Source organism: Talpa occidentalis, unplaced genomic scaffold (assembly GCF_014898055.3).
Source record: "Talpa occidentalis isolate TD23 unplaced genomic scaffold, MPIMG_talOcc4v2.1 talOcc4.8, whole genome shotgun sequence".
Taxonomy (NCBI): domain Eukaryota; kingdom Metazoa; phylum Chordata; class Mammalia; order Eulipotyphla; family Talpidae; genus Talpa; species Talpa occidentalis.
In genome coordinates, this window is record NW_023605194.1 from 62,479,543 (window position 1) to 62,601,438 (window position 121,896).

Here is a 121,896-nt window from a genome sequence, read left to right on the forward strand (position 1 = left end):
CTCCATTTTCTAGGGAAAATCCTTGCTTGCTCCCTCTCTGCAGAAAATAGCACAATGGGGCCTCCACGGTGGTGCAGCAGTTGAGCCCTAGGCTGCGAAGCTGTCTGCAGCCTCTGCAGTACCAGTTCCATCCCGGCTGGCAAGGGTCCCACATGGCGAGCAGACCTCTCCTGTCTTACCCGCTGCTCCCCTCAGCAGTGTACCTCAGTCCTTCTGCCTGTTCTGCTCCCTGCTCTGGCTCTGGTGAATTCTCTCACCCTCCCGCGCTTCTGACTGTACCCAGTGCTTGCATAAATAAATAAATAAATAAATAAACAAACAAACAAACAAATAAATCAGAAAGAAAGAAAGAAAGAAAGAGAGAGAGAGAGAGAGAGAAAGAAAGAGAAGAGAAAGAGAGAAAGAAAAGAAAGAAAAGAAAGAGAGAGAGAGAGAAAGAGGAAGGAAGGAAGGAAGGAAGGAAGGAAGGAAGGAAGGAAGGAAGGAAGGAAGGAAGGAAGGAAGGAAGGAGGGAAGGAGGGAGGGAGGGAGGGAGGGAGGGAGGGAGAGGGAGGAGGGAGGAGGAAGGAGGAAGGAAGGAAGGAAGGAAGGGAGGGAGGGAGGGAGGGAGGGAGGGAGGGAGGGAGGGAGGGAGGGAGGAAGGAAGGAAGAAGCAATTGGCCAAAGCACAGAGCCTGGAGGGGGAGTCTTCAAAGCAGAGCTGAGCCCAGTTATTGTGAGAAGATGAAAGCAGGTGAGACTAAATGGCTTTGGGAATCCACCCTGATGACTGTGAGCACCCAGGGCTAGTGTTTTAAAATCCCTCTCTCCCTTTCCATTCTTTTTGAGGTTTTGAAAAAGAATCCCTGATGAAGGGCTGCTGGGGGGGTGTCCTAAGGAGACTGATTTTTAAAGTCCTAGGGCTCATAAACATATCGAGAGTTGGCTAGTTCTCTGTGAAAGCCAGTCCTGTGTTTTGCAGGGTGTTTAGCAGCATAACTGGCTTAGATGTCAGTACTTCCTCCCAGTGATGACAATCAAAACATGTTCCAGACATGCCCAAGTGTTCCGCTGGGTCTAAAACCGGCCCTTCCCCTTTGAGAGTTACCTGAGTAGCCAACTTGAATTCACAGGCAAGAGAGACACCTGAGCAGGATGAGTACCTCAACAGGAAAACAACAAACTGGACAACATAGATTATTGTGAAAACAAAAGTATTATTAGAACTGGGGAGTGTGGGGGAGGGAAGGAACGAGTAATTAAAAATGAGAATGAGAAATATGGGAAGGAGAAAGGAGAAGATTTGATCAGTTTTGCCTGTTGTTTTTTTTTTGCAATTTATATAAATTAGATGTTTTTTATTCTTTTGCTCAACATTGTAAGGGTCATGTAGTTATCACACATAGCTGTTTGTTTGTAGAGCTGTACAATAATGCTTGCGTGACCATACCACAATGCATTTTATTGTTGATGGACATTTGGGTCATATCCATCTTAAGGCTATAATGAAAAATGCTGCTATAAACAATCTTGTATATTTTCCTTACATGCACATGTGTAAATTTTTTTTCTTTTTTTTTTAAACTTTGTTTTTTTTATAGAGGCATGTTTATTTATTTATTTATTTGTTTGTTTGTTTGTTTTGTTCATACATGCACTGGGTACAGTCAGAAGCGCAGGAGGGTGAGAGAATTCACCCGAGCCAGAGCGGGGAGCAGAGCAGGCAGAAGGACCGAAGTACACTGCTGAGGGGAGCAAAGTACACTGCTGAGGGGAGCAGCGGGCAGCAGGAGAGGTCTGCGCACCATGTGGGACCCGCCTCCGGTGGCCGGGGAGCAGCCGGGGATCGAACCGGCGTCGCAGAGGCTGCGGGCAGCTTCGCAACCCAGCGCTCAACCGCTGCGCCACCGGGGAGGCCCAGTAATTTTTTTTTTCTAAGGCATCTATTGCTGCATCAAAAGTTCAACTTTAAAAACTGTTCAACTTTACTAAATAATCCAAACAATTGTTCCAAGTTGTTTTTGCTAGTATAGAATCTTAGAAACAGTGAAGGAGTCTTATCCTTGCTCAATATCCCCCTCATATTTGGTTTGTCAGAGCTATTTCTTTTTTCAATTTTTGCTAATCTAATGCATATGTAGTGGTGTCTCATTCTTCTTCAGAGGTATATTTCTATGACTACTAATTAGGCTGAACACTTCATATGTTTATAGGCCATTTGGATACTCTCATCAGTCATGTTGGATTATCTATTTATTTTGGGTCACATATTTACCAGTTTCTTTTTCTTCCTTTCTTGCATATCAAATATTCTAATATAAATTACCTTTTGCATGAATTACATGATTTTTAAGTATGTCCTGGAAATTTCTTTAGCTAGGATCTGCTGGTTACTAAATTTCTTACATTGAATTTTTCTGAATAGCCTTTCATTCTGCTTTCATTCTTAAAAGATACTTAACTAAGCTATAATTTTAATAAGTTCTTTATTATTAATAAATTCTCAATTGGTAGTTGTATATTCATCACAGTATTAAAGATAGTATCCTACTGGTTTCTGCCTTTCTCTGTTGTTTTTATTATGTCAACAAGCATTCCAATTATCATGCCTTTGAAGGCATGATATCTTTTCTCTCCATGAAAAAATGCAAAAATAAAAATCTCCTAAGATGCTTCTCCTTGCTTTTGAATTTCCATGTATCATTATGATATCAAAGTGTAGGATTTTCAAAATATGTTTATCTTGATAGCATAGGCCTTTGTATCTATGAATAGCTCTGAATCATCAGCAATGGAAAATTCTAAGCCATAATCTTAAAAATTTACCTTTGTCCTATTTTCTCTCTAATCAGTATATTAGCCCTTCTCAAAATAGTCTCCATATCTCTTTCCTCTTTCTTATATTTTCAACATTTTGTCTCTGTGCCATATTTCATATAATTTCTACTTTTCTATCTTCTTATTTGTGCCAGGCCTAAAATTTAATTTCAGTAATTTTTTTTTTAACCATAACCATGAGTTGTAATTTTTTTTTCTAAATTTGTTCTACAGTTGCAGATATATTCGGTCTCAATGAATTATTTAAACCAAATAAACATAGTTGTTGCTTAATCTGTCTGTCTCTGGCCAAATAATTCTAGTGTCTGAAATCAATGAGTCCTCTTCTGCTGTCTATTGTTTGCTTGTTAGCCATGAAGCCTTGTTTCTTTGTATACATGCTAAATTTATCTGCATGTTAATCTTTGCTCTTTAAAAGATCTTCATTAGTAGAGAGTTTCCTGAGGCCCAACAGTGAGTATAACATCCTTCAGGAAGTCTTCAAATATTCCTCGGGTGCTATTCCTTTGATTTGAGCTGATGACAAGCTCAAATCAAGACAATCACTCAAGGTCCCCTGGCACATGCAAGTTACATCATCCCCAAGATACAAATCCAAATAAGATCCATTCTGCAACCAGAGATTCTCAGGAATTTCTTTGTTCTTTTTCTGCTAATTTTCTGCCCTTCCCACAACAGCCTTTAAAAAGTCTCCTGGAATTGAGGAAGTGAGAGGAGAGTTTGGTTCTGATTCTCCTTTATGCCAAAGGTCATGTCCTTTGAGGATTCGGTTAAATTCACAGAAGTTGTGAGTTACAAACTACGCCAAAACTTAGGAGCTCAAGTCAACAAATTCTGCTGTGCACACTAGTCTGCAGGCAATCTGTAAGTGGGTATTGAGGTGGCTATGGCTGGGCAGCTCTGCCTCAGGCCATGCTTCCTCTGGTAAGCTTTGCTGCAGGCTGAGTTTTTCAGGTTCCTACCACCAATGTTTACCTTATAACACACACAAAGGGACAGCAGTGACTCTGTGCATGCTCTTTTCAGGAGAATCACTGGGGCACAAGAGCTATACCTCAATTTTTAAAAAAATAACTTTGCCTGGTTTAAATTCATGATAAGCTGATCAAAAAGATAAACAAGTTGAGGAAACTCTTAAATATTCATGACAAATTGCTTCTAATATCACTGTCATATGTATTATGTATAAAATATATAGTTTTGGGCCTCCCTGGTGGCGCAGCGGTTGAGCGCTGGGTTGCGAAGCTGCCCGCAGTCTCTGCAGCACCGGTTCGATCCCTAGCCACTGGGCGAGGGTCCCACATGGCGTGCAGACCTCTCCTGCCGCCCGCTGCTCCCCTCAGCAGTGTACTTTGTCACTCTGCCTGTTCTACTCTCCGCTCTGGCTCTGGTGAATTCGCTCACTCTCCTGTGCCTCTGACTGTACCCAGTGCTTATATAAATAAATAAATAAATATTTAATAAATAAATAAATAAATAAAATATATAGTTTTTATAATCTGTAAGATATCTAAAAATTTGCAAAATTATTAAGAAATAGGACAACACAACAGAAAAAATTATCATATGGAAAAAGAAATACAAGTGAATAACAAAGAATGTATAGCATTACGCCTATGAAAGCATATACAACCTTTATAATAATGAAAGGGTGCATTAAAATTACATTGAAATACATGTTGTTTTACCAATCGTACTAGAAAAATATAATTGGTTTATAAAAGCAATGGGAAAAATAAGTATTTCTATCTATTGCTTATGTAAGTGGATCACGACCATCCAGAAAAAATTTGGCATGATTTATAAAATTACAACCACAGAAATATACACTTAGCCTTGGGCAGACTGTAAGCCTTGATTTTTTTTTTTTAAACAGACATGAACAAGCTAATTCTATTTATTTTACTGGGATAATATTGGCATATGTGATTCAGAAGTATCAGATCACCCACTTCAGATGTACATTACCACACCACACCCACAACCAAAACACCCATAGTTCTCCACCATAATCCATTGGGCCACCCTCCCCACTTTGTTCTTCACCCTCACCTTCCCTATCTGGTAGCCTCAATTTTATGCCATACTTTAGCATTCATTTTTGTTTGGTTTTGTCTGTGTTTTTGCTGTTTCTCTATTTTCAACCTATGATTGAAATCATGTGGTATTTGTCTTTCTCCTTATCAATTATTTTCCTTGGCATAATTCCCTCTAGTTTCAACCATGTTGTTGTAATAGTAAATCTTTTTTATATATCTGAATAATATCCCATTTTGCATAATTACCACATATTTCTGGAAGGCAAATATGCTCGCCACTATGCCCCCAATGTTAACCATTTCTTCTGAAGCCATTCATCTGTCTTTGAGCACATCAGTTGTTTCTATAACTTAGCCATTGTAAACAGGGTTGCAATGTGCATAGGGGTGCATATATCCTTCCAGTTAGTGTTTTGCATTCTTTAGGTAGATATCTAGGAGTGCAATTGCTGGATCATGTGGTAGATCTACGTTAATATTTTGAGAAACCTCCATACTGTTTTCCATAGGGGTTGGACCCTATCTACATTCCCACCAACAGTGCACAAGGGTTACATTTTCTCCATAAACTTGTTGTTTCTGGTCTTTGATATAGATCATTCTTACAGGTGATGGTATTTCATTGTGGTTTTGGCTTGTATTTCCCTAATGAGAAGTGAAGGTGAGCATTTTTTTCATTTGCCTAATGGCCATCTGTGTGTCTTCTTTGGAGAATTATCTATTTAGCTCATTGCCCACTTTTTGACTTTTTGTTTTTACTTTCATTGTTGTTGAGTTGTAGAGTACTTTGTAGATCTTGGATATTATCTCCTTGTCAGACATAAGATGTGCAAATATTTTCACCCATTCAGTAGGGTGTCTTTGTTTTTGCTGATAGTTTCTTTCAACATGCAGAAGATTTTGAGTTTGGTGTAGTCCTATTTAATTTTGTTTTTGTTTCCCTTGTCATTGTATTCAGTAGTTGAATACCTAAAGCCACTATCTGGAATATTTTGCCTATGTTTTCGTCTATGTATTTTATGGTTTAAGTTCTTTTCCAAGTCTTTAATCCATTTTGAGTTAATTTTTTGTATGGTAAGAAATAGCGTTCTAGTTTCATTCTTTTGCATGTAGCAGTCCATTTTCCTAATGCCATTGGTTAAAGATTTCTTTTCTACAATGTATATTCTTGGCACTTTTGTCATAAATTAACTTTATGTGTTTATTTCTGGATTCTCAACTCTATTCCATTGGTCTGTGTATCTATTTTTATTCTAACACCATAATGTTTTGATTACTATAGCTTTGTAACGTAGCTTAAAGACTGTGAAAGTGACATCTTTGTTCTTCCCTTTTGCATCAATATTTCTTTGGCTCTTCAGTAATATTTCCTGCCCATTTTTAATGTTCTTTGTCTTGAACTCTTGATAATTCCATAACTAAGTGGCTTAATGTAGGTTTCATTACATTTAGATAGTCATATATTCTTTTAGTTTCACAGACTTGTATGTTTAGATCTTCCCCAGATTTGGGACGTTGTCTTCTATTATTTATTTGAATGAGTTCTCTGTTCCCTTCTCTCTCTCCTTCTGGAATCTCCACTATCCTTTGGTTGCCTTTCTTAATGGAATCAGAGAGTTATCAAAGTGTTTCTTTGTTTTTTTCTTCATATTTCTCTTTCTTCTTTCCCCTGGGCTCTCAATGTATCTTTGAGATCACAAATTCAATTTTCTATTTGATCTATTCTGCTTCCATAACTTTCTTCAGAATTTCTTATCTCCTCTATTGCTCTTTTTACATCCTGAAGCTCTGTTATTCTCTTATTTAAAGCTTCAATTTTCTGTCCATTAATTTTATTATGACATTTTTCCTGAATTTTATTATAATTCTTTGATTAGTTTTTCACTTATCCGATATCACTTTGACTTATTTTCCTGCATTTTCTTCCACTTCTTTGAATTTCTTTATAGCTACCATTTTGAATTCTATATCTGATAATAAGAAAAAATTTTCCATGTCTTTGTGATTATTTTCTGGAGAATTGTTCCTTTTTTGTGATGACATATTCCCTTGAGGTTTCAAGTCCATGTGTTGAATTTTTTGTCTTCTTATATCATTGCCTTAATTTTCTCTATTTTTAAAAAGTATCCATACCAGTCACTTAGAGATTTATACTACTTCTACTTTTCCAACATGTGATGCTATGGATTTATTTAATTTTAGGGATTCTATTTTGTCCTTTCTCAGCTTTCATAGGTCAGAAGACCTAATCTTACAGTGGCTGAGTTGGAGTGATGGGGATGAGCCTAGAGGGGTACAGTCACTGATGGGAATGTGCTGGGGGAGGAAAGCAGGATCATCTTTGTTGTGCCACCAGTATTCCTCTTTGCTAGGATTCTAGACTTGAGCCTCTGCAATCTGTACCCTGTCAGAGTATTTCACAAGGTCAGTACTAGGCTTAATGGTTGGATGAGGAGATGCATCCCAGCACACTGTCCTTGTTCTTTTCACTGCGGAACTAGCCCACTGGGAGTACCCCAGCTCCTCTGTATGTTTCCCCTCAGTCAAGAGTATATGCCTCCACATACCCTCCCCATGTCTGCCAGCCAGTTGCAGTTTATGTGACAGCCTCCCTGACCCAGACCTCAGCCTCCAGGCATCTCTCTCCACCCACTTCTAGTTTAATGAAGCATGAATCTTTTCTTTGTCCCTTCTGGTGCAATCTGTGCTGATCTTTGATGTCCAAGAGGGGCTCTAGTTTTGCTCCAAGGCACAGGACCTTCTGGATACAGTGCCAGTCTGGTTAAATTTCAGATTATTCTCCCATTAGTGAAACAAGTACACTTCTTTGGTGTCATCTTAACCTGATCTCCTGAACCTTGACTTTTGATTAAAATCAGTAGAAGAAACACTCTGTCCTAACACCAAGAAAATGGCTGTTTCTGTTTGAATTAAAAGGCTACATGTAATTAAGTGGAATATGCTGAATCTTTCAAACAATTGTAATGAAAAATGGAGTAGGATTATGAGTACTTAGGTGGTGAACATGCTATGGTAGCACATATCTGAAGAGGTGTGAAATTACAACTTAAAATTATATGCAGTGTCATAAACCAATATTACCTCAAATAAAAAGTGGAACAATTTTTACAAAATGAAAATAGTACAGAAACTGGGTGGCATGGCCCAATCCTAATCTCCTTGACAAACAAAAACAGTGATAGCTTCAAATGTTGATATAAAAAAAAATCTCTGGCTTATCTACTACCCTCTATTCATAGCTTTTTTTTTTTTTAATTCCATTTCTAATGAGATAGAGAAACATTATACTGAAGAGTTCAGGAAATAATTTTACATCCTAATTTAACTTTAATGTGTTTATATTAATTTTTGTTTTCTAATTTAATTTTATAAATGTCATTTGTATGATTCACAAATATTTAATAATGAATACAATAAAATCTCCTACCCACTCTTGCCCTCATCCAAACATTTCTTAGCAAGTGCCATTCCACTACAGAAAGCTACCATAATACTTCTCTTATAAATCTTTAGTCTCTTTATAAGCAAATATTATATTATATACATTATACATAGTATATATAATACTAGTATATAGTATATACTATATTAATATAATATATAATATATAGCCAATATATAATATATATATATATCCATTGTCCACCTGCTGGGTTACACAGCAAAGAACAGCAAATCTGAAAGACTCAGAAGCTAGAACTGAAGTTAAGCCTCAGTGAGGCTTAGTCACATGTTTCCTTAAATTCTTTTGTGATGATCATTTCCTCAAAGATCTTTCCTGTTTTCTCTGTTACTGAGGACAATTTAATGTAAAACTAATGTGAATGTTAAGAAAAAAATGAAGTCCAAGATCATTCTGTGGGTTCATTTCTCTCTGCCACCATCACGTTCCAAGGTGCACAAATTCACAAGTGTGCTTACATGTCCGAGAACACACTTACAAATACACATTGCATACAAAGGCACAACACACTACATATAGTCTTAAAACATGTACACAGAGGAACACACTCATGAACAATACACACACACCATTACACCACTCAAACAAAACATACACATGCATACAAATAAGCACAGCACACACAAATCACTCCAATGCACATGGATACACAAGTATGCAGCATAACCTCCCACACAACCACACAACCCCACGACATAACATCACATGCAAACCCCACACCACAAACATTACTCTCTTGGTCTGTCTCTGTTTCTCTTTTATGCATGCACACACACACAAACACACATATACACTACAAATGCATTTCAATAGGCACACATTCCACATCTAACACTAACACAAGAATTACCTTTTATAGTTTATATATCTTTGTCTCACACATGATTATAAACACAAAGAAGACAAGCACTCTGTCTCATTCATCTTTCATCTTTGTGATCCAATTATGGCACCAATTATATGTGACTGACTGGAACAGAGTTATTCCTCAGAAAAATTGAAATGAAACAGTTGCCACTTTGAAACTTACAGATAAAATTTCCTTTTTCAATGCAATATCTAATAATATTTTCTCCAGCTTATAACTTTTTTGCCTCCCAGTACATTCATCTCAAACTAACTATGATAAAGGTAACCTAAGACATAAAAAGATACAAAAGCGGTCTAGAATATAGGCAAGGGGGCCTCCCTGGTGGCGCAAGGGGTTAAGTCTCAACACTATTAAGCTATCCCCAGGCACTGCAGCATGAGTGCTATCCGTGGCTGGTCAGGGAGCTACCCACATGGCGCAGCAGACCTCTCCTGTCTCTCCTGCTGCTCCCCTCAGCAGTGTATTTCAGTCAGTACGCCTCTTCTACTGCCCTCTCTGTCTCTGGTGAATCCTCTCAACCCCCACATCTCTGGCCTGCACCCCAGCTTTTGTATGCATAAATAAATTAATTTAAAAAAATAGAATATAGGTAAGGGGGCTGGAATGGAGCATATTGGCTTTGAATTGCAATTCTGTCTCCTTGTTAACCACATGGCCTGTAGTGAGATCAATTATATTCCCAGCTTCATTTTTCTTTATTATAAAAACAAGGATGATATTAACAGTAACTTCCCCATAGAGTAGCTGTCAAGATTAAATACCATAATGTGCTGTGTTTGAGTGCTTGGCACATTCCTGGTGTATCATGATCACTTAATAAATATTAGTTACTTTTATTAGTTCTCAAAAGAAGTCAGGAACTTTAGAAGCCAGGCAATACAACCCCTGAGTTTCATGTGGAAACCAGCTGGAATAATTTCTAGAAGAAGTCACAGTAACTTCAACAAGTAATGAAAAGTTTGCAGAATTTGATGAAGGCCAAGTGGGATGGAATCATGTCTTTGTACTTTGTGCCTTATTTGTCTTAAGTAATACAAGGCTGTACACTGCAGAGCAGAAATACAACCCAGAAAAATAAATTAACAAAAGAGACACAGTAATGAAAACCTCCTGGGAAATCCATGAGTAATATGTTTTCAACAATATTCAGAGAAAATCTTGAGGTAGAAATTCTTTCATATTTCTATATATTTAGAACTATTTCCTGTACATGTCTTTCCTTTAAAATGGTGCTAAAATAGGAGCCTCCCTGGTGGTGCAGGGGGTTAAGCTCAGCATTATGAAGCTATCAGCAGCCATTGCAGTATGAGTTCAATCCCCACCCAGGGAGATACCCACATGGCACAGCAGACCTCTCCTGTCTTGCCCACTGCTCCTGTCAGCAGTGTATTTCAATAGATCTGCCTGTTCTGCATCCCACATTGTGGTGAATCCTGTCACCCCCTGCACCTCTGGCCTACACCCCAATTCTTGTATGTATAAATCAATAAAATAAATAAAAATAAAATGGGACTTAAAAAAAGCAAAGTCAATGTTTTGAATGCTCTAAATTCATTCTAAACCCTCATATGTAGTAAAAGAACTATGGCTTATGAATTTATTCATTGAGAAGTAATGGGATGAAAAGAATCCTGTTATCCAACTCAGGAAATTCTATCTTTAGTAAACCTCATTATGGTCTTCACTATTTCTTCCAGCTGGAATTGCCAAGATAAATTCCCTGCCTTGAAGAGTAGTCACTTCCAAGAATCCTCACAATATGGGTGAATTACCATCACCATCGTGACACTCCAAATTCATTTTTTTCATACCCTTATAGAAAGCTTGATCCTTTGGGGTGAAGAAGACTAGTCCCCAGCCACCTTAGATCCACTCCAAAGACACACAGACTGTCCTTCCAGGAAAGCTATCTGCCATTGCTATCTGCCAAAGCTATCTGCCATTGCTTGGAAGTTTGCATCCTCCCCTCCTCAAACCCCTCCCCCAGGTGATGCAAGTAGGACGTGGGGTCTTTGAGAGGTTCTTGAGTCATGAGGATAGAGCCTTTGAATGGGATCAGGGGCCTCATAAAAGAGATCCCACAAAGATCCCTAACCTCTTCCAATATGTGAGAACACAGTGAGGAGACACAATCTATGAACCAGGAAGAGGGCTCTCACCGGACCTTGCTGGAGCTTTGATCTTACTTGACTTTCCAGATTCCAGAACTGTGAAAGATAAATTTCTGTTGTTTATAAGCCACTCAGTGTGTGGTATTTAGTAACAGCAACTTAAATAAGGACTAAGATTCATTGCAAGGAAGGTGGCATATGTCCAAGGAAATAAGGTAGTCACTCCAAAGAAAGAGTCTGGAGAGATGACCTCAAATTTCATTCAGGTAACCTTAGATCAGAGCACAGAAAAGTTTGATGAGGCCAGACCATGGAGCTGAGACACACAGCAGGGGCAGGAAGGGGAAGAGAAGGAGAGCAGCATGGAGAGTGGTGGACCACTGTGGGCACTTTGGTGGTGGGAAAACTGTGGCAACTGTAGCTGAGGGGAGAAATCCTTATTGTGAAAAATAAACAAGGATGTTTAAAGACAAAAAATTTAAAGGGCCTCTGAGATGGCACAGGGGTTAAAGACAGTGCTATCAAACTAGCACCAGCCACTGCAGCACGAGTTCGATCCCTAGTCCGCCAGGGAGCTACCCAAATGGCACAGCAGACCTCTCCTGATTCGTCTGCTGCTCCCCTCAGCAATGTCTTCCAGTAGATCCACCTGCTCTGCTCCCCACTCTCTGGTGAATCCACTCATCCCCCCCACCTCTGGCTTATACCCCAGTTCTTGTATGCATAAACAAATCTTTTTTAAAAAGGACAAAAATTTAAAAAAGAGACTCACCTGCTGCTCCCCTCAGCAGTGTCTTTCAGTAGATCCACTTGTTCTGCTCCCCACTCTCTCTGGTGAAGCCTTTCACCGCACCCCACCTCTGGCTTACAGCCAAGTTCTTGTATGCATAAATAAATAAATCTTTTTAAAAAAGACAAAATTTTAAAAAAGAGAGAATTATGATCCCATGCAAGACTTGTCGATGCCTTCCGAGACTTGCTTCTGCAGAAGACTTATCTAAATTCCTCAGTGGAGAATGCTATTGATGGGATACAGAACCTAGTTCAAGTAACCTAAGTTCCAAGTTGTTCTGGGAGCCAAGGCATACAGCAGGGGCCTAGGAAAACAACCAGGCACTGAGACTGTATGGGGGGTGACGGACAGGAAGATGGGGAGACCCAAACACTAACAATGTGGGCTCCAGGGGGATTAACCACACAGGGAGAAAGTAGGGAGACAGTGCAAAAAAGACCACTGGAAACACTGGTTTAATTACTTCAGATTGTGCTATTCATCAGTCCTTAAGAACTACAGTGTATTCTCACACTCTAGAATATGTTCTAAGGAAAATATTTTAGAAGTGTTTGTCAGATTTCATGACAAATAGCACAAAGTTTGGAAGCAAGTCAAACATATCTGGCATTTTTCTAACTCTGACACAAGTTTGTCAGAAATCCATATTTCTTCAGTTTGCTTTGCAATTTATTATTCATTTGGAGAGGTAACATTTTCCAAAAATTTCAATGCCTTGTCTTTACTTTGTCCTTATTTTTTACCAAGAAAATTGTGTAGATGAAATTTGCAGTAGGCAAACTATTTATGGTAGATACCATGGATCTCAAATCCTGTTGTTTCTGAGGGCAAATTTATTGATATTGTAGACTGAGGTTCTGCATAGGAAGCAGGAAACTGAACAAAATAGGACCAAATGGTTTGTGGAGGAGGGGGGATTTTAAAGAAAAATCAAAGGCAAGATACTCATGTCTTCCATTTGCTGCTCTCTCATCCTCACCATTCCTCTCACCCCATCTCCTCCAACGGTCTCCTGTTAACCAAAATGAAAACCAGTTCTTGGTCTCATTTTCCACCATTGACAAAATCTCCTTTATCCACAGTCTTTTTGTGAGGATTCCATTCAACTCTTTGTCTTTGCTGAAACCTGGCTCTCTCCTGAGAATTCGCTCCCCTTGTTGCCCTCTTTGTTTATAACACTGAACAGATTTTGGTGTACCTTTTCTCACCTCAGAAACTCTATACATGTACACAATGGAATACTATTCAGCAATCAAAAAGATAAACTAATGCCATTCGCTGCAACATGGATGGAGCTAGAAGGAATTATGATCAATGAAATAAGTCAGAAGAAAAAAAGAAAAATATTGGATGGTTTCACTTATAGGAGGGGTAGAGGGAAACCAAATAAGACATCAGGGGAAAAAAATAATAACATACAAAACACAATACAAGAAACAAAAACAGACAATTATAAACCACAGACATCCTGCAGGGGAGGAGGAGGGAGAGGGATCAGAGGGAGGGAGAGAGGGAGGAGCACAGGGGACTGAGGCGATGGTGCACAGGTGCACTGGGGAAGGAAATCCCATGGGGACTACACCTGAGGGGATGGGAGAAGCAAATATTGTTTAAAAATGAACAATGATATAAATATATGTACATTTGAAAAAAGAAAAGAAAAGAAAAGAATTAAACACCATGCTTACCATGAAATGTCTGGTCACCATCATCACCAACCATTTGCCTCCTCCATCTAACCCCTCTCCCCTGCTACCCCCTCCACTTCTGTCCTGGCAACCATTCTGCTATCAAAGTTTAAACGTTTTTGTTTCGGGCCTCCCATGGTGGCACAGCGGTTGAGTGCTGGGCTGCAAAGATGCCTGCAGCCTCTGCAGCGCTGGGTCCATCCTCAGCCGTCGGTGAGGGTCCCACATGGTGCGACAGGCCTCTCCTGCCACGCCCGCTGCTCCCCTCAGCAGTGTACTTCGGCAGTCTGCCTGTTCTGCTCCCTGCTCTGACTCTGGTGAATTCTCTCACCTCCTGCACTTCTGACTGTTTCCAGTGCTTGTATAAATAAATAAATCTTTAAAAAAAAAATAAAAATAAACGTTTTTGTTTCTGTTTTATTTTTCTTTCTCCTTTTTTCCTTTATATTCCACAAATGAGTGAAATGATATGATGTTGGTCTTCTTCCTTATTTTGCATATCATAATCTCCTCATGTTTCATCCATGTTGTCAAAAAATGGCAAGATTTCATCATTTTTATCACTGACTAGTATTCTAATATGTACATATACCACATATTCTTTATCCATTCATCTGTCATTGGGCACTTGGGCTATTTCCATATCTTACCTACTGTGAATTGTGTTGCAATAAACATAGGGATGCATCTATCTTTTCAAATTAGTGTTTCTTTGATTGAATACACAGAAGTAAAATTGCTAGATCACATGTTGTTCTATGTTTAATATTTTGAAAACCCTCCATACTGTTTTCCATGGTAGCTGCACCAATTTACATTCTCACCAACAGTACTTGAAGTTTCCTATTCTTCTACATCCTCACCAAGACAGTTTTTTCTTAATTTTTTGATAATAACCATTCTAACCATTTTGAAGTGAATTTCATTGTAGCTTTGATTTGTATTTCCCTGATGATATGATATGATAGATAGATAGATAGATAGATAGATAGATAGATAGATAGATAGATAGATAGATAAATTTTGTCAATCTGGTCTGATGTACCATTTAACATTAATGTTTTCTTATTGATTTTCTGTTTGGAGGATATATCCCCTAATGTAAGTGAGATGTTAAAGTCCCCTATTATTGTTGTATTACTGGCAAATTCTCCTCTTCGATCTCTTAATATTTCTTTTATATATTTTGGTGCTCCTATATTGGGTGCATATATATTCATAACTGTTATATCTTCCTGATGTATTGACCCTTTTATCATTATTTAATGTCCATCTTTGTTTTTTTTATTTCTGTCTGTTGAAGAGTGTATTTTCTCTGATATTAGTATACCATCTTTTTTTTCAGCTTCTTTTTCCATAATTTATTCTTTTTCCCATCCCTTCATTTTCAGTTTGTATCTCTGGAAGTGAGTCTCTCATAGTCAGCATGTCCTTGGGTCTTGTTATTGTTGTTGTTTAACCCAATCAGTCATTCTTTGATTTTTGATTGGAGGATTTAGACAGTTTACATTTGAAGTGTTATTTGATATGTATGTGTCTATTTGCCGTTTTATTCTTTGATTTCTGACTGTATTCATAGATCTCATCTGTTCCTATCCACTTTTTCTCTCTTCACTTAAGATTTGATATATATATATATCTATATATTCCTTTAGATGTGTTTTTCTTCTTCCTTTGCGTTTTTACTATAGATGTTGGCTTTGTGCTTACCTTGTATCAGGTATAAGATCTTATATATATGCTGAACTGTACTGAGTTGATGAACTCATTCCAAAACTGCAGTTTTACTCCCCCATGCCTTATTTTTGATGTCTCCTTTTGCATCTTTGTTATGAAATTCTCTTGACTAATTGTTGTAACTTTAGTTAATTTTTATTACTCTCATATTTTTGTCCTTCCTCTGCTTTATATGTATTCTGTCCATCACTTTTACTATGAGTGCTGTGGTTTTTTTTTTTTTTTTCTTCTCTGATATGGAGTCTTGCTTTTAGTCAGTGTGTTTTCTTTTTAGTTTAGATTGGACCCTTTCGCATTTCTTGCATTGCCAGTTCTGTGGTGGTAAACTGCTTTAGCTTTTGTTTGTCTAAAAAGCTCTCAATTGCTCCTTCAAATATGAATGGCAATATTACCAGTGTAAAATTCTCACTTTTTTTTTCCTTTCAGCACTTTGAGTTTGTCATGCTGCTCTCTTCTGACCTGAAAGATTTCTGTTGCAATGTTTGCTAATAGACTTAGAGGGTTTTCCTTGTGTGTGACATGATACTTTTTTTTTAAAGATTTATTTATTTTTATACAAGAGCTGGGGTACAGACCAGAGGCACGGGAGGGTGAGAGGATTCACCAGAGGCAGAGCAGGGAGCAGAACAGGCAGACAACAGAAATACACTGCTGAGGGGAGCAGCCGGCCCGACAGGAGAGGTCTGCTGAGCCATGTGGGACCCTCGCCTGCCAGCCGGGATCAAACCCGCACTGCAGAAGTTGCAGACAGCCTCACAGCGCGGCGCTCAACCTGCTGCACCACCGGTGAAGCCCATGTGTGACACTATACTTTATCCTTGTTGTTTTTAATATCCTCTCTTTAACTTTATCTTTTGCTATTTTAATCATATCTTGGTGTGGGTTTTTTGGATATCTCTTATTGAGAATATTTCTGTGCTTCTTGTTTCTGGATATTTGCTTCCTTCCCCCAATTAGGGATGTTTCAGTGATTATTTTATCAAATATTTTTCTAGACCTTTCTCTTCTTCTTCCAGGACCCCTATGATGTGAATATCATTCCTCTTGATGTTGCCCCAGGGGTCTCTTAGGGTATCTTCATTCTTCAAAATTATTTTTCCATTTTGTTGCTCGGTCTAGGTGAATTCTATTGCTTTGTCTTCCAATTCACTTGTTTGCTCCTCATTTTACCCAGGTTACTGTTGAACACCCTTTTTTATTTTTTCAGTTCTATTATTGTATTCATCTCTATGACTTCTGCTACTTTAATTTTTTACTTCATCAATCTCCTCCAGAAATTGATAAGCATCTTTATAACCATTACTTAGAATTTTCTCTCAGGTGGTTTGCTTATTTTCATTTCATTAGGATTTTTTACTGGGATTTTGCTGTGCTCTTTCATTTGGGGCATGTTCTTCAGCTTCCCCATTTTGCCATATTGTCTGTGTTTTAGGCATCATTATACTTATTCTAGTACTGAGACTTTGGCCTCATGCAGGTGAGGTTACATGGTGCCCTGGAGTACTATCTCCTTCACTTCAGGATGTGTCCCTTTCTGGGTTGCATGCATCTGCCTGCTATGTTGGGATAGTACTGTGGGTAGGGCTGTGTAAACCTGCCAGGAAGTAGAGCTTTAGTTGGGTTTGGCCTAGGTCCTGGATTAAAGTGTGCTAGTGGTTGGGGCTGTAGACCAGGTTTGGTGTGTGGTTGCTTGGAGCTATAATGGGATGTATGCCAGTGTGCCTAGGCTGTCTGCCACATTAGTACTTACTGGACTAGTAGTAATGTGCAATACCAGTAGCATTCCATGGTGTGATAAGAAGGCTAGCTACTCTTGGTTTGTCCCTCAGCCGGAGAGCTTGACTACAGGTATCCTGGGGTAACTGAGCTACTGAAGGTAGTAGCTGCAGTGTAAGCCCATGGATCCCAGTGGCAGTTCACAATGCTACACAAGACTATAGGTGGTATAGCTTGAAGGCCCAGCACATTGTAAGGCTTCCTCATAGCCCCCTTAAATGCCACCCTCCCAACCCTGTGTACTAGATCTGAAGGTGGGTAGTAGGTACCTTGCTATTTCTACTGCTATCAACTATTTTCCTTCCTTCTTCCCCCTAAAATCACTTACTTTGATTATCATATCATTAGTTTATACCATCCTCTACCCAACCTTGTTATAATCATCTAAAGATTCCTGAGACATTCCTTCTCATTCCTTAAAGATTTTAGCTTCTGTGTTACTGTCATTCTCTGCAAATCTCTAAAAAAATTTATCTTTCCAATTCCCTGATCTCTGAATTTTATGACCTCCTATCTCACAATAACTTTGTCCACCACACCACCTTAGTCACTCACTTCCAGTCATAACCTAGACATTGTCATTATCAATAACTTCAACCATCCCATTTTTTTAACCACCTCACCACCTATCTTTGCAGTTCACCCCCCTTAAAAGCCCAGCTCCATCAGCCTTTTGACCCCACCAAGAGCTGTAAACTATAGGTTCTTACTTTTCAGTGACCTCATCCAATTGTATTCATTTTCCTCCTTCCCCAGTCTAAATATCATGGTTAATTATAATCATTACTTTTCTTTCTCCATTTCTTTTTTTACCATCTACTGTTTGAGATGGTTGCTTGCCAAAATGTCAAGCTGTGTTTGATATGATTCTCCACCTACTTTTACACCTATTCCCATACAACTACTTGGACTGGAGAAAAACACAGAATCATGTGGACTAGCCATGGCTTAAATTCATGACCACTAATGCTAAAAAGATCCTCATGTTGTTTGTCAATCACATTATTTCCCACTAGTCCTTTTACCCTCCTACATAATTATTTTGTTTCCTCTTTCCTCAAATTTTTAGTCCTTTTTCTCTCAGCTGCTGATTTTGATTTTTCCTTCGAGAGAACAGCAAAAATTGGTGCTTAACAACATAAACTTTTTTCCTACCAGCTAAGCTTTAATAGAGGTACTTTCCTCAGAGGAAACTTAGAAATACTAACTTTCAGTGAACTACTACCTGAGTATTTCACTTAAAATGTGTTTTTGAAACCATACAATGAAATTTGATCAACAAAACTTAACTCTCCGATTTTCTACACTCTCCTTCTCATTCCAACCTTCTCCAATCTTGGTCTAAGTTGAGTTCTTTGTTATGCTCCCATTGAGCTATGGATTAACTCAACATTTTCTAAAATGATAGTTTTCTTTCATATCAAAAGCCTACCTTCTAGTTTGTTCAATATTTCACAAGAATCTTGAGGCTAAAAGAGAATAAGGGGTTCTTTATTTTGTCATCAATTAATGATGTACCTTAATAAATATGCTTCTCTTGGAAGACCACATTTTAAGACAGAAGAATTGACAGGACTACTTGGGGAGATGTAAGCTCAGATCTCTGAGAGGATAAAGCTTTTTCCAAGACTGTGAGAATGAACGTACCATCACTATCTGACTGATTGACAATGAAGAGGTTGGGCTGTTTTCTCTCCACATCCTTATCCCTCTCTAGAAGCAACATGTTTTTTGGTTAAGGAAAAAGAGTTAAATCAAGCTTTTTTTTCACCTTCCAAACAATAGACAGCCCTTAACCCTAAAATGTATCAGTCATGTTATGCACCTTTCAGACATCCAGCAAACAAAAGATGGACAACAATATGTCAGTTGTGTGGCTATGGGTACTTAACAGGGTAAAAAGTGTTAGAAGGTTCAGTTGCTATTTTCTGTTTCTTTGTCTCTCTGCATTCCTGCCTGGCTGCATATGTATTCCATTCCCCCTTCAGTATTAAAAGCATGACAGATATACATAAGTCTCCAAGATTCTTTTCCCATTTGCCTGAATCAACAATGACCTGCCCAGCCTGGGATGGTTGCACAACACTTGGGGTATGAGTACCTGCTTGGTGTGGTATTCTCATTGAAGCAATTCTTAATAGACAGCCATTAGAATTCCACGCCTTACTGTTTATGTTGGCACTTGCTGCTGAGACACAGCATTATCAAAAGGGCTGTTTCTAAATGAGAGAGCTTACAAAGACATGGATTTATTTTACTGGAAAACTCACTCAACTCTACTTTCAGTGAACCTATGGGTTTAGGACTTGAGAGAAACAAAGGATATTAGTCTTCATGGTCTCTAAAAGGATATAGTTATTGCATGGGCATCCAGGAAGGAAAGCTCAAACAGGGTTCAGACCCTTATTAGCTATGTGAACTTGAATATCTTGTTTCATATCTCTAAACTGATTTTCCAAATTCTCTTTTATAAAACATAAAATTAGCCACCCAACCTTGCAAGGTTTTAATGTAGGTCAAAGTTACTGACTAGAAGCAGTCTATAAAACCTTATATAAATGTAAGGGAAGTATTGTGATATTCTATAACTATTATTATGAGATAATTAACATGGCCCAGCCCAGACCATGAGCCCTTGTCAGTTGCACTAAAAATTAGTGTTTCTGTACATGACATACATCTCAGTAACATCTTTAAAGACACATCACCCAAAGCAAAGATAGTGAAGGAAAGGATAAATAGCTGGGATTACATCAAATTAAAAAGCTTCTACACAGCAAAAGAGACATTAACCAAAACAAAGAGACACCCCACTGATTGGGAGAAATTTTTGCACACAATACTAATGATAAGGGAGGAACTAATCACAAAAATCTGCAGAGCTGACTAGACTCAACAAAAATAAATAACCCAGTCAAAAAATGGGCAGAAAAGTTAAAAAGAAACTTCTCCAAAGAGGAAATACAAATGGCCAATAGGCATATGAAAAGGTCTTCAGCATCATTTATAATCAGGGAAATGCAAATCAAAACTATAATGAGATACCATCTTACACCAGTGAGAATGGCACATATTAAAAAAACCAGCAACAACAAATGTTGGTGAGGATGCGGAGAAAAAGTAACTCTGCTACACTGATAGTGGGAATGTAAACTGATCCAACCACTATGGAAAGCTGTGTGGATATTCTTCAATCTGCTAAAAATGGAGCTTCCATATGATCCAGCAATTCCACTCCTGGGTATCTACCAAAGGACACAAAAACATTAATCCAAAAGAACACCTGCACCCCTATGTTTTTCGCAGCACTATTTACACTAGGTAAGCTATAGGAAAAAACCCAAATGCTCAAAAATAGATGACTGGATTAAGAAGATGTGGTACATATACACAATGGAATATTACTTAGCAATCAAAAAAGATAAACTCGCGTGTCATTTGCAGCAACATGGATGGAGATGGAAGGGACCATGCTCAGTGAAAGCCAGAAAGAAAAAGGAAAATATTGGATGGCTTCACTTATAGGAGGAATGTAGAGGATTCAAATAAGGGATCAGGAAAAAAAAGTAATTATAATAAACTAAAAATCAAAATCAACAGGCAACTATAAACCAGAGATATTCTGCGGGGGGAGGGGGGAGAAGGGAGTAGGGGCTAAACAAGGATGGGAAGAGCACAAGGGACCTTGGTGATAGTTCATGGGTGAATGGGTGATGGGAATTTCACGGGGATTATAACCGAGATGAAAATGCATACATTGTACAAAAATGAAAAATGATGTAAAAATATATAAAATAAAATAATAATAAAAATAATAGAAACAAACAGAAACAAACAAACAAATAAATAAAAATTAGTGTTTCTATCAGTTCCTGCTCCCTTGAGTGCAAACATTATTATAAGACGAGATCTGGCACGTTCAAGGTAGTCTAGCCCTAGACTTCAAAAATCATTATCAAAGCTCAGCTGGTGGGGAAAGACCTCTATGGACTATAATGTTTAGAAAACTGGTCTAGCCAGGAAAAAAACAAGCCCCAATGAAAATTATTCATGTCTTTTAATATACCCATAAAGCCCTCTTACCTCTCATGTATGGATAAAGGTGTATTTCATATACAAAGGCATAGAACAACGCTAAGCTGCATTTGCTAGAAAATGATATGTGCAATGAAGGAGTTTATGTGTGGAAGGCAAGTAGAAAAGAATGCTTATCGCAAAGTGGGTGCTCAATAAATTAGGAGTTCACCTTAATCCTAAATGACAGGGTTCAAAACACACAAAGCAAAAATGGATAGAACTGAAAGGGAAAAAATGGCTAGAACTGAAAGGGCTATTTCATGAAAGACTGCCACTAAGGCTTTCAGCGGCATTAGCATATACTAGTATATACAAACAATCTTCCAAGATGAACCCAAAGACAATAAACTCACTTTTGCATCATACTGCCAAATCCAGCTAGCAATTTCTTTCAAAGCAATGTTTTCAGAAGGAGGCATGCATGTAGGAACATGCAGACAGTAAATACCCAAAGAACAGCACAAATTCGGGCATAGCCATCTCTACCATGCTGGAAATGTTGAGCCACATAATGAGAAGGGGTGTGGTGGGATTCCTTCGGGTCATTTGCTCAGAATTATAAAAGCATGGAAAGCACTTCCAAGAATGATTAAAAGGAGGAACATAGCGGTTGAGGATGTGGTTGTCAGCAAAATCTCCTCTCCTCTCCTCTGTGAGAACTTCTCCTGAGCCTTCTCACCTATGTCTACAAGTTGTGCATCACATAGCACGTAGCTGGGGGGAACTGGGAGTGGGAGGGAAAGATGGGGAGGTGTGGGGTGTGGAGCGGGAAGGTACTCACACAGATACAGGTGAAAATCACACCTGCATGGCTGCATGTGACAGACCTAAGAAAATCCATCATTTGAGGGAGGAAATAAAGGGGAAGTATGTGAAATAAAGAGGCTTTACTTGTAAGAAAATCCAATCTGGAGATGAATATTATATCCTGGTTTCCATCTACACTCCAGATATGAACATAGACAAGTCATGTAACCTCTCCAAGTTTAGATTTTCTCCTCTATAAAGAAGGTGAAAAAGAAAAATATCCCCGCCCCCCAAGGTTGCTATGTGCAACAAGGGTGAGATGAAATCATGTAGATGAAAATCTCTGATACATCACTTACAGTCAGTCAAGCAGATGCTGAAAGAAGTGAACTTCCTTTATTTGTAAAGATAATAATTATAATAATATCCTATGTTTAAGGAGTGTTTTATGCATTACTATTAAAATAAACTTTTGTAGTTACTATTAGTAGATTTATTTTACAGAAAAGTCACTTTCCCAAAGTTACAAAGTTAGCGAGTGGGAAAGATATAATACAAGACACTTCTTTTGATTAAGGGCCCAATGCCCATCTCTGACTGACTGAGCAAGAAACAAAGAGGATTGAGGGAGGTGCTAAAATAGATCTCCATTGGCAAATTGAGGTTGGCTGCTGAACTTCTTTAGCAATGGATTTCACGGGCTCGCCCACTAAGGTCTATTTTAGATAACTTTTTTTTTTCCAGCAGCAGTCACCTTGGGACTGCTTTTGTTCAGGAACGAGAAAAGAGAGATCAACTCTTAGGCCACAGAGAGGCAACGAGAAAGTAACAGGAGCAAATGAATTCAAATTCAAATTTGGCTCCAACTTAAATTACTTCTACATGCAAGGAATCATCTGATAATGGGTGTGAGCTTTAGGATAAAATTTATATGCTTGTAGTTCACATTACAAGACAAAATTTTCAAGGGAACTTACCATCTAACTGCATTTCTTACATTAAACTTGCCCAACATTCAAATACCTACCACTCATCTAAAATACTACACTAGTCAAAACACAGGACAGAAAGGGGTAAAAAGCTAGGAGTCTAGAATCTAACCATGTGGAGTTTCATCCAGCTAGGTAAAACTTAGTGAAGCTTCTTCATCTGTTTTTTTTCTCTCTAAAACTGAGATAAGATTTACTGAATAGGGCCTCCCCTGGTGACGCAGCGGTTGAGCGCTGGGCTGCAAAGCTGCCCACAGCCTCTGCAGCACCGGTTCAATTCCCGGCCGCCCGTGAGGGTCCCACATGGCGCTACAGACCTCTCCTGCCACACCCGCTGCTCCCCTCAGCAGTGTATTTCACCAGTCTGTTCTGTTCTGTTCCCCGCTCTGGCTCTGGTAAATTCTCTCACCCTCTGGCGATTCTGATTGTACCCAGTGCTTGTATAAATAAATAAATAAATAAAAAATCTTAAAAAAAAAAGATTTACTGAATAAGCTTTTGGCAATGAAGGAGTTCATGTGTGGAAAGCAGGTAAAAAAAGAACGCTTATCATAGAGTGGATGTTCAATAAATTAAGAGTTCACATTAAGCCTAAATGACAGAGTTCAAAACACACAAAGCAAAAATGGATAGAACTGAAAGGAAAATAGACACAGCCACAATTATAGTCAGATATTTCAAAAACCCACTTTCAATAGACAAAACAAGTAGAAAGAAAATATACTGGAGACTTGAATAACACTTTAATCGACTTGATATAATTGGCCATGACAGAACACTCCACCAAACAAAATACATATTTTTAAAATATTATTATATACTGAATTTTTGTGTGTTTAAATTTTGTATGTTGAAGCACTCTTTCCCAAGATGCTGGTACTGGGAGGTTGAGGTCTTTGGGAGGTAAGTGGGTTTAGATAAGATTGGGCGGGTAGGACTTCCAAGAGGAGATTAGTGCCTTTATAATCAGAGAAGAGAGAGCAGAGTTTGTGCTCTTCCTCACAGCAGACCTAAGAAGGTGACCCTCAGCAGGTCAGGAACAGAACCCCTACGAGCAGGTAAATCTGACAGCTCCTTGATTTTGGGCTTCTCAGCCTCTAGAACTTGAGAACTACATGTAGTTTATTCACCCAATCTAGTGTATTTTGCTATCTCAGCTCAAGTGACGGGTACAAGTATACCTGATACATTTGCCAAGGTAACCCACACTCTGGACCACAAAACAAATCTCCATGATTTAAAATAAAAGAGGGGAGCAAGGAACTCCAAAACCCATCCCTTTTCAAATGCATTGAGGAAACCACCGTCAGAAACAATTGTTTTGACTCTGACCTTTAAGAAAGACTTGAAATCTAACCCAAAGTTTATAGGAAGCAGACAAATGCTTGAGAGGAATTGGCTGAATCACAGTAACAACAGAGTTTATGGCATTATAACTTGCTCCTGCTTCCCATTCCCTGGCTTAGCAGTGCCCTTAACAAAACAGCCCACATTCCCAGGATGGGTAATGATATTGGCAAGAGCAGAATGAACTTCATTCACAAAGAACTGTGGTGGTTTCTTTTGACCAGTGTCATGTCTTCCTGGAGGACAGGCCCAAAATATTTGCCTTTTATCTACCCTAACGTGGAAGTCACCCAGTGCTGAACCCACCACTTGTGGTGGCTGACATTTGTCAAAAAGATTTCCCAGGTAAATGCATAGGTCTCTGCTACTTGGGGTGATGGATAAGATTTGGCAAATAATCAACTAACCAAAAGAATGGAGGAAAGACTTAGGAGGGAAAGCTTAGAAGGGAAGGAGATACATTGGGAGAAATAAAAGCTTTGAAAACTCCGAAGATATTCCTGGAAATCTAAAGGCCAGGTGTCGACTCAGTGCTATGTCTGGAAAGACCTGAAAAGCACCTAAGCTTTCAACTCTGACCAATCTTCACGCTGTATGCAGCAGGAAGTGAAGATTAGGCAGAGAGGCCTTCCTGGTGGCCTACGGGTTAAATCTCACTGCTATCACCACTACAGCCTAAATTCAATCCCTGGCCAGGGAGCTAACCCATATATGGCACAGCAGACCTCTCCTGTCTCCTCAGCAAATCCGCCTCTTCTGCTCCCCACTCTGTTTCTGGTGAATCTCCTCACTCCACCCCACTTCTGGCCTACATCCCAGTTCTTCTATGCAAAAAAATTAAATAAATAACTAAAAGAAGATTAGGCAGAGTTGTAAGCTGCCAGGTTGAATGAGGAAGTGTGCATAAACACACGTACAGAGTTCTCAGTCAAGACTGGCTCCAGGCACTTCAGGGTTTAGAGAAGTCACTAAAGAAAAATTCAAATACCTCAACAAGCAGAAAAACTCACAACTACAACAAGCAAGAGCAACTAAACTGGGGAGAAACAAGAATTTCATTTATAGAGGTGTCACATCTCTTATTCAAAATGCTTGGTTTTCAACAAAAAAATTACAAGGTATGCAAAGAAACAAGAAAGAACAGCCATTCCGCAGGAGAGGAAAACCTTTTATTTTTTTTTTCCCAAGAAATTATCCTGAAGACGCATACCCAAAGACTGTAGACAAAGACTTTAATTCGATTGTCTTAATATGCTCAAGAGGCTACCTTGGGGGCCTCCCTGGTGGCTCAGGGGTTAAAGTATCAGTGCTATCAAGCTACCTCCAGCACAGGGTGCAGCAGGCCTCTCTTGTCTAGCCTGCTGCTCCCCTCAGCGGCATATTTCAGTGTCTCTGCCTGTTCTGCTCCCCACTCTGTCTCTGGTAAATCCTTTCACCCCATGCACCTCTGGTCTACATTTCAGCTCTTATATGCATATATAAATAAAATAAATCTTTAAAAAAAAAAGCTACCTTGGAAGTTATGCAGTGACTAAGGGAAATCATGAACAAAAAAACTAAAGAATACCTCAGAAGACTATCTCACCAAATAGATGTCAATGAAGAGATATAAATAAAAAGGAAAACAAATAGAAATTATGGGGTCAATGAGTATAAAAACAAAGATAAAATAATTCACTAGAGACCCAACAGATTTGAGGAAGAAGAAAGATTGCATGGAATGCAAAATATGTGCATAGCATACATCTAACAAGGTGTGGAATCTAGAGTAAATGAAGAACTCTTACAACTCAGTAACAAAAACACCAAAAGCAAATTTTTTCAAAGGCAAAGGTCATCAATCGACATTTTATGAAATAAGAAATACAAAACATCAGCATACAGGAGAGCAGATGCTTAACATTTGTCATGCGTGAACTGCAAGGAAAACCACATGAGATACCACTATACTCACACCAAAAATGGCTATATATATATATATATATATATATATACACACATATATAAAAACATGCTTTGCAACATTGTGTTTTGTTTTTTTGTTTGTTTTTTTAAAGATTTATTTATTTATTTATACAAGCACTGGGCACAGTCAGAAGCGTGGGAGGGTGAGAGAATTCACCAGAGCCAGAGCGGGGAGCAGAGCAGGCAGAAGGACCGAAGTACACTGCTGAGGGGAGCAGCGGGCAGCAGGAGAGGTCTGTGCGCCATGTGGGACCCTCCTTTGGTGGCCGGGGAGCAGCGGGGATCGAACCGGCGCTGCAGAAGCTGCGGGCAGCTTCGCAAACCAGCGCTCAACCGCTGAGCCACTGGGGAGGCCCTGCAACACTGTGTTTGATTGAGAAGTACAGGATCACACCTCTTCAGATGTATGTTACCAAACCCACCACCAAGGCACCCGTCATCCTTCATCACATTCCACTGGGCTCCACCACCGTGTTCCCCACCCACCCTCTCCCAAACCCTGCCCCACCCCAGCCTCAATAGATCCCTAGGGTTTGGTTTTGGTTTGGTTTTGTCTGCCACTTTGGTTTGTCTATATGCCACATGAGTGAAACCATTTGTTATTTGTCTTTCTCCTTCTGCATTATTTCACTTACCATAATCCCCTCCAATTCCATTCATGCTGTCACAAACGACAACAGCAGATCTGTCTGTTTTATTGCTGCATAGTGTCCATTGTGTGTATGTATCATGTCTTCTTAATCCACTCATCTGTTTTTGGACACTTATGCTATTCTTTAACTTGACTATTGTAAATAGTGCTGTGATGTACACAGGGGTTCATATATCCCTGATGAGAGCTTTGGCATTCTTCAGATAGATACCTAGGAGTGGAATTGCTGGAACATATGATAGCTCTGTTTTTCGTTATTTTGAGAAATATCCATTATGTTTTCTGTAGCAGTTGGACAAGTCTCATTCCCAACAATAGTGTACAAGAGTTCCTTTTCCTCTACATCCTTGCCAACACATGTTGTTTCTGGCTGCTTTGATATGGGTCATTCACACAGGTGTAAGGTGTTATCTCACTGTGGTTTTGATTTGCATTTCCCTGATAAGTGATGAAGAGCAATTTTTCAGATGTCTGTTGGCCCTTTCTGTGTATTCTCTGGAGAAGTCTATTAAGCTCTTCTGACCATTTTTTATTTGATTTTTTGGTTTTATTTTTACTGTTGTTGAGTTGTGTGAATTCTTTGTAAATCTTGGATATTAGTCCCTTGTCAGACATATGATGTGCAAATATTTTCTCCTATTTGGTAGGATGCCATTTTGTTTTAATGACGATTTCTTTAACGTAAAGAAGTTTTTAGTTCCATGTAGTTCTATTTGTTTTTTTGTTTGTTTGTTTTTGCCTCCCTTGGCATTACATTTAAGGCCACAAAGAAGCCATTGCTGTGTAATAATTTTTCAATGCTTTCTTCTATGTATTTTATGGTTTCAGGTATTATATCCAAGACTTTCATCCATTTTGAGTTAATTTTTGTGTATGATGTGAGATAGTGATTTGTTTCATTCTTTTGCCTGTGGCTGTCTAATTTCCCCAGCACCATTTCTTGAGGAGATTCTCCCTTCTCCAATGTGTACCCTTGGCACCTTTGTCCTAGATTAACTGTCCATATAGGTGTGTGTTTATTCCTGGGCTTTCTATTGTATTCCATTTGTCTGTGTATTTTTATTCCAATACCACACAGTCGTTGGGTTATTTTAAGCATTTTTTTCTCACATCATTGTTAAATTTTGGACAGTATTTGATTTCTCCCCAGGTGTAGTCCTCATAGGTTTCACACCACCATAGCCTCCATGATCCATCACCACAATATCTTGTGTTCTCCCTCCCATTTTGACCTTTCCTCCTCCCTCTCCCCTTCAGTGTGCCACAGATCTATGGTCATCTTGCAAGTTTTGTCTTTTTCTGACCCTTTGTTTACTTTCTCTATATTCTGCATATGAGTGAAACCATCTATTGTTTACCTTTTTCCTTCTGACTTATGTCACTCAGCATAATCCCTTTCGGCTCCATCCTTGTTGCTGCAAATAGCATGACTTTATCCTTTTTGATTGTTGATTAGTATTCCAAAATATGTTTATAGCCACAGCTTTTTGATGCATTCATCTGTTTTAGAGCATTTAGGTTGTTTCCATATCTTGGCTATTGTAAAAAGTGCTGCAATAAACATAGGGGTGCAGGTGTCCTTTTGAATTAGTGTTTTTGTGACCTTTGGGTAGATTCCTAGGAGTGGAATTCCTGGGTTATATGGTAGATTCATTTTTTTGTGTTCTGAGGAAACTCCACATAACTTTCCACAGTGGCTGGTCAAGTCTACATTCCTACCAGCAGTGTAAGAGGGCTCCTTTTTCACCACATCCTAGCCAGCACTTGGTGTTTCAGTTTTTGTTTTTTTAATATGGGCCATTCTCACAGTTGTGAGGTGTCATCTCATTGTGGTTTTCATTTGCATTTGCCTGATAAGTGATGCTAAGCAATTTTTCATATGTCTGTTGGCTATTTATATGTTTTCTTAGGAGATGTGTCTATTTAGTTCTGTCCATTTATTCATTTGGTTGTTTGTTTTGTTTTTGTTGAGTTGTGTGAGCTCTTTCTAGATCTTCGATAACAGTCCCTATCAGGTGTATGGCATGCAAATATCTCCCATTTAGTCAGGTATCTCATCTTTGGTTGCTGACTCTTGCTGTACAGAAGTTCTTTGATTTGAAGTAGTCCCAGTTGTTTATATTCTTCTTTGTTTTCCTTTTTTCTGGAGATGAGTCCTCAAAGACGTTTCTGAAATTTGTAAAGTGCTTTGCCTATGTTTTATTCCATTTTATGGTTTTTGGTTTCAGGCCTTTCAACCAAGTCTTTTATCCATTTTGAGTTGACTTTTGTATATGGTGTGAGATAGTCTAATTTCATTCTTTCACATGTGGCAGTACAGTTTTCCCAGCACCATTTATTAAAGAGTCTTTTCTTCTTTTAGTGTATATTCTTTGCTCCTTTGGCATAGAGTATTTGATCATATATATGCGATTTTATTTCTGAGCTTTCAATTCAGTTCCCATTGGTCCATGTGTCTGATTTAGTTCTAATACCATGCTGTTTTTATTATTATGGCTTTGTAGCTTAGTTCAAAGTCTGGAAGTGAAATACCCCCATTCTTCTCCTTTTTATTCAGGAAAACTTATGCTGTTTGAGTTTTTTATGATTCCATATGAATTTCAGCAATATTTTTGTCATTTCTTTGAAGAATGCAATAAGCCATTTTATTGGAATTGCACTGAATCTATATATTGCTTTAGATTTTGATAATGTTGATTCTTCCAATTCATGAATGAATTCTTCCAATTCGTTCATTCCAATTCCAAAGAGAATGTCTTTCCATTTCTTTGTATCTTTCTCTATTTTCTTGAAAAATGTTTTATAATTTTTCTTATATAGATCTTTCACCTCCTTTGTTATGTTTATTTCAAGTTATTTAAATTTTTTTGGTACAATTAAATTTCTTCCTCTTCAGACTGATTGTTTGCATATAGGGAGGCTACTGATTTTTGTGTATTGATTTTGTAACCTGCTACCTTACTGAACTATTTTTTTACTGTTTTTTTTTTTTAAGATTTATTTATTTATTTATACAAGCACTTGGTACAGTCAGAAGCGCAAGAGGGTGAGAGAATTCACCAGAGCCAGAGCAGGGAATAGAACCGGCAGACTGATGAAGTACACTGCTGAGGGGGGCAGCAGGCAACAGGAGAGGTCTGCGTGCTGTGTGGGACCCTCACTAGGTGGCCAGGGATCGAACCAGCACTGCAGAGGCTGCAGACAACTTCACAACCCAGCCCTCAACCGCTGCGCCACCGGAGAGGCCCACTATTTTATTGTTTTAATTAGGTTTTTTGGTGGATTTTTTAGGTTTCTCTTATATCATCTGTAAATAAAGATAGTTTTACTTCTTCTTTCCCAATTTGGGTTCCTTTTATGTCTTTTTCTTACATAATTGCTCTAGCTAGGATTTCCAGTATTATATTTTTTAAAAAAAGTGGTAAGAGTAGACATCCTTGTCTTGTTCAAGATCTTAGTGGAAAGGCTTTCAGTTTTTCAGGTACAAGCTGTGGGTTTGTCATAGATGTCCTTTATTATGTTGAAATGTTCCTTTTATTCCAAGTTTTTCAAGGGCTGTCATCATAAATTAATGTTAAACTTTATCAAAAGTTTTCTTGGCATCTGATATGATTATATGTTTTTTATGTTTCTTTTTGTTGATGTGATGTATTACATTAATTGGTTTTCTGCTGTTGGACCATCCTTGTTTCCCTGGGATTAATCGCAATTGATAATTTTGTATAATCATTTTGGTGCATTTTTGCATGCTGTTTGCTAAAATTTTATTGAAGATTTTAGCATCCATGTTTTTTTCATTAGGGAACTCAGTCTCTAGTTTTCTTTTTGGGGGTTGTCTTTGTTTAATTTTGATATTAGTGTGATGTTGGCCTCATAAAATGTATTTGGTGGGATTCCTTGTCTCTCAATTTTTTGAAAGAATTTTAGGATGGTGGGTATTTGTAGAGGCAGGACAAGGCACAGAGCAGGTTTTCTGATCCCATGCAGACCAGGTAAAGGAGGAGTCAGAGTCCTCAGTGGTTTTGCAGGTTTTTATCGGGGTTCAGTGGGTACGTGGCAGGCAGGGGTGCTGGGGGGCTGGGAGACTGGCAGTCCTCCCAGCCCCCAGCAAATCTTCACTCTATCTGGGCTCTCTGGCATTCTCTGCTTCTGCTTCGGGCTTCTTCTCTTTCGGCTTCAACTGGCGTCCCCATGACACCGCCCTTAAAAGCACAGTCTTAGCACAGGTATACCCACTTCAGGTACCCGCCATCAGGCATGCATTCAGGATCACAGGGTTCCCTCATCTATCCTGATGGTGGGAGGGCAGAAAAGCCTGATTTTTTACCTTACCCTACAGTATTATTTCATCTTTGAATGCTTGGTAGAAATGTCTTGTGAAACTATCTGGTCTTAGGGTTTTATTTTTTGGAAGAGTTTTGATTATCATTTCCATTTCCTTGCTTATAATTGTTTTGTTCAAGTTATCTATTTTTCTTTATCCATCCTTTGGTGACAGTATAATTCTAAGATTTGTCCATCTCATCTAGGTTGTTGAACTTGTTTGCATATAAATGTTCCTAGTAATGAGTGGACACATTGATAGGGACATGAGCAAGGGATAAGACCAGCCTCGGTCTTAGCTCTGTCTCTCACTATAAGGTTATTAATCTTGGGCTATTTACTTAACCCTTTTTCTTGTCTATGAAATAGGCATAGGCACACAATGCACTTCACCTGACTGGCTCTCTCTTGTCATTCATGTCTCCTTTCAAATACCACTTCCTTAAGGAAACCACCCTTACCCTCTACTATAGGAGCCCTTCCCCCACTTCCCAGCTCCTCTCTATCAAAGCAATCTGGTTCATCTTCCAAACATCAACATAATCTGAAATTAATTTGTTCACTAATTTGTTCTGAAATTAATTAGTTTACTTGTTTGTTATCTAGGCTGGATCTTTGAAATCAGTTTATTAAGTCATTATTTTAGCAAGCAGATTGTTAGTTCTGACCAAAAAAAAACTTGTTTCAGGGGTGAAAAGGAATCAGATGTGCAAAATGCCTGAGTAAACTATTATTAGGTGAGAGTTGTTATTGTTATCATGATTATTTACCATTGCACTGTAAGTGCTTATTAAGTACCTGGGGTAGGCCAGAAGGAGGCACTGATTGGCCCAACATGCTGGACTGTGCTCTGGTTACTTGGTCAGAGAGACACTCTTGACTGAAGCAGGACACTGGAGAGCGTCAAACCAGAGAAAGAATCAGACCATGGCTCCTGGCCATCTGCAGAGCTGACTGACACTCCTCCAACAGGGTAACTCATGGGACCAACTCTTACAATTTTCTTTTCAATGCCTTTCAGGAAGGGCTACCCAACCCCCACCTCACCAGGATAATGTGATTCATACCTGAGCTGTATACAGGACTTCTCTTTGCAAAACTCTTTCATTTTTAATTCCATTCTCCCTGTCATCAATCAACACTGATGATTGGCATCAAGTGTTAAACACACCACAGAACAAGCCCAGTAAAAGGTCATAAAGGAGAGAGATGCCTGTGGAAATATCCCCTTGAATGAGTTCACAGTCTAGTTTCCCTTGATGGAAAACTATAACCCCTACTTTTAGGACTTTACCTTTTCCTTGCAGGGAGAGGAACTAGGGCTACGGAGAAGAGCCATTAAATACAAATTCTTCTAAGCAACTGTAGGGTAAATAATTGTCAGGCTTTTCTGCCCTCCCGCCATTAGGATTGATGATGGATCCCTATAGTCCTGAATGCATGCCTGATGGTGGGTACCTGGAGTGGGGTGTGGGTATATGTATGTGGGTGCACCTGGGCTAAGACTGAACTTATAAGGGTGGTGTCATGGGGACGCCAGCTGAGTGAAACAGTACCAGTAGGAGAGAGAAGGAGAACCAGCAGAGAAGCAGAGGCCATGAGAAAATGTCAGAGAGCCCAGAAAGAGTGAGGACTTGCTGGGGGCTGGGAGACCTGCCAGCTCCCCACCCCCCCATACCCCTGCCTGCCATGTACCTGGTAAACTCAATAAAAGCCTGAAAAAGCCACCAAGGGCTCCAGGACTCCTCTTTCACCCATCTGCTCCAGTCATAGAAACCTGCTCTGTACCCATCCTTCTGTATGGCAACCTTTGACTCATTTTTCTGTGAGAACTTATTATGATGTGACAAAGAGCTACTGAGGGTCACCAGAGCATTGTGATGACAGGAGTGGGTGAATCTGCCACATACCAGCTGAGTGATGTGGGGCAAGCAGCTTAACTGCTCTTGCCCATTCATGAAGTTGCTGTGAGGAATTAAATGAGCTACTAAATGTGAAATGAATCAAATAGAGTTTAGAACATAAGCATTTGATAAATACCACTCAGAGAAGCAAATAAAAGAAAAAGACAGCAAGTGAAATGCAGCAGGAGACAGAGACAAGGAAAATACCAAGGTAAATCGAGAGGGAAATTAACCCAGCAGAGAAAGTCAGGTTATGTGGCAGAAGCTGCTAACATCATCTGGGACTGCAAACCTTTGTAGAACCCAGCATGCCACTGTTGCACTCTACCTGTAAGAAATCTGTTATGAAATGGCAATATGGTCTCTAAAGGAACAATGGGGTTTGAGTATTGTTTGCACTTCCAAGTAGACTTTTATTCAGTCTCTTTGATGAGACCTGGGGTATCTTTTCAAAAGACTGAAATAACTGTCCTCAAGTTGCTGTAAAATAGCAGCACTTGTCTATGCTGAGGAACAGAAGGAAGGTCAAGGTGGGGTTTATTGCCACTGTATAATGTCAGAGCAGTCACTTTATGCTTCACAATGCTCCTGGCAACCCCACAGTTTTCCCACCTCGCCTGTGGAGCACCACAGCCTCTGGCCATTAACTAGGACATGCCTATTTGTTTCATTTGTCAAGCAACCATAATTCCTAGATTGGTTTGTACCAAAGGGATTGCCACCTTCAATTGAAAGAAGAATGCCACAGAATCCTCACATTTTAACCAATGTTCTCTTTGAGTATAAGAACCAGAAAGGCATTTAAACAACCAAGAGGAGAAATTTATTAGAAAATCATAGTCTCCAAAGTCAAGAAGAATGGCAGCCTTAATGCCTAGAAACTGGACCAGGAAAACCTCCAGAAACAAAAGTAGGTGACTGCTCTCAACTGATTACTCAACTTTCCCACACTCTCTTCCCAGAGATGTGTGCCTCTCATCTCCCTGGAAATCTGCTCATCACCTTTGCACTGGCGATGAACTTTTTCCATATCTTCATTTTCATGACACAAGATGGTAGCTCCCTGTAGCGGCAGGAAGGGCACGGAGCAAGATCTCTATGGACTGGGGCAGATAGGTGAAGAAGGAGTCCTGGAGCCCTCGGTGGCTTTTGCAGATTTTTATTGGGATTTCCCAGGCACATGGCAGGCAGGGGGGCCAGGGGACAGGAGGCTGGCAGCCCTCCCAGGCCCCAGCAAATCTTCGCTCTTTCTGGGCTCTCCGTGGTCTCTGCTTCTCTTTCGCTCCCCTCTTCCTTTTTCCTCTGTTCCGTTTGCTCTCCTGGCGCCCCTGTGATGCCATCCTTCAAAGCCCCGCCTTAGCCCAGGTGAATCCCATCTACCTCTGCCCACACCCTACTCCAGGTGCCCGCCATCAGGCATGCATTCAGGACCGCAGGAGGCGGCGGGGCAGAAAAGCCTGATACTTTTTTACCTTACCTTACTTTCCCAAATGGTGGTCTTGACCCCTTGTGTGCATACCCTAAATTCCTAGGAGATAATCTCTCAATCCCTGTGTGGGTGTGTAGGGTAAAGAAAATGTCAGGCTTTTCTGCCCTTCCGCCATCAGGATAGATGATGGATCCTTGTCCTGAATGCATGCCTGATGGCGGGCACCTGGAATAGGGTGTGGGCATAGGTAGATGGGATTCAGCTGAGCTAAGACTGTGCTTTTAAGGGCGGCGTCATGGGGTGATGCCAGCAGCCCCAGCCAGCAGCAGCAGAACCGAAAGAGAAGCCGAGAAGCAGCAGAACGAACGCTAGAGAGCCCAGATAGAGTGAAGACTTGCTGGGGGCTGGGAGGCCTGCCAGCCTCCCAGCCCCCCAGCCAGCACCCCTGCCTGCCATATGCCTGGTGAACCCCAAATAAAAAACCTGCAAAACTACTGAGGACTCTGACTCCTCCTTTACCCGATCTGCATGGGATCAGAAAACCTGCACCTGTGCCCAGTCCTGCCTCTACAATTGGCGTAAGTCGACAGGATCCATGTAGACGGGTATTGGAGCCCTCCGAAGACCTGGAGGGACTAAGGAGAACAGACTGTTTGCCTGTGATGACGCTGGAGTTGCCATGGCGGCACAGAAGGTGGTCAACGTCCACGAGCTACAGGACGAGACCTGGCGTGAAGGAGACGCCCGAGAGAACCAGCCAACGACACCGGAAAGGACCAGCCAACGACACCGGAAAGGACCAGCCAACAACACCGGAAAGGACTAGCCAATGACCCCTGAGGCAGCAGGCTGTTGCTGTTGCTGATGCAAGGAGAGGCCAATGGACTTCAACTGATGGACATGGACTGATAAACTTGGACTGACAATCCCGCCAGAAGGCGGAGGACCTTGGCAGGTTATGTTTTTTTATGGGAATCTAGGGGTGGCCAGTGGGCCTAGATGGCCAAAAGCAGCCTGTTTATGCCCAGCAGCCAGGTGGAGGAGAAAAGCCAACTAAGAAAGCAAAAGTTGGTACTGATGATAAGTTGAGAAGCCCTGAGCGGCTGTTAAGCAGCCTGGGTATGCTGAAGCCCTGTGAGTCTCGTAAAATCACCTGTGGGTGATGCCCTGCTCATTCTTGAGTGAGGGTGAGGAGCTGAGGAACCTGTCCTTGGGGGACGGGTGGGGAATGTGGCTTGGGGTGGAGCCCAAGCCAAATGCAGAGTTTGGATCCCCGACCCATGTGCTTGTGCAGTGGGTTGGCTTGAGTGCAGGGGTCTGTGAGTCGCATGGGTGGCCGTGAAGGCCGAGTGTTGGAGCGACTGCAGACAGAAACCCTGAGGGTTGGCGATTACCCCCAACAGAATAAAATTGCCAACCCCAGAGCTAGTGCATCCTGGGGGTGGATGCTGTGTGTGCGCCTTGTAGACTAGACTACAGCCAGAGAAGGCCAGGAAGCCTGACGGCTCCTGGTATGTTATAGTAGATGCTGTGAGTGATTCCCCTCCCTCGTATGAGCAGTGCCTTCGGCAGCAGATTTGGTGGCTCATCTGCTGGTACCAATAATTGTCTTTTGCTCTTGGTTGGTGCCCTGCCTGGACTTATTTGTGTTCTGTTGTATTTTGTTATATTGTATTTTGTTATATTTGATGTATTTGCTTTTGTGGGCCATGGCTGCATTGTTTGTTTGCTTAGAAAATTGTATATATATGTATAGACTGTATGGCAGAAAACCCTGAGGGGGTGGACTGTAGGGTAAAGAAAATGTCAGGCTTTTCTGCCCTTCCGCCATCAGGATAGATGATGGATCCTTGTCCTGAATGCATGCCTGATGGCGGGCACCTGGAATAGGGTGTGGGCATAGGTAGATGGGATTCAGCTGAGCTAAGACTGTGCTTTTAAGGGCGGCGTCACGGGGTGATGCCAGCAGCCCCAGCCAGCAGCAGCAGAACCGAAAGAGAAGCCGAGAAGCAGCAGAACGAACGCTAGAGAGCCCAGATAGAGTGAAGACTTGCTGGGGGCTGGGAGGCCTGCCAGCCTCCCAGCCCCCCAGCCAGCACCCCTGCCTGCCATATGCCTGGTGAACCCCAAATAAAAAACCTGCAAAACTACTGAGGACTCTGACTCCTCCTTTACCCGATCTGCATGGGATCAGAAAACCTGCACCTGTGCCCAGTCCTGACTTTACAGGGTGAGATTCCCAACCATGGTCCAGAAAGCTGTGGCCACAGTAGAATGATCATACAGTTTAACAAGGCAGCAGGGGCCCAAACTGTGCAGCAGGGGAAAGGGAGGTATTCAGAGCAAGGGTCTGAAATTTTGCAGGTTCAAACAGACCTTCATCCTCCTAAGGATGTTTCTGATAGGTCAGGGTGCGTGGATGAACAAAGGATGGTGTTAGACTGCATGTGCGGGTGTGTGCCCTGAGTCCCCTAATGTTAAGACTGCTACCATATTTCCTTACTAAGTTGGCTTTAGATTACAATTCAGATCATGAGTGTAGGGTAAGGAAAAAGTGTCAGGCTTTTCTGCCCTCACGCCATTAGGATAAATGAGGAAACCCTGTGGTCCTGAATGCATGCCTGATGGCGGGCACCTGAAGTGGGTACACCTGGGCTGAGAGACTGAGTTTATAAGAGTGGCGTCATGGGGACGCCAGCAGAAGCCAAGAACGAACAGAAGCAGGAGAGCAGAGAACACGAGAGAAGGCCAGTGAGCCCAGATAGAGTGAAGACTTGCTGGGGGCCCAGGAGACCTGCCAGCCTCCTGGCCCCCCAGCACCCCTGCCTGCCATGTGCCTGGTAAATCTAAATAAAAGACCTGCAAAAGCCACTGAGGACTCTGACTCCTCCTTTACCCAGTCTACTGGATCAGAAAACCTACTCTGTGTTCTTCCTGCCCCTACAATGAGGTAATATATTAACTTGACATCATTGTAGTGTTTAGCATAACTGACAGAAAAACTACACATTGAAAGTGTACAGTTCAATAAATTTTGACATATGTATACACCTAGGAAACCAGCACTATAGTCAAGATAGTGAACATACCTGCCAACCCTAAAAGATTTCTCGTGGGCCTTGATGATTCGTCCTTGCTGCCTCTCTCCCTCTCCTCAACAACTATCATCTACTGTCGGTCACAATGGAGTCATTTGCATTTTCTGGAATTTTGTATTAATCATAAACAACAAATCATTTTTTAAAGTTTTATTGAAGTAACATTGGATTATAATATATAGGTTGAAGGTTACTATAATTCAGCGTCTGTATTTACTACATTGCACTCAACACTAAAAATACAATTCCACCTTTCACCATACAGTTGACCACTTTAATCCAATTTGCCACCCTCTTTCCCCTTCCTTCTGGTGACCCTGATTTTGGTCTTACAGTCAAAGTTTATTTTGCTTTGTTTAGTACATTCATTTCTTGTGGTTTCCTTTTGTGTCACATATGAATGAAATAATACAGTGTTTGTCTTTTTTGGTCCAACTTATTTCACTAAGCACGCTACCCCCTAGGTCCATTGATGTTGCAAGTCACAGATTTTATCCTTTTTTTTTAATTTTATTTTTATATTCCCCATACAATTGCAACCCCCTTATTTTGACCCCAATCCCATAGCTAAGTAGTATTCCAATGAGTACACACTTTATATAGGAACCATTTTTAATTTTTTTAAACAGAACTCTTTTTTTTTTAAAGATTTATTTATTTTTATACAAGAACCGGGGTACAGGCTAGCTGTGCGGGAGGGTGAGAGGACTCACCAGAGACAGAGCAGGGAACAGAACAGGCAGACTGATGAAATACACTGCTGAGGGGAGCAGCAGGCGAGACAGGAGCAGTCTGCCGCGCCATGTGGGACCCTCGCCAGCCGGCCGGGATCGAACTGGTGCTGCGAAGGCTGCGGACTGTCGAAGACCAGCTTAAGGCAAAATGTTGGGTCAGGTGTCCCTGAAAGGATGAGACAGCCTAGGAGAAACTTAAGGGCTGAAGGGAAGGGGAAAGGGGAAGGTGAGGCAGATACAATACACTCTTACATTGGTGCAAGCATCTCCTGCTGAGGGTCTCAGCGGGACTTTATTTATACGTTTAAGGCAAACGATGGGATTACATCATCGTAAGCATAGAAGCAAAATAAAACAATCAGCACATTCCTTTCCCACAGACATTTTGTCGCCTACATGTTTTTAAGAACAGAAACGACCTTAAAAGTTAATAGATAATTAAAACTTAGACACATTATTTCAGCCAAAACAACTACCTAGGTCAGCTAAGAGTCCTTGGTACCGCCCTGTCACCAAGGCTACAATATCAGGAGACTCTTCTATCTATATAACTTACAGCTAGAGACCAGTTGCTTCCTGGTAATCAGTTATTAGAACTTTTTTTCTATTACTCAGAAACTACTAGCGTAATCAACTTCGTTACGAGACTTCTCTATGGAACTTCCATATGAGGAATAATATTATGACCAGCTCTGGATTGCTTATCAGACATGCCCTTGCACAATAATTATTTCCCACTGTCAAGTAGGCCAAATTCAGTGTTTAACTTTTTTCAGTGTTTAACTTTTAAGCAAGTAATTTTCCATGCCATGCATTTACAATATTCTCATAATTATTCTTATATATATTGTATAAACATGTTCTTATAATTATTTGCCCAATGTATATTCTGAAAAATTATTTCTATTATGACCAAGAACAAAAAACAAAGGGATGTTTAATCTTCAGCCCCATGGTGTGAGGCACAAGAAATCTTCAGCCCCACAGTGTGAGGCTCTTTAAACTTTGGCCCCACGGGGTGAGGCCCTTTTCTTAGCTGCTTGCCAGTGTCTTACCTGTCTGGGGCAGCTAGGCCCCCTGCAGCAGCGGACATCTTCACAGCCCAGCGCTCAACAGCCTGTGCCACCAGGGGAGGCCGGGAACCATATAGGACACACATTTTGCAAGTTTCCTTTACCCAGCACAATTGTTTCGAAACAGGAGTAGCTCATTCCTGTTTTTTGCTGAGTCATATTCCACTGTGTGTGTGCTTTCTCTTAAATATTCAGAGTTCACAGAGATAGAATAAACTTTCACATCTATCACCCCCAAAGGCATATGGCAGGATAGGTAGCAGCCAATTTGATATAAAACACTTGTCTCAAGTTATTACAAACCAACAGAAGCCTGAGTGTTGTATTTATGCAAATGATTGACAAAGAATATGAATTGCAACAATTTCAAAGCACAGTGTCCCATAACCACAATCCTATACTCAGCAGGAGAGCCAGAGGTGACTCTGAGGTGGGAGGAAAGCAGCCAGGAGAAGCAAGAAGAGCACAGATCTCTGAGCTCTGGCTTGGCTGTGTGACTCGGAGAAAGCCACTTCCCCTCTGCAAGCCTGTTTCCTTCTTCATAAAGCAGGGAAACTGAACAGTGGTGTCTCAGTATTCATACTATTCTTAGAATGTCTGAGCAGACAGTGCCAGCATGAGAGCTATCTTCCCTCACTGAATCACACAGGTTAAACCCACTGCCAAAGATGGTCAGCTCTTCCTTTTCTCCACTTAATAGGGAACTCAAACTGCCTAGTTTGAGGGAGCTTTTCCCCAGTTAGTGTCCAATTCCAAGAGATTTGGTTTTTGGTGTTTGTTTTGTTTTGGTTTGGTTTTTTTCAAAAGCCATGGTTGCCAAATTCTGCTTGTCTAGCTGTTGACTTGAAGCTGGTCCTTGGCCAGAGAAGAAGAGGCCTTCCCGGCTGCTTCAGACTGACACTGCTAACTGCGGCTGACCGCTGCTGACCGCTGCTAACTGCTGCTGGCCACTGCCTACTACCGCTCTGGCTCCTGCTGACCCCTGTGCTGCCTGGGACAAGTTCCTTCTAACTCTGGCCCTTCTGAGGCACCCTCTCCTCCTATATTCTCCTGAGATTCAACAGGGAAGTAAGAACCAGGGAGTTCAGGGGACAGAAATGCAAGGAAGGGAAGCTGGTAGGAAGCTCTGTGGACAGCATCTGTGATGAGGAAGTTAGGAGATGGGTACAGGTAGTTAGCTGGGAACTGGATGCCCCAAGCCCCCAGCCCAGCTGTCCCAAGATCATTTATCTGCCTGAATAAGGAATAATCAGTTGGAACCAGGCAGGCACTCCCCACAGAGGCTCAGGTGCCCTAAGTTCATTTATCAGTCTTATTGAAAAAACAGGAGGGTGCCCCAACCCAATTAAAAATGGAATGTTCAGAACACCAACACAGTAACACAAATCTAAAACAACAGACCCACAGCTGGTTCTAGTAGCACACCAGGTAGTATGGGACAACTCACTGGGGCCTTGGTAGCCTAGGAGACCCCAAGGGCCCCAGCCAATCAGCAAGAAAGACAAGGGGAGGGACCCAAAAGCCAAACACCCGTTCCTTGCCCACTACACCCATATAAGCTCCTACTTCTTGCCTTCTCAGTGGCTATGCAGTTGGGACCCTTCTCTGTTCAAAGAACTTTCCTGTCCTTATCTATCAATATATCTCTTGCTTTTCTGTAACACTGGTCTCAAGGTTGAATTCTTTTCTCACCAAAGATAAGAACCACAACAGAGTAGCCCCCCAGAGGTCCTTGACCCTCGAGATCGGATTCCTCTCGATGGAGGAAGCCATGAGGGTGTATCATCGTGGCAAACATGCAAGGAGACTGGAGCCTTTGGGGTCTCCTGTGCGCCCCAGTCCACATGGCCACACTCAGCATAATGCCCTTTCACTCACCCACTCAGCACCCTAATGCTCTACCTACCTCACTGGATCCTCATGGCTGAGGAAGTAGGCAAGGCCAGTTATTAGTGGCTCAAGCCCCACTGTTTCTTGGGAAACTGACCTTCAGTAGCATCAGCCTTGCCTTCAGGCCACAGTCTTGTGGCTTTTGTGGTACCTCCTATCTACTCTGTAAATTTGTCCTCAGCTTTCCTGGTTTGGTAGTCACTGCCTGAGAGGAGGGTATGAGGGCTGGTCTCCAGGTGACCCTGAAATGCCCTAACTGAAGGAGGACGCCGGACTGGTGGGAGCCAAGGGCCTGTTTGGATGTTATTAGTGCTCTTACGATGGATAATCTTGTTCCCTGCTTCTTGGCTTTACTTCCCCCACTTAACCTGATTTCATTTTAATTGAAAGGCATCAACCCATCAGCCACTTAAGGTTTCCTCTACATGACAAAGAAAGACTTGAAAAATCATTAAAGAATATGAAAGAAAATTCCTAGATTCCCAGTCAATACTAGTTTTCTTATGCAGTGACCATTTCTCCTAACACTTAACAGCCCATATGGTGTTGGATATTTATACAAACTGCAACTCTGACAATATTTTCTTTGCCTGGAGATTAAAAAAAAAAAGGAAAGAAAAAAACAAATTTTCAACAAGAATCTCTAGGAAAAAATTAAAAACAAGTGTACCTAAAAGCCAAGACAGAAGAACATTTACATCAAAGGAGACAAAGAAATACACAGTTAACACAGATGTACTCCCAGACCATGCAGAATTATTTGATTGTCTTCCTTGGTGAAGCCACTGGCTCCAAAGCCAGGAAGGAGACAAAACAACATATTAACCCAATGTAGTTAAACAAGATTCAGAAAACCAGAATCTTCCCTAGAATCACCAGGGTTTTTCACATATCTCAAGAATCTGAAGCCCACAAGTATTACTTGGAAAACTTCAAATTCAGAAGATATTTGACAGTCTTTGGAAACCCAAAAAGTGCTTATAATAACTGCCAATCATCTTGCAAATCCAAGCTTTGCAAATAATTCCATGGAAATTAAGTCAACCCAGGAAAATCCATTCTGATTCAACATAATTTTGAAAGCTGAATTAATTAAGAATGAAGAATTAAACACAAATAATCTTATTGCCTATTTTCCAAACCTAAATTAATACTCTTATACCTGCTCAAAAATTAAGTGTAGAAATAAAAGACACTGACCATGAAGATTTCTTATATGAATGAGACATAGGGCAAGTTAGGGTAATTAGGCAGTTTTAGGGACACTGCAGGAGGGGACCTTGGAGAAATGAGGAAGGCTTCAGAGATAAGGGCAGCAAGAGGAATGTAACTAATTCCACCTGGAAAAACAAACATCCCAGAACCAAGGACTACATTGTTAACGCTGGCCTTGGTTTCCTTCAGGTGGTAAAGGGAGGCGGAGATTGGAGAAATAGAGAATGGTTTAATTTATGGACAACTTAAAAGGGCAGCTGTTTAGCTTTAATGCAGAGATGCTCATCCAGGACTGGGCCATAAAGATAAAGAAGTAACAAATGGGGAAAGAGAAAGCTGTTAGATAAGGAATGTGATGATCCCCTGCTCAGTAGCAAATTAAGTGAGACAGCCGAGAACTAACCAATCACAGAGAGACTGGTGGAGCTTTAGGATAATTAGGGAAAGAAGGTCTATATTCCCTGGGACAAGACTCCGCTTTGGCTTCCTTGCCCCTCCCAGGCCTGGTTTCATGGCCTGGGAGTCCCACTTTATTTCTGTTCCTAGGCCTGACAATTCCGGTATCATGAGGATTACACTATGAGACAGAAGTTAAACGAGTTGAGCTTTCTGACTACAGAGGGGACAAAAATAAGGACAATCGACCACAGACCTAAGGAGTGGGGGAGGGGTGTCCAGGGAGAGGGATGAGGGGGACAGACAGGGACCAAAACAAGGAGGGAAGAGCACAAGAGACTTTGGTGCTGGATCACAGGGGCGATGGTTGTGGGAGAACTACAGGGACTACACCTGAGGGGAGAAATCAAATACTGTCCAAAAATTAATAACCATGTAAGAAAATAAATTAATTAAAAAAAGAAAAACAACAAAAAAAGCACCATCACTGGCAGACTATCTCTAAATGGTAATTTCTTGAGCTACAAGAGCACAAACTCTAGAAAGATTGACGTCTACAGAGGCAGCCGCTAGAGCAAAACTGGCTGGCTGAAGAAAATATCAAGATTATCGCAAACCATCTCACACCATAGAAAGTCACTATGAGATAAAGTACTTTTAAAGCTATGACCTTTATGTAAACTTTTTGCAGCAAAAACAAATTTTATGTAAAGTGAAATTTTTTCTTGTTCCTGTTCACGCATCCTTTCTTATATTTATTTTTCAAAAAAAACAGTTACTGAGCTATAGAGAAAAATGCCATTACTTGACAGTTTTCCAAATACAAGTTAAAACATAATGAATGGGTAATATGATTAAGTCGTAAAATTAAAGAACACGGATAAAAAACAGCCCAGAATAGAAGCTGGGCTCAGGAACCAGCCGAGGTCCTCCCACAGGCATATGAAGTTACTTATCAAGATCAAACTTCAGGCTTTACTCTGTAAATAAGGGCACAATGGTAATGCTTCTTTGCAGTTCCTTCCCTTTCCAGGGAGATACCTTTTTTTTTAATTTTTATATCATTTATTTATATATATTTTACATCATTGTTCTTTTTTTTTAACATTTATTTATTTATTTATACAAGCACTGGGTACAGTCAGAAGCGCGGGAGGGTGAGAGAATTCACCAGAGCCAGAGCGGGGAGCAGAGCAGGCAGAAGGACCGAAGTACACTGCTGAGGGGAGCAGCGGGTGGCAGGAGAGGTCTGCGCGCCATGTGGGACCCTCCTCCGGGGCCGGGGAGCAGCTAGGGATGGAACTGGTGCTGCAGAGGCTGCGGGCAGCTTCGCAACCCAGCGCTCAACCGCTGCACCACCGGGGAGGCCCTCCTTGCTCATTTTTGTACAAGGTTTGCTTTCTGCTCTCAGGTATAGTCCCCATAGAATTCCACCACCCATTCACCCATGCTCCAACACCACAGTCCCCCGGGCTCTTCCCTCCCGTTTTAATCCCTCTCCCTCCTCCTCCCCTACAGATTGTCTCTGATTTATAGTTGCCTGTTAATTTTGGAGGTTTTTTTATTCTTATTATTTTTTTCCCAGATCCTTTATTTGGATCTAGGAATATATCTTTAATAGAACACTTTTCTGTAGGGCAATCTAAAGTATGGCTAGAATTTGATACTATGAACTGTTAGATTGTCCTCAATTGTATTGAATTTTTTGTCATTTGATTTCTGACTAGAGCTATCTGTAAAATAAAGGAAATTACTGCTTTCATAATTTTATGTCAATTGAAATAAAACAAGGAACACCCCAAAGCCCAGTACTTGAGAGGTACTTTAAACCTGAAAGAATATGTATTTCAATACCTTGTATCGTGGCTGGCCAACATAACATGTTATCATTTAAGCTTTTTAACATCCTATTTTTAAGGTTGTCTTTATAAACCAAAAGTTTTAATGAAGTTAATTTTTTAAAATACATAATTATATGTTAGAAATCATTTCTATCAATTTTCTAAATGGAACTTTTTTAAAGATTTATTTATTTATGCATACAAGAACTGGGGTGCAAGCCAGAGATGCGGGGGGTGAGAGGATTCACCAGAGACAGAGTGGAGAACAGAACAGGTGGAATGGGTTAAATACACTGCTCAGGGAAGCAGCGGGCTAGTGAGGAGAGGTCTGCTGTGCCATGTGGGTAGCTCCCTGGCCGGGGATCGAACTTGTACTGCTGTGGCTGTGGTTAGCTTCATAGGCTGCGTCTTAATCCCTTGCGCCAGCAGGGAGGTCCTAAGTGGGACTTTTTAAAATGTATGCTTGAGTCACTTCAATTCCAGAATGATAGAATAATACTTAATATTCTATACTCCCACTTACATATTTTTATTAAAATTTGTAAGCAGGAAACTACACATATGTGGTAATGACCTTAGAGAGACAATAGGGAGGCAAACTGAAAGTGATAAAAATAAAAGTACTGTGGGCCTATCTGGTGGTGCAAGGGATTAAGACACATCCTATGATGCGATCGGCAGCCACTGCAGCATGAGTTCAATCCCTGGCCAGAGAGCTACCCACATGGCACAGCAGACCTTTCCTGACTCACCTGCTGCTCCCCCAGCAGTGTATTTCAGTCTTCCTGTTCTGTTCCCCACTCTGTCTTTGGTGAATCCTCTCAACCCCCCCACTTCTGGACTACACCCCATTTCCTGTATGTATCAGTAAATAAATCTTTAAAAAAATAAAAATCAAAAATAAAAGTATTGCTCATACTCATACAAATTTAAGAAAAAGCATGTGAAAGCAAAAACTTAGAAGTAACAAAAGAAATGTACAAAAATAGCTGATCCCTTAAATAGGCAATCCATGTAATTAATTATATTACTATTTATGGTGTTGAGCAAGGCCCTATCAATCTAATTTCTATTTTTCTCACAAGTTATATAAAACAATACTATTATCTATCTTAAAGGAAAATAATATCTGATTGCATTGCATGCCCTTGCTCCTTTTTCTAAAGAATTTCTATTCCACTAACTTGTTTCTTTTTTTAATTTTTAAAAACCGTTTAATGCATTTCTGCTAAAAAGGAGGAAAAAGAGAAACACTGTATGACTGACTTTCTGGTTTGGTACCCATAAAAGGTTAGCTTTGATGATACCTGCAGTGGGAACAAGTTTCTCTAATGAAGATGGAAGTTACTTTTTATTTACATTGTTCTCTAGTATTTGAAATTTTTCTGTGAACATGTGTTGTTTTTATGACAAAAGAGAAATCCATTGCTTCCTCTCCACCTCATTTGCATGAATTTAGGAATTTATTGACTCTCCTGTAATCCTGAGGATTTTGTAATAACTTGCAACAAAAGAGCTACTATTTACTAAGTGTTTGCTTTATGTGAGTCAGAGTACTAAACTCCTTAAATTCCTCCATATTTCTTAACAGGGTTCTAAAGTTGGGAACTACCACCTTCTTTTTACAGATAAGGAAATTGATCAATGACTTGTTCAAGTCAGAGCTTATAAGCAGTAGAACCAGGATTGAAATCCAGGCAGAACTTGCAATGGGCTCCTAACTGGGGTCTCTACCACCATTCTCTGCTGCCAGTTATTTTCTTAGACTACATCTAATCACATCGCTCTTACTTAAAATCTGGGAAACCCCCACCTACTCCTTCCATTACCCAAAGAATACAGCCTAACTGTCTTAACTTGTCATCTCCAGTCCAGTTTCAATGAACTCGAGCATGCACTCATAATACATTAACAAATAATTACAAGTCGTAACAGTTGCTTCAAAACAATTTTCCATATACTCTCCCAAAACCTTGTGACACGAGCCGGTTAGCCAACAGTTCTGGTAGTTTCAATAGCTAGTCCAGTGCCAAGATGATATGCCCTGACTTTGCTGGCTTGTTCACTCAGTGCTCTTAGCTTCTTACCATTTTTCAGCCTATCAGAATGTTTCATCCCTGTTTTGCATACATCAATCTTTCTTTTGCCTGCATGCCCTTCACCCTGCCTGGTAAATGCATATAAATCCTGCATGATTTCTATGGTTCATGTGACCCATCATCCTAGCTCTGACTCTATTAGGTAAAATACATTCTTCCCCAGACTAACTTTCCCACTAAAACAAGAAAGAGCCATATTCTAAGAAAATGAGACTGGTTAGCAAAAATGAATAGCATGGGGGAGGGGGGTGTTTAGAGAGAGAAAAACAGCGGGAAGCTGGATATCAATGGATTTTCTAATTAAGAAGAAAGCCATAAAGGAGTGAAAGTTTCCAGAAAAGGTGGGGATGGGATTACTCAGCGGAAATAAAATCAGACAAACTTCTGTCTCTTTCCAAATCTTTGGCCTTGAGAGGCTCACAAAGAGAGAAGTAGCTTTGGTGATGCAAGAACCCAAAATCTACTTGATTTGTTTCTCTTTAAGACAGGGGAGCTCAAACATGTTTGCCAACGAAAGGTTACTTCTGAAATGTAGTCCTGTTGCCCGGCTGTAAAGCATCTATCACAGCAAAAACAACACAGCCTAGACCTGCAACCCAGTGCTTCAAGTACCGTAGCTCTGAACCTCTCACTACAACCGGCTTAGGTAAGTTCTGTGATAACCTATATTTTATAGGAATGAGGAAGCCAACGCAGAGAGAGGTTAATAAACTTGTCCAGAGTCACTCAGCTCATAAGTCCCAAAGTCAATATTGCCCACCCCACTCCCTCCACCACCACTAATAATCTGGCTGCAGTGTGAGTGCTCGTAGCCAACATGTAATAAGGGTACAGAAAACAGAGCCCTTGACCTGCCCCAGACTTTCCCAGGTCCTGCATTCACTGGCTTAGATCGTCTTTCCCAGGCAGAGTTAAAATCTAGAGATATTCAGGTCAAAGCAGTGGGCAAATGGATACTGTGTCTGAGGAACAGTGGCTGAAGAGGAGCAGTAGGGAGAGCATTTGTGATGTTGCAAGGTTTGCATCTCTCTGGCAGTTATAAAAATTATCATAAGCATCATCGGAGGAGGGGTACAGTGTGCATAAGACCTGGCTCCAACTTCCAGTATTTTGTATTCGGGAGCAAGTCACTTAACATGTGCAAGTATACCAGTTCTCCATTATAATACAGTCTGATGATGGTAACAAACAAACATTTAAAATAATAACAATGATGAGAATTATCCTGCAGCCCTTGGTGGTGTTGTAAGGAGCCAGTGAAATAATGTGTGTGCACAGGCAAATGTCAGCTATTTTATGACAATTGTGGTCACTAGTCTCTCAGACTGTCTGAAAAACTTTCCATCCTCTCCACTCTCCCACGTACACCTCTCAAGCAAAACACTGATTCTGAGAAGAAATGCAAATGGCCAACAGGTATATGAAAAAATGTTCAACATCATTTATAATCAGGGAAATGCAAATCATAACCACAATGAGATACCACCTTACACCATTGAGAATGGCACACATTGTAGCACTATTCACAACAGGTAAGCTATGGAAACAACCCAAATGCCCAAAAAACAGATGACTGGATCAAGAAGATGTGGTACATATACACAATGGAATACTATCCTGCAATCAAAAAAGATAAACTCATGCCATTTGCAGCAACATGGATGGAGCTAGAAGGGATCATGCTCAGTGAAATAAGCCAGAAGGAAAAGGAAAAATATCGTATGATTTCACTTATAGGAGGAATATAAGGGAACCAAGTAAGGGATCAGGGAAAAAAATTAACAATAATAATAATAATAATAATAATAATAATAATAATCAACTAGCAGACAACCATAAATAAGAGACATTTCTGCAAGAGAGAGGGAGGAAAAGGGATTAAAACGGGAGAGACGAGCACAAGGGACTATGGTGATGGTTCATGGGTGAACTGGTGGTGGGAATTTTACAGGGGATACACAATGACATAAAAGACATTAATAAATTATAAAAAAGTAAAAAATAAAAAATAAAGAATGGAAACTATTCTCAGAAAAAAATATAAAGCACTGATTCTGACAGTGTTTCTAGACCCAAATAACTTTCCAATGTATAATTCACCCCTTAAGCAAAATTGCCTTTTACAGTGAGGCAACTTGACACTCTAAAAATTAAGTGAGATGACCTGTGACAAGTTGTCATTCTCCAAGATTTACAGGGCAGCTTTGGGGTGCATGGAGTTTCTTCAAAGAAAAGTCATAATTGCACCAAATATTCCACAGCTGCCTGCTCATCCTTCACTTCTTTTCCCACACAGCATGTGGTTACACTGCTGATATACTACCTCCAATGCAGCGTCTGTCCCATTCATCTCACTACCTGTTTAGGTGGATTTATACATCAAAGTAATATTTAAGGGGCCTCCCTGGATTAAGAGCAACCTATGAAGCTATCTGCAGCCACTGCAGCACGAGTTCGATCCCCAGCCAGGGAGATACCCACATGGTGCAGCAGACCTCTCCTGTCTCACCCGCTGCTACTCTCAAAAGTGTATTTCAGTAGATCCACCTGTTCTGCTCCCCACTCTGTCTCTGGTGAATCCTCTCACCGCCCCCCCCCGTGCCTCTGGCTTGTGCCCCAGTTCTTGTATGCATACATAGATAAATCTTTAAAAAAAAAAAAGTAATATTTAAGTCCTAACATGACAGACAGCGGGCGGTTTTAGTGCAGACACCAGGAGCGTACACACATGGGGATGGAGCATGAGAAAATCACCCCAGCAGCCAGGCATTTCAACTGCATTTTGCCAAGTAATTAGAGGGTCTGAACAAATTTCTCAGGAACCTCTTTGGTAGTCTGTGGAGCTTGGTCTTTAAATGGATTTTCACCTTTAAACAAGACAGTAGCTAGAATGACATGAAAATTACCATTCCTTCTATTTTTGTGTTCAAATTGTCTTGATTTTTTAGCTTTACCCAAGCTATCTATGTTCCAGAGACAAAATTAAAACAATCTACCAGCAGTTACATAGGGTGATGATGGATAGCAGGTATGTGGTCAGTAATAGGGACATTTACTATTAAAGTAATTTGTAGGATATCTGGGACACAATCTCCTTTTCCAGATGAAGACCATGAAGTTCTCTAGGGTTAATATTCCCTTTTTCTTTCTTTGAGAAAGGGATATGCATTTTGCATGTATGATTAAGAAAAGTGAATATACAAAAATCTACAGTTGCAGAGGCAATATGGATGGTATTCACATTAGGTGCTTCATGAAAAGGGGCTTTATTCAGAATTCATTTCTGTATCTATCAGCTCCTCTGATGCACACATATAACTGACCAGTTTTGCAGAGCATCCCCAAAACCACCATCCTCCCAACCCCAAATAATCACATGGTTGCCCGAATGACACTGCTCTCTCAGTTGCTATTAATGCAGAAATCAGCTAAAAGGCATTCAGAATTACAGAGTTTTTCCTCTCTGACCTCTCTGGACCAAAACCAACAGAACCCTGCCACCACCCCCCACACCTGTATTCACAAGCACAGAGAACTAGTTTCCTCTCTTTCCTCTTTTCAAAACAGGGTCAATGGAGATGAAGAACTCCCTCTATCTCTCCCTCCCTCTTCCCACTTTTACTTTAATCAATCAAAATGCCAATGAAACAGGAGGCAGTACTTGTTTTGTGCCCTGGTTTTATTTTTCTTTTTTTAAGCACAAGTATCATTTCCTTCAATACAAATGTATAGTGCCTAGAAAAAAATACAATAATCTTGGTTACTGTCCAGCAGGATCATGTTCCATTGCCTATAGATCAGTTTCTCCATAAAAATACATTCTTTATTTCTAGGACACTTTTAAACATCAGGAATTCCTTGTTTTACAAGGACCTCTGTAAAGATAATTTAAATATGCCAGTGATGAATGTCTAACATATCTAAGAATCAAAGTGATTGAAGTGAGCTAGAATTCAACACCAAGGATACAATAGTTGATACACAAATATATAAATTATCAAATTGCAAAAATACATCATATTTTGTATATACATTTATATCAAGTAATAAGTTACTTACAAAAACAAAAATAAAAGCTCAGGTGTGCTTCTCCTGATTCAAGGGTGAAATGCACAGCATTCCCGGCACTTAGGGCCCCACAGCAGTCACACCCCCACGTGCAAGGGGCGCCTGTCACTTGGCTTGAGCAGATTGCAGAGTTCCCAGTATTTTGTCCCAGTGTGTGAAGTAAGGAGCGAAGTTGCAGTTAAACCGAGAATGATGCAGGTCGTGGTGTGCCACGCCCCCGTACCACCCAAAAGGAAGCAGCCTGTGCGTGGACCAGGGGAAATCGTAGCCCGAGTGGTCCTCCACCGACAGCCAGATGTTGACCACGTGGAAGATGAGGACAGTGAGCGGGTGGCACTCCAACAGAGTCACATTCACCATGTCAAAGAAGCCCAAGGAAAACAGCTCCCAGAGGCTCACATACTGGGTGGCCAGGGCGAAAGAGGACGTGTTCTGGTGGTGCATCTTGTGGAAGGTGCGATACAGCCAGGGGACCTTGTGGTGCAGCACGTGCCACACGAAGAACTCGGCGTCGAAGAGCAGCAAGCAGAACACGACATCGCGCACCAGCTGGAGCAGCTCGGGGGCTTGGGTGGGCAGGAGAGATGGGCGGCAGGCCCAGTGCAGCATGGTCCAGGGGAACACGAACACCACGTGCTGGTAGAGCGTCTGCCTCAGGCAGAGCAACAGCTGCCGCGGCGTTGGCGAGAAGTCAGGGTGGATCTTGTAGCGTCGAAGTGTGGGCACCCAGGGGCACAGGGCGTCCAGCACCACAAAGGGCAGGCAGAAGCCCACGTAGGTGGTGAAGGCGAAGATGATCGGGAAGAAGGGAGACTGGGTGAGAGCATCCGGGGCTCTCAGACGGTCCCAGAGGGGCTGCAGGAACAGCTGCCCGGAGCTGCAGACGACCTGGAGTTCAGTGCGGTTTTGGCCGCTCATGGTGAGACAGTGCCTGCAGCTGCGGCCGCTGGAGCAGCGCTGGCTTTTCTTTGGCGTTGCGGCCCCGCCCCGTGATGTCAGCGCCTCTCCGCCGCTCACTCTGGCTGCACAAGGTTGCCTGAATAAATAAACCCACAAAGTTGCGCTTAGCTGCTATAAATACACCTATACAACAGCATTTAATCGTCTTTATGCATGCAATATGCAACGACACTTAGCAACTTGTCTATGCCTATAGAAAGATCATGTTCTGATTTTTTTTCATTTTTTTATTTTACATATTTTTACATCATTTTTCATTTTTGCACAATGTATGCATTTTCGCCTTGGTTATAGTCCCCGTACAATTCCCAACCCCCTTGTTTGATCCTACTCCCTCCTCCCCCTCCACCCCGTGTGTCTCTGGTTTATCGTTACTTGTTGATTTTGAGTTTTACTTTATTATAATTAGTATTTTTCCTGGTCCCTTACTTAGGTTTTCTAAATTCCTGCTATGTTCTGATTTTTAATTGACATGCAACTTACACACGATACAATGAACAAATCTTCAGTGTGGTTTCTGAATTTTGACAGCTCGGTTCCCCGGGGTCATCATCACCCCCAAAACAAGAGAATATTTCCATCACTATCAGAAAGAGCTCTTTTGTAATCAGTGCAGAATTACCTGTATTTAAATGCTTACATAGAGTTGTGTTTCTGTTTTCCTGAGGACACAGCTTAACCGCCTTTTTAAAAAACTTCTTAGCGCAAGAACTTTTAAAAAAAATTCTGTATTTCGCATCTTTTCTGTCTGCGCACGCTTGTATCAATGTAACCAACAACGAGTTGCAAACTCACCTTTAGCGGAGCGAACCGACAATCACTCGCCCCGCGCGGCAGCAATCAGCGGAGAAAGTCAGACGCGACCGGAGACGGGCCGGGACCGAGCCAGGTCAGCGTCTCGGAGGGGAGCTGTCCCCGCTGGCCACAAGCTCCAGGGCGCACCGCACGCACACTTGAGCGGAGGAGCCCGCAAGCCCAGGCGGGGAGCCCTGGCCACCCGGAAAGAGAGGGCATGAACATAGGAGGGCGCGATTGTTAGGCTTCGCATTGCACAAAAAAAAAAAAAAAAAAAAAGGTTTCTGAATGCTGGTTTAACATCCAGTGCCTGCCCAGATCTCCATTTGGTGTGGACGCAATGAAATCAGTAATCCACCCACTTTGTTTCTCAAGGGAATCTGTGCGTCCCGAGGCCTCGCTGGAGGATGGTGATCCCAGCAGATGCACTCCCCTGGCCGGCTTCGCGGCGCCGGCTTGCCCCTCACCCATCTCGATCCTGCCCCAGTAACACCTCACTAGCCCAGAGCATCCATTGCGCCGCCGCGGGCCCCCTCTCGGCATTTCTCGCCGCCTTCAGACTGGGGTTTCTGGCTGGGGACTGAGCCCTGGTGTGTAGGGCGGCAGCTCTGGAGAGAAGCCATGACGAGGATGAAAACCAACTGGCTCGTTTGAAGCGCGCGCCTCTAGGGATGCCTGATGGATACAAGTTTTGGACAAAAACTTGGAAGCCAGGGACCACTCCCTTGGTCTGTGAGTTTGGGGTCAGCGCTTCGCTCCTCTAAGTTTTGTTGTTGTGGGTTTTGTTTTTTTTTTTTGTGGGACCCACGCCAGTGGCCGGGGATCGAACCGGCGCTACAGAGGCTGTGGGCAGCCTCGCAACCCAGCGCTCAACCGCTGCGCCACCAGGGGAAGCCCTAAGTTTTGTATTTCCTTATCCCTCCCAAAGGGAAATAATAATCGTGGTCATCTCATAATAACAAAACAACAATAATGATAATACCACCTGACCTCTATCTCACTGAGGTGCCAGCCATTACTGAGTGTTTTACTTAAAACGCTTTTATTCAATCCTTAGAAATCCTGGGTTCCCCAAGCTGCCAAGAAGTAGGCATTATTATTGTTGTTGTTGTGATTTATAGAAGTACAAAGTTTCTGACACACAGAAAATAGACAAAACATTATTTTAAGCGTGCAATCCACCTTCTACCAAAAGAATAATGGAAGAAGTTTATGATGTAAATCAAATCAAATTATGTAAAGAGAAAAAATATAAGCTATATATTCTGAGGGAAAAATGAATGCACCAAAATGATAGACCAACATGTAGATCTAGAAATACAATAATACATATGCCTCTTATACCATCCTACACTAGTCTATATATAGATCCTAAATAATGTAGCTGTAATATATAAGCCAATTCATAACTTATAATAATGATATGATAATATAGAATATAGAGGACATGTATGAGATATATAGTATGTCTCTCTCACACACACATCCATAGTGGGCCAATTTATTATTCAGAACCTCCCAATTATACATCTGAACTGCCACTAATGGAATATTCTTAGATGCCTGTTCTTTGGAGCCCTCAGGTCCTACCAAGGTTTATTTTTCCAAAGTTCACTGTGGAACTAATATTATGATATTCTGCTTGTATCTTGATATTCTGCTTGTATCTTGATAAGATAAAGGTTCAGAAGCACCTCTGAGCTTCTGGATGACCAATGCAAAAAGGGAAAGAGGGTGGGGTTTTCCAGTGTTGCATGGATATCTCTATGATATCGTAGAAAGGTACAATGCAGCCTCTTGACCTCTCTGCTGGTTTCTTCTACTTAGACAATCTGTTCTTTCCAGGCTCTTCTTCAATCGTCCCCTTCCGGCTGTGCACTTTAAAGGAAGCCCAGGAACTTTCTTCTTTCCCAGCCCTTTCCTATTTCCTGTTCCATGGCCCTGCTCAAGGAGCTTCTCAGAGAGAAGAGAAAGGGCTTTCTCTCCTTCATTCTGGACACACCTGTGCTCTAAAGGGACCATCAAAGCTCAATTTCTCAGAGTCTTCTCAGAGGTAAATATCAATCATATTTTTCCCTCAACAGAATTAAGGAAATCAACCTTTGGATTTTCTTCTAGAACATGCTGTCCTGTTCTTAGCATTTCATCATGCTTGGATGACCTGGATGATCTCAAAGTGTTTTCAGTGGGTGGCACTGGCAGATTTGCTTGATTTATACTTAGCTATTAGATTTTCTGTCAAGACTTTGAGTCTATCAGGACTTTTGAGTCCCCAGTCCTCCAACCAACCTATTCTTTTCTTTCCTTGGTTCTACCAACTATCACTAAGTCTGTTAGAACAGTCTCTGTGGAACAAAGACGTTGCAGCCAGCGCTGGAAGTCACAGCTTTGTTCAGACTTTCCCCATTGCTCTCAGCACTATAAAGAACAGCCACCACTTTCCTTCTCACCAGTCCATGTCACCACCCATATAGAAATTTCTACAAATGCAACAATCACAGGAAAGTGGTCAGTTAAAATCTCACAGTTGCCCACTCTGACATGGGGGATGCTGGAAAAAAAGACCCAATATGTTGTGTGAGCCAAAACAGCATCACTCAGTAAATCAGAATAAAGTGGAACCCTGTTTAGTCTTGACTAAAGAGGTGTCATTTCTTGAACTGGCAAACATGCACCTTTAAACATTTTTCATTCCACTAAACTTATTTAGTGGCTTGCTAAGGGAATAGAGTATTTTTATATATTTTCATATCCACAGAGTCAAGCATTATACTTTGTACATAATGAGACTTCAAAAGGTATTTGTAACTCAATTCTCATTTTAAAAGATACTAGCTCTAAACCAAAGCTAAAATGTAGAATCATGATTTGTTTGGTTGTTTTCTAGAGCTCTAGTTGATGAACTTTAAGTCTATTTACCTCCTCGAATGATTTTCCACAGAAGGGGGTATTTACTGATTTGGCCAAGCTATTTCTTGTGCTTCTCCACTTGATCAAGACTTTCTATGTATGGTTTTTATCTTGGTATGATCTTTGGAAGACAGAAATTGTTCTTCTGTAGAGATCACATGGATCAATTCACTTATCTGAAGGTAGAGCAATCACATTTGTACATTTTTAACACAATCTCAAAGTTATTTGGTAGCAATTTACCAAAAGACTTTATATATTGCTTCCTCCCTATTCTACATATAGAACATGTCATTGGCAAATCCATTACCAATGACATAATCTCTTGTTTCTGTGAAATTTAAGATTGCTTCTTCCTTTCCAGAAATAAATGACTGTCTTGGCATGTAACTGAAATGATTATTCCTGGATCTCAGAAATGAGAAGTGTTGTAACATCTTAAAGCTATAACTTATAAGACTCATAGAGGGTAGAGTAGATCAAATTGAATCCTTCATTAGAAAGATGAAGACTCAGTGTCTCAGTACCAGAAAAATCCAGACAGCTAGCTGGGTTAAATAGCAAGATACAGCCACATGGACAGCTGAGTGGGTCAGCATCAATTTCTAGGTAGGTACCTCTGCTCTGCAGGAAAGTTTTGTGTTGAAATAGGCCCTCAGAATTGCATTTATAGGGCAGTTTACAAAAGACCCAGAAAACATTATCCATTCCAAAAACAATGGGGATGCTGATAATGAATTAGCATGTTTGTTCCCCACAAGAGACATCTGATACCCTTATTTGACACAGACACTGAGGTGTATTTGGTTTTAAATACACTCTTTATATTTCTTATCCACATGGACTTTCTGTTTAGCCAGAAATGGTGGGTGTTTCAACTACTATTGTTGGAATGCTTATCAACCTCTTAAAATATTTAAAGCATATAAAATTGTCCTTATTAAAAGGCATATCATTGCCTGGAGAGCAGAGAAAGTGCTGGTGAAAGAGTTGTTGAAAAGAGCAAAGCCTTTTGAGAAGGCACAATGTTAAATGGAAAGTATTCTTAAAACAAGTTGGTAGAGAAAGTGTATTTAGTTTGGAATTGAATTTGAACTCTGCACCCAGCACAGTAAGTTAAATTTTCTTTTTTTTTTTTTTAAACTTTTTTTTTATAGAGGCATGTTTTATTTATTTATTTATTTGTTTGTTTGTTTATTTGTTTGTTTGTTTTGTTTATACATGCACTGGGTACAGTCAGAAGCACGGGAGGGTGAGAGAATTCACCAGAGCCAGAGCGGGGAGCAGAGCAGGCAGAAGGACCGAAGGACACTGCTGAGGGGAGCAGCGGGCGGCAGGAGAGGTCTGCGCGCCATGTGGGACCCTCCTCCGGTGGCCGGGGAGCAGCCGGGGATGGAACCGGCGCCGCAGAGGCCGCGGGCAGCTTCGCAACCCAGCGCTCAACTGCTGTGCCACCGGGGAGGCCCTAAATTTTCAATAAATATTTCTGAAAGAATTATTGACAAACTTCTTAAAATCAGAATTATTACAACCTGATACTGTCTTTCAGGGATCACATTTTGAAAATCTCTCCATATTACACATTTAACAAATTAATACCGTTGAAACTCATAAATAAAAATAATCCTCATTATTTGGGAGATAATATCAGTAAATATCTATAAATCTAAATTTTGGTCCTAATAAGTGTGTGAGCTAGATTAAAGCCTTCTCCACTCCCTCCCCCAGGTCCAAGGCTCAGACAACTCTTTTACCTATTGGGCACCTATTTTTATTTTCATGTCACATTTAGGGCACAGCTATTCTTTGAGAACATTTTTTTTTTATATGATTCTTTAGGCAAGAATTAGTCATAATCTTGTATAGCAGTGACCATAGACATGGTTGGTCTTACCAGTCCTGAATTTGCCAACTGGCTCATAAAGCAACCAAATTCTCTGCCTTTCTCAGAGGAATGAAGTAGTGAATAAAAGAGAAAGCCAAAAGCTCTGAGTTTAAGCAGCAAAGAATGCCCCCTTGTGGTGAAGGAGAGAATGTCTTCATTCTGAATTGTTACTTCATCCTGGTGGCTTCCCAATTTAAGTGCAAACCTCTCTAGAGTTCCAAGTTGGCAGAATATTTGTCAAGTCTTCTTTTTGCCTTAGAGGTCTGTGGAGATCTTTGTGTTCTGAGAGAGAGAGATCGAGATGTATCTCTATAGATATCTAGGTATCTCTCTATAGATACAGGTAAATAAATACCATAAACATATATATAGATGTTCTGTTCTTTTCAATGGAGTTATATATTACATTGTATATATTTGTATGTATGTAAGCTTATTCTATATTTATATACAATTTATTAGTTTATTATATATACATATATGATTTATTACACGACATAAATATAAAACTCCATTGAATATATACGTAACTCCATTGAATATAAATATAAAAACTCCATTGAAAAGAATAGAACAGCTGTGTGTGTGTACATATATGTTTATGGTTTTATATAAACCATAAAATAACAGAGTTAGACACCTACCAACTTGTTACAGGGTTTCTTAAAGCACAGGCTCCAACCTTGCTCTGTACTCTCAATGAAGAAGCAAAGCTATGTGAGTGTAGCCGGTATTGCAAGGATACAGAGTGACTCCCAACTACATGAGGACCAAGAGCTCACCACAAAGGTAGACATGAGAGGTGACCAGACTGCAGCAAGGTCTGTAATTCAACGACTCCACATCGAGTTTGACCCACATACTACAGAAAAATCCCCAGAGAAATGTTGTGAAGGGGACAATTAGAAAACATGACAAGAAAAAGTGGATTCTATGGAAGGCAGCCCCTGCTCATTCTTATGCCTGACGTTGGGGAGATTTACTGACCACCGGTACTCAAGAGCATCTACCAGAGCTCCTGAGGCAGCAAGCAAAGCCACAGACCCAAGTCCTCCAGGCACCGAAGCCATCCTCTGGCGAGCTCTCTCCCACCACTGAGGGAAAACAACAAATACATCCACACACTGTTTCTTTCTGGTCCTGCCCAAGAATCTTCCCTGATTGGCCAAACAGGTTTGCCCTGGTGGAAGGAGAAAGATCTTTGGGGGATCAGAGACCAGTGAGGAAGGCAGAAGCCCTCAAGGAATAGCACAATTTTATCTTTTTGATGGGTGCGTGAAAAGTTTCCATGTCAGCCCTTAGCCCCTCTCAGATGTTATTGTGCAGTTAATTTCATTTAGGTAAATGGTGATGTTCATCATTTGTCACATGTCAGTTCTCACATATTTACTGACTCACTGTATTCCAGCCTTTGTGATGGATTCTGGGTATACAGAGATGAGTAATATATAATGTCTACCCTCCAGCTCAGAGTAGTGGGAGAGGTTGCACTGGACCCCAAATCTATGTTTGGGAGGTTATTATGGAATGACTTTTCTCTGCCAACTACTGTTGCTTCAATTGTCTAGTGAGGGAGTTGGATAAGAGTCCTTGAATCCATGGCCCTGCCTGCAGAGACCACTACCTGCAGAAGGACGTAACCCCTGCTGCCTCCTCTCAGCTTTGCTCAATGGATCCTGCAGGACAACTTGAAGGCCAGTGTTTCCAAACCATCCCCCAGCCTCTGCGCCTTGAGGCCACACTCCTCTTCCCTCAGGAGAGGATGAAATGTTCATGGGCAGCATCAGTAGGATTTACAAGTAGTAGGAAGGAGAAAAGATTAGAAAGGAAAGTGTTAAGTACCTGGGAAAGAAAAAAGGAAGTATAGGATGGCTATTAAATAAAGGAGAACACACACGCATGATCTTTCAGGCCTATGAAGCTCACTGAAGTTTATTGAAAAGTTTAAATAAGACATTTTAAATGCTACAAAGTAGTACTGCTCTGTTCACTCATATAAGCTGATATATATCAACCAATATTGTTGCTCACAGCAGCTAAAGTGGCTACAGCAGATAAAGCAGCTATATCAGAAGAACAGATCAATTATCATTCTGTACACTGACAGTTCTTTAAGGAAAGAAGGCTGTTAAAAAAAAAAAAAGCAGGGGAAAGTGAACATCCTGATACAGGGGCCAAGTCAGGAGCATTAATAACACGGACACACACAAAACTAATAAACAAGACAAATCCCTGAGCTTTAATCTTGAAACATTCACAACTATATTTTTCACATGCGAAAATGAACGAGGATACTAGTTCTCACAGGCAGCCTTAGGGCCTGTGACCAACATGTTATTGCTGACCTACAGCAGCTGGTGGGCAGAAGACATTCATTTCAAGAAAAATGGCACAACGGTCTCTCCACGGCACTTTTCTCCTCAAACCTGTGGAGTTGCGACCTGCTGCACTGTTTAAAGTTCATGAATATAAATGGTCCTGTGTATCAGTCTTCAAGTTATTTAGAGATAGCTGTTTTTTAAATGAGTGTAGTTAGTGTTTTGAAGATGTCAGGAAATAGCTTTGCTTGGTCTGAGCAATTAAAACATTTGTTAAGAAAAAGCTACCACAGTTCAGTTTGATAAAATTTATTAAGGGATCTTTACAAGTGGGCTCAATGAAATTGACTCAGCACCTACTGCCTGAGAACAAGAGAGAGTGCCAGCTAGACACCGAATACAAGGCTACTCGACTGGAGAGCCTTAAGGCAAGGAGATGAGAACTTGGTATTAGACACTGAACTGCCCTCAACTCAGCGTCCCTCTACTCAACAGTGGACAATACAGTTGAAAAATTTCAACAGGAATTAACATACCCTGTGTGGGGTTAAAATGACAATCTAGAATATTTTAAATTGTAAGGCTAAGCAGAGTGGTCACGACCTATTCACACATGAGTGGTGTTTCTCAAAGCCTTGGGGATTACACCATGATTGAGACACTTCCTTGAAATTCAGTGGTGATTGAACAAACAATAACTAGGCTACTGCATTTCTAATCCTAACTGCAGAGAATTGGACATCTTCAATGTCATCATTTTCTAGAACATCAAAATACAAGAGCCCAAGAAAAGAAAAGCAGGTGTTTTCAAGAAATAAAGCAAACAAATTTTAACAAGACTTGACCCCAGACTTGGTGGTAAATTACTTCAGTCTTTCTTTCACTGATATTTCCTCATTAGATTCACAATTTCACTATAGACCTGCCAAGGAGCATCTAAGCCCCAGATAAAGTCAAGGTGCTCCCACTTGGGAATGAACTTCTTGTACACCAGGTTGGGGATCTCAGACAGCAGCCAGCTGACGTCCTTGGTGTCTGCAAGCGTGTCATGGCCTCCACTCCAGACGGCAGTGGGCACCTGCATGTCCCTCACATTGTAACTTGGGGGATGACTCTACAATAAAAACCCATAAAAAGCTTTGTTGTTGTTGTTGTAATTAAAATCACAAGCAGCACAATTTGCATTCAACACAGATTGATATATTTGATCTGAGTATAAAAGACTAAATTTGAAAAAAGCTCAATTTACTTTTCAAATGTCCACTACCAGGACAAAAGGAAATTTAACCCACAGTGAGAGAGCATTAACTGGAATAACCACCAGTTGTCAAGCCGTCAGCCCGGGCCTGATATGAAGACAAGTGCTGAGTCCCTAAGAGGGTACCTTGGTCTCCCAGGCAGTGACTCAAAGCAGCAGAACTGAGTGGCCTTCAGTCCTGCCTCCCCCACTCTGCAGTGTAACATAAGTTATAGAAATTCTCTAATCCTGTTTCCTAAGTCAAAATAACCACATCTGCATCACAGACCTCTTGTAAGAATTAAATAAGAATAACAAGGGCAAAGGGCCTCACTCTTAAGAGCCCTTTAACACCCCAAAAATAGTCAATTTATTTGTACATACTCGAAGAGGCTTCTCGGCCCCAAAGGTTACCAGGTAACAGATTAGTTAGGTTACTAGTAACAGGCTACTCCCACTGACTGTCAAGTCTGTTCCTGATCACTGTGAATGATGCCTGGGTTGTCAGCAGAGCCAGGGAAGGATAGGGGAGACCCAGCCTACAACACCAACCACAAAGTTTGGGTTGTTCTGGAATAGACTGAGAAAAAACAAACACATCTTGTCAAGTCTCCCAAGCATTTCCCACACCATCACAGCCAGGCCAGAATCCTGATAAGTCAGGCTTCCTTTATGAGTGTTCAGGGGGCCATCAAAATTCTAAAGATTTTGGAGACTTTACCTGGTTATAATGAAAAAAGTTCTTGGCACGGCTTCCCCAGTCAAAGGCTTGGAATTTGCGTAGTGTATAAATCTAAAAAAGAAGATAATTTGGATAAAAGTTGTCTGACACAGAAGTCTGAGATAGTATCACAGGTTGCTAGCATTAGTCATATCCTCAGATATCAATTTATACCGATACCCAGATTTATACTTCATTTCCAAACTGTACTTTAAAACAGAAGGCATCTGGGCCTCCCTGGTGGCCTAGGGGTTAAGGCTCAGCACTATTACCACTAGGGCCTGAGTTCCATCCCCGGCCAGGGAGCTACCCACATGGCGCAGCAGACCTCTCCTGTCTAGCCTGCTGCTCCCCTCAGCAGTGTATTTCAGTCACTCTGCCTGTTCTGCTCCCCACTCTGCCTCTGGTGAATTCTCTCACCCCCCACACCTCTGGCCTGTACCCCAGTTCTTCTATGCATAAATAAAAAAAAAAAATGTCTCCTGCAACGTTGTTAAGAGCCTACCTAATGAACAATTTGTTTGTTTTAAGCAGTAGGTTTCAAACAATAGAGAACTCAACTGTAAAATGTAGATCCCAGGAACTTACTCCCAGGTATCTCGACTAAGTTACGGATAGGTCCAAGAAACCATATTTCTGATAGCACCCTAAATAATTCTGAACACTAAAGGGACACTAGGGCCAGTTTTTTTTTTTTTTTGAACAGGAAGGAGGACCCAGGCTCTGGGCATGGCAAGTGAGGAGGAAAGAGAATCAATTACAAGGGTCTCAGCTCTGAGGATCTCTGAAATTTGCCAGGTTTTTAAAGAGAGTAAGAAGATTTGTAAACTAAATTTAAAACCCAGTAAAGAATTCGGTTTTGGAATTGTTAAATTATTTACTTAAAATTAAACTTGTGAATATACTATGAATAAAAATGGATTTTAAAGGCACCCTCGAGCTCCTATCCCAGGAATCTCCAAATGTCACAACTGAACTTAAGCCTCAACCTGCCAGCACCCCTGTGGCCTGGACAGGCAGGGTGGCAGCTTCCAGCAACAGCCCAGAGTAGGAGCTGGCAAGGAGGCACAGGATTTTCATGCACCCCACCTGAACCCTGAAAACCTACCTGGCGCCAGTGCAAGACATTCTGCACGGACGTCCCAGCAGGATCGTGTGCAGCATACACAGCTACTCTAGACTGCAAAATACATTGGAATAAAGAGTGAAAATAGTGTCAGGAAGGTCTGGATAATAAACATATTTTTCACTTTAAAGCAATCTCACTCCCAGAGGTGCAATCTCAAATATATGAAATTATGAGCAGGAAAAAAATGTTTGACTCCAAGTATGTCAAAGAAATATACGTACAACTTGGCCTCCCTGGTGGCACAAGGGTTTAAGCACAGCACTGTGAAGCTGTCCTCAGCCACTGCAGCATGAGTTCGATCCCCGGCTGGCCAGGGAGCTACCCACATGGTGCAGCAGACCTCTCCTGTTTCACTCGCTGCTCCCCTCAGCAGTGTATTTCAGTCAGTCTGCCTGTTCTGTTCTCCACTCTGTCTCTGGTGAATCCTCTCACACCCTGCACTTCTGGCTTGCCTGTATCCCAGTTCTTGTATGCATAAACAAATAAATCTTTAAAAAAAAAAGAAATATATGCACAACCACACATGGACACATATGAAGGTGTAATATCTATGAGGCTATATGGGTTAAGACTACTGGTCATTCTTATGTTCTTCATAATTTTCTGAATTTCTAAAATTCCATATAACCATCACACCTCACTTTTATCATCAAGATAATAGCAGTGAGAAAAATTAATGTCCCTTTAAAAAATTCCTTGGAGCCTTCATTCTAGAATTTTAAAACCTGCCTTCAAATGCAAGATTATAAATTTCAAATATACTCAGACGCACCTGCATATTGCTGGTCAAGGAGTCACATTTTATAAAATTATTAAGTGCATACGTGTGTATATACACACATACATATGCTTGTTTGTTTATTTACTTATTTACTAACTATAAATGCCCCCCACCCCCGAACTTACACAGGAATTTTTTCAAGGAAAACAAGCCACTAAAGGGCCTCCCCGGTGGCGCAGCGGTTGAGCGCTGGGTTGTGAAACTGCCTGCAGCCTCTGCAGCCCTGGTTCAATCCACGGCTGCTCCCCGGCCACCAGAGGAGGGTCCCACATGGCGCGCAGACCTCTCCTGCCGCCCGCGGCTCCCCTCAGCAGTGTACTTCGGTCCTTCTGCCTGTTCTGCTCCCCGCTCTGGCTCTGGTGAATTCTCTCACCCTCCCGCGCTTCTGACTGTACCCAGTGCTTGTATAAATAAATAAATAAAATCTTAAAAAAAAAAAAAATCAAGCCACTAAATAGATATAAATACGATGATTTAAATTGTGACAGATCTCCTCATAAAACAGTTTCCAAAAGAGCAAATCAACATGGCTGCGAGGAAACTGCGAGTAAGACCTCCCCTAAAAAAAAGTTAATAGGGAGGAAAAGCGTCAGGTCCCTGTGAGAACTGGGACATGGAAGATAAAAGGGCAACTCTGGCAAACTGCCTGAAGAAGAAAGCTACCATAAAAGAGGACTAGAAGGGAGGAAAGCTCAGAACCTTGCTACCCTCCCCTACCCCAAAAGTCGGCACTCTCAGACCAACAGAAAGGAGGAAAAAAAAAAAACTAAAACAACCAACAAGAACAAACTATGCATCAAGCGGGACTGTGAGTGGAAAGGAACCATTTCAGGCACGGCACCCTGTGAACTGAAACTGTGGAGAACCATGCAGGAATTGCCTGGAGGTGAGCAAATGGCTCCAGGCGCCATTAGAGAAAAAAAAAAACGACTCCAAAGAGACCTACAAATAACCCAAGGCCAGGGCCTCTCCCCGCCCCCCCCCCCCCCTGGCTCAGAGGTTGAGCACTGAGCTGTGAAACTGCCAGCAGTCTCTGCAGCACCAGTTCGATCCCCGGCCACCAGCGAGGGTCCCACATGGCACCCAGACCTCTCCTGCAGCGCCTGCCACTCCCCTCAGCAGTGTATTTCATCAGTCTGACTGTTCTTTTCCCCACTCTGACACTGGTGAATTCTCTCACCCTCCCCCGCTTCTGACTGCACCCAGTGCTTGTATAAAGAAATAAATAAATCTTTTTAAAAAAATAGCCCAAGGCCAGCTGGTAAGCTTGTGTGGAAAAGCTGTGCACTCTATAAGCATAAGCAGATCACGGCTGCCCAGGTTCCCCGTGCCTGTGACCTAGGCTTGCCAGGAGACTTGCAGGAGCCCTCATTAAGGTGAATGTCCCTCACTGAGTAATCAGAAACCAGGCACCTGGACACAGGAGCCCGGTGCAAAAGGCACCATTTCTGCAGACAGTGAACTGGGCTACATCCCAAATCCTGGATCTGAGGGCTTTGGAACTGAGATCCGGGGCACAAAATTCAGGGCGTGGGATCCCCACAACAGTGGGGCACAGGGCAGACACAGCACCCCCATGCCGTTGAGGCGCTCCATGCCACTCCCACTCTGTTCCCCCGACCCACGGGGGGGGAAAAAAACAGTTCTGGAAGGACACCAGGAAAGATCTCTGGCACCACCTTAGTGACCAGAAAAAAATCACCAACATCCTATAGTTGGAAAGCAGGGGTCCCCAAAACATCCTCAGGCTCTGAGAGAGGGTGGGCCCCCCAGCAGAGGTAAGGAGGGAAATAAGGCATGGAGCAAGACCCCATTTTGGAAATGATTGCCAGGCACAGGATCCTGGGCGTGGAACGCATCATAGCAGAGTGCACTACGCAGGGTGACAGCCAGCATTTTGGATCTGATAGCCCTGGAACTGAGACCTATAGAGCAGTATTCAGGGTGCGGGATCCATACAGCTGTGGGCACAGCACCAGGTGAACACGGGGCAGACACAGCACCCAGCTTGAATAAATGCCCCTGTGTTGAGGTGCTCCCCTCTGCCCCCACTCCGTTACTCAGAGAACCACTGGGAAAAAGCACAGGTCAGCAAGTATGGGTCTCTGGTGCCACCTCATGACCAGAACTAAATCACCAACTAGCTGATTCCCTGTTGGAACTGACTAAATACAGATGGAAGGAACTGTAAGGGACAGTGCCCAGCAACACATCATCAACACCCTGGTGGAGTTTTGGCCTATCAGTGCTGGTCTCAGTCTGGTAAACAGTTTCCAACACCCCTAAAGGAGCACTCCAAAGAGATGCCCGCCAACACCAGTGGCACAACGTTCCAATGCATAGAACTAATTAGAAAGCAAACAACAGGGAGAAGAAAAAATATAAATAACCAAGCAAGCCTACAGGAGGACACACCACAAAAAGAAATACAGTCACCAGAGCTCAACAATGACATGGAAGAACTTCTTGGCCTATCAGATAGAGAATTAATAATTATCATGATTAAAAACCAGAAAGAAAACAAAAAAGAAAAAAATGATTTGAGACAAATAATCACTGAACTGAAGAATGAAATTGAGACCTTAAGAAAGGAAAGAAAAGGGCCTCCCCGGTGGTGCAGCGGTTGAGTGCTGGGTTGCGAAACTGCCCGCGGCCTCTGCAGTGCCGGTTCGATCCCCGGCTGCTCCCCGGCCACCGGAGGAGGGTCCCACATGGCGCGCGGACCTCTCCTGCTGCCGGACCTCTCCTGCTGCCTGCTGCTCCCCTCAGCAGTGTACTTCGGTCCTTCTGTCTGCTCTGCTCCCCGCTCTGGCTATGGTGAATTCTCTCACCCTCCCGCGCTTCTGACTGTACCCAGTGCATGTATAAACAAACAAATAAAATAAATAAATAAATAAAACATGCCTCTATTTAAAAAAAAAAAAAGGAAAGAAAAGAAACGCAGGAGATAAAAAGATTACTAGAAGAGATAAAGAACTCTGGGGAAAGCAATGAAAACAGAATTGAGGAAATGGAAGAACGGATCAGTACTATTGAAGATACAGAAATAAAAAGAGCCAAAAGAGAGGAAAGAGAAGTGCAAATGAAGCAGTATGAGGAGACTCTTAGACAATTATCAGACTCATGAAGAGAGGAAATGTAAGAGTTACAGGCATTCCAGAAGGTAAGGAGAGAGACAAAGGAATTGAGAAGTTATTCAAGGAGATAATTGAAGAAAACTTCCCAAGCATGAAAAAGGAGATGAATATAGACATACAAGAAGTGAAAAGAACTCCCAATTACCATAATGAAAAGAAAACTACAGCAAGACACCTAATAGTAAAGCTTGCAAGAGTCCAAGACAAGGAAAAAATAATGAAACTGGCAAGGGGGATAACTTATAAGGGAAAACCAATCAGGTTAACTTCAGACTTCTCCGAAGAAACATTATGAACAAGAAGAGAATGGAGTAATATATTCAGCAAACTTTAAGACAGCAAATGCCAACCAAGAATACTTTATCCTGCAAAGCTCTCCTTCCTCTACGAAGAAAAAATATGGACCTTCTCAGACAAAGAGAAACTCCAGAAATTCATTACAACTAAACCCCCAGTACAAAAAAATTCTATAAGAAGTTCTAAAGCCACAACTGACAGAGGAATGAACAAGAAGAACAGAATAAAGCAAGGAATAAAATCACAAAAAAGACAAACAAAATGGCAAACACAGATGTCAACATATCAATATTAATGCTAAATGTAAATGGATTAAACTCATCAATAAAAAGACACAGAGTAGCAGGCTGGATTAAAAAACAAAATCCAACTGTCTAATGTCTCCAGGAAACACATTAAACCACAAAAGACAAACACAGACTGAAAGTAAAAGGTTGGAAAACACTACAAGCAAATGGACCAAAAAGGAAGGCAGGAATAGCCATACTTATATGAGATGAAGTAGACTTCAAATTAAAAAAGCTAAAAAGAGACATAGATGGAAACTACATTATGATCAAGAGGACAATACACCAGGAAGATATAAAACTCATCAACATATACTCACTAAATGAAGGGGCACCAAAATATATTAGACAATTACTATCAGCTCTGAAAACAGATATTAAAGAAAATACATATACAGTGGAAGTCTTCAACACCCCACTCTCACCAATGGACAGATCAACGAGACAAAAAATAAACAAAAGCACTAGAGCCCTAAATAAAGACAGAGAACTCATGGACTTAACAGACATCTATAGGACACTGCACCCAAAAAAATCCAAGTACACATTTTTCTCAAGTGTGCATGGATCATTCTCCAGAATCGATTACATATTGGGCCACAAGACAAACATCAACAGATACACGAAAATCAAAATCATTCCAACTATCTTCTCCGATCATAAAGGCATCATGCTAGAAATAAATCATGAAAAGAAAACAAGGAACCCTCCGACTTCATGGAGACAGAAATCCACACTACTGGAAGACCACTGGACTAATGAGGAGATCAAAGAAGAAATTAAAAAATACTTTGAATTGAACGACAAGGACACCACCTTCCAGAATGTATGGGATGTAGCAAAAGCATTAATAAGAGGAAAATATATAGCAATACAGGCTCACATCAACAAACAAGAAAGAACTCAAAGAAACAACCTAATCTCACAACTCAAAGAGCTAGAAAAAGAACAACAACAAAAAAAAAAACCTAAAGCCAGTAGAAGAAAGGAAATAATAAAAATCAAAGCAGAAATAAATGAATTGGAAATTAAAAAAACAATCCAAAGATCAATGAAACCAAAAGTTGGTTCTTTGAAAAAATAGACAAACCTCTAGCAAGGCTCACAAAGAAAAAATGGGAGAAAACACATATAAATAGGATTATAAATGAAAGAGGAGGAAATGCAACACTCAGTAGAAATCAAAAGAATAATCAGAGATTACTATGAACACCTATATGCAAACAAATTCAACAACCTAGAAGAGATGGACAAATTCCTAGAATAATATAATCATCCAAAGCTGGACAAAGAAGATATAGAACAACTAAACAGACCAATTACAAGCAGTGAAATTGAGGCAGTAATCAAAGCACTCCCCAAAAACAAAAGCCCAGGCCCATACGGGTTCACAAATGTATTCCACCAAACGTTCAGCAGTGAATTAGTGCCTATCCTACACAAACTCTTTCAAAAAATTGAAAAAGAAGGAACACTACCAAATACGTTCTACGAAGCCAACATTACACTACTACCAAAACCCAACAAAGACAGCACAAAAAAAGAAAATTACAGGCCAATCTCCCTAATGAACACTGATGCAAAAATCCTCAACAAAATCCTTGCCAACAGAATCCAACAATGTATCCATAAGATAATTCACCACGACCAAGTAGGATTTATTCCAGGGACACAGGATGGTTCACCATCAGAAAATCAATCAATGTAATCCAACACATCAACAAAAAGAAATATAAAAACCATTATGATAATATCCATAGATGCTGAGAAAGCATTCGACAAAGTACAACACCCATTTATGATAAAGGCCCTTGAAATTCTTGGGATATAAGGAACACACTTCAACATCATAAAGGCCATATATGACAAGCACACAGCCAATATCATTCTCAATGGTGAAAAAGCTGAAAGCATTCCCATTAAGAACTGGAAAAAGACAAGGATGTCCACTCTCACCACTGCTTTTCAACATAATACTGGAAGTCCTAGCCAGAGCAATAAGACAAGAGAAAGACATACAAGGAATCCAAATAGGCAAGGAAGAAGTCAAACTATCACTATTCACAGATGATATAATATACATAGAGAACCCCAAAAACTCCACAGAAAAACTAAATTAATCAATCAGTTTAGTAAAGTGGCAGGATACAAAGTCAACACACAAAAATCAGTAGCCTTCCTATACACAAACAATAAATCTGAAGAAGAAATCAAGAAAACCATTCCTTTTATTATTGAAACAAAAAAATTCAAATACTTGGGAATAAACCTAACGAAGGAAGTAAAGGACCTATACAAAGAAAACTATAAAACACTGTTAAAAGAAATAGAAGAGGACACAAAGAAATGGAAAGACATCCCCTGCTCATGGATTGGAAGAATTAACATTATCAAAATGGCCATCCTACCAAAAGCAATCCACAGATTCAATGCTATTCCAATTAAAATTTCAATGTCATTCTTCACGGAAATAGAAAAAATACTGATGAAACTCATATGGAGCCACCAAAAACCCTGAATAGCCAAAACCCTCCTGAAAAAAAAAAAAAAGAAGGAAATGGAGGCATCACTCTCCCAGATTTCAAACTATACCAAAAAGCCATAATAATCAAAACTGCATGATGGTATTGGAACACGAACAGACACACGGACCAATGGAACCAAACAGAAAACCCAGAAATAAACCCACAGATTTATGGTCACCTAATCTTAGAACAAAGGAGCAAAGAATATGCACTGGAGCAAAGAAAGTTTGCTCAATAAATGGTGCTGGGAAAACTGGGTCACTATATGCAAAAGAATGAAACTTGACTACTACCTCACACCATGCACACAAACCAACTCAAAATGGATGAAAGAACTAGACATAAGACCTGAAACCATAAAATATATAGAAGGAAATATAGGTGAAACACTACATGACATGCACCTCAAAGACATCTTTACAGACATATCACCCAAAGCAGTGATAGTGAAGCCAAAGATAAATAGCTGGTACTACATCAAATTAAAGAGCTTCTGCACAGCAAAAGAGACAATAACAAAAACAGAGAAAAATCCCACCGACTGGGAGAACATTTTTGCACACAACACTAATGATAAAGGACTGATCACAAAAACCTACAAAGAGCTGATGAGACTCAACAAAGACAAAGAAAATAATCCAGTCAAAAAATGGGCAGAAGAGCTAAAAAGAAACTTCTCCAAAGAGGAAATGCAAATGGCCAACAGGCATATGAAAAAATGTTCAACATCACTTGTAGTCAGGGAAATGCAAATCAAAACTACAATGAGACCATCTTACACCAGTGAGAATGGCACATATTTAAAAAACTAGCAACAACAAATGTTGGCGAGGATGTGGAGAAAAAGGAACTCTCCTGCACTGCTGGTGAGAGTGCAAACTGGTCCAACCACTATGGAGAGCTGTGTGGAGATTCCTCAACCTACTAAAGATAGAGCTTCCATATGATCCAGCAGTTCCACTCCTAGGTATTTACCCAAATCACACAGAAACATTAATTCCAAAGGGCACCTACACCCCTATGTTTATAGCAGCACTATTTACACTAGCTAAGCTTTGGAAACAACTCAAATGCCCAAAAATAGATGACTGGATCAAGAAGATGTGGCACATATACACAATGGAATATTACTCAGGAATCAAAAAAGATAAACACATGCAATTTGCAGCAACATGCATGGAGCTAGAAGGGATCATGCTCAGCGAAATAAGCCAGAAGGAAAAAGAAAAATACCGGATGGTCTTACTTACAAGAATAACTATAAGAAAGAAAAAATCAAAATCAACAACTATAAACCAGACACACTATGGGGGTGGGGGCAGGGAAAGAGGGATTGGGGTCAAAATAAGGGGGTGCAATTCAATGGGGAATATAAAAATAAATAAATTATTTAAATAAATAAATAAATAAATAAATAAATAAATAAATAAATAAATAAATACATAAATAAATAAATAAAATAGTTTCCACACAAGCACAATGCAGGAGGCTGACAATGGGCAACCTGGCAATAGCAGTAGGTGCTGTTCCAGGTACAGATGCTATTCCAGGAACTTGCTGGCATTGATTCCTATACCTCTTAAATGAAATGTCTTTCAGTGTTCTAATGAGGTCATTCGAAGGTCTCCCACATCTTCCAACACAAGTAAGGAATTCACAGATAAAATTAAATCATTGTAAGTTTAAAGTGCATGTTATTATTGCATACATACCATATTTAAATTCCTTTCATTAAATCCACACAGAAGAAAAAACATATTTCCACAAAGCTCCTTCAAAATGACATGAGTACAAATGTGTGTGCTCAGCCACCTCAAAAACTCAGACTGGGGAAGAAACTCTTTGTTCCCAAGTATGTCCTACAAAATAAAGAGAAACAGGCAGCTATGTCAGCATTTCATTCAGGTGCACAAGACTCCAGGGCCCCCTTGCAGAGGACAGTAGAGACATATCCCAAGGGTCCCCAGAGACAGCTACGGTAGAGAAATGGCAACTGGTGGATGTTTAAACTAGGCAATCCACACAATACGCTCACTAAGGCAAAAGCACGCTTCACACAGGTTAAAGTCTCCAAATGAAGAAAAGGAAGCAGAAAATCAGATGAGCTTAGAGCAGACTTTTAGTGGGAAGGCCTCACTCATCCCAGGGTCATGCACAAAGAGCTTCATCTGACTGGAGGACCAGAGCGGCCCCCAAAAAAAAGTGGAAAGTGGGATTGAGCAGCAGTGCATCTGCCGAGGGCACATACATCTAACCCTAAACCCAACTCACTGCCTGCTGGTTTTTCAATACTTATTGTGGCAGAGCACACATAACACAAAATTTACTATTTTAACCAATTTTAAGTGTTCAGTTAAGTGGCATTAAATACAACCATCACTATCATCCATCTCCAGAAACTTTTCAGCTCAAATGGAAATCTGTAAACATAAAGTAATAACTCCCCCCTTCATGTCCCTGCACTGTCTGCTTTCCGTATACAAAATTATACTGGAACATAGTCATGCTCATTCTACACGCGTTGTCTCTGGCTGTTTCTGGTGCTACAATGACAGAGGGGAGCAGTTGCAGCAGAGACTATGAGGCCCACAAAGTAAAAAATTTACTATCTGGATCCTGGGAAAAAAAAAAAAGTGAGTAGATCTTGGCCTCCACCAGCCCTGAGCACAGCCACTGAAACTGCGTACAAGCATTAATGAGGCAATGACTCTACCCCTCGAGGCAGATTTTATGTACTCGTGCAACAGGCTCACAAAAGACCTGCCTTACATTACACCCTTAAAATTTACCCTTTCGCTGATGCCTAGAGGGACAAGTGAGAGTGAAATATTCAAAGGACTACAAAAGCAGTTTTATGGGTTGAACGGTGCACTCTTCTCTCCCACCACCCCTGCAAAAAGAGAAAAGTTGAAGCCTGAGCCCTCTGCATCTGTAAAGACCCTGGAGACAGCAATCAAACTAAAATGAGGTCATTAAGGTCAGCCCTCGTGCAGTATGACTGGGGTGCTTATAGAACAGGGGAGTCTGAGTAGTCACACATACACACATGGAGAATGTCGTATAAGGAAGATGGCAGAAACTGGGGCGATGCCTCTACAAGCCAAGGGAAGCCAAGAAAACCACCAGAAGCTAGGGAAGAGTCACGGAACAGAGTCTTCCCATAAACACACATGGCAGGCATGTGAATATAAATGAGTGAGACAGCAAAGTGAAAATGAGAACTAGGGAGAGCTGAGAACTGTGGTGAACTGAAAGCTTATGTTTGGCGTAACGTATGCAACTGCCCTATGGTACTCAATCTCCCTACCCTGCACCCTAAATTACCAATCTTCAAGATGTCAGTTAAATATCCCAGTTTTTAAAGTGTATAACATTGTATGAGATATATTCAACATTCCTTCAGCCTAATCTAGCCTGGTCCACTAATAGAGAGCCTGTGATCTCTGTCAAATCCTAATCAATATCCTAGGACAGATACCAGCCAGTCTCCTTGAAAGCCCCTCTCCAGAATAATTATGCTAAGATTAGCAGGGGAGAACCAGAAAGCAAACACCACCTGCAGAACAGGTCATGTGACATGAAAAGCTATCAGATAAAAAACTCTTGGCTTTGAGTTTATATAATGGACATGTAATAAATACATATATTTCTTAGGTTTTCCACTAAAAACCAGCTAACAGGATGATGCATCATTGACTTAAATCAAAATGCTGTGAGGTTGACCTTGAACTTGACAACTGTTACCCAAACTCCTAATTGGCAAATTTCACTAAAAATGTGTCAAAGTAGGACAGTATATACAGAAAAAGAAAAATTCATCGTACACATTTACAGGCCTGCTCAAACAAAGTTTGATGTCTTTAAAACCCATACTTTTGAATTTTGAGAATTAGAGAGGATAATTAATGTTCATGGAAGTAAAATATACTTCCCAGGGCAGCTGTTTCAAAACATTTTATGTGTAGTCCTTCTTTCACTCCCAGGATATAATAAAACACCATGGTCTGGAACAGTGATCCCCAAATAATAGTCTGTTCAGTCAACATTAGAACCCCCTCCTCCGCAAAAAAAAAAAAAAAAAAAAAAAAAAAAAATTTAACTCAACACCATCTCCAAAGCAGGAGCTAAAGAAGGGGGGTTTATGTTTATATAAAGCTACTAAATCACAATCTCCAAGGATTAAAGCAATATTATCCCTATGGAGTGGCAATTTCACTTGGACACTGGGCAGGTATACCAAAAAAGGTCACAAAAAAAGCAACACCAAATTAGCAACAATCTGTCAACCACAGGAGTAGTTCCTTACAAAGAAAAATTGAGTGTGCAGCAGTTAAAAGGGATATGATAGAGTTTATCTATTAATATGATAATTTGTCAAGAATGAAAAATGCAATGGGCAAAAATATATATAGTTGGGTACCCTCTACATTTAAGCAAAACATTTCTCTCCAAATCTACAAGTGCATTCATACACGAGGTCTCTAGGAAAAGGCAAACTGAGCACTGTGCTAAATTCTGAGGAAAGCACAAAGAGAAACCTTGGAAGTTGAAGGGTGCTTTATTCATAACTTGCTTGTTTTTTAAGACAATCCATGCTTTTATTACCCAACCCAAGTTTGGTAAGTTTGGTTAGAGTGGTTGGATCTTATCCGTGTGTCTGGTCACTGTGCAGAGAATCCCATCTTATGTGAGAACCAGATCCTGAGATCAGAGAATAATCTTATTTCCATGAAAGTCTCTTAAATGGCATGTGATCTACATTATATCTGACTTTAATACATGTTCCTGTATGGAATTATATATACAAATGTACCATACACAGAATGTAGCACATGCATAATGGACCATTGGGCCTCAGTTGGCTCTGAACTTATAAAAGCTGTTTTTTAAACAGAGTTTGGATGTCACGTAGCTCTAGAGCCGAACTGCAGGCACTGATTGGCTTGTGTTTAGGGGCCACATATCATAAATATAACAGCAACAGTGTCTTTCCATCACACCATGATCCCGGCTATGGCCAGGCACAGGCAATTGGGAACAGAGCATTTCCTGTCTCCTACTTTCTGCCTACAAGCTACCCCCCATCCCCGCCCCAGCTCACCACTGAATAAAGGGTAACACCCAGGAAGGTTAAAACTATCTTCTCCTAGACTCTCCCAATGTTCTCATTGTACGGTAGGTGGTACATTAACCAAAGAACATGGGGTTCCAGTGCAAAGTTACTGATACACCTTCCAGGACATCCTAGGATCTATATAGAAGTAGAGGTACAGGGGGAAGAAAACTCAGGGAGAGAAGAAATCCCACTGCCCCACTGATAGAAAAACACAGAAGTGAGGCACAGATTCTCCCTCTAATGGCCAAGCCTTCAGATCTGAAAAGAAAAGGAAATTGGTGGGGTGGGGAGGGGATGGGGTGGTCAATGTACCTTAAGGATAAATTCTGGAATTTGTCCAAATACAGTTAGAAGGCCAGTAGTGTGGTTGGCTGAAGCCACAGGGGCCAGGGCAAAAAACACTTTAATCTTTTTGGCCAGCTCAGGTATCCGTGAAAATGCTATGAAACCTGTGGGAATAAAAAGAAGATAACTGGAATATTCCATCTTCAGGAATACTTTCTCTGAAAAAGCAAGGGTGGACCTGCATGCCGCCCTCTAGTGGCACCTATGAGCAGTGCCAGCAAGGCCACCACCAGGAGGCCAAATACTCCAACCGGAGCCCTTTGAAGGACTGTGTGCACACAGTTTTATTAAACCAGCAAGTCAAGTATTTGTTAAGTGCTTGTTTCTGATTTCAACATAGATATACAGTGATAAAAATTCAGCTTGCTAGAACCATCAGATCCTCACTGCCTTTAATAATGCACGCTGAACAAAGGAAAAGCTATATTTCTAATGGCTCCATACCCAGCTCTTCCCAGCTTCAGTGTTCATCCCTCCATCCCTAAGAACAATTTACAGAAGCATTTAAATCCATCACTGATGCCTCAAAGGAAACTTACATGTTTAGACTGCCCTAGCTTTAAAATATCTAATCACTTCCTCCCAAATCACTTCTCATCTTAAACTTGGTGCCAGAGTGTCACTTTAGAAAGCTGGGAGGCCAAGGCCCACGTGGACAAGGCATGGAAGAGGGGGTGATATAAAACAACAATAAAAGAGAAAATGCTTAACTCCATTAATAAGGAAGACAAATGCAGTCATGTTACTTTTTGATCTGCAACCTTCAAGCTACAAGGGAGTTTGGTGGTCCTGATAGTAAAGCAACTGAACCACATATATCAAGACACTTAAAAGCATTCATACTTGTAGCAATTCTTCTAGGAATACATTCTAAGGTCATGTGTGATGAATACAAAGGTGTTAGTCACAGTAAACACCAAAGGGGAGCATTAAATACAAATCCCCTTCCATAATCTAGGAACTCCTGCTTCCTACAATCATAGGCAAATTTTATTTTTTTTAAACTAGTAAACTTTCAATTTTTGTTTACAATGAATACACATGACTTTTATAACCAGCATAAATTTAAGAATGCACAGGACTTTTAAAGTCAGTAAACTTTCTTGTTCTCTTTTTTAATCTCTGCAATTATAAAACTTCTTGGCTTCTACCCTTTCTTATCCCCTATTGCTTAAGGAGGAAAATATATGCTAGGCTGTGGCTTACACTAATCTCTTCAAAGTCGAGGTAACACATGCCATACGTTAGGTCAGAATTTTGAGAGAAGATGAAATATCACTGAAATTGCTTTTCCTATTCATGAATGCGGAGCATTAAAGATCAAAAACTATTCGAACATTTTCACTCTTAAGAACTTGTAACAGGGGCCTCCCCAGTGGCTCAGCGGGTTGAGTGCAGTGCTGTGAAGCTGTCCACAGCCTCTGCAGCGCAGGTTCGATTTCCGGCCAGACGGGAAGATTCCCACATGGCGCGGCAGACCTCTCCTGTCTTGCCTGCTCCTCCCCTCAGCAGTGTATTTCGGTCGGTCTGCCTATTTGGCTCTCTGCTCTGTCTCTGGTGAATCTTCTCACCCTCCCGCACCTCTGGACTATATAAGCTCTTGTATAAAAGTAAATAAATCTTTAAAAAAAAAAATAACTTGCAAAAAAACATTCTCTCAACTTCCAGTACTTACTGCATACATACCTATTGAGGTGCCTTGAGAGTGGCCCACATAAAATAACTGTTTTTGACCAGTTTTATTGAGAACAAAGTTAACTGAAGCTGATAGGTCATATTCTGCCATCTCATCGAAACTATAGTCCAAAAAAAGAAATGCATGAGACACTGTGCACAAACACAAGAGCCCACAAATATATAATATGCACAGTTCGAGGATCTATCACAAACCAACCACAACTGGGTGAGGTAGCACAGAGCACAGGATCTCAAAAGCCTCTTCGGCCTCCCTTCTCACCACGCCTCCCCAAGGGAACCATTGTTCTCATTTTTACACCTTAAATTAGGTTTTACCCATTTTGAACTTTTCTATTTCTGGGACTAAACACTATTCTCCTGTACCTGGCTTCATCCAGGCTGTCACATACAGTCTTAGGCTGTTTATAATGTTGATTTATCCACCTTACGATGCCCATTTACTGCTAATGGACATTTGGCGGTTTCCAACTTTTCGCTACTACAAACAGTGTGACAATAAAAATATTCTTGTATGTGCCTTTTGGTAAAGGTCTCACTCATGTGTTTCGGGTCGTTAGTTTAGCTCCAGCTTGACAAATGAGAAGCAACCCTGTAAGAGCCACAGCACATGTCGGCACCCTGTGCCAAGACCCAGCCCTGAAGCCATGCGTGTGCGCATGTGTCGTCAGCAAGCAGTGGAGCAACTGTTTCCACCACTGACCAGGGGCCAGGTTCTCTCCCTGTAACCTCTCTTCTCACCCATCAATCACTCTATGACATATGTACTGATTTTCCTCACTTTAAAAAAAGGAAACAGACATGGAGGGCTATGTAGCATGTCCAATGTCACAGGGTGATTAACTGGTAGAGCCAGATCTAAGAGAAGGAAGAAAATTTCTGGAATTTCTGTAACAGAAAGGTGTCTATGTTTATGGAACAAGATTGTGACCCAATTTAGCCAGCAGCATTCACACTACCAGGAATGCCAAAATAACTAAGTATTCCTACTCAAGCCTATCTTAAATGTAATCATTTACTTATCCTTTACCTTAACTGCTTTGTATTAAATTCCTAACAAGGTTCCAAATCTTTCATGAGTCATCAGTTTCCCCTCACAGATCTTCCGTTACTCATCTTTCTGCCTCCCCATTTGTCTACATTAAGCCACTAAGGAAAGAGGACCCTGTCATATTCCATCCTGATATACCTGAAGGCCCAGAACTCCTCCTGAGAAACTGAAAGAGTCTTGTGTTTCCGAGACCAGGTGTTTCCCCTGCTGTTCCCCATCCACACATCAAAGCCAGCATCTGCCAGAATGAAGCCCAGGCTGTTGTTGGGCAGGTTGGTGATCCAGTTGCTAGAATCTGCCAGCAAGCCATGCTGCAGGAAAACCACTGGTTTGGGACCTGAAAAAAACATTCATCGTTAGGAGTTAGCAGCACCTAGCTTCAAAATATAACCTACTACACAGGTAATAAAAGACACTAAAGCATATCAGAACATTAAGGATGCAATGTATTCCTAAATAGCAGGAGCTTTTTAAAACAAAGCTGGTAAGGTAACAGGAAGACTGAACTGGCAATAAGACACACTGACTGAAACATCAAAAAAATTCTTACTATATTCTTAAAAACTTATGAAATGTTTCTAAACTTTGCTTCAGTAATTGTATTTATACTTCTCACAATGTATCCTAACAAGACAAACCAAAAGAAATACAATCACACAAATTCATAAACACATACGTATTTCTGTACACACAGAGATTTATTTCCTACTCACCTGTGGCACTGAGGTAGTAGAGAAAACACAGAGTTGGGAGCTGAAAAACTATGACCTTAGGCTGCTAACCACATTGTTACCTTGCATGCAGACCACTCCTTCGGTCATTAAACATTTACTGCGTGCCAACTATGGGCAAAGCTTTCTTCATAAGAGAAGAAAAGCAGGAGGGAAAAAACTCCTGGAGCAGACACTACACAGACCATGAGTTTCAGAAGCAGAGAAACCTGGGTTCAAATCTGTCTTCTCCAAGTGCTGATGTGCTACCTTGGGCCAGGTATTTCAACATCTCCCAGAATTTATTGCATCCTCTGAAGCTTGGTATGAAATATGTACCTTACAGGGAGTAATAACAATGGGTTATTATATGAAAAGTTCTTGGCAAAGTGTCCAATGCACAGGAAGAGTTCAAAAAGCATTAGCCCGTGTTAAGTGGCTTGAGCAGTCTGTCTCATGCCCATAAATAAGTGTTAAAAAAGGAGTAAGTGAGAAAATTAGCTGTCTGGCAGGGGCTAATGAACAATTAGCACTTCTTTTGCCTGCTGCCCAATTTGTATAATAGCGAAATCCTGGACATAAGCATGGTATTGCGGGGTCAAATAATACTTGCATCACTTGATGGAATAGTTGAGCAGTCAATATGGCAAGGACGGGGGCAGCACACAAAGAGGTATAACCTGGCTTTGAAGGAAGGGAAAAAAGTGAAGTACAAAGTCATAGACTACTCTTGTTACAGCCATGCAAAAGAAAAGCATGCAAGTGGGAATATAAAACATCAAAGAAAGCTTTGCCAGGACTAGTCAGATGGGAAGTGAACTGAACAAGTTTTATTTCTGTTAATGTCCTTCAATGGATTTGGTAAATAATAAATTGTTTTGTACAAGACTGTTCCTCCCTTGATGACCCCAGGGAGCACTGGAAACATGATTGGAATCCCTGGAGCTAGGCAATATGAGGCGCTGCTGCTGCCAGGTTGTTAAAATAGACCCACAAGCAAAGGTTCAAAGTCACTCCCATGCTTTTCTTTTTTTTTTTTAAATATTTATTTATTTATGCATACAAGTACTGAGGTACAGGCCAAAAGTGCAGGGGTCAAAGGATTCACCAGAGACAGAGTAGGAAACAGAACAGGCAGACAGACTGAAGTACACTGCTTAGAGGTACAGTAGGCAAGACAGTAGAGGTCTGCTGTGCCATGTGGGTCACCTCCCTGACTGGGGATCGAACTCACGCTACAGTGGCTGCCATAGCTTCATAGTGTTGTGCTTAACTCCTTGTGCCACCAGGGAGGTCCCTACTCCCACGCTTTATAATCACAAAACAGAGCAGGCTTTGCCCTGCTAGAGCCTCTCATATACTCGCAGGAGGGGGATAGAAACAAACCAAAATAGGGGCAGCTTTATATGTATTTCTTTAGCTGCAAATGTTCATTTTAGTGTTTCCTTAATAAGACTAAATTTACTGTGAAAGTTCTACGTACAAGGCACAGGGGAAGACAGAGCATTTTATAAGGAGCAGGGCTCCATGTCTCCAATGCAGACACTAATCCAGGTAGGGAAATAAGAAAAATCACAAAAAGTTCAAAACTATAAACTCAAGTGGCAATGATAATTACTGACATTAATTCATCACTGAATTGTAGTTGATGAGATGTGTTTTAAATGATGGTTCCCCCAGAGCGGGGCTACTGCACTAGATGACAGGAGGCAGCGTGCCCTGACATGACCTGGGAAGGTGCCAGGAGCTGCTAATATTTTCCTTCAGCACATTAAGATGTTTTCCCACCCCCCATCTTGGTACTTTGGGGATGTAGTTGGGTACCCACCAAATGAAAGTGACTATACAGAGATAAAGAGAACACAGCTACACACACACATGTGTAGACTCCAGAATGGCAACAAAACCACCTAGTGTATGAAGGAGGTGGGGGCGCTGTGGACACCCATAATAGAGAAAGGGAGTGAACTGAAGCCACTTTTTTCCTAAGTCTTCTTTTTTGGGGGGAGTGGGGCGCAGAGAGGGGACTCCTCCATCTCTTACCTCAAGCTCAATACAATTGCTCAACAACCAACAGGTACAAAAGATGGTGCCAGCTAGGAAGGAAATGTTAGATTTGTTCTTTTAAAACTAGCTGTTTTCAAATCTGGAGGATCTGAGCCAAAAATTGAGACAGGTACTGCACACCCCAAAATGCCAGCAGGTGAGGAAAGGTAAGACAGGAGGGCAAATGACTGATAAGTGGTTTACCCTTCCTGCAGCCTTGGGACACTCTGCTATGCCCTATTCATTCATTTGAAGACTTATTTTTTACTGAGAATCTGCTGTATTTGTATAGAAATCTAAAAATCAAGAAGTGATTACAAATACACATTACATCTTCTGTAAACCTTTACTGGTGCTTACTATGGATTATCCATGGTGATAGATGTGGGGGACACACGGGGCAGACTACCTCCTTCCTGCAAGAGGCTCCATTCCAGTTGAAGATACACATGATCACCTTCTAGCTAAGAGTGAAAAGCCCAGAACACGGGGCAGGATAGTCCAGAGGAAAGAGAGTTACTCAGCGTGGGGGTGAGATATCTGAGCAGGAGCTTAAGTAAGAGACAGATTGCCTCACAAAGGGTTTCGGTGAAGCAACAGAAGCTGATACAGAGAAAACTGACACCATACCCCAGGCCTCGGGTATGGAACCCCAGAGGGCATGCTCCCTAGCTCACGAGCAGATTGGGGAATCACTGAACCAAGTTCAGTGACTTACTGACTGGGGACAGTGGGAGAAATAAAAGACTCCATGGGATGCACATCCTTCCAGGCTGGGCCACATTCTCCCTCCAATAACTAAAGGATCCTGTGAGGAAGGAGCTGGACATAACCCACTGGCCTCCCAGCACCAATGGTTCTATGAGATACAATGGGTCACCCACAGAGAATGTATTAGCAAACTTTGGCTGGGGCTGTGGAGTGGCTGCTAACCTGTGTGTCCCTTCCCTCTGTTATTCAGTGAAAGCAGGTGCGTCAAGGCACTGGAAACAGGCCTACCCATCCATCCACCAACTTCCTTCACCTGTTCCCGCTGGGGGAAGAAAGGAAGATACTATATTGTTCTTTCCAATGCTACTACCAAGAGAAGATTTAAAGGTTGGCTGGCCAAACAAGCTTCTCACTGGGTGGGTAAACTTTCTGCCATTCATCTCTTGGATTTCTTTTCACCAGGCAGAGAGAAGCTGATTGAATTGATAGCAAGCTATTATCATGCACTTCCACACTCTAAGGTAATATCCTATGAAGCTGGTATATTTCCATTTCGCAGAACAAGGAATTGTGACTAAGAGAAGTCAAGTAATTTGCCCAAGACTGAAGGAGAGCTAGTAAGTGGGGGAGGCGGGATTTGAACTCAAGTATGTCTGATGCCAGCGTCTGCTTTTCCAATGGGGAAGAAAGTTAACGAGAGAAGTCATTCTCGAGCACACAAAAGGCTCTTGGAGAACAAATGCAGAAGTGGGGAGTCGTTTTGGAGGAAGCTGACCCAGACAGAGGAACAAAGAATGGGAGGAGTGTCACAGGTTCCACCCTACCAGCTCGGCTGTTCTCATCTAGTCCTTGACCTCCAGCGCCCAAGGCCTGCTCTGCCCGAGTAGCAAACCAGAGCAACAAATGCAACAGGACAAGGGCTGCCTTCCCCAGCCGTTTCCTACCTCTGGTGAGTTTCTCCCAAACGGGCTCAGGGAAAAGCCTAAAAGCAAGTTTGCCCCTAGAGCGCAAAGGGCTTCATTAAGGGGAACTAAGAAGCTAGCACCAAATCAGCAAAATGAAGCGGCCTGTGACAGCCCACCACAGTGCCACTGTGCAATTAGGCCCAGACGTGGGTGGAGGCGAGGAGATTATTCAGGCTCCAAAAATGAAACTGCTGAATCCAGTGGCACAAGAGGAGCAAGCGTGGGTGCAGGGGACGTGTCCCCTGACTCCCCAGGCACCAGCCTTCTCTACCGGGTCAACATCTGCACAGCCCCCACGATGCTCTAAAATGCTTGTGAGAGATCAGCTGACGTCCAAGGTAGAACAAAAGAACAAGGAGGAAGTCACAGAGATTGGGGTGTTGGCACAGACACATCTTGGTTCTTATTAGATATGAAACTTGGTTGGATTTAAGGCCCAGTGTGGCTGAGAATCGGTGCACAATCAGAGAGTCACTAGTCCTAAACAGGCCTCAGGGGCAGGCAGCGTGTCTCCTGGACCCAGCTTTAACCACGCAGTTCTGGGGCCCCTAAAGAAGAGAGGCCGGGGAATGACCTGTTTCTAGAGTAGATCAGGTCCCTGCAGGCCCCACCTCAGCCTTGCTTCTATCTATCTCAGGGAGTTAAAGTTCTGACATCCCACATATGGGCTTCAGGGGTCCACAAACCCCTTTAAGCAACTGTTTGCTACATTTTGTGTGTATGAGTATTTGTTCAAGAGTCTAGCCAGTGGCTTCTAAGCCTGGCTGCTCATCAGACTTGCCTGGGACTCTCTGGTAGGACCCAGAATTCTGCATTTCAGAGCTAATTCTTCAGCTGGGATCCTTGCCCAGGATTGGCCTCTCTCTGCCTGTCAGCACAGGCCCATTGGCTCTCCCATGCCACAGGAGCAGGCTGGTCCTTTTTGATTTACGAGGCAACTGAATAACTTAAAATCTTCCAGAACAGCTTAGAAGATATGCTGTACGTCCCATAAGTGCCCTGTCCCCTTCTGCAAAGGTCCCAGAAAAAATGTGCATTCCCACCACTGCTTATTAAGCGATGCAGTCAGAGCCACACCTCAGTTTAGACCACTGGGACTGTACAAGTCAGGGAAGTTTGAGAGCCAGGAAAGGAGACTCATCTCTGCACAAGATCCGCATCCAAGGGCTATTTCAACCAGCTCAAGTCTTTACCTACCAAAAGCTGAGGCTCAGGAGTTTCCTGAACTTGCCCCAACTGCTTAAGATACACCCTAGCAACATCCTGGCATCTAGATGATTTGCAGTTATTACCAGTATTTGCTATAACACTACCAATCATGTGCAGGCATTGTGTTTTACGTGACTATGCTGTTACAGGAGACATGTTTAGAACCATCCACCAGCTAAAAATGAGGTAGCTGGGACTTCCCTGGTGGGGCAGGGGTTAAAGGCTCAGCGCTATCAAGCTATCACCAGCCACTATGGCCTGAGTTCCATCCCTGGCCAGGGAGCTAACCCACATGACACAGCAGACATCTGTCTTGCCCACTACTCCCCTCAGCAGTATATTTCAGTAGATCTGCCTGTTCTGCTTCCCACTCTGTCTCTGGTGAATCCTTTCACCCCCTGCACCTCTGGCCTATATCCCAGTTTCTTGCATGCAAAAATAAATAAAAATAAATCTTCAAAAAATAATAAAATAAAAATGAGGTAACTGGAGCTTGGGGAGAGAGCTTAAGTAACCTGCCCTAAAACATTCACCTCTCAGTGAAGCAGATCAAAACTCAAAAGTGCTTGTTCTTAACCAATTCTCTAAAGAAAAAGGCATTGAAAAATAAAGTGGTGGGGGTCAGATGTGCTTATTAAGTATTCCATTTGTAAACAGTTATTTCATTGCAAGGCAAGCATTTCTCCCACAAGCCAGCTAACTATCAAAATCACCTGGGTCATTAAGAAAACATGCACTTCTGTGTCTGGTCCTAATTTTGGGAATTGGGAAGCCCAAGGACTGGGCCTTATTTTTGACAAGCTCCCTCCACTTTTCTGATGCAGCCCACCAACAGCTGCGTCCACACTGGCTTCGCCTGCAATATTCAATATGAGAGCACATGTCCAGAGGGCAGCCTTGCCATAGCGGCCGGGTGCCTGCCGCACCTCCCCCTCTCTGGACCTTCTGATCCTTCTGTCCAGTGAGCAGTCTGGACAGGAGCTAGATCATTTCCCAATATTCAGCCAACCACAAAGCTCTGTGAACTCAAGATGCCTCAATATGAAGCAGTTTGGAGGTGAGCTGTGGTGGCAGAGAAACACAAAGAAGCAGAAAGGCAGCTTACAGGGGAGGTGAGGGCACTGTGTTGTCACATGCCCTGGGTCTGATCCCAGATACTAATTGCATGTCCTGGCTCAAACTCTTCCCTCTAAGCCTCAGAGCTCCTCTCTGTAAAGTGGAAGAATGTGGCAAAGAGCTTACCCCAACTTGCGTGCACAAGAGGCTCTATTAAGGCTGCATCTTGGAGTGTGCTTATGGTGTCTGTGGGGTGAGTGTCTGGGAGGGTGAATCTGCAATGATTTTCTTTCTTCTTTCTATTCACTATGGCATCTATTCATGGGGTTTGTGTGGGGTGAGCACCAGGGGCCACACTCAGACCTGGGTTTCACAGGCACTCATTGAAAGAGACAGACCAGACAGAGCTCTCCCTCCATGCTGTGCGATGACCAGAGGGGCTGTAGAGCTGGGGGAGGAGAGTGCACTCTGAGAGGTGGGCAGTTCTCTTCCCTTTTCTTCTGAGCACTCACCATGCCCTGATCAAATGCTGTGCTCTATGCAGACCATCAAATCAATTCTAGGGCAAATCCTGGACATAAAAGAACCCTAATTATAGGTGAGAAACAAACTGAAGGGGTTAATTAATTTGCCCAGGAAAAGCAGCTGGTGGGTGGTAATACCAGGATTTGCAGGTTTTATGAACCGGCTCTCCACCTACTTGATTCTTAGAATGCAGCCATGGCCCTGGAAAGTATTTGATGTTGATCATCTGTAAACAGCTTCTGTGTAAGTTCCTGGAGATGAATGCTGTTGACACTACCCTTTTCCTTCCAGTGGCCATAAGGTGCTATGGCCACAGTCACATACCAGTGTTATTTATTTGTAGTGTTTTGGACTGTTTTTTGAGGCCAACTCTTCAATCTAGAATTAGATATGAAGGTTCACTCAATGGCCTTCATGTTTGGACAAATGAAAGCCTACTCTTAATAAACTTGAGCAGGTGGTGCTAGAACCACCTTCAGAGGTCTATTTGATGCCAAATAGGGATTTCCATGACCACTTGACCATGTCTCTGGATTGACCTGGAGGAACAGGGGCTGGACACGCTCCTTTATACTATAGGTGAATCCAATGTGGACACAGCTGTTGGTGGGCTGCATCAGAAGAGTGGAAGGAGCACGTCAAAAATAAAGCTCCGTCGGGGCCTCCCCGGTGGCGCAGCGGTTGAGCACTGGATTGCTAAACTGCCCGCAGCCTCTGCAGCACCAGTTCAATCCCCGGCCACCGAGCAAGGGCCCCACGTGGCGCGCAGACCTCTCCTGCCGCCTGCTGCTCCCCTTAGCAGTGTATCGTCAGTCTGCCTGTTCTGCTCCCAGCTCTGGCTCTGGTGAATTCGCTCACCCTCCCGCGCTTCTGACTGTACCCAATGCTTCTATAAATAAATAAATAAATCTTTAAAAAAAAATAAAATAAATAAAGCTCCGCCCTTGAGCTTCCCAATTCCCTAAATTAGGGCCAGAGACAGAAGCGCATATGTCTTCTTAATTCCCCAGATGATTCTGATAGTTAGCCGGTTTGGAGGAGAAATGCTTGCCTTGCAATGAAATGGCTGCTTACAAATGGAATCGTGATGTGACATGATTCTCTCACATTCTTACTTTCACATCTTTTGTCCATAATAATCAAATCTTGGCATAAATATCTTCTTCCATCGTGGAGGTGACTAAGAAGTCATGAAATTAAAATTAATGAAGAAAAGATCCAAAATAGAGCAAGAGGCCATTTGGAGTACAGAACTTATGTGTGTACACTGTGTCTGACTGCTTGGTAACTGGAATTTATGCATGAATCACCCTCAATACATAAGCATTCTAACACCTGGAATTGGAGACTTTGGAAAGTCATCTCCACATCAACCCAAAGTCTGATAAAAAGGCCTCCCTGGTGGTGCTGGGATTAAAGACAACCGCTATCTGCAGCCACTGTAGCAAGCTATCAAGCTATCTGCAGCCACTGTAGCACAAGCACAAATTCGATCCCAGCCAGCCAGGGAGCTGACCCACATGGCACTGCAGACCTCTCCTGCCTTGCCTGCTGCTCCCCTCAGCAGCGTGTTTCAGTAGATCCACCTGTTCTGCTCCCCACTCTCTCTGGTTAATCCTCTCACACCCGCCCACCCCCGTACCTCTGGCTTATACCCCAGCTCTTGTATGCATAAATAAATAAATCTTTAAAAAAGTTTGATAAACACTACTGAATCTCGACTTCAGAGAGGACAATCTATCACTCCCTTTTGTATGTAGGTCTTTCCCCCATTTTAAAATTGTTTTTTAATTAAATTCTCCTTTACTGAGGTAACGTTGGATCACAATACTGTGATTTACGGGTTCAGGGTCACGTCTTCTCAGGTGTATGCTATCACATCATTCCCACAACCCAGGCACCCATCATGCCCCACCAGAGCCCACTGGGTCCCCTCCCCACTTTACTCCCTTCCCTCTACCCTTCCTTTCTTGGAACCTCAGCTCTGCAGTCAAGGTTGAATGGTCCGTTTGGGCTTTGTCTGTTCCTGTGCTTTGTTTCGTTACATTCCACATGAGTATCTATCCAGTATTTGTCTTTCTCCTTCTGACTTACTTTACTTAGCATAATTTCCTCCCATTCCATCCATGTCACAAATGGCAAGATTTCATCATTTTTAGATGTGAGTAGTATTGTGTATATATACCATGTCTTCTTAATCCACTCATCTGTTTGGGAGAACTTAGGCTGTTTGCATAACCTGGCTATTATGAACATAGGAGAGTAGATATCCCTTTGAATCAGTGTTGGTAGTATTCTATAGGAAGGCAGGTCTGCCTATAGAAACTCTTTTTCCTTCCATATCACACTTGCATGGCCTTGTCAGTGGTGTTGCCCAATTGTAATCCCCTAAAGACCTCAAATAAAAGTCTTGGTTTTACTTGCAGATGAAGTTCTGACTCATGACTATGTGATTCTTTAATACCTTCATCCTCTTGGGCTGCTGTAACAGCACACCATAGACTGGGTAGCTTCTAAACAACAGAAATGTATTTCTCACAGTTCTGGAGGCTGAGAAGTCCAAGATCAAGAATCAGTGACTGGCTAACTGTTTCCTGCTTCACAGATAGCCTCATTTCACTGTGTCTTTGCATGGACACTCTGAGGGCCCTTTAAAAGGACACTGACTCCATTCGTGAAGGCTCTGTCACCCCCACCATGTTCCCAAGACCCCCCCCCCAAAGAACATGACATTGGGCATTTGATTTCAACATATGAATGACAGGGGCAGGGGAGGTACCAACATTTAGTCTACAGCACATTGCTTGTTGGAGAGAACTGGACACAGAGGAAGCAGAATAAAAAACTGCCATTAAATTCACTATGATATTTAAAAATAAAATACAGAAATTATCACTGAATTGACTCTGAGTAAGATGTTTATAAGTTTAGGTTCATCTAACTCTAACAACAACCTATCAAGTGGCAAGTATTATTCTATGCATTTTGTAGATGAAGAAATACAAAATCTCGAGAAGTAAGCTGCCAAGGTCCCACGCCCAGTTCAAGTGGTAGCAGCAGAACTTAAACCCAAGGCCAGAGCTGTTAACACGTTCACACTTCACTGCTAAGTGAAAGACTCTAATTTTACCCACCACAGGAAGCCCTTGAGTTGTGTCTACCACTGCCTGTGAGCTCAGGAGTAGGAAACTCTTAACCTAAAGTGTCCTCAAGCAAGGAACTCCATAAGGTGTCAATGATTTGCTCAATCCCCAGGATAACCACATGTTGCAGGAGTTTTTGGCTAGACAGGAGCCTTGTGTCATTCGGCAACTTAATTTTATTTTCTTTCTTGGCCTCAGCTACTTAATGAGATTAATTAGGATTTTTAGTCTATGAGGGGGACTGTGAGGATTAAATGAGCTAATTCTTGTCAAGAATTTAAAATAATAATTTTTTAATAAATATAAGCTGCTTTATGAACCTTTATATTAGTAAATCTGTTATTTTCTTAATGTTTTCATATCTGGTGATGTGCTGAAGATGGCCTCTGAAGGGCTTCCTTGTATTTTATCCTAGGGCTTTGGTTTACTTATTCTTCAGTCTTCAATTCATAAAGAATTTTGCTATATAAGTGAAAATAAAAATAATCCCCCTCTCCCCCCGCCAAAAAAAAAAGGAAAACCAGTGCTGTTTCCTGAAACAATCAAAGGGAAACACAGGCCCGTGACCTTTCCCTCCAAAGACTTCACTCAGCCCAGTTATGAATTTTCAACTATGACGCAAAAGTTCAAAAGGCAACCCCATGGGAGTCTCTGCCAAGGCTACAGTTCAAAAGCCTGTTTCTGCAGATCAAAGGCTGCTACTCACATCACAGAACACCACTTCACCCTTGCAGCCATCACATATATAATGTCAGATATAAAGCATATAAAGTTTCCATTATCAGTGCTTTACTTGAGGATTTAATTCCCAGTTAGGCAAGAAGTGAGCCTACTTAGTTGCTGTTGCTGTTTTACGTATTTTTGGTAAAGCTTTTATATATTCCCTTATTTTAGCCAAATAAAATAAAATATTTTGACTGGAATCTACTTGGTCAATACTTACTAACTAAGGCTGCATCCTCTAGTCCAGTGGAAGAGGAATGAGTCTGGGGTCAGAATGGCAGGCCACTATCTCTTGACCCAAAGCAGTTCTTTTTCCCTCTTTGAACCCGGCTGTCTCACCCAGTAATATGAGTGTTGATCTAGAATATGAGATCCCAGAGCTAAGGAGGATACTGTGGAATCCACCAGGAAATATGTTAAAAATACCAGCTCTTTGTTTTTGTTGAGTCATGTCAGTTGTTTGTATATCTTTGTGATCAGTCCCTTATCAGTTGTATGGAATGCAAAATTTTTTCCCTATCAGTGGGGTGTCTCTTTGTTTTGGTTAATGTCTCTTTTGCTGTACAGAAGCTTTTCAGTTTAATATAATCCCAGGTTTTTATCTTTTCCTTGACTTTCTTTGCTTTGGGGAATGTGTCTTGAAAGATGTTACTGAGATGTATGTCTTGTAGTGTTTTACCTATATTTTCTTCTATATATTTTATGGTCAGGTCGAAGATGTGTTATATATACACAATGGAATACTATTCAGATATCAAAAAAAGATAAACTCATGCCATTCACAGCAATGTGGATGGAGCTAGAAGGAATTGTATTCAGTGAAATAAATCAAAAGGAAAAAAAAAAATATCAGATGGTTTCACTTACAGGAGGAATACAGGGGAACCAAACAAGACATCAGTGTAAAAAAATAATAACAATACAAAACACAACAAGGTAAAAACAAACGATTATAAATCAGAGACATCCTGCAGGGGAGGAGGAGGGAGAGGGATTAGAGGGAAGGAGGGAGGAGCACAGGGGACTGTGCACTGCTGTCTAGCAGGTGCACAGGTGCACTGGTGAAAGAGTTCTTTGAGGACTAGACCTGAGGGAGTGGGGGGAAGCAAATATTGTTTTAAAATGAACAATGATGTAAAAAATAAATTTTAAAAATGCCAGCTCTCCAAATCCCTGACCAGGCAGGACCCTAAGGTCCTTCTAGTGCTAACAACCCATGACTTTCTGAAATAAGGCTGATTAGATAAAAATAGAACAACTTCCCTATAAGTGACTGGTTTCTGAATTTCAATTCCCTTATGGAGTTAGTGTGAAGTATGGGCAGCTCAACACTTGATAGAGAAGTTTGCTCAGCATTGGGAAATAGCACACATAGGATCAAGAGAGAACAAAAGAGCCAAGAGCTTGAAATATATGTTCCAAGCTGCCTAGTTAGTAGAGGTTTAACCAGACAGGCAAATGATTTTCTAAATCAAGGGATTCTTTACTGGGCCCATAAACTCTCCACAAATATATGTGAAATTTGTGTGTAGAGAGGTGTTAGTTTTATTTTAATGGAGAGAAGGTCCATTGCCTTCATTTGGTTAAGAACTTCAATTCTGAAGGTTGCTCTGATGAAACTCTCACACAGGTGGCCATAAGGAATGGGTTGAACAGGGGAAATACACAAATTAATCAACCACAAGGCAGAAACAGAAAAACACTTTACAAGGGGTGCTGGCAAGAATTTAGGAGTTGTAAGTGTGTGTCTCCTTCCTGCTCAGAGGAAGCTGGCAGTTATGCTGGGCCTGGAAGTACGGAAAGAACTATTTTTAAAAAATATATAGAAGGGGGCCTCCCCGGTGGCACAGCGGTTGAGCGCTGGGCTGCGAAGCTGCCCACAGCCTCTGCAGCGCTGGTTCGATCCCCGGCTGCCAGCGAGGGTCCCACATGGTGCACAGACCTCTCCTGCCATGCCCACTGCTCCCCTCAGCAGTGTATTTCATCAGTCTATCTGTTCTGCTACCCGCCTCTGGCTCTGGTGAATTCGCTCACCCTCCCGCACTTCTGACTGTACCCAGTGCTTGTATAAATAAATAAATAAATCTTTAAAAAAAAAAAAAAATATATATATATATATATATATACAGAAGGGCCTCCCCAGTGGCGCAGCGGGTTCAGCGCAGCGCTGTAAAGCTGTCCTCAGCCTCCGCGGCACCAGTTCAATTCCTGCCCAGCCTGGGGAGATTCCCACATGGCATGACAGACCTCTCCTGTCTCGCCCGCTGCTCCTCTCAGCAGTGTATTTCGGTCCTTCTGCCTGTTCTTCTCCCTTCTCTGTCTCTGGTGAATTCTCTCACCCTCCCATGCCTCTGGCCTGTACCCCAGTGCTTGTATAAATAAATAAATCTTTAAATATATATATATATGTAAAAATGAAGATGGTGGGGAGGATGAGCAGCATTGCAGAGGTTGTGTTCACTAGCTCAATTCCAGAAAGCATTTAGCATAAATGGTATAAAGAAAGTAGTTCTTTGATACTTATTAAAATAAAAGACACAATTTCAATTATATCATTCATAATGTGGCTGTGCAGTTAATAAATAATAACTGTTTCTTAGGTAATGGGTAAGCACAGCTGGCAATCAACAGTTCTCCATAATCTCATGTAAGATAAGGCCATATTCTCTCATTCCAAGAACACAATCTGAAATCAGACTAGCTGGCCCACTATCCTTTGACCTAACACATATCTTTCTCCCTCTTTGAACCTGGCTGTCTCACCCAGTAAAATAAGAATGCTGGCCAAGGACAGAGGATCACAAAGTCAAGTAGGTCACCCGTCCTACAGAGGAACACAGCACAAACCCCAGAACCTATAACTGTAATCACTAACTTGGGGAATCAGGACGTTCTTTGCACATATCCGTGGTGAACTTCAGAGTTCACTAGATGGGGTAGGAGTGAACAGTAGGAAACAACAACTAGGAAACAACAACTAAGAAAGTTAAGACAGTAAAGAAAGTTAAGTAAGTCCTCACAGTAAGTCAGCAGGTGTTGGAAACATGTAAGGAAAGCAGCTCCTCTCTTCACATCATTTCCAGGTTTCCCACTGTTCCAGGGGAACATCTTCATTTACTAGGTGCCTGGAAATTGCTGGATGACATAAGAAGCTTCTCCTGAAAAACTACATAAAACGGACAAGAACAGGGAGGGTGCCAGAAAGGAAAGCAGTTGGCTGGGTAATGTGTCCTGTGGCTAAAGCCTGAGATCAGAAAATCCTCCAGTGGCCTCCAAGTGAGCTCTACACAAGCAGAAGGACTAAAAATTGCTCACCATATAGCTTTTTTTAAAAAAAAAAAAAGATTTTATTTATTTATACAAGCACTGGGGTATAGGCTAGAGGCGAGGGAGGGTGAGAGAATTCACCAGAGACAGGGCAGGGAGCAGAACAGGCAGACAGACCAAGAACACTGCTGAGGGAAGCAGTGGGCGAAACAGAAGAGGTCTGCCACGCCATGTGGGTATCTCCCTGGCTGGCCGGGAATCGAACCCGTGCTACAGAGGCTGCAGATAGCTTCACAGCGCTGTGCTCAACTAGCTGTGCCACTGGGGAGGTCGCTCACCATACAGCTTAAAATTCGAGTTCCTCAGGAAGTATACTACTGATAAATGAACAATGGAGATGAGGCCAACAAGATGGCCAACAGAAACACCAATTTAACTACTATCCTTTGTTACAGTCACTGAACCCAGAAGCAAAGGTGGCAGCACTCCAGTAGAGCACAAAAACTGAGGAGAAGAGCCACACTAAAAAGAGGTAAGAGCAACAGTTTCACTTTATGCCTATAAATGAATGTTCTAATGATCTTAAGATGACTTGCAAATAGTACAGATATGGCAGTACTGTGTGTATTCAAAGCATTAATTTCTTAAATGACAAGCAGACAGAATATGCATATCCTGTTGTGAAATTCTTTTTTCAATATATGGGAAGCCTCCAAAAATGGAAATGAAATGCTATATATCTAATGTCATAAGCCAATGTTATTTCAAAAAAAAAAAAAAAAAAAAAAAAACTTTTTAAATGAAGTGGCTCATGTTTCTTGGGTTCTGAGTTTATTTCAGGCATTCAGCTGATGGTGTCCTGGCAAAGCAAAGCAAGGGAGAACTACAGCCAGAAAACACGGGAGCCCAGGGACAACTTGGCAGCTACTGAAGAATGGGAGTCTAGAATGATTCTGCAGTTTCCAGTCCTGGTCATTTGGAGGACAATGGTGTTATTAATAGAGGAGGAAGTCAGGAGAGAAATGGTCTTAGAGAGAAGAAGATATGTTCTTTCAGGTGTGAATTTATATATTCTTTATATCTACTTAATAGTCTTTCTATCTACTTAGCTTCTATGGACCAAAGAAACCCCACTGATAACTGCTCCTGAACTGCGTGAAGGGCACTGAAGAAGCTCAGCTCCAGGCTGGGCTCTGGAGCATGGAAATTCACAGGTCAGAGAATGCAGCTCTCAGGAAAACCACAAATCCCTTTAGATAACTGAGTCTTTTCTCACAGATCGCCTTTGAAATGGCTCTCTGAGCTTAGCTCACAGCAGTCACTGATGCCCAACAGGAAGGCATCTGCAGAAAAGAGGAGGAAGGTGGGGACCTCAGGTCGTACTAGAACCAGATTTACCTTGGAGCACCCTCAGTCTGGTTCCCACTTCTTTTATTTATATATATATACACACACACATACACACATACATACATATATACACATATATACATATATATTCTTTTACATAATATATATATTACATCATTGTTCATTATTGTACAATGTATGCTTGTATGCTTTCTCCTTTTGGGTGTAGTCCCCATAAAATTCCCACCACCAATTCACCCGTGAACCATCACCATAGTCCCTTGAGCTCTTCTCTCCCCTGTTTTGATCTCACATCTGAAGACCAAGTGTAGCTTCTGTCCCACCCCACACACCCCTGGCGAGAGGGAGGGAAGGCGGGGTGGGGAGAGGGAATGAGCATGTGAGGGAAGGTGGAGTGGAGGGAGAGAGAATATAGCACCTAACACCGGAATGTAATAGGGACTAAAAAGGAGAAACTTGTGTTCAGCCCAGTTAGTCAACTATGTACACAGGTGAAGAATCTGAAGTCCACAAGGTATAAAGCACACAAGTCCTTAGGGGCAGATCGAGAACTAAGGTCTCCCGACACTTCTTCCTACCACCTGAGAGCAAATCAGGAGCCATGCTCCCTTTGCTCTGATTCCCCAGCACAGCCCCCCACCCCATCTCCCACTTCACCTCACTGCTAGTCACCATTTGCTTTCCTTGCTCAATGGAAAGAGAAGCCTGGAGGTGGTGAGAGGAGGATTATTCTCCCTTCAAGTATGTTTTTACTGGGGACCCCTGCATCTTTGAACAAGAATTCACATCACTAATTGTATTAATCAACTAAACACTTTACAAAGAAATAACACCAACAAAGTTTCTGTCATAGGGGATCTGAAATCAGTGTACAGTGTTAAAAAAAAAATAAAAGGAAGGAAACCAAGACCATATGATCACTCTGGAATTAAGTATGTTTTGCATATTTTGAGAAGAAAAAATAGAAGCCCTTCACTGTAACTCACTACTCGTTTTGTAACATGATCACAAGAAGGAAGCTTGATAGCATTTATCTATAAATCATAACAATCTTAAGTTGTAAATTAAATTTCAAAAATTACATTGGCTATCTAGGCCACTTAAGCATGTTAAAGACCTTTATTGTAGTTAGAATTTATGGGAGAAAAAAATGACAAATCAGATTATATTAAAGAAAAAGTAGGTATTGATACAAAGTTCACATTAACACAGAAGGCTTTTAAGTGTGCCTTAAATAATAATATGGGAAGGTACTGCGTCAAGGAAGGCCCTTCTGCTCATATAAAATTCTACCTGAAGAAGAAATAGTTACACAATCTCAATTTCCCAAGTAAAGTTTCTAGAAACAGAAAATATTATAGAATAAGCAAAATCTGGAAAGAAGATTGAATAAGGATCAGATTCTTATTCAGATATCTGTTTAACACTTTTAAGTAGCCTATCCAGAAATTCCCTAATGTGCAGTGGAAACCACAGCTTTGTTTGAATTATGACAGAGAAAGAGAAAGATAAAAAAAATAATTTGTAAACATAAATATATATAGTATTTTAAGCCAAAGCTATAAGTACTTTTATATATTCCTAACGAGAGTAACTGCCAGAACAAGACCGTGTGGAAAGCAACTTAACAATTTAACAATATTGTCAAATGACTAGTCCTCTGATCCAAAATTCTATTTCAGAAAATGTTTTATATAAACAAACTTGAACACACACAAGGTTATTTATAGCAGCAATATTTCCTGGCAGAAGACTGGAAATGCTCCAAATTCTCATTAACAGGACACTTATTTAAGAAATCATGATACAGCTATACAGGACACACTGTCTACAGAAATGAATGTTGAAGTGCTCAAAGTGTTATAAATAGGGAAGCAAGGGGAAATTAATTATCTACGGTTGTATTTATTTCCACAGATTTTTTAGAGATAAAGAAATTAAAGAGATTATGGAAGTGGATAATAGGATGGGAGAGAAGGAACTTCACAACATATCTTTCTATTCTCTTTTATATTAGAATATGTGAGTACACTACCCATTCAAAAAATTAAATAATTTTCAAATACACTAAGATTCAAAATATTTCATTAAATAATATACTTCCTTTAGCAAAGAAAGCAGATTTTTAGCATAAATTTAAACAAATTTGACCTTTGAACCTTTAAGCAAAAAATGAAATTAGATAATTCTAACCCTTACTCTTTTTTTTTAAGTTTTATTTATTTATGCATACAAGAACTGAGATACTGGCCAGAGGTGTGGCAGGGAGAGGATTCACCAGAGAGTGTGGGGAGCAGAACAGGTGGATCTACTGAAATACACTGCTGACCAGAGCAGCGAGATAGGAGAGGTCTGCTGTACCATGTGGGTTAGCTCCCTGGCCGCCCGGGGGAATCGAACTCCTGCTGCAGTGGTTGCCAATTGCTTGATAGCACTATTGGCAGATAGCGCTTTTGTCTAAAAATAATCCTTTCTTGGTGTTTTCAAGTTAAACGTGAACATGGTTACCCATTAAAAAAAAAAAAGTGCCTCCCTAGTGGCACAAGGGATTAAGCACAACACTATGAAGCTGTCTGCAGCCTCTGCAGCATGAGTTCGATCCCGAGCCGGCCAGGATGCCACCCACATGGTGCAGCAGACCTCTCCTGTCTCGCCCGCTGCTCCCCTCAGCAGTGTATTTCAGTCTGCCTGCCCGTTCTGTTCCCCACTCTGTTTCTGGTGAATCCTCTCACCCTCCTCACTAACTGGCCTGTACCCCAGTTCTTGTATGCATAAATAAATAAATCTTAAAAAAAAAAAAAAAAAAGACAGATTCCAGCAAAACAGCTACTTTTCAGGAGCTTTCCTATCTAGCCACAGAAAACACCCATACCTTTGACAGCATGGTTCTTCCTCCCATGAGGGATTCGGTGAAGGGTAAGAATATATCCGTCTTGCGTCTCAACTAAGTGGTCCTCACAAGGAAATCCCCAGTAAGTGATAATTTCACTCTATGAGAAAAAAGAACAGTGGAAATTCTATAAGCAGACCCCCCACACTAACAAGCAAGTAGAAGACATTTCAATGACAGACATTTTTGAAGAAATCAGTAGTGATTGAAACTTCAGTCTGCTTATCCTAGTTGCCAAAGTTGCATCACAAGAGCAAATCCTTCTTTGTTTTTTACCCATGAGTTCTACTCAGAGGTGTTTTGGTGAGATCTCAGTTTCATCATTCTATCATGTTCTACACCAAGTATGTCTAGTTTTACCAAGCTTTGGACCTGTTCCCATCTTTTGTGTCCACTGCAGACACAAATAAACATTCTTATTTCTTTATTTTTTTTCCTAAACATACCAGCTAATACTATAACCTATCACTTCACTTGTTATGAGGTCCCGTCCTGGAAACAAAACATAAGAAGCATTAATCCATTTTATCAATAGAATAATAAAATTACTTAGAATGTCAAGATGGAGTTAGAGAACAAGAAAAGGAAAAAAAAAAAAAGGAATTATGATCAAATTCTCTTCTCCATAAGGAAAGATCTGTGGGACAACTATTAATCAGGAGTTTAGTAGAATAAAGGTAACACAGTGATCCAGATTTCATGGAAATAAGTGTTCATTATCTCTTCTGCCATAAATACCTGAGAGAACTTAGTCATTCTTAAAGGCAAAAATTTAAAGGGGAAGAGCATAAAAGAAAAACTATGTGGCAAGAAATATTAGTCAATAAAATCCCTGGCATCAGGCCACAATTTCACGTCTCACTATAAATCTATCCCAGGCTCTAAAATTGTCTAAATCTGTACTTGGGGCACTGCATTGTCTGCTTTATGGTTGCTTTCTTTAATAATCTATATTTTCCCAGCAATTTATGCCTACAGGAAGTGTTCTCATATTTTATCATCTACTTAAGATTAATAACTTCAAAATGTTATAATTACTCAAGGGATTATTTTTGCTTATTTGTTCTAACAAAAATTGTCTCAGATACTTTCATTTTTGTATTGAACTATGCTCCCTGGACACAGTTAATAACAGTCTTTGTTCAACAAAGCTGTACCCAGTAGTAACATTCTTACAAAGTTTTATTTTCCTTATACAAATTCTGGGAGACTTAACACAATAGAGATATAAATATCATTTATCTTTTTAAGAAATAGTATTAATAGTAAAATGAGGCTTGTAAAATATGTATTACCAGGTGGAAAAGTCTTACAAAATGAATTTAAGATTCTGAGAACATGAAAAGAAAGCATAATGAGATATAAGCAATTAATTTGTGATTTCATGTGGCCACATAATGGGAGTTAAGAAAATAGTTAACATTTGGGACAGATGCAATTTAAAAGAAGGTGGCTTGAAAAACTTACCACATTCATATATGTTTCAGGATCCACAGGTGTCTTTCCAGCTGCCTGGACAGGCAGGGTCCCAAGGACCAAACAGACCACGAGCCCCAACAGCTGCATTTTAATTCTGCATAAAATAGTCCACTGTTAGTTGGCCAAATTTTACTTTTAAAAAGAAAGTTATGAAGCCAGTGTAGGGCAAGTAAAAGATAGATGACGGACAAATATTAAAGAAAAGACTACAAGAAAAGAGTCTCTTTTTTTGGAAATCTTCCCACTGACCACCCCCCGTTTATGAACCTATAGAGCCCAGTAAAATCCACTCGCCTGTTCTCACCATGAGGTTAAACAAATTGCTCCTGGGAATAAGTGAAGGGAGGGTTTAGCAGAGAATCAGTTGAGAAAAAAAGGAAGATCTTCAGAATTCTGGTCACTGTTAGCCTCCCAACTTTTGCCTCCTATTTTCAATTTAAACATTTTTAGGTTTGGCCAGTACTGGTGCTCACTGGCTCCACATCTATTCACTTCTGCTCTGGCACATATTACATGATCACCCAAGGAATAAATGAAAAGAAGCCTTCAAGAGAAACAAAGGGGAAGAAGACCACCCCATTGTCCTTCTGAGACCTTCCAACCATCAACAAGGGCCATCTAGCTTCTGGAAATAATGGCACAAAATTCACAGTGTAGCAAAGACCTTAAAGTCAAAGTAATGCAACTTTGACATCCAGACAGTTAGAGGCAAAGCTGGGACAACAGCCAGGCTTCCTAAACTTTTGTAAATAAATATAAACACTTTCAAAGACACATCATGTATGCTCATACAAAGACATGTACAAAAAATTCAAATGCCCCCAAAGAGTGACTAGATAATATAATTATATAAACATACCACTCAGCAGTAAAGACATGAACACATAACAACATGGGTGCATCTGCAAATCATTATCAAGTGAACGCTGCCAGACCAAAAAAAAAGATTAAATAGGACATGATTCCATTATATAAAGCACTAGAAAATGCAAGCAAATCTCTATTGACAAAAAGCAGATCAATGGCTGCCTGGAGAGTAATGAGGCAGGAGTTAAGCATTACAGAAGGGGTGCTTTACAAAAGGAATATTTTGGAGGTGATGAATAGGTTTATTACATTGAATACACCCATATAAACACTAAAACCTGCTCTATTATGTCAACTATACAATACAGCTGTTCTTAAGATGCTTGTTGTTAAATTGAGTATTCCACAAGAATTTGGTTCCTAGGAGACTACAAAATAACTGACTCTTCTGTTTGGTGTGATTCTTGCTGGTGCTGAAGCTTCCTCTCCAAGCAGTGGTGAACCTTAAACTTCTAGACAAGAGGGATGTTATCTTGAGTCTGCACTGGCTACTTTTACTTACAAATTTGTATTTCTTTATGGTGCTTATATTTCTTTATGTGCAGACCTGGGCTACCATTTATCATAAATAAACATCCCCAAAGTCCATTATTGCTAGGGAGTTAGAAGTAGATTTAAAAGAAAAAAATAAAAGGTTATAGGCTCAATTTAAAACCATGTGACTTTTCATTAAATGCCTAGGCGAGAGCCTGGAGCAGCTGCACACAGGGGAATATCCATGAGGGTAACAGCTGCAGACACACAACTGAAAATGTCCCAGAGTTCATCGTTCCTCCTAACACAACACCAAGAAAATTTCTCAACATACTAGTCAAATGATTCCCATAAGAAGTTAAACACTAAATCTGCTTTTCTGGGCTCTCTTAGCGACTTTGGCTCAGTTTTTTCTACATCGTAACAGTTCTGTTAAGTGCTTGTCTGGCCTTGTTTCATCCGAGCCTAAGGGAAGAACCAAAGTGTTATTCAACTTTGAACCCCTAGTAGATACACAATACAGAGTTTGAGCAATGGGATAGGGCGGAACAAAAGTTCAGTGACTGAAGAAAATAAAGCCCCACAGCAACTTGTCACTTAGTTTTCTAACAAAAACAATAATTTCAGCTCCCATCTAAGCTCCGCCTTTACTCCAGACATCCCAGGCAGAGCTTCCACATACTACGTTAATTACTACACCGGTTCTTTGCAGTGCCCTTAAGTCCTTTTTTGTTTTCCAGGAAACTGCCGTTCTTTTAGGTTAAGCACTGGAAACAAAGTGCCAACTGGTTAAAAAGAATCTCAGGGATTTTCACCAGGACCATGCCAGAGTCGGCTCAAGGCCAGGCCATTGGCTAAAGAGTTTCAAGGATGCAGCAGGCTGCCTCTGAGAGCTAATGGAAACAGGAGACAAGAACCGAGGGAAGCCGGTAATCAGGATTCTGGAAGTCGCCAAGTCCGAGGGCTCTGCCAGGAATTCAGGGGCATCCAGGGAGGTACGGGCTACTTCGGGGAGCCCCCGACTCCCTGGTCGTCTGCAGATGCCTCCGGTCACCACCTGCAGAAGTTCTCGCTGGTTCTCCAGGCAAGACGCGCCAGGGGCCAAGCGCAGATGGTGCTGCGGGTCTGCAGATGCGCCGGGGCGCTAAGACAGAGAACCGAGCACCCGCGCGCGGCCCGACCCTCGGCAGCCGCGCAGGCCAGCGGAGCTGCCGCAGCCTCACCGAGCAGAGCTGCAGGGGCCGCACTCACCTGCAGCGCCCGTGCCCAGCCGCGTCCAGGGCCTCATTGATCCCCCAGGCCCGCGCTGGGAGAGAGGGAGCAGGGGTGCGGACTGCCCGACGGGAGGGCGGGCACGCACACTCCGCTCCGGCTATTCGCGCCGCCAATCGGGGTTTCAGGCCGCCGGGCTGGCCCTGGAGACTCCGCCCCGGCCGAGCGGGGCATGCGCCGTGGACTGGCGGCGAGGCGCGGCGGCGATGCCTCTGCTTGCTGGGCAGGGCGCTTGGGGACCGGCAAGGTGGCTTGGCGACTGTGTCTGCGCTGTCTCTGTAGCTCTTGCACCACCGACACCCTCTGCTCCTCACACAGAGTACTTGGACACTTGAGGCAAACAATGTCATGCTTCTTATAATGCGCTTAACATTGTACCTGATGCAAAAAACGCCTTGTACATTTTGTGCTGTGATGTACAAGCATCAGTAAGACACTAGAGGTACAGCAGTTCCTGTTCTCAGACTTACTTTTTTTTTTTTAAAGATTTACTTATTTTTATACAAGACCTGGGGTATAGGCCAGAGGCGCGGGAGAGTGAAAGGATTCACCAGAGACAGGGCGGGGAACAGAACAGGCAGACTGACTGAAATATACTAATGAGGGGAGCAGCGGGTGAGGCAGGAGAGGTCTGCAGCGCCATGTGGATAGCTCCCTGGCCGGCTGGGGATGGGACCGCGCTGCAGAAGCTGCAGACAGCTTCACAGCGCTTTGCTCAACCCGCAGCACCACCAGGGAGGCCCCAGAATTACTTTCTAATGGGAAGATACACCATGATAATAAATGAGTAGCGGTATGTGTTATGAAGAACACATACACTCATATAATAAATAATTAGTGGTGTTAGGAAGAACAATATAACGGTAAAGGGGTAGTGGAGGGCACTGTGTTATTCGTAATCTGAAAATAACTCCGTTGAAGTGACATCTGAACAAGGAGGATGGGAAGATGATTGAGAGCTGCATGCATGCTGGAGAAAGTGCATTCTAGGGTGAGACAATAGTCAGTACAAATGTCCTTAGGCACGAATACTCCTGCTAGAGTCTAGGCAGCAAAATGAGATGAATGTGGCTGGAATTTGATGAGCTTGGTGGAGAACAAGAAGTCCTAACTAGCTGAGTATTTGGGGAGTCAAGTGTAAAGACTTTTGTTCTTGTGACCAAGGTGGAAAAGACATCACTAGAAGGCTTTCAGTAAACAGGTAACAATCTAGTTCACAATTTAGAAAGATTACTCTGGTTACTGTGGTCATCTGTGGAAGCAGAAAGACTGCTTAGAAAACTATTGCAGACAGCAATATGCCTTGGACCAGGGTGCTGAGAACAGTGGAGGTGGAGAAAATTAGTCAGCTGTAGGTCTGTTGATACGGCCAACCAAAAGGATTTCCTGGTGAAATTGGATAAGGGTATGAAGCGGATGCATGCAATGTAAGGATGGCAATGAATTCAGATGGAGAACGTGCAGGAAGAGTAGTTGGGGAAGTTTGTTTAAGATGTGTCCATTCTTGAAGTTTGTTCAAGATGTGTCCACTCCTGTCAAAGAACTTGATCAGCTAAGTCCTGTTCAGGAAACAGGACCCACTCTAGGTATTTATTCCAAACAGAGGAAATGTTTATTTCTGGGAAGCTAAAGAAGGATCAGGCAGGTCCTACTGAGATTAGCAACAGCAGGAAGGCGTGAGGTATTATTGGACAGTCACCTGATTCAGTGTAGTGCTCAGCAGCAACCTCTGCCAGAGACACTGCCCATCCTACCAAAAGAAATGTTGTGGTTTTCTGTCCTTCTGTCTTCCAAATTTTCCACCAGCCCCTTCCTTGGGTCAAATGCAGCCTGAAACTGGTGGACAAAGGAGGCTAAGAACTGAAACCTGCAGAGTCAGACCCCTCGACCTTTTACAACAGAAGATATAAAAGCTGAGAAGGCAGGAAGATTGAAGGGGAGCTAAGAGTATTGTACTTGACCAAGTGAAGAAAACAATTTTAATAAAGAGGAAGTGATCAGCCTGGGCAAGTGCTAATGACAGCACTGAGAAAGCAACTTTGGATTTAGCAGCTTTTTAGCATGTGCTAAGTCCTTTCCCTAGAATGTCTCATTCAGTCCTCAAAACCATCTCAATCTCGATAGCCTCAATTTACAGATAAGGAAATGGAGGTTTAGAAAGGTTAAATATATTGCCCCAAATCACAAACATAGAAAGTAGTGAGGTCCAGAATGCCACCCAAACAAATTAAATCCAGGTTGTCATCTATCAATGAGTGAATCAATGAAAATACAATCAACAAAGTCCCTCACCAGGTAAGGGATGCTTTGGCCCTTCCTACTTGGGGCCATTGTAATTCACAATGATTGACCCATTACTTGACCTTAAAGAGAAGGCTTCAAGAAAGGGAAGAGAAAGGGCCTCCCTGGTGGTGCAGGGGTTAAGCACTGCACTATGAAGCAATCCGAAGCCTCTGCAGCATGAGTTCAATCCCCAGCTACCAGGGAGCAACCCACATGGGGCAGCAGACCCCTCCTGTCTCTCCCGCTGCTCCCCTCAGCAGTGTATTTCATTCAGTCTGCCTGTTCTGTTCCCCACTCTGTCTCTGGTGAATCCTCTCACACACACACACACACACACACACACACACACACACACACACACACCTCTAGCCTGTACCCCAGCTTTTGTATGCATAAATATATAAATCTTTAAAAAAAGGGAAGAGAAAGCTTTAAAGAAGACAGGAGATACAGGGGTGTGTGGATATGTGGGTGTATATACCACTGCACTTTCTCCAGCATGCATGCGGCTCTCAATCATCTTCCCATCCTCCTTGTTCAGATGTCACTTCAACGGAGTTATTTTCAGATTACGAATAACACAGTGCCCTCCATTACCCCTTTACTGTTTTATTGTTCTTCCTAACACCACTACTCATTTATTACATGTTCTTCATAACACATACCACTACTCATTTACACACACACATACACACACACAGAGAGAGAGAGAGAGAGAGAGAGAGAGAGAGAGAGAGCAGCTTTATAAACCAGACTGGAATAAAACTGGTTTCAGACACTGGACAACAGATAGTAAGTATAGCAGAATAATTCCTGAAAAAATAAGAAAGCAGATGAAGTGAGCCCTACAACTGGACAAACAGCTGCCTGGAGAGAATCTCCAGGCTGCAGTTCAGGAAGAGAGGGACCTAGGCAAGATTCAGAAGTTACTCTGGATGGAGGAGACAAATGAGAAGAATTCAGAAAGTCTAAGGCAGTAGAGTTTACAGCGCAGTAGTGAAGTGGAGATAGCTACAGAGAGAGAGAGAGAGAGAGTTCTGGAGATCCACAAAGGGTTCCCCTCAAGTCTTGTGCTAAGTACTAACTGGAACTTGCATGTGAAGAAATTGCTCTAGACCAGGGAAAGAGCCACCTGAAGGGAACAAATGCGAAAATCCCCCAGGTTCACTGAGAAGGCCCAGCCAGAGTGGGAAAACCTGGTAATATACAAAGTCTAGGTGGAAGATTCCTAATGATATTGCTTCAGTATTGGAGCAACATTAGCCCTCAAATAAGGCTGCTTATAAAAGAAGGTCCTGACTGGATGGTTTCACTAATGATTTCTAGCAAACTTTCTCAACTGATGGACTAATACCTATCCTTGCAAAAACTCTTCAAAATAAATGAAGAAGAGGAAATCCTTGCAAAAATGTTATGGGACCAACATTACTCTGATAGCAAAAGCAAACAATGATATCTCCCCAAAAGAAAACTACAGCCCAACATTGATGCAGCAACAAAATATACGTGGCTTTTTCGAGCTAAATTCCAAACCTCTGGAACTTGCATGTGAAGAAATTGCTCTAGACCAGGGAAAGAGCCACCTGAAGGGAACAAATGGGAAAATCCCCCAGGTTCACTGAGAATGCCCAGCCAGAGTGGGAAAACCTGGTAATATACGAAGCGTCTAATTAGGGTCTGTGAACAGGCAGAATACAAAATAAGATATCTTACTTAACCTATCCTCTCTCTTGTCCTCCTGGTCTACGAATAAGGTGTTCTTTTGTCTTTCTTGGAAACAGGCTTCGTCTCAGGGGGGTCTGGCAGAAACAAGGACTTTGGGAAGCAATTTGACTTTTCTCTGCTTTTCTTTAGAATGTTCCAGTCCTGAGTCCTAGAGCTTTTGATAATGGCTAAAATAGGACACTTATTCTAGCATGTAAGGATTTTAACTCCGATCTCATATTGGAGACATATAAAAGTATATCAGGAAAGAACTTAACTAAAGGAGTGTATCAAACTTAACTTAAAAACCTAAGTTGTTTAGGGAATTATGCTATCCTTGCTTTGAAAAATGTCCATTCATCCAAAATCTCTTCTAAGAATTTAAGGAAAAATGTGGCCTTGAGAAATTAATAACAAATTTTCTGCCCCAGTTTCTTTCAAACCTAAATTTAAGGACTGTTTTCTTATCTGAAGCAGTTAGTAAAGAAGGACTATTTAAAAATTGAATGAAAGTTCTTGGTGTCTTCACAAATACTAGTAAAAGAACTGTTTTTAGGGCCTCCCCTGGTGGCACAGGCGGTTAAGTGCCGTGCTGTGAAGCTGTCCACAGTCTCACAGCACCAGTTCAATCCCAGCAGACAGGCGAGGGTCCCACATGGTGCTGCAGACCTCTCCTGCCACACGTGCTGCTCCCCTCAGCAGTGTATTTCGTCAGTCTGCCTGCTCTGTTTCCCCCGCTCTGTCTCTGGTGAATTCTCTCACCCTCCCACACATCTGGCCTGTACCCTGGTTCTTGTGTAAATAAATAAATAAATAAATAAATCTTTTTTAAAAATAAATAAAATAAAATAACTGTTTCTAAAAACTAATCCACATGACCAAAATTTCAAATGAAAATTAAGAGATCTCTGTGTCTGTGTTTGTCTTTGTAACTTTTACCGCTGGAGAGTTATTATGTTAGAACTAATTATAAATGGTGCCTATATAAATTCTAATATGATAAAAAAAAAAAACCAAAGTTTGACATCACAATCCAGAATTTTTGGTAAATAAGAACAGTTCAAAATTTAAAGATTTAATGAAGCATGGCTTTAAAAGTTATAATGTTGAGTATTAATGTTTTTATTCTGTATTTTGTTGTTACAGGAAATTTTTTTGCCACTTTGTGGGTGGAACGCTATGAGGGACACAGCAGTCGTGGAGCAGGTTTGCAAGGCAGGACTCTGCTACTTGAGCAGAAGTTCTTGTGCCATTTATTGAAAGCATAGAGGCTAGTAAAAGCTGATCATGCGGCAATGATGTGAGGAATAAGGTCCGGAGGGTGGGACAGGAATGGGGGACAAAGTTTTACAAGGGACAGGGCAGGGGACATCATGACCATACATCAAGAGACATTTGCATCAGCAAAGTATGATGTTATCACAGGCAGAGTTATCCGAGACCACCATGGAGATAGTCACATAATCAGGTCAACAGCGGCCTACGTGCCCCAGGCCTGCCTTGTGATACAGACTATACTCCACAGGTAGTCAAGGAATTTTCTGCTGTGATTTGTAAATAGCAAATAGGTCACAGTTGCCCATGAGTCACCAGCTAGTAGCCAGCCCATAGGAACCCACAGTGTTTAAATTAAAAATTAGTGCTTGGTATCCAAGGAAGAAAGGAAAAGTAACTGATCGGATCTATGTCAACATACATAGATTTGCTTAAAAATGAAGTTTTAAAGACTTGAAATAGATATCTCTGGCAATAACTAGTCTCTCAGAGATTTGTGGTAATTTTTAACTTTGAAAAAATCATGTCAAATAATGGATTAAGGTAAAAAGAAATTATTTTAGGTAAAATGGTCTTACCAGTTTAATTGTATGGGAGGAAAAACTATTACCCTAAAATATGCCTCTGGCAAGAGGTTTATTTCATGCATGAAAATTCTAGTCCTAAGGAGAATCTAAAGCTGAAATTGGTGACTCTACCTTGAATATGTTCCTGTTATCATTATTTAAGTAGTTCCCCAAATCTCATAAAAATTAAGGTTTACTATGTTTAACAATGGGAATTCATTCAATATCCAGATCATTTTATCTAAAATTACTGAATTTTTAGGTTTATTTTTGGGTCCTTATCGTAAGAAAATTAGAATTTTGATGTCATATGCCATGGGCTTTTAAAAATTGAAAAGTAATGAGTAATTCACCCAATCTAAAGGAATGATAGTATAATAAAATCTTACAAGCTAGAAAAAAATGTATCCTGTGTTAGATCCCCAAATGATTTTCACCAGTGTGGCAAGATAATTCTGTGGGGAAAAAACATTCTTTTTAACAAATGGTGCTAGAACAGTTGAATAACCATCTACAGAACAATAAACCTTTACTCTTGCTTCATATCAGTCTGTTTTTCACTGTCTCTGGTGAATCCTCTCACTGCCCCCCCGCCACACACACACACCTCTGGCCTGTACCCCAGTTCTTGTATGCGTAAATAAATCTTTTTTAAAAATGTGGTGCAGGAGGCAGGGAGTTGGGAACTGTCCGCCGGGAAAGCCTAGGTTTCCCGATCTAGAGACAAGAAGCTAGGTAGGTGTGGAGAAAGACGCTCAACTGAGTCTTTGACTATTAAAACTGAATGTTGTCTTACCCTTTATTGCCAGTAGGTGGCAGAAATTCCCCCCAAGGAAACTCCATAGTTCTACCTTTGGACCTCACAAGAGAAAGCTTGTCTCGTTCAGATTCTAAGAGCCTCAGTGTCTCACAGGCCTTTGGCCGTGTTTTTCCTATCCCACCCTTCCCTCCCCATAACCCCACACACACTTCAATGCCGAGATTCTGGCACTATCTATCTCTGTGTACTCGTAAATGCTGGTGACTGCCTTACCTCCCAAAAGAAGGTAATTTAAATATATCTTGATTCGGCTTCCATTGGAGGCTCTGCTAACATGTCGGCATGCAGCTGAAAGTGCCAGGTGAAACAGACTTGTGGATGCTCAGGTAGAATCAATGGAGTTCAGGAATCCAGGCTTTGACACAGAGAAGGTCAACAAGGGCTGCGTCTTGCCTTTCCTATTCTGGCCTTCCCAGCTAATTGATAGTTCCATTACAAAAGGCAAATGGTGCCCCCTAGTGGCACATCCCAACACTAGAATTTCTAGGAATAACTATAAGAAGCCATTATTGCCTGCCCATTATTGCCTTTGATTCCCACTAGCAATATCTATGGACACTTACTAAAGACCAACACAGAGGTCACAGAAATGAATAAGTAAAAGCTTTTAGCACCCATGTGATTGTGAGTAGCTGGGCATGATGACTAATCCAGAGGTTATCCAAAAGCAGTGTTTTCCAATAACTGATTTTTTAGGCCTTAAGATGTATGGTACACAGGTAGTTACCATGCAGGTCCTTCTATAACTTTCACTGTATCTTTTAGCGATTGTTGTTCACTTTTCAGATGTTTCAGCAGCCTTGAAATAAGGCTGCCATCTTTTCTTGACTCAGTTTCCTCATCTGTAAAATGAGTATTATTCAAACACTCATCTAATAGGACTCTTAAGTATATTAAATGAGTTATTTATTCTCATGTATTATATTTAATTATCTGTGGAAAGTATTTAAGCAATGGCAAATACTAATTACTCATTTGTTAACCGTTATTATCTGTTTTCTAAATTACATAATGGTCTGTAATTGCACAGTAAAAGCTACCGCTGTTTACTTCTAATTATGATGAAGTAATCTCACTTTAAGAAAAGTTGCATTAAGAAGAACTAAATACTTTGCATGTGGTAATTCAAACACACAAGTATTCTGGAACACTCATACTGTCATTTCATGATGGGATGATGAAAGTTATTTCACATTGCTTTTTTTTTACAAATGGTAATATAACATTTTAAAAAGAATTTTGTACTTCCTAAATAAATAAATGATATAAAACAAAAACTCACTTCCAAGAAGAAAAAAAAGAGAAGGAAGGGGAAGAAGAGGAGGAAGAGGAAAAAGAAAGAAATGTTGCATTAGAAAACATCCTGGCAATTCCCCAAAAGACTAAACAAAGAGTTACTATATGAGCTAGTAATTCCACTCCTAGCTACATACCCAAGAGAAATGGAAACTGATGTTCACACAAAAAACTGTTCATGCACCTTCATAGTGACCTTAGTCACAGTAACAAAAAAATAAAAAAATAGAAACAACCTAATGTCCATGGACTGATGAATGGATAAATAAGATGTAATAAATCCACATGCAGTCGTGAGTCACTTAATGACAGGGATACATTCTGAGAAATAGATCATTAGGGGATTTGATCTTTGTGTAAACATATAAGAGTGTCCTTACACAAAGCCAGATAAGATAGCCTAGCCCACACCTGGACCATATGGTACTGCCTACTGTGGTCACCGTCGTATATTCATCATTGACCGAAAGGATGAGGTGCACATTAATGAATAGATAGCTGTTTGGCAATGAGAAGGAATCGCATACCGACCCATTCTACAGTATAGATGAACCTTGAAAATGCCATGCAAAGAGAAAGAAGTCATTTGTGATTATATATATTATGTATAATTTATATAAAATGTCCAGAATAGGCCAATTCAGAGAAACAGAAAGTAGACTAGTGATTAGCAGAGAGTATGGGCAGGGGATGTAGACAGTGTGTATAAATGGGTACAGGGTTTCTCTTGGAGATCATGTAAATGTTCTGGAATTAAATAAATTGCATAGCAGTGTTGGTGTACACTAAACTATTTAGTGAATATGCTAAAAACCACCAAAATTGGCACATGAAATGGGTGAAGTGTAGTATATTAATTATCACTCAATAAAATTGTTTAAGAGACAATCTCTGATGTGGGAATCTGAGCTTTAGGAGCATCAGGGTGTGGTCTGGAAGTTTATAAGTTTTATGAGTAGGATATTTTAAAGTCATGATTTCTGTTTCACTTTTCCCCTCTCTCTTAACAGTCTGTCATCACACCATTTTTCACTTTATCACATAGAAGGGAATGATCAAATCAGACATGTAGAGATGGAGGTGGGAACCCAGCAAGTCCACAGTCCCAGCCCATCCCTGGTGTGTGCCACTGCCGTGGAGCCAACGGGTGGGACAAGGATTGGGCTGGGATGGGGGGAGTGTATCCTATATGGCCATGAATCCTATAAGTCCTTGTGAGAACTTTGGTTTTCACTGATTTAAATATGCATGTGTTCTTTATATTTTACCTTTTAGTTTATAATGAGGTACCATTGTTTCACTTCCCTGTTAATTTTTTGATACTACTGGATGCCCCCTTCAGGCGTGTTCACTGTAGCTCTCCCACTACCAAAGCACCCATAATCCTCCACCATAGTCTATTGTGCTCTCTTCCCTCCTCTCCCCCCACCCCCCAGGCCTCAGATCTGTAGTCAGCTTTCAAGGACTGGTTTGAATATTTACCTTTGTTTGACTCTGCTTGGTTTCTCTATATTCCACATATAAGTGGCACCATCCAGTATTTATCTTTGTGCTTCTGGGTTATTTCCCCCCTGCCCCTCTCCCTCCCCTCCTGGATGTCTTGTGTTCTTATTTTAGTGTGGTTATTATTGAAGAATTTGTGGTTGTCCTATAATACACTACAATGTTATTTTAAAATGATTGCAGGCTATGAAAGTGTACATTGATAGAGATTTGAACCTATAACTCCCAGAGCAGATACAAAGATGTAAAGCTACTTTACCTCAATAAACATAATTTGGGGAGAAAAATAATTCAATTGTGCTTATGTCTTGAAATGAGTTGTCTAGAGTGCCTTCTCTCTATCCCCTGGTTGAAGTATAATTCACAAATTTCTGTTGGAGTTCTGCAACTTATTATCATTCAAAAAGTGATCAGTGATTTAAACACACACACACCCTTCAGGGGGAGTTATTAGAGAGTGGGCAGTTATGCTTTTTGTCTGTACCATTCATGTACAGGAAAGGAGTCTAGGCCAAATCCCTAGGGCCCTCAGGAATAAAAGAGGGGAAGGGAGCCACCCAAGACCTGGGCAAAGTCCACAATAGGTTCATTAGCAAGCAGAGCTGGAGCTTCCCACAGATGCCTGGTTACCCCTTAAACCCTGGGACTATGGAAGCCAATGTTAGTTCTACATTCCAACCAATTATAGAGTCCCGGACCAGTCCAGTTATTCTCAATAAGATTAGCTTTTCCAGGTACTGAAGAATTTATTTACATGTTTGTAGAAGACACAGATTTAGACATAATTAAGAAAGCAATGACAGATGGAACTAACTAGCAGGGGCAGCAAGGGCTACAGAGATGCTCTATATCTTTATGCTTGTACCTACTGATTGTTCCTCATTTATTTAGACAACTTCCCAGAATTTCTCCTTACCATCCAACAATCTCCTGCAACACTTTCCCTTTCCTGTGTAAACATCAGCCTAAGTTATCAGAAAGAAAAGGCAATCCCTTAGTTCCATGAGGGCAGGGAGAAAGCTGGCTCTCGACCACCAGAGAGAGAAAAATCACTTGATGTTTTTCTTCAGTTCAAAGCAGACAAGACCTCAACTTTCCCCACCCATTATTACCTTTCCCATCTATTCTCATTCTTCCTTGTTCAAACCTGTGCATCCCATGCTAGTTCACACTGAATCGGCAGAATTTATTGGGGTACAATGGGAAACAACATTCTTTCTCTCCTGTTTCTGTGCTCCAATTCGCTACTTTTTAAAATCCCTCCCAATCCCTTAAAATCCCTTGGGCTCATCCCTTGCCCTGACCAGTCCAATTCCAATTTCAATTCTCAACTCAAGCTTGTTCCGCTTCTCCATCTCAGACCTGCCTTGAGAGGGAGTCCAGTCTCTGAAAGGAAGATGAGGGGTTCTGTTCTTTCCCTACACACCAAGCCCCAATCCTGCCTCTGGCTTCTCCAACTAGAATCAGATGTGGTCAAAGGAAAGGCTGTTTTTGTTTTATGTGACTGGTGCTGAGGATTCACATACCCTTGGCATCTCCATGGGCAAGGAGGCAGTTGCTTCCTCTCATTTCTTACACATCATTGGATGGAGTTTTCCCAAACGAAACTTCAGGACACACTACCTGGCCCACGCAAGCCCTCCTGTGGGAGAGGAAGCAGTCATTCCACAGCACAGGGTTTCAGGTTTGAGATCTCAGGTCACCAGAGATCTCAGTCCAGCGCAGAAGTCTGTTCACAAGCTCTTCTCTTTGCCCCTTTCTTCTCCATTCAGCGCCGGTGGGAGACTCTCTTTCCTGGTGTCTATGTCCCCGTCGTCTCAGGTTCCAAATGACCCTGCCATGAGCAAAGGGCAGTGCAATCTCAGCTTTTCCAAGTGCACTTTGAGAGTTTTGTTTCTCCATGTTGCTGATATTATCAGACCATCCCAGCCTTTATAATCTTGACATTGTCCATGGAGCACTCTTGGCATCACCAGGGAGCGTGCAAGAAGTGCAGATGTTCAGGCCTCACCCCAGACTGAATCACAATCTTTATGTGAATGAGAGTCTCAGGTGACTCTTATGAGGACATTTGAGAAGCATGTTTTACAAGATCCCAATTCAGGTTGTCATTTATACATTAAAGATAGTCATATTATTGCAGCCAACTGCATTCACAATTCCCAATTCTGCTCATATTAACAGAAAGCCTAAGGAACCCTTGTCCAGGGTCCTTTCTTCTTTAACTCTCACTCATGGGCAGTATAAGATGACCAGGCCAAGAAGAATAGTTGCAGCTATTGAAGTCACATTAAAAGATACTAACAAGTGACTGAGTGACCGTTGGCAGCTGAGGCACAATAAAGGGAAGGGGCCACAAGAGAGTCCAGCCAGTCTTCATGGATTTCTCCCCACCCCCCCTTTCCTTCCTGGAACTCCTCATCCCTGTGAGATAGAGCTCAGGGTATCTGCACCAATTTGGATTGTACTTTTCCTTCTCTTCCTCCTAATTGTCTTCCACCACCTTTTTTTTTTTTTTTTTTTTTTTTTAAGATTTATCTATTTCTACAAGCACTGGGTACAGTCAGAAGTGCAGGAGGGTGAGAGAATTCACCAGAGCCAGAGCAGGGAGCAGAACAGGCAGACTGACGAAATACACTGCTGAGGGGAGCAGGAGAGGTCTGCGCGCCATGTGGGACCCTCGCCAGGTGGCCAGGGATCAAACTGGCACTGCAGAGGCTGCGGGCAGCTTTGCAGCTCAGCACTCAACCACTGCGCCACCAGAGGAGGCCCGTCTTCCACCACCTTTGAGTCTCCCTCAGAGAACTATCCCATGCGACAAGAAAGGTCTGAGATCCGGCTGTGATTCATGAATGTGAGATGTCCTAGTCTGGGCCCCCTGCTGGCTGGGACCAATCTCAGTTAATCTCACTTGTGGGCTGGTGACCTTATTTTGATTTTCTGCCTTCAAAGAACTGTGACCTTGTAGCTTGAAAATTGTTTCAGGGGTCCTCCCTCACACAGTTTAAGGAAGGAACAACTAATATGCCCTTCTCTGGCGGGGAATGTGGTTGTGTAGTCAAATATAAAAGAGCATTTCCCTAGTAGGTGGTCAGGGAGCAGACACATAGGAGAGCAAGATGCAATTACACTTATCTACTGGAACCAAAGGTGGAGAAAATCACTGATGAAGGAGAAGAAGCTGAACCTGAGTAGAAAGTTCAGAATTGAGTCCTCCCTTCTAGCAACAGTGTGAGGACTGAAATTAAGCCCAGCTGTGACCTTTCTTCCTTAAATTCATTGACATGGTCACTTTTCCTATGAGTTGCTTGAGGAGCATTGGTTTAGGAAAGATTCTGCCTGATATTTCCACTTCCTCATCCTTTTTCTCCATTTCTCCCACCTGTCCATCACTTATCATAGGCCTGGCTCTTTTCTTTTAAACTCTTAAGCCATGACAAAAGCTTATTAAGTTTTTTATATCCGGGAAGGATGACTTTGATTTGAGATGTGCCAAAATAGTCTAACAACTTTAAACTAAAGAAAATCCATAAAAACAGTAGGAGGTTGTGTTATTCATACTGAGCTCTACTTATAAAATGTTCCATTTTGTGGGCAACTGTACCAAAGATCCTTTGGTGAATTGCTACCAAATAACTACAGATATTAGGGCCTCCCTGGTGGTGCAAGGGGTTAAGACACAGCCTATGAAGTTGTCGGCAGCCTCTGTAGCACAAGTTCGATCCCCAGCTGGCCAGGGAGCAACCCACATGGCAGCAGACCTCTCCTGACTTGCCCGCTGCTCCCCTCAGCAGTGTACTTCAGTCAATCTACCTGTTCTGTTTCCCATTCTGTCTCTGGTGAATCCTCTCAAACCCCTCTCCCCAACCTCTGGCATGTACCCCAGCTCTTGTATGCATAAATAAATAAATCTTTTAAAAAAAATAAATAACTAGAGATTTAAGTTTAACCTTCTTGGCTCTTCAGTTGGTTTTATGGTCAGAAAAACAACTAGATCTCTAAGATTCTTCCTATGTACCATGGTAGAAGTTATTCTTGTCCTCTAGCCCTGCTGAGTCTACCATGCAAAGGCAATAAATAAAAATGCACAGAAAATTATGACCAAACAAAAGTTGCTTGAGAAGCATAAATTTAGTTTGATAACTTCTAACAAAATATGAAATTAGTAAACACATCCTTTTGTGAAAAAAAAAAAACATTTTATAATAGGATGTAAGTAGCCTTAAACTACATGAAGCAAGAACTAGAGAAAAAATACTTTTGCTCTTGAGGACTTTAACTTGAATTATTTTTCTTTTACATTAAAAAAAAAAGTGTCCTGCAAGTCAATATCTATTGAAAGTTTAGGGTCGTATTAAACATTATGAGACTCATAAAAAACATTGTCTATGGATCTAGGTAAGTCTAGGAAGGGACTGTAACTGTAATAAAGAAATGTTTGCCAAAGCAAATTTGCCAATTCAAGAAGTGATCTTCCACTGAGACAGCCAACTGCTTATGGTCAAAAAGTAGGACACAGGATTCAGTGCCCAAATAAATTTTGTTAAATTGGGTACTTACACAGCACAGCATATGTGTCTGTGTCCCACTATTCAAAGCCTGACCCATAGAACGTACAGTAATGTTTGGTCAATTGACTAATTCCCCTGAGATTAATATACTTGGATTTCAAATAAATTCTGGTCACACCTTTTCTGTGTGTACAATGAGGTCAAAGGGATTCATAGGAATTTCTTAAAATGCAATGAAGGGGAAAGCAAGAGCCTGGGTAAAACTAGATAAACCCTGCAGTTTCTATTTCTAGTCCTTATAGCAGAGGACTTTATAAGTCTGGCCCTTAGATAAAATTATAAGAGATGTTATGACAGATAAATATAGATCAAATGGTGCATGGGGAGGAAAAATCATCCGATGGTAAACCTAATAGTTAGTCTGTATATTTATTCAGCTTATGGCTTATAGAGTTTCTCCAGTCTGTGGCTTGATGTCTTTTATTGGTTTTGGAATCATCCATTATCTTCAAATATTGCTTCAACCTTCCTCTGATCTCTTCTACTTCTTGGTCTCCAGTTAAACATGTAATGACCTCCTTACCAGGTTCTTTCTTGTCATGCTTTCCCCCCTCCCCAATATTTAATTTTTTTCTCCGTGTTTTGGTCTAGTAATTTTCTATTGATTTCTTTTACCATATTTGCTCCCTCTTGCCTTGATTATCTATGGACTTCTTGCATCTTTCAGTTCTACCTTATTCAACTGGGACTAAATCACCTTACAATACAGATCTGATTCTCTGGGTTGTAGAATCCCATCTTAAACTGACATATCCTTCAACCAGCCCCTGTGTCCAAAGCCCACCCCACAGCAGTCCCCAACAACGTAATGCGTACACCTATATTGTCAAAACCCAAGAGAGGGAAAAAACGTGGGAAAAGACTAGAAGGAAATACGGAATAAGAGACAACACGATTGTAATCCGATCGGAACTAACAATTTTGACTAAGAATATCCTACGAAGAAGGGACTCTGTTAGAAGAGGAAGGAGACAAAACAGACAACGCATTTGCAAAGCCTCCCCTGCGGCTTCAATGCTTCCCAGCTCCTTCAAACTCTGCTGCTTCCCAGCTGAGGCTGGAAATCGTGGCCTGAAGACATCAAGAGGTGGTGAGGAGCCCTGGGCTCCTCCGTCCTCCCGCGCTCCTGGGGCTCGCTCCCCCCGCGGCGGTTAGAATATTGGTACCTAAGCAAACCGCCATCTAGAAAGCAAGTCACTATTTGGATTTCCACCAGAAATCGTTCAAATATTGCAGAAGGACTGGATCTTATTTTGGTACCTACTTTGCCATCTGTCTAATGTTTGGTTGAATTTTAAAATGTATTCTTTACCAAAAGGTGAGACTACGGTCTGGTATCCAATCTGCAGATTCAAACTTGTGGGGGCAACTTGATGTGATTACAGAGCCACAGAGGTCTAATGGTGTGGGGATGTGGGCTTAGATTTTGAAGTCAGACAGAAAGGTTTGAATTCTGTTCCGATTTTAATTGGATATGTGATTTTAACCCCAATTTCTCCCTCCCGAAGGCAGTGCTCGGTTATGTCCATGCAAAAGGCTGGTGGATCTTGGTGAATGTGGATTGTTAGCATTTTCACCAGCTGGCCACTCCAGTTCCAGATGTCTTTTCAAATTTGGAACAAATCAACACATGTCCTGCCACTTGGTACGCATCTGTGAATCTGGTAAATACTGTGTTATCTACTTGTGTTAAAAAAAAAAAAAAATAGACCAACAGAAGCAATTTGCTTCCAGTTGGCAAGACCAGAAATCCACCTTCCCTGTCCAATCTCAGGCATATAGAATTCTCCAGTCCTCTGTCATGATTTTTCCTACAGGGACTGATCATTTCTTTATTTCACAATACCGGTCCACCATGCTCTTGTCAATGTTATGCTGATTTAGATGGTAAGCAGGCAGTTGCAACCATTCTGAACACTTTGATAAGACACCAGTGGGTGGGAAATAAGTCCCTTAAAAGTCAGAGTTCTGCTACCTCTGTGACATCCTGAGAGGCCAGTGTCTGGGGCATGCTGACTCTACCTTACCTTCCAGTGTAAAGGAAAATTATGGCATTTTCTCCCTTACCACTAAGAAAGAGGACCAAGCCTTAGTTAGCCCCCTAGGAGTTTGGAGACAACATATACCTCATCTGGGCCTGCTACTTTGACTCATTTTCTAAATAACATTAAAGGTTGCCAATTTTGAGTGGGCCAAATAAAAGAAGAGTCCGCAACAGGGCTGAACAGCAGGCAGCTGTTCTACTATATTTTCCTACAGATTTGATAGGGTCTGAATTGTCTGTGGCAAATCAGGATTCTCTGTAGCACTTTTGTCAGGTGAATCACAGCACACACCTTTAGGATCTTGGCTTGCAGCTATGCCACTCACTACAAATTACTGTTCTCCTTTGAGGATCAGTGTCTGGCGCCACTCACTACATAGCAGTGTCTGGCTTGCCCCTGGGCCACCAAGTTCTGTATGACTTAATGACCCATCTTCAGTTGGGTATAATCTGACCCATGAAACACAAAGTTAGACATGCACAGGAACCTCCCAACATCAAATAACAGTAACATAGATGAAATTGAACTCCTATAGGTCCTGAAAGCCACAAATCAGTCACATGAAGAAGATTCCCATGTCCCCTACTCCTACTACATTGTTTCATCTCTCTCAACCTGCATCTAGGTCCTCAGGGAGAGTTTAATGTGACATAAGCTGAAGAAGAGACTGAGCCAGTTTATAAATGGCTCAGGACAATATGCTTGCACGCTCACTGACCACAAAAGTAGACAACTGCAGTAGTCCAGCCCACTTAGAGGTAGTTCTTAAGAATATAGAGGGTAGACTTAGAAAAGTTCACCGAAATGTTAAGTTTCCATGGAAGGAGAACTGTCCAGAGCTGTGGCTCTACAATGACTTGAAGCTCCATTAACTTGGAAGCTGAAATTATTACATGGCCACTTTGGATTCCTGTACATCAACAGGCATTGGCCTACTAGGTCAAAGATTGCCAAATTCCCTGTAATTTCGCTCCCCACATCTACATTCACCTTTTATCTCAGAACCAACGAGGAAAACCAAATATGCTCCCCAAACCAATCATATAAGATGCCCCACTCTACTTAACCAGTCTCCAACTTCCCCATGCCCATAGCACACAGGGAGCTCCCCATTCCCCCATGCCCTGCCTGCCCCAACCAGGGCCAAAGGCAAGGGATAAGAACCAGCTCCCCCTCTAGCAAGCCCTGCATAAGTAGCCTCTGTTTGTTCCCACCAAACTGTATTTATTTTACAGAGCCAGCCCCCCTCCTCCCCTGAGATGTGGAAGAGACAATGCAGAAGAGCAAGGAAAGGAGCAGCACTCCAGAAACACACACCTGGCCCAGACATCAGTTTGGCGCAGCTGGCCGAGTACCAGCCTGCAGTTTGAAGTGGTGTCTCAGCTGTTGGCTCTGGCAGTTCTTCTTTTGGGGGCAATGTTGCTAAAGGTGACAGGTACAGGATCCATTTTTCAGGGCCAGGATTGGGAGCACACCCAGACTTTGCACTCTGCACTGGCCACCTGCACCACAGCCCTATCCCGCTTGGCTGCAAAAGCAGCTGTTGGCCTGGTGCCCACGTGCGTCTCCTGTATCATGTCATTGGGCTCCACCGAGCTGGTGATCTTAATGGGTCACCTGAAGTGTAGTGAGCTCAGCTTAGAGGCTAGAAATTCTTTAACTTTCTAAATCACAGCCTCCACTGCCCAGCTGTCAGGTGGAGTGTCTTCCCTCTGTCTTTGCTTTCAGATTCATTCAGGTTCCTTCGCAAACCTCCAGTGAATATTTCTTCCTGTAGATTTGAGCTTGAATTTCCCAAAGAAGTTCTCAATGGTCACCTGTCATAGGAAGTGACTGGGGTCTCCCATTAGGGGCAAAATCTCGGGTCTAGAAATTGCCAGGCCGCAAGCGTGGGCAGAATTCATTTTGGACACATCCGAGCTTCACCACATGTGCTGATTTTGTGGGTTGATGGAAAGCCACAGATATTCCTTGGGGGCCTGTGCGGGACAGAGGCTCCTCACAGATACCCTCAGTGGGACAATGCCCAGAGGCCTGACTGGGCTGCTCTGAGGTCAACTTGGATTCCTGGTGCAGGCAGCATGAGCTTGGGAGACTGTATCTGAGCAAGAGCCATGTGGGGCTCAGACCCTGGCAAGGTGACACTCTTTTTGCCATGAAGGTTTGGCCAAGGTTGGCTCTCTCTGGAAGTGGGGAATTACTGCTCTGATTTGTACTGGTAGAAGAGTTGTTTTTGACAGGAGGGCCTGGGTGGGCTTCATCCTCTGCAGGCAGAGTAGGGGATGGCAGGCACATTGCTGGGTTGTACCCCTCTGCCCTATTTCCTGATCCTTCTCGGGACCTGTGTTGCTCCTCTGAGGACTCTTGTGGAATCGGTTAAAGGTGGCTGGCAGGCTGCTGAATCTGTGCTGCTTGCAGCTGGCAGGTGCCCTTGTGGGGTGGGATGGAGTGCTGATGAGGTGTCAGGGTAATGGGGTGCCCCTCCAGCTCAGATCTCTCATAACCGAGAAGCAGATATGTAGCCATTATCTCTTGTATTTCTGGCCTATCAGCAAGTCCTGCATCTCTCTCTGTGTGTAACCCAGGAACCCAGCCTGTCAGGCATTCTCTAAGGCACAGAGTGGCTCCATGTAGGACTTCATTCCTCATATTCACAACGTGCGTCCGACCATGGATCCTGCGTGATTTGTTCTCATTTCAATGGAGAATCAGAAGTTTCTTGGGTAGATTTTCACATTCCATAACCTGTAGAAAGGAACATGGCATATTTTGTTCAAAACCCGCTCCCACAACTCTTCAAGATTCTGTCTTACAAAAGGCAGGGATCCACTGACCTGTGTATAGAGAATAACTTCCAGACGCCATAACCCTTTGGGTCTTACTTTTGGCCATGGCAGAGTTTTTAGGACAACATAAAGGGGTTGCCTCAGAAGGCTTGAAAAGGGTGAATTTGTTGCTAAAGCCAAAGTATGCAATCTTGCCATTCATGCCAGCAGCTGAGAGCAGTTTTCTGGCCTTTGAGTTTCTGTGGGCAAAACACTCCTTGTGATAATTTGCAGAGTAGACACCAGCAAATGGAATTTGCTTTCAGTCTCTTCTTTCCTACTGCTGTGAGCCACTAGGCTCTCACATACCCCTTTTCCACAGGGTTCTTCCTACAAGGAAGGAAATTTCCTGGGCCTCTGCCTCAATGGTTATTTCATTCCATTGGGATGATCCCATTTTGTGGCAGGTCTCTGGGAACTGGGGGAGTTGTGCTGAGCATCACTGAGAATCTTTCAGGCCATCACTGTGCCAGTTGGGATGTGCTGAGCCAACTTTACCTAAGTTACCTGGGTGAGTTACCTCATCCCTGGCCTAGAAGAGCCGGGAGCCCCGCATGGGTCTATCCTCAGCAGAGATGGCTTAGACGCCTCCTTCCTGCACCTGGATTGGGTTGTCCTCAAGTTGGATTTAAATTGGGAAAAGCTGGTAAGAAGCTTAAAGCAATCACTTCAAAAGAAAAGGGGGAGGGGGGAATGAAGAGAAAAAAAATGAGAAAAAGAAAACAGAAAAAAAAAAGACCAAATGTGAAGGGGGGACACATGTTAACTGTGTTCAAAATCTCTCCAGTCACTGAAAAGCAACTGCCCAAACTAGAAAGACAGCAAGCTAGGCTCAGCCAGACACTTGCAAAGGTGCGTGGAAGTCCACAAGAACAGCTCTGTGTGTATAAGGCCAGAGGAAGAAATGGATTTAAATACAAGACTGGAGATACCCCCATAATGATTTTCTCGTTTTATGCTCTCAAAATCCCTTACTCTTGTTTTGGAAAATGAGGGCCCCAAAGAGCTATTTGTTTACATGGGTTATAAGCAACTGATCTTTGCCTTCTCAGAAATTAAAGCCTGTAGGATGCTTCAGTGGCCTTTTCTAATTTGAAAAACTGTGTTAATTTGACTTGTAAAGAGCTCACATCTACGCATTTAATATAAGATGCCTTTTTAAAGTCTGAATAATTGGTCTCAAGACAATGCCATAAGTTAACTGATTTTATGACATTGTGAAAATGTTTTTTTTGTATCGGATACAATAAAGCACATCAATATTATAAACTTAAGGGGAAGATACATGTCACATTTTTATTTCTTTCTAGTGTGCTCAGGCTCTTTGGAATAGGTTCCTTCTTTTCCATACTCCCACCTCAGCACCAGCCCTGCACTTGCTCTTGGAATATCTCCTGAAATATTCTTTCCCAGAGATCCATGTAGCTTCTTCCCTCATACCATGTCTTTGCTCTAATATCACATTCTTAGTGAGGCTTTCCCGGATCTCTTCAGCCTTAAGAAAAAAAAAAATCCTTGCGTATCTTATCTGCCAACTTATCCAAGTCTTTTTTCTATGGACTATTTCAAACATACAAAAAATGGAAAAGCATAAAGGCCTTTCGTCATTTTATCTATCATCCAGCATCAATAATTAGTAATATTTTTTCAATCTTAGTTTATACATAAATACTTTAGTCTGCATCTTTAAATATTTTCATTTTAGAAACACAGACACTGTATCATTATCAAATCTAACAGTATCATATGTCAATATATGTCAAAATCTAACAGTATCATATGTCATATTCAAGTTCCCCAGTCATCTTAAAGATGTCTTGTTATAGTTGACATGTTTCATGCTTGACAAGGTATACATATTGCTTAATTTTTCCAAAGCCATATCACCATTCAAAACACTATATATTTTACTTAGATGCTTATTGTCTCATTAGAATATTAACTTCAT

General features: G+C 41.5%; 2 protein-coding genes and 1 long non-coding RNA gene across 4 annotated transcripts; 1 reads left to right on the top strand and 2 right to left on the bottom strand.

Annotated features, from left to right (window-relative positions):
- Nucleotides 1-51,116: 51,116 nt before the first annotated feature.
- Nucleotides 51,117-52,095, bottom strand: CH25H (cholesterol 25-hydroxylase). Its single transcript, XM_037496603.2, has one exon. The coding sequence runs from the start codon at nucleotides 52,079-52,081 to the stop codon at nucleotides 51,269-51,271; it is 813 nt and encodes a 270-aa protein (XP_037352500.1). The 5' UTR covers nucleotides 52,082-52,095; the 3' UTR covers nucleotides 51,117-51,268.
- A 7,530-nt stretch (nucleotides 52,096-59,625) lies between these two features.
- LIPA (lipase A, lysosomal acid type) lies at nucleotides 59,626-101,410 on the bottom strand. The gene is made up of 10 exons (XM_037497694.2): nucleotides 101,040-101,410; nucleotides 98,436-98,541; nucleotides 96,951-97,068; nucleotides 78,491-78,689; nucleotides 77,293-77,402; nucleotides 75,574-75,710; nucleotides 71,858-72,004; nucleotides 63,098-63,169; nucleotides 61,990-62,061; nucleotides 59,626-61,145 (listed from the first exon to the last, which is right to left on the bottom strand). Exons 1-10 carry the CDS (start codon nucleotides 101,408-101,410, stop codon nucleotides 60,912-60,914), a joined length of 1,566 nt encoding a protein of 521 aa, XP_037353591.1. The 3' UTR covers nucleotides 59,626-60,911.
- Nucleotides 101,411-116,224: 14,814 nt separating this feature from the next.
- LOC119234417 (uncharacterized) lies at nucleotides 116,225-121,633 on the top strand. 2 transcript variants are annotated; one of them, XR_005122610.2, is made up of 3 exons: nucleotides 116,225-116,396; nucleotides 116,587-116,742; nucleotides 118,359-121,633. It is a non-coding gene; the product is annotated as an uncharacterized LOC119234417 (long non-coding RNA). The 2 variants fall into 2 exon arrangements; XR_008550031.1 differs by having other exon boundaries at nucleotides 116,587-116,723.
- Nucleotides 121,634-121,896: the final 263 nt, after the last annotated feature.

Excerpts from the sequence above, each read along its gene's own strand:
- CH25H (XM_037496603.2), bottom strand. The coding sequence starts at position 52,081 with ATGAGCGGCCAAAACCGCACTGAACTCCAGGTCGTCTGCAGCTCCGGG.
- LIPA (XM_037497694.2), bottom strand. The coding sequence starts at position 101,410 with ATGACATTGTTTGCCTCAAGTGTCCAAGTACTCTGTGTGAGGAGCAGA. Across the intron at positions 77,403-78,490 it reads GAGGAGTTCTGGGCCTTCAG|TTTCGATGAGATGGCAGAAT; the intron begins GTATATCAGGAT and ends TTTGGACTATAG. Across the intron at positions 63,170-71,857 it reads ATGAAAGGAATTTAAATATG|TCTAGAGTAGCTGTGTATGC; the intron begins GTATGTATGCAA and ends TGTATTTTGCAG.